The sequence below is a fragment of the Anabas testudineus genome, chromosome 8 (genome assembly GCF_900324465.2).
Source record: "Anabas testudineus chromosome 8, fAnaTes1.2, whole genome shotgun sequence".
Taxonomy (NCBI): domain Eukaryota; kingdom Metazoa; phylum Chordata; class Actinopteri; order Anabantiformes; family Anabantidae; genus Anabas; species Anabas testudineus.
Window position 1 is genome coordinate 20,618,233 of NC_046617.1, and position 113,436 is coordinate 20,731,668.

The 113,436-nt window shown below is 42.6% G+C and overlaps 7 protein-coding genes and 1 long non-coding RNA gene across 14 annotated transcripts in view; 2 read left to right on the forward strand and 6 right to left on the reverse strand.

Annotated features, from left to right (window-relative positions):
- Nucleotides 1-936: 936 nt before the first annotated feature.
- On the forward strand, nt 937-10,371 carry si:ch211-106h11.3 (CCN family member 1). The gene is made up of 5 exons (XM_026348976.1): nt 937-1,066; nt 4,041-4,254; nt 5,163-5,603; nt 6,007-6,185; nt 7,308-10,371. Exons 1-5 carry the CDS (start codon nt 1,016-1,018, stop codon nt 7,611-7,613), a joined length of 1,191 nt encoding a protein of 396 aa, XP_026204761.1. The 5' UTR covers nt 937-1,015; the 3' UTR covers nt 7,614-10,371.
- Nucleotides 10,372-10,788: 417 nt separating this feature from the next.
- ddx39ab (DEAD (Asp-Glu-Ala-Asp) box polypeptide 39Ab) lies at nt 10,789-16,373 on the reverse strand. Of its 2 annotated transcripts, none has more exons than XM_026348868.1 (10): nt 16,244-16,373; nt 15,096-15,312; nt 14,684-14,811; nt 14,285-14,561; nt 13,619-13,737; nt 13,388-13,519; nt 12,974-13,083; nt 12,646-12,790; nt 12,379-12,526; nt 10,789-11,433 (listed from the first exon to the last, which is right to left on the reverse strand). In XM_026348868.1, the coding sequence occupies exons 1-10, from the start codon at nt 16,286-16,288 to the stop codon at nt 11,417-11,419; spliced, it is 1,338 nt and encodes a 445-aa protein (XP_026204653.1). In that variant the 5' UTR covers nt 16,289-16,373; the 3' UTR covers nt 10,789-11,416. The 2 variants fall into 2 exon arrangements, with proteins under 2 accessions (XP_026204653.1, XP_026204663.1); XM_026348878.1 differs by having other exon boundaries at nt 15,096-15,308; nt 16,244-16,298.
- A 400-nt stretch (nt 16,374-16,773) lies between these two features.
- Nucleotides 16,774-21,401, reverse strand: si:ch211-106h11.1 (volume-regulated anion channel subunit LRRC8D). Its single transcript, XM_026349360.2, has 6 exons — nt 21,353-21,401; nt 20,559-20,922; nt 19,470-20,048; nt 18,962-19,212; nt 18,183-18,557; nt 16,774-18,058 (listed from the first exon to the last, which is right to left on the reverse strand). The coding sequence occupies exons 2-6, from the start codon at nt 20,901-20,903 to the stop codon at nt 16,936-16,938; spliced, it is 2,673 nt and encodes an 890-aa protein (XP_026205145.1). The 5' UTR covers nt 20,904-20,922; nt 21,353-21,401; the 3' UTR covers nt 16,774-16,935.
- Nucleotides 21,402-31,064: 9,663 nt separating this feature from the next.
- Nucleotides 31,065-35,382, forward strand: LOC113154702 (zinc finger protein 774-like). Of its 2 annotated transcripts, none has more exons than XM_026349044.1 (6): nt 31,065-31,410; nt 32,060-32,364; nt 32,879-33,054; nt 33,744-33,887; nt 33,975-34,140; nt 34,226-35,382. In XM_026349044.1, exons 2-6 carry the CDS (start codon nt 32,109-32,111, stop codon nt 34,420-34,422), a joined length of 939 nt encoding a protein of 312 aa, XP_026204829.1. In that variant the 5' UTR covers nt 31,065-31,410; nt 32,060-32,108; the 3' UTR covers nt 34,423-35,382. The 2 variants fall into 2 exon arrangements, with proteins under 2 accessions (XP_026204829.1, XP_026204837.1); XM_026349052.1 differs by lacking the exon at nt 31,065-31,410 and adding an exon at nt 31,421-31,571.
- Nucleotides 32,955-34,254, reverse strand: LOC113154954. The gene is made up of 3 exons (XR_003298080.1): nt 34,162-34,254; nt 33,913-34,081; nt 32,955-33,044 (listed from the first exon to the last, which is right to left on the reverse strand). It is a non-coding gene; the product is annotated as an uncharacterized LOC113154954 (long non-coding RNA).
- A 1,125-nt stretch (nt 35,383-36,507) lies between the features above and the next one.
- engl (endoglin, like) lies at nt 36,508-44,818 on the reverse strand. The gene is given in 18 exon segments (XM_026348439.1): nt 36,508-36,643; nt 36,919-37,068; nt 37,470-37,500; nt 37,502-37,572; nt 37,642-37,786; nt 37,945-38,424; nt 38,504-38,758; nt 39,158-39,241; nt 39,974-40,129; nt 40,559-40,713; nt 40,852-41,044; nt 41,539-41,683; nt 41,764-41,935; nt 42,199-42,373; nt 42,739-42,876; nt 42,983-43,152; nt 43,579-43,667; nt 44,544-44,818. Coding segments are annotated over 16 exon segments (2,544 nt in total). The 5' UTR covers nt 43,637-43,667; nt 44,544-44,818; the 3' UTR covers nt 36,508-36,643; nt 36,919-36,952.
- Nucleotides 44,819-47,157: 2,339 nt separating this feature from the next.
- On the reverse strand, nt 47,158-75,569 carry pkn1b (protein kinase N1b). 4 transcript variants are annotated; one of them, XM_026348350.1, is made up of 22 exons: nt 75,397-75,569; nt 58,671-58,971; nt 57,131-57,276; nt 56,886-57,006; nt 55,968-56,113; nt 55,231-55,444; nt 54,961-55,152; nt 54,707-54,816; nt 54,033-54,176; nt 53,668-53,743; nt 52,893-53,034; nt 52,701-52,803; nt 50,873-50,964; nt 50,487-50,559; nt 49,968-50,059; nt 49,714-49,890; nt 49,562-49,624; nt 49,400-49,476; nt 49,154-49,296; nt 48,944-49,051; nt 48,373-48,453; nt 47,158-48,078 (listed from the first exon to the last, which is right to left on the reverse strand). In XM_026348350.1, the coding sequence occupies exons 1-22, from the start codon at nt 75,415-75,417 to the stop codon at nt 47,875-47,877; spliced, it is 2,826 nt and encodes a 941-aa protein (XP_026204135.1). In that variant the 5' UTR covers nt 75,418-75,569; the 3' UTR covers nt 47,158-47,874. The 4 variants fall into 4 exon arrangements, with proteins under 4 accessions (XP_026204135.1, XP_026204127.1, XP_026204110.1 ...); XM_026348342.1 differs by lacking the exon at nt 75,397-75,569 and adding an exon at nt 63,831-64,057; XM_026348325.1 differs by lacking the exon at nt 75,397-75,569 and adding an exon at nt 61,120-61,479.
- A 12,701-nt stretch (nt 75,570-88,270) lies between these two features.
- The window catches only part of wu:fb95e10 (microtubule-associated protein futsch), a 26,800-nt gene continuing 1,634 nt past the window's right edge, over nt 88,271-113,436 (reverse strand). Inside the window, exons 1-5 of one of the 2 annotated variants that reach the window (XM_026348240.1) lie at nt 109,843-110,072; nt 100,633-101,337; nt 100,308-100,395; nt 93,117-93,334; nt 88,271-92,862 (exon numbers count right to left, since the gene is read on the reverse strand). In XM_026348240.1, coding sequence (XP_026204025.1) covers nt 89,345-92,862; nt 93,117-93,334; nt 100,308-100,395; nt 100,633-101,230 — 4,422 coding nt within the window. In that variant the 5' untranslated portion in view covers nt 101,231-101,337; nt 109,843-110,072 and the 3' untranslated portion in view covers nt 88,271-89,344. Of the gene's footprint in view, nt 92,863-93,116; nt 93,335-100,307; nt 100,396-100,632; nt 101,338-109,842; nt 110,073-113,436 lie in introns of those variants that run through there. The other variant, XM_026348231.1, reaches the window with a different exon arrangement.

Genomic DNA, 113,436 nt, shown 5'->3' on the forward strand with positions numbered 1-113,436 from the left:
AGCACAAAGAGACAGAACGTGTCTCCAAAGACACAGGGTGTCTCTGCTCCAGGACGTGTGGACGGTCGTTTACATGTGTACACCTTTCATTGTGCCGTCACACCTATAAAAACAGAGAAATACAAAAGTCAGTGATGGACAAACAGAAACCAAGATGCTGGGAGGACAGAATCCTCAGTGAGGAGACAAACGGGACGCTCTGCTTCAGACAGTTTGGTGACGTGCAGGAGGTGATTTACAGAGGATGAGGGAGGATGTTATCATCACTGTTGGCACACGGCTGCAGGCTTCCCTCTGCTTAATGACAGACTGCAGGGAAAACAACTATTTCCCCACCCACCATCCCTCTCACTGAAGTTTAAGGAGCAGCGAGCGCCTGTGCACTGATCCACAGTCAAGTGGAGCAGTGCAGATGTGGAGCCTGCTGATCCTCGGTGGCTATCACCTCCCCTCGTGTCTGTTTACACGATGTTTGCACATGTGCGGTGACCTGGAAACCTGGGAGCAGGTGAAGGATGTGGGGGGAGGAAAAGAGAGCGGGAGGTCATGGCGCTCAGTGTCAGCATCACTCCATCACCCAGCCCCGTGGACCGCTCTGCTCTCATTGTCAGGGTTTGTTCTGTGTCCGTCCACCAGCTCAGTATCCGGACACACGTCTGCGTGAAAAGAACTTTAAAGCATCAAAACTCTTATTTTCCCTCCGACATAAATAAATAAACAGCAGCGTCTCTGTGGAGTAATTCGGAATTTTTATGAATGAGGCATTCATGCTCAGACACGCCCACCACACACAGACGCCACCAATCAGAGTTAGAGTTCCAAATCCCGCCTCCTGCCTCCTGGCAGCTTGCGCCCTGATTGGTTGAGGGTGTGTGGAGTGGGCGTGTCCGTGGAGCTGCTATAAAAACAAGGCTCAAAGTTTGATCGATGGAAAATGAAGGAGGACGTTTGAGGAACCTGGAGCGCGTCGGATTTTACGCTACTGAGGATTTATTGATTTCGACCCGCGGACACGATGCGGACACTGCTGCTGTGCGCGGTGCTGCAGGCGGTGACGGTCGGTTTGGTGAGTGGTCCACTTCATGTTGAGTCGGAATAAGGACTCACGTGTGTCGTACAGTAACGTGAAGTAACGTACAGTAACACGTAGTAACGTGTAGTAACGTGCAGTAACGTGTAGTAACGTGCAGTAACATGTAGTAACGTGTAGTAACGTGCAGTAACGTGCAGTAACATGTAGTAACGTGTAGTAACGTGCAGTAACATGTAGTAACGTGCAGTAACATGTAGTAACGTGAACTAACGTACAGTAACACGTAGTAACGTGTAGTAACGTGTAGTAACGTGCAGTAACATGTAGTAACGTGCAGTAACATGTAGTAACGTGAACTAACGTACAGTAACACGTAGTAACGTGTAGTAACGTGTAGTAACGTGCAGTAACATTTAGTAACGTGCAGTAACATGTAGTAACTTGAAGTAACGTGCAGTAACGTGCAGTAACGTGCAGTAACGTGTAGTAACGTGCAGTAACATGTAGTAACGTGCAGTAACATGTAGTAACGTGAAATAACGTGCAGTAACGTGTAGTAACGTGCAGTAACACGTAGTAACGTGAAGTAACGTACAGTAACTTGAAGTAACTTGCAGTAACGTGCAGTAACGTGTAGTAACATGCAGTAACATGTAGTAACGTGCAGTAACATGTAGTAACGTGCAGTAACATGTAGTAACATGTAGTAACGTGTAGTAACATGTAGTAACGTGCAGTAACATGTAGTAACGTGAAGTAACGTGCAGTAACGTGCAGTAACACGTAGTAACGTGAAGTAACGTACAGTAACTTGAAGTAACTTGCAGTAACGTGTAGTAACATGCAGTAACATGTAGTAACGTGCAGTAACATGCAGTAACATGTAGTAACGTGCAGTAACATGTAGTAACGTGTAGTAACGTGCAGTAATGTGAAGTAACATGTAGTAACGTGCAGTAACATGTAGTAACGTGCAGTAACATGCAGTAATGTGAAGTAACATGTAGTAACGTGCAGTAACATGCAGTAATGTGAAGTAACATGTAGTAACGTGCAGTAACATGCAGTAACGTGCAGTAACGTGCAGTAACATGCAGTAATGTGAAGTAACATGTAGTAACGTGCAGTAACATGCAGTAATGTGAAGTAACATGTAGTAACGTGCAGTAACATGCAGTAACGTGCAGTAACATGTAGTAACGTGCAGTAACATGCAGTAATGTGAAGTAACATGTAGTAACACGTAGTAACGTCCAGTAACATGCAGTAATGTGAAGTAACATGTAGTAACACGTGGTAACGTGCAGTAACATGCAGTAATGTGAAGTAACGTTCCTTTGGTCGGTCTCTCTGCATCTTTTCTCTGATTCAAGCAGCTCTGACAAGACGAACATGAAAAACCCACTAATACAAGTTAACACGGATTATAACAAGTTCAAAATGAAAATGTGTTAAACACAGACACAAGTAGAAAAATAATCCCTCATCTTTTTTATTCTTTTATTTCATTTATTCCACTGACTCATTTCTGCATTTGAAATTTAAATATCTCCTCCGTGTTGGTAATGCAGGAGGATTAAATCCTATTTACTATTTATAACGTAGAAACTTTCCACTTCTTTATTTTGTCCCTTCGTGTCACGGTGTGGGGTCTGAAGACCTCGAGGAAAAATGTGCTCACTAAAGGATATGAATATTCAAAATATTTTTATTAAATTATTATTATTTTATTAATTAAACATGAAAAGGAGCTGATTAGTTTATATAGAATATGCTGAGAAATCCCTGCATTGTACTAAAAATACCACAAATAAGGTACAAATTATACTTAAAGGGGCAAATATGAGTGTTATATTTTTTATATTTCTATATTTTATATTAGCAGTTTGATCTTTTTTGTTAATCTGTTGAACTGCATCATGTTACCAGTAACATACTAAGTAAATGTTGTATAAAGTACCATACTCAGTAGTAGCTCAACTTTGTACTCAAGTGCAAAACTTGAGTAAATGTACTTAGTTATTTTCCTCCACACTTGTTTCTACTTCCTTACACACATTTAGACACTTATTTAAATCAAATCAAACATGATCAACACTCATAAAGTACAGTTAGTGTCGATACTTGTAACTATATAAAAACAAATATCTACAGGAGTATTCGGGTTGTAGCAGGTCACAGGATGTTCACTGTCAATGTAGTAATACCACAGTGTAGAAATACTCTATTACAAGGAAAAGTCATGTGCTCAAAATATTAAATAAGTAGTTTTACAAAAGTATTCATAGAAAAAATTATATAAGGTGCCAAAAGTACAAGTACTCATGTAGAATACTTAATATTCAGAATACTGTGGCGTTCATCACATTAATGTCACAGCTGTTAAAGTTTGAGCTAAACTTAATCTTGTACTTACTTGTACTCTTTAATTTACTGTAATCTATAGTAATATTCCAAAATAATACTTTGTATATTATATTTTGTATTTAATATTCTGAAAATGAAAATAGTCTTCAGAGTAAAAGTATCATAACATAATAAAGTACTTAGAATACCTAGTTACTTTTTACCCCTGGTGGTGTTTAATAATACCCAGTGAGGAATATGACATCCAGCCTTTGCCCCCCCCAGCAGTCAGGGGAACCAAGACCTGGTTTTAGTGTGGACCATCAGATCTCAGTACCTGCTGGGAGTTGATGCAGTGGCTCTGGTGTGTGTGGAGTGATGGGGGGTGGGAAACAAAGGCTGCAGGAGCAGGGAGGTGGGTGTTTTTGGGGACCAGAGAACGTCCCTTTCATTCCTGCTCGCCTGGCGAATGCCAAGCGGAAGGCGACATGGGGTCACAGATACCCGTGCAGGCTCGGGGACAGTGCTGGGTATTCAGCCGAGGTCCAAACCACACACACTGAGGAATTTCTGTGATCTGTGTAACATGAGTCACTGTTGTCCTCCCTCGTCCTTTTACATGAAGCACTTTTTAATATGATGTTAATGTTCTGTGTTCCAGGTGACTGCAGGCTGCCCAGTGGTGTGTGAGTGTCCAGCGAGGCCCCCGACCTGCCCCCCAGGAGTCAGCTCTGTGCCGGACGGCTGCGGCTGCTGCAAGGTGTGCGCCGCGCAGCTCAACCAGGACTGCCACGAAGGGCGACCCTGTGACCACCACAAAGGCCTGGAGTGCAACTACGGCAACGACGTGGGACGGACGCACGGCATCTGCAGGGGTGCGTACACCCCAGAGGTGGAAGTGAAGGAGGCGAGGGAGGGGTTAAAGACTGGGGTTGAGTGAGGGAATGTGTAACTTCAGGGTGGGGAATCTGGTTTCCGCGCCAAGCGGCTGGAGAGTCTCTTTGAGGTTTGAAGCTCGTGCCACATTTCGACAACAGAGCACCTTCATGAGCTGCGACTGAAACCGGGCCAAAGCCGGGATTTATATAAGTAGTTCAGTGTGTACACAAACACACACAGGGGTATTTTTATATGGCTGTTTATTTGGGGGTGTTCCTATATAAAGGGGGGTATCCGGGGTGTTGTATGGGGAGTCCCACTGAGGCAGCGAAGGGGAAGAACACTGTAAACAAGTTCCTCTCTGGTCTAAGAATAGAGCTCCATAAATCTGGAGATAGAGTCTCTGCCTCTCTGCACATATTAAAGGCCGAGCAGCTTTATTTATACAGCACATTTCATACACCGGCTAATTCAAAGTGCTTCACGCAAATATGAATATGAATATGAAGATATATATATATTGTTAGATGTAAACACAAATATGAAAATGTAACAATATAAAAACTATTAAAAATCTAAATCAGATGCATTAGAATGAACCTCATGTTGTTATATGATGAATACACACTGACTATCTACTGGTACACGTTGTAGACACAGCAGCTCTGCTCTCAGTCGGGGCCTCGTGCTGCACGTGTGAACAAAACATTTACACAAAGTGGTTTGTTGTGGAAATGGATCAAATTCTGTTTTTATACTTTAATAACATCACATCAGTAAAGAGCCACCTCTGGTTGATTGGAGGGAAGAGTCTGGGCTCCAGCATCCAGAGTTGCCCCCTCCTGCATGCACCTTGATTTCAGCAGTGTCTTGACCAACTTGTCTTCTTCTTCTCCCCCCTCAGCGAAAGCAGAGGGACGCTCATGCGAGTACAACGGGCGGATTTATCAAAACGGAGAGAACTTCCGCGCTGGCTGCGAGCACCAGTGCACCTGCATCGACGGAGCCGTGGGCTGCATGCCCCTTTGCCCCAGCCACGTGCCCTTGGCGTCCCCGTCCTGCCCTGCCCCACAGCTGGTCAAGGTGCCCGGCCAGTGCTGCCTCAGCATCGACTGCCACAGAGGAACCACCGTCGTGCCCCCTGCACACCGACGACCCCAAGCTCCTGCATACCCGCCTTACCCTTTCATCCCCTACCCGGCCTACCCCTACCCAAAGCCTTATCCAAAGCTGTACCGCAAGCTGTACCCCTACAAACCCAAGAAGGAGAAGGACGCCCTGGGCAACGAGCTGGTGGAGGGGGGCCGCAAGTGGGACAAGCTACGTGGAAACAAGCACCTGGCGGGTAAGACGGGGTGCCGCCGTGTCGCCTCACAGCGTCTGTTTCCTGTTCAGCATCATGTTTATGTTTTAGCCATTTTAGCCCCTGACGCACAAACGGCCCCACTGTGCGCCCCTCCCTCTGCGTCTGTGTGTGTCAGCGTTTATGTGAGGCTTGTTTTCCACTGGCTCCTTGCACACCAGAGGTTCTCTCCCTCTCACACAGCACATACCTCTGTCACCCAGCGTTGCCTCTCTGTAATCACCCTCTCTGTGCGTCAGTGTTGCCTGGTCAGTGAATGAGGCCTGTGTGCCTCCGCTTTTCCCTCTCTCTCTCTCCCTCTCACCCTTTTCCCCACAGTTTTACCTCTGCTGATGTTGCTTCTGTTGTCTGACTCTCACCCATTGTTCTTTTTCATCTCCACTAGCATGGAGGCAGGTGGGAGACCAGTGTACGGTTCAGACTACTTCCTGGTCTCAGTGTTCTCGGAGCTGTGGGATGGGCGTTTCCTCTCGTGTTACCAACGACAATGCCCGCTGTAAGCTGATCAAGGAGACGCGTCTGTGCAACATTCGGCCCTGCAGCTCCATGTCTATGCCTGTCAAGGTGAGGAATGTGTTTGGTGCTTTTCTATAAAGGGATAGATTGCACTGCTTCCTCTGATGACCCACAACTAAGCAGCGGAGCCACCAGGCTAAATGGATTCAGGAGCTCTCAAGGGGTCAGATTGGTATTAATATCATGGCATTTAAACAGCCTCCGCCCCTGAAACCATCTGTGGCCGGAGGCTTTTTTGTCTATTCACAGCTCTGTTGCTGAGCGGTGGGACGATGACAGAGCTGGTTTCTACCTACGTTCACGTCACGGAGTCCAGATGTGACTGGACTCAGTCGAACCGCCAAACGGAAACAGAAGCAACAAAACCTCAGAAACCGCTGGTTATGTTCTTAAATGCTGTTCTTATACGTCTCTGTTTATTTTACCAGCTGCGTGAAGCCGACGCTGAACGACTGTCGATATGTGAGACAATAAAAACCCACATGAATCCTGATCCTGACAGCGGCCTCAGAGCCACAGATCTAGGACCACATATGAAACTGGTCTAGATCCACATTTGTTTTCAGGGTCAGATGAGTTGATCCCACTCTCTGTATGTCACTGTAAACTAGTTTTTAAACTTAGCCCACTCTGTGGCTCCGTCCCGTTTCAAACACTCGTCCACTTTTCATCGGACTCTCACGAAGCTGAAAGCTCGTCATCTGCTGCTCTGACCTTTATTTAGTTTTTTATTTGAAACGTTCAGAGTGATGCTGGAAAAAGTAAGTGAAACATGGTTTTAATCACTGGTTTGATCCTTTGGACCATTCTTCCTCACAGAGGAAGGACAGATTCAGCTCAAACACATTCTCCGGATCTCCTCACGTCATTCCACAGGGCCTGGAGGTGGATTTATGGACAGTATCCTGAAGATACCTGCATACCTTCATTTTCCCTTTGTGAAGACAAACCGTCCAGGTCCAGAGCAGCGAAGCTCCAAATCGTGATGCTTTCTTGTTGAAGTTTGCCAAAGAGCCCCTTGTTAACCACAGGATTCGTGCACTGCACATGTACTATTGACTTCCGTCACCGTCACTCTGAATGTTTGACATGAAACATCACGACTCTTTCTTCTTTCTCGCCGTGATGTCCTGATGAACCTTTCATTCATTTCACTCTTTCTCTCTGCAGAAAGGACGGAAGTGCTCTCGCACCCACAAGGCCCCGGAGCCCCACCGCCTGTCCTACGCCGGCTGCAGGAGCACTCGCCTCTACAGGCCCAACTACTGCGGCGTGTGCAGGGACGGACGTTGCTGCTCGCCGCGGCGCACGCGCACGGCCAGCGTGACCTTTGCCTGCCCCGACGGCGAACGCTTCAACAGGTCTGTGATGTTCATCCAGTCCTGCAAGTGCAGCGGCGAGTGCAACCATCTCAACGAGGCCGCCATGCCTCCGCAGCGATGGCTGTACGGAGACACGCACAAATTCATCGACTAGTGGTTTCACCCCCTCGACCTACATTCCTTCACAATAAAACACTTGAGCCCCCCCCCCATAGTGATCCCCATCGTAGCCTAGCTGTTCTTAGTGTATCTATGAGTAGACGCAAGCAAAACATCTTTTGTGGAAGAGTGGAGGGGAGGAACGGGGAGAAGAACAATCAGCACAGTGACCAGCTGCTGCTGTAGTGTAGATACAAACTGTTTCACCAAATGTCCTCTGAGGTTCTGGGAGACTCTTGTTGGGGGCAACAAAGCAGGAGCCGACACACAAGAAGAACTGATGATGTGGAGTCATCACAGTTCCTGAACTGGTCTGACCGGATGATAGGAAGCTGGTCTGATGGTGCTTTGGATCGGCTGGAATCACATGTCTGTGCACTGTGGGGGGGTGGAGAGGAGCGCGGCTTGTGTCTTTCTGCAGTATTTATTCGTTGGTATTTATTGTTGGGACAGACGGCGTCCTGAAGGTGCTGCTCCATCTGCAGCACCTGAGAGGACAAAGCAGCCGAACTCTGTCAGCCGGGAGGGGAGAGGACGACCCGCAGAATTCAGGGTCGCAGCCGAGGTCACATCGGACACAGAGCCGAACCCACTACAGAAGAAGAGAAGAGCAGCGACGTGTCGACACTGTAGTGGCGACAACATGTCAGAGGCTGTTTGCACAGCTGGACCCATCCCGACCTTCCCTAAACAGGAAACTGAGACATTTAGCAAGCGGCAGAAGAACAAGCCTGGGATTCTGGCGACGTGAAGTCGACCGACTAATTCTGTGTAAATTACAATCCACTGTCTGGTTTGCTTTAAAAATACAACCGAGGTAAACGTGTAATTAGTGACGAGCAGTTGGAACCGCTCTGGACTGGAATCGAGCAGCAAACTGTGTGTTCAAGTGGTTTCATGGGACAAAACCCGGACGTACTGGAGTATTTCTACTTCATGTTACTTTAGATTTCTACTTTACTTCGTTTTAAAGGCAGATTCCGTGTTTTTTCCTTCACTTCACTTCACAGCTGGATCACGTCCAGCACCACAGAAAAGTTTCACATATAATAGAAATATTGCAAAGACTAAGTCTAACCCTAACTGCTCAAGACCAAACCGTGTGAGATCATCAGATGTTTCACAAACTGTTAAATACACTAAATGAATATGAAACAAAAACACATCAATAGTTAAATAATAAAATAAAATACGACATGCTGAACATCAGTCAATGGTTCTATCAGGTTTTACTATTATTACTATTTAAAATCATTTTGCTGATCAAATGTCTGCACTTGTGAATGAAGCACCAGTAAAGGAGTATTTTCACATTGGTGTACTAGTACTTTTACTGAAGTAAAGTATTTTTGGTCTGTGACGGTTTCTGTTTTTATAAAGAGCTTACTCTGGTGAGATATAGTACATTTGCCAGTACAAGTACAAGTACATTTTTGAGTATTTGTATTTTAGTTGTTCTGCTTTTCTACAGCTGATAAAAACGAGGACTTTATGTATGATAATCGTATAAAATACAAATACACATATTTTAAGATTAAACTACTGATTCTGTTTCTGAATTAAAAAAACTTTGAAGCGTCAAAAATGTTCATAAATACAGAAAGAAAAAGTAAAAATACAGAAACCTTTTATTATGTCTACGGCATCTTTTTTTTAACTGATACTTTTACTTAAGCCCAGTTCTGAGTATTATGACTTATTTTATACTGCTTAGTTTCAGAAAACGTCATTTTCATTTTCTGATGTCATTACTGGTTAAGACATGTTTTTAAAGCTGAATTCAGACGTTTGTGTTGTTGTTGATACTTTAACCTTTAAATTGTGTTAATAAAAGTACACGTGATACACAACACCGTCCAACAATCGAAATCCAATCCTGTACTATACTTTCTGCATAATGAGTAGTTTTACTTTTGGTACTTTCAGTACATTTTGTTGAACTTTTACTTCAGTGGGATTTTGAATTCAGGACTTTTGCTTGTAATTGACTTCCTATGTTAATTTACTACAGAACACTGATATTTACTTCAGACTGAGACTTTGAATAGAATAATCCTTTGCTGATTAATTTGTCACAATTATTAAGAAGAAAATAAAATTCTAATTTTACTGAACATTGAGCGCAGCTACAACAGTGATGTGCTGCATTACTGCATCAGTATTAATATATACTGTACTTCCAGTATGAGTACTTTTACTTGTAATGGAGTCTTCTTCACACTACAGTAGCAGTACAGCTGCCTTGATTCACGACTTCATCTTGTGTCCTGTGTGATGTGAGGTGCAGGATTGAGAGGACACAACGTAAACTTCATTGTTTTATGTTGTACCATAAAACAGTGGCTTATATATTATTTTCACTTCTCTGGGAAACAGGAAATATTTGTTTCTCTGCACCTTTTACTTCAGCGACTCTGCAGCCTGTTAAACTGTTGGGTTCATTTTAACTTTGAGGTGATTAAACATATGTTCTGATGCTTTCTGCTCATTTAGATGCTGTGGTTTTGGTGTCGTATGTGTAGGTTTGTTCAACTCTCCGTACAGCAGCTATGTACAGACGCATTGATACTTTCAATCTGCTGTATAAAGTCCAGTCCTGTTACTGACTTATCCTGAACGAGGCTGGGTTCAGATCTTCGAGCATCAAGTGCCAAGTTGAAACATGATGATTGTATGTCTGCTAATGTACATTAATAACATCTGTAATAATAATGTTGTGCTTTTTGAGAATACATATTAAAATGTGAACAAAGGTTCTTCCTCCGGTTAAAGGTAAAGTTCTGGTTTATCAGTTTGGAAGATTAATACTGAGACAGCAGCTTCTGATGCTATAAGTTACCGTGATGTTTATCAGATCTAATGTTCAACGTCTCGGTTGACTAATAAAAAAAAAGACTAATATTTAAATACTGTACTTCAACATGATTTGGAGGTACGTGTACCAGACCATTTCATACAAACTCAGTACACCGAGTACTGCGTAAACTGCACATACTGAAGTTTTACTCTGGATGAAGCAACTGTCAGAACATAAAGGGTCCTGCTGTTCTTGTCCTATTTGCTCTTTAATGGTGATGTTTGACAGAAGATGATCAACGTTCAGTTTCACTTTAGATGCTGCTTGTTCTATATTCTCTGAGCAGCATACAATTAATCACATTTTGTCAGTGTAGTTTTGTATGTGAAGTGTTTTAATACATTTGAAACCAAAACAAAGTGGTTACACAGTAGCTAGAGACAAATTGGTATTAAAAATCTGTAAATTCACCAGCAGGACTCCACTTGGTCACTTCATTTATTGGAGGCATTCAAAGTTGGAGCTGCCATGAGCCAAAAAAAAAACAAACAAAAAAAACAAAACAAAACACTTCAACTACCGTTACTTTCTATAGATCAGCCTTTCAGGGGGACAGGGGACGAAAAAAAACAAACCCCGATACAAACTAGTTTTCACATTTAAAAAAACAAAAAGGCTCAAAATAATCTAACATGTTCCTCAGAACTTCTGTGAATGCTTCACTGCAGCTGCAGATTAAAGTCAATGTTGTAGACACAAGAACAGCTTCACAGGAGACAATCAAAATGGCATTTTATAAAAAGTTTTAATTTCATTGAGGAAAAAAACAAAACAAAACTGTAAAAGACAAATTAAAATCAACCGCAGCCCCACAAACGGACAATAAAAATAAAAGTTTGGTGAACACAGGGAACACACAGAGCTTTAAAATCAACAGTGAAGTACGTCCAAAAACAAGACACAAGATCCACAGAGAGGAGATGTCTGCTCGGCCGGAGGACTCATCTGGACTGTTCAACTGAGGAGGGACAGAGGAGGAGACATGTGAACCACCAGCATGATGAGTAACAGCTGAGCATACCAACGTTTCAGCAACAGGTTAAACACGTAAGAGATTTGATGAGAGCGCCACAGAGTCACGGCAGCAACAACTGTTGTGAGGAGCCAAAATGGCTGAAGGGTTATTACCCCCACAGATCTCAACTCCCAGTTTTAATGTTAATGGTTGTTTTCATAGCCGAGTGCTTTGAATAACCACATTACAACCATTAAATCATGTCAGGCTGAGACACTGACCCTTCACAGCTCTAACAAACGCATCAGTTGATGTATTTAGACTGTACGACGACAGCAGCTGATGCTGCGTCACTACAATTGTAAACTATCAGCTTTCACTTCAATATACTGTATCACACAATAGTTTTTAATGAAAGTTTACTGTGGCAGACAGTGGTTAATGTGTTTAAACTGTTCAATTACACAACTATAGAAATAACTTAATACCAGCAGCTCGAAACAGTGTACACCTGCTTTATCACTACTGGTATTAGGAAGTATTATACTTCAACTTTGTTAAATTCAGACAGTCTGCTAAGTTTGAGAAATAATCCGATTACTGATGTGCTGCATATATGTAAATTTAGAGAAACCAAGTTACTACAGCGCAGCTAAACTGACATCAAGTCATACTTGAGTTTTGTTTTCTATATTAACAGGAACTGATTTAATCCGACTGCTCCTAGTTTGTTTTACTCTGTTGAGGCACATTAAACCTTAATCCTGTGATTCGTCTTGTCCACCAAACGGCAAACTACCGCGTTTTCCAACAAGGTATTACTCGAAAGTTTACATCTGTGAAACTGTAAATATGGAAAATCTTAATGCATCAATGGGGGCGAATCTTGAACTGGTTGGACTTAGGAGGTTAATGAGATCCAGTATTGCTGCACCTCTGCAGACTTACTGTAAGAGGAGATGTCGATCTCGTCTGGCAGCTCGGCCACATTGACCTCGAAGCGGTCCTGCACATCGTTCAGAGTCTTGGCATCGGTCTCGTCTGACACGAAGGTTATGGCCAGACCTTTGGTTCCAAACCTGCCAGCACGAGCAACCTAACGCGTGGAGAGTGACACGAGAATCAAACACGTGACACAATCAGCAAATTACGATGCAGTGTAGACACACCACAAAACAAAACACACTTCAGTCATTTGTCTTTCTTCGTTCTCACCCTGTGCAGATACGTGTCGGAATCTTCTGGCATGTCGTAGTTGAAGACGATGTTCACACGCTCAATGTCCATCCCTCTGCCAAACAGGTTTGTGGCCACCAAGATCCGCCTCTGGAAGTCCTTGAACTGCTGATAGCGAGACAGCCTGGGGAGTTTGGACAGAGCCAGAGAGGATTATGAACACAGCTGCTGTGGGCATCAATCGGCCGTATCACTGATGTGTTAACTGATGAGGCCTCGGGCTCCATAAACATGTTCGGCATTCAGAGACAGACGGAGCATGTGTTAATGAGTGTAAGAGAGGTGTGTAAGAGTGAGGAAGCTTCACCTCTCCTCCTGAGCCATCCCCCTGTGGATGGCAATGGCCGGGAAGTTTTGTTCCACCAGGAGCTGGGACAGAGCGATGCAGCGCTGAACTGACTTGACAAAGATCACCACCTAGAGGCAGAACAAAGGTATTAAAAACGGGTTCTCAGGCAGAAACCTGGGAGAGACACAAGGAGCTGCAAGCTCTGCAGCGTCATCTGTTGTGTATTTTCAATCTTGTCTGGACATTTTTTACTGATTCTTCCAGGACAGATCACATCAGTGGTACCAAACATGAAGACTGGATCTCAGCTCCTCTAACTGGATAAATAAGCATATGTTCTGTGTAGATGTATACCTGCCCTGCTGGTAAATGTCAGACAGACCTAAATGTCTGTCACACCTTGATTACAGTACATTGTATTTTGCACTATACCTGGTTGAACTCCAAAACATCAAGCAGGTCAAAGAGCTTGCGGTTCTTCTCGCTGTCCTTCAGTTTGCAGTAGTACTGTTGCAGACCGTGGAGTGTGAGTTTGGTCTCGTCGTCCACAAACACTTCCATGGGCTGCACAGGAGACAAAGATACCACATGAGCATCTAGCAGCAAAGTATCAGTGACTAATGTATGGGGGAACTCTGCACCAACTCTTCATGGTTAACTTACATCCTGCATGAATTTGCGGCAGACCGGTCGGATTTCTTTGCTCAGTGTTGCGCTGAACATCATGACCTGCTTCTCGTGGGGTGTGATCCTGAAGATGTCCTGAACATCACGCCTCATGTCTGTCACACAAAAACCCATCATATGATTACATGCAACGTAACTAGTTTGGTCTTAAGTTGTGTCTATTGTACACACCACTGATTAATAACAGAACAGTTTACGTTTAGTCTGGCTTCTTCTCAATCTTGTGCTTTGTGGCATTATAAGAGTCTTTAGTTGTTAGGACTGGGGAAAATATCAGTTATGATATTCTCTTGATAACATTTTCCTGTCCTAGCAATGGCAGCTTTACCGCTCCACACAGTCTGTAACTACTTCTAAACATGTCTGACAATTTCTAAATAGTATTGGTGTTCATTCTTTTTTGTGCAGTGATTCACTAAGCTGAGCAGCCAAAGCAGGCTCTCGCAGCAGCAGCTTGGTTCTTCTGAGCTTTCTACCGCTTTGCTCTTATGTCTCCCAAAGTCTGTAATACACACTAGTTCTCGTTAACCAAACAACTCCAAGTCAGCTGTCAGACATTTAAGAATTCCGGTCAGTTTTGTCACGTGATGCAATGTATTTAGGGCACCTCGGGGAGTTTGAAAAAGAAAGGAGAAAACTCACCTAGCTGCTCCAACATCTTGTCACACTCATCCAGGACGAAATGCTTGACGTTTTTCAGACTGAGCGTCTTGTTACGGATCAGAGCGAGGATGCGACCCGGCGTTCCGACAACAATATGAGGGCAGTTCTTCTTCAAGACTTCCTCGTCCTTCTTGATGGCCAGGCCGCCAAAGAAAACAGCCGCTTTTACCGTTGGCATGTACTTGGAGAAACGCTCGTACTCTTTACTGATCTGGAAGGCCAGCTCTCGCGTGTGGCACATGACTAATACAGACACCTGAGGAGCAGACACAAACCAAATGAGGTAGCAGATTTAGACTTGATAAGAGGATGAAATCAAAAGCTTGTTTTAGAAACTCAAAATGTCCAATTTTGTTGCAGACAGTTTACCATACTGACCTGTCCATCCACGGGTTCGATCTGTTGCAGAGTGGCCAGGACAAACACTGCCGTCTTGCCCATACCAGACTTGGCCTGGCACAGGATGTCCATACCGAGGATAGCCTGAGGGATGCACTCATGCTGGACTGTATGAAAAATACACAAATATTGTTTTGTTTTTTTTGTTTTTTTATTGATGCACTTCACATTTAACAAGACAAACACAGCAGGTCCAACTACACATTGATGCCGACTCAGTAGCTAGGTTAGTAGTGACTAAGTGCAGAATTGTGAAATTATCCTTAAAGAAAAGGCTGTTGTGTTGCTATGGTTTAGTGAATTGATTGCCAACAAAAAAACAACAAAATATACACTCACACTAAAGTCACTCATATTTAACTACAACCAACACATCTATATGCCCACTCACCTTCAGATGGATGCTCAAAACCACAGTCGATAATGGCACGGAGAAGCTCTGGTTTGAGCAGGAAATCTCTGAAGCCAGAGCTGTGGATAGAAACGTAGGAGCCCTTCACCTCCTTCTTTCCTGCAGGTGTGGCGCTCTCGGGGGCTCCCTGTGGCTCTTCATCTTCTTCGTAATCGAGCAGCTCGTTGTCAACATCATTCTCGGCCATTGTGTCTGTCTGAAACAGAACACGCTCTTGGTTAATAACATGTTTGCTTCTGTAAGATCAGTTAACATTTAAAACGTTTCTTTGGTGTGTAGCTCCAACATTTATTTCTACTAACTAAATGTTTAAAAAGGAGATGATGTGATAATTAAGCACACCTGTTGTTGCCATTCCCTGCCAGATGATATCAAACCATTTTCCCATGTCTGCAAAAAGCTGGACTGAGTGATTTATCCGTAGTAAGTTCACAAGTTATAGTGAGTTAGTTAAGATTTGTATACATTGCGAAACTGCTACTGATGTAAATCCTACAAATCAACAAAGTCGTGTGCACCCCGCTTCCTCCATTATAACATATGAAGACCGTGAGTTAGCAATGTAGGCTAATTTCGAAACATTAAAAGAAAACATGCTTAACAACATACTTACATTAAAACTAACGCACCGGATGTGAATAGTGTCGTACACTATAATACAAACTAATCTGGTCTCAGGGTTTGGTCACTCTGCCGGATTAACCAGACCGGTTAGCTTATGAGCTAAACTAGAACGCTATTGTGTTGCATAACTAGTGCTAACGTGGCAAGCTAACTTGCAAAAAGGCAGAAGATATTCGTTAAGTGATAGAAAGAGAACGTTACAAATATATAACGAACAGATAATCTGATAACGCGTTAGGAGGAATATAAAAACGCTCCGTGTTTATAAAAACTTTAATTTAACAAAACAGACAACGAATGGAGAGCTGGCTAAGCTAACTAATGCTAGGCTAAAAACCGCTAGCCAACTCCCTCAAGCAAACAATGAAAGAACCCATTTCATTAGTAAGTAGCTATGTTGTTACTTAAGCAAATTAAACTTAATGTAGAAGTTGATGCATATATTCGTTGAACTTCTAAAAAGACACAAGCGGTTGGAATAAACTCAATAGCACATTTTTTACCGTTTCGGCGTTAGCTGCGAGTCCCCCTTCAGATCCGAACCGCATGGGCAGGCCTCAGTGGGTTTATACAAGCAACCGGAAGTCCCGCCTCCGCACAGGCGCACCAACGTGATTGGTGGTTTTGGACGGCAACCGGCAAACGCAGGCAGTGATTGGACAAAAAGTGTGCCGCAGTTTAAAAAAGCGGGATACAGCGGTACGAGACCCGAGGTAAGGGTGCGTACGAGGGACAAACAGAACCAACAAACATTTAACGAATACATTGTGCTAAAAGACGTCAATATTCTTATTTAAATATAAATATATATGTTAATTAGTTACTAGTTTTGAATAACACTACATATTTTTACATTATACACTTATTATTCCAAAAAGTATTAAATCATATTCTACTAATTTTATTGATTTTAAGATTGACTTATCCACATATATTCCTATACAGATCATATATACCTTGTAATCTGTTCAGAAACAACACATACAACATGATTTATTTTACTAATTAAGAGTTATTTTCTTATCATCTTTATTCACTGCAGAAGTTGTACATTTGCACGTTTTTATTAATTTTTCACATTTTTCACAAAAAATATGCACATGGGCTAAAATGTACAAATAACAAGACTCATATTACAAGACTAACAGCTTTAGCTAATTTAGCTAAAAGAACTGCAGAGTTACTGTCTTTAGTCTTATATCTGTGACTCCAGAGCTGAAGAGAAGCTCCACTGTGTAGGAGAGAAGTATGGGAAACTGTCCGAGTCTGGTCGGGAATGACTCTCTGAGTGTGTACTGGAGGGGGGGCAAGAACGGCTAAGGAAATCCCTGACATTGGGAGGCAACGAAAGAAAGAGCCATTCCTCCACCAGTAGACCACCTCCATGCAGCCCCGGGCAGCATCCCAGTTCAGCAGGCAGTTCCTCCAGACTGTTACTGCGCAAGTCCAACCGACACAAATGACTTAAAGCTGAAATCCCCCTGGGTAATGAACTAAGAGAGTTGTGAGCCACATTTAGGATGCACAGCTCCAAACAGTTACTGAAGAGGTCAGAGGGGAGGTTCTCAAGCTGGTTCCCACTGAGGTCCAGCTCTGTGAGAAGCTGTAGTGCCTTCACCTCCGTAGGCAGCTCCTGTAACATGTTGCCGGCCAGCAGGAGCCGCTGAAGGCGGCGCAGAGTGAAGACTGCTGGAGGAAGGTTCCTGATCTGGTTGTTGGACAGATCCAACAGCTGTAGGCCTCTGAGTACACCAACACTGGCCGGCACTGCCAGAACACGATTATAGGCAAGTCTGAGGCAGGAAAGACGTCGTAGATAAGCAAGACCGAGCAGCTCCTCTAGAGTTCTCAAGTTGTTATGCTGCAGGTCTAGAGTCCTCAGGTTGGTCAGAGCCATCAGGGCGGAGGGCAAACGCTCCAGCTGGCAGTCCTGCAGCAGCAGCTCTGTGAGGTCGACCATTCGTTTCAGGCCTGTGAGAACCAGCAGCCTAGTCCCCTCGTTGTAGATCTCCAACCTCACCAAGCTGCCTGCTACCTCACACAGCTCTCCGGAGATCCGCTGTAACATTCCTCGAACCACAAGTACACGAAGGTGACGCAGCTGACGTAGGCTTCCCAGTGCCCATCCACGGCTCACCCCACCTTCACTGCACAGGCGACCAGAGAGATGGAGCTCATGCAAGTTGCGGAGAGAGAGAACCCAGCTGGGGATCTCTGAGGCCTGAGTAAAGGTGAGGTGCAGGACTTCCAGACGTTCCTGGAGGACTGTAAGTGCACTGGGATCCACAGCTGCTCTGCAGTGGTAGAGGTGGAGCTCCCTGATGTAGGAAGAAGCAAAAGAACATTAAATTAATTTGGAAGAAAACCCATGAAAATCAAAATATCCAAAGTTATTCATGCAGCACGATGTGGGCTCCAAATATATACGACTGTACAACTCACCTGAGTGAGGTCATGTTGGCTACCTGTGCAGTAAACCTGGCGTCTGTGATGAGCTCCAGTTTGAGGACCTGAAGCTGGCTGAGGGTGAAGAGGGTCGGAGGGAGACACGGCAGGGCCACCAGCTGCAGTCTGGAGCACCCATCAGTGTCCACATTAGTCATGGTTTGCAGCTTCTCCTCCCCCCAGCGCCTCTCCAAACTCTCCTCCAGCAGCCTGTTCTCACTGACGGGGGACAGAAACACAGAGAGACGCTGGGCCAGCAAAGGGTCATACTGGTCTAACATGTGTAAGAGAAAGGCCAGGTCATTCCTCAAGTCTGGAACATCTCTCAGGGAGTACGTCTCCAGTGAGTGGAAGGAATACTGCCGTAGAAAGCTAAACACAGAGAACAGAGATAAACAAATGACACAATTATAGCAGCTCAAACACAGCGATAAACTTTAATCCTATTTTGAGTCCTCTGGTACGTTCAGCCTCATGATTCTGTTTAAAGGCTGTTTGAACAATCACAGTCTGTGTAGTAGTTCGAATCTCAACAAGTTATTAATCAACATCCAAATTCTTTACTTATGAAACACGTGACGTGCTGAGCAGTGGCATTTTAAGAGATTTTCTTACTTCTGAAACATAACCCAGACAGAGCACTGCAGTTGGAAATGAGGTGTATGAGAGCACAAGGGGTCAAAGGTCATAGATTCAATTAGACTGGAAAAATCATTGGTGAACCTGTTTTATTAAACATGGTTTTAGGTATTTGTTCTGCATAATTTAATACACACCTGTGTGAAATCCAACTGAGGGTGTAAACATTGAGCAGCCCGTACAGCCCCAGCAGGGTCAGATAGGCCACCAGCAGTTTACGTAGAAGTGAGGAGAGCACATGGATACACTCAAAGGTGGAGTAGCCCAGCAGAGCCTGCTCCTCGGGGTGACAGGTGTGGGTGAAGGACAAGGAGCTGAGAAGAGGGATGGTGTAACCCACGATCAGCGTTACCATCAGCAGTTTGAATATCGTCTGAGCCAAGTAGACCTGAACAGATTGAAGGGGTTGAATTAAACAACAATCTGAGCTTGAGCCATAAGAGTAAACCATGGGTCTACTGAACACATGTCCAGGGTACGGGGGGGCTGAAGTATCCCAAGATATTATCACAAGGAAACGACCACAAAGAGACATGAAGTGGACACAAACCACATGGCTGCATGACTTATAGTTACTGGCCTTTTGCATGTCTGTGCTCAGGGGGCCCATTGTGCTATAACAAAGGGAAGCTAGTTAACTCTTACCTTATATATGACAGCTGAGTTTTCACTGTGGGACCGAAATTTCCGGACCTTTTCAAACAGTGCCCTGGCCTGTTCCCCATCACTCTTGTCCAGGGTGATGGTCTGCCTCGGACTGTCCACTATAACAGTTGGCTGGGTGGAAGGAAACTGCACCCGGGAGCCATGGGATACAGATGACATGGTGGAGTTACAGGAGTGTGTTGAAGGGCATGGGGAGGGTGGAATGGCAGAGGAAGCGCTGTCCGACCTCTTCAGGAGCGGGCTGTCTGTGCCCGAGTCTATGCTTGAACGCCTTGTCCGGGTCACTGAGGGAGAGGAAGAAGAGGGAGGAGGTTGGGATGGTCGTCTCTCCACCTCCTTGTCTTGGAGGTTCTCCTGCTGGGCAGCATGTGACAGGGCCTGAGATGTCCAAGGAGACTCGCAGCACTTTGCCAAGATAGCCAGGAAGTGCTCTATGCGGGCGGAGGTGTGGGGGAAGTGTAACCAGAAGGAGCCACTGGCTACCAGCACCAGAGACTGCAGCAAGGCCATGTAGGGGAAGAAGCGGGAGCACAAAGGCAAAGCCTCATGGTAGCACAGCTAAAGTGAAAGATAAACACACTCAAAGCTGCAGAAATTGATGTTTGGCCACTAGGGGGCATCAGAAACCACCTGTGATCACAACACAAGTTGATACTCATGAAGTAAAAGAGCAGAGTACATACAGCAAGTATTGAGGTCCTCACAGGTCCTGTGGAAATACTGCACTGTAAGTAAAACTACTGCATTTAAAATCTTACATTCACTTTTTATTTGTGGTCCAGGAACACTGGGTCGTAAATACATTAAACAGTGAGAGAAAACTGAAAAATGTGACTTTTTGTTCCTGGATTTTTCATCTTTATTTTTTACTGATAGAAATTGGCTTCTGTAGGTGCAGGGACTTCCGAACCATGTGGCTTTTATTTTATCCGCCTTTAAGAGTCTAAAGTTACAGTGTGCTCAATTTCTGACATAATAACATTGAAAAATATTGATTTTAGCTGTTTAACAATTAATATTTTAATTGTAATTCACTTGCTCTGGCAACTCAGGATAGTATTACAGTACCTGGCTAATATAAACGTACTGCTGGTAGACCAGATGTGTGCGTCGGCCCTGGGCCGTAGGAGGAAGATTTGGGCTGATGTTGTGTGGAACATGTGTCGGGAGCTTTGTTGCTGGAATCAGCACCACGTCACTGGAAGAACTGTGATCACTAGTGTTTGCAGAGACAAGAGGATCCAAAGGAATACACACAACCTGGTCTCTGGACAGATGCTCAGTACAAGCCAGAACAGACACCATTAGCATCAGGACCACCAGGTAGTCCATGAAGACCTCCCACCAGGGCTTTAGCAGCTTACACCTGTTCTGATGCTGGTTCAGAGGCACCAGCTCCGACAGGGAAAACATGACGAGCTCTGGATGACGACTGTGGACAAATAAAAACTAAAACCTTCAGTTCAGAGTATAGTTACAAGAATAAAGTACCGTACAAGTATATTGTTATGTTACAATACTCGATATTTGCAGAAGTACACAAACTCAGTACTCAAATAAACTTGCTTTGTAGTAAACAAAGATTAGTGTTACCATAGAGACCTGATTTTAACCCTTTATGTAGTGACAGTTACATGGAGTGAAGTAAGACTACAATATAAAGTGGAATTACTCAAAAGGGTACTTGGGTATTGTACTTGAATACATGTATTTAGTACTGTCAGCTTGATGTTTTCCAGATATTATCATCAGTGGTTACACATGAAGAGAGAATTAACAAAACAACCACTGTAAGTTCACTTCTCAGCAAAACTACAAATCAGAAGTACAGATATTTTTACTCATTAATTACAGCCACCTACCGAGTAAATATTGTACTCTCCTACTGCTCTCTCCCTCGTCTGATCCGCTCCTAGCCGCCTCACACAAACTTCATTCCGGTGCTGTCCGGTTCTGCCTTGAAAATCTCCTGGAACTTACAACAGACTCCTCCTCGGCTGGCCGACACACAGCTTTTCAGCCTGCTGCCACGGCAGCGAAGGATGTGGGGCTGAAAAATCCAATTCAGCACTAGAAGCCTGTTGGGGACCCACTGGGGGCAAACTGGCACCCTTTAACTCCCTCATTACTCTGAGGAAAATATGAGAGAGAAAACACAGTAAATACAAAGAGTTTAATATCAACAAGTTAAAAGGAGAACATCTCAGCATTAGTTAGATTAATTAGAAGATGCATTTCTGTCCAGACGATGTCATGAAACTCTGAAATCTGATTCTCTGATGTTGCATTTAAAAGAACAGACACATTTCAGTTCAGAGTGCAGTTGACCTTTGACCTCAGAATACCAAAATATAACCAGTTCTTTCTCAAGTCCAAGTGAAGTCCCTGAAGATGTTCCTCAGAGAAATAATCATCTATTGGTTACAGTCCTAAACATATTTTCACTTCTTCCAACTAAAACAGTGAAATGCTTCTTACACATTAAGGCATTAGTACAATTCTGCATGTAACACTACAAGATATAGTAGAATAAAATCACACTGAACACTTCAACGTGGGATTATACTGACACAGGTTTATGTAAGTTTCTTTATTACCCATACAGAAATAGAATTACTACACTTTACCCAACAACATCCAGCAGGGGCTGCTGAAGTTACACAGCAAATAATCTGTGAGTGTCTGTTTTTATTTTATCTCAATGGATGAGCATCGTGGAGAGAATCCAGCTTTGTTTCAGTAGAGGTTAAAGGTCAAGAGGTTACAGACTTTGAGTGTGTGAGTGAGTATAAGGAAGTGTGACAATCACTCAATTCATGTCATAAGCACTTTTAAAACAAAATATCAGACAATCTTAGAAACACTGGGTCAAATCTTTAAACAGTTTTATTGCTATGAGTCCAGGGACCAGGGATCTACAGGGAGGTTAAGGGATCAGGTGGCCGTCAGAGCAAAGTGCAGCATCTTGATCATCTTGAGCACTGAGAGGCAAAACAGCACAAAACCATTAGGAAATGTAAAAACGAATAATGAAACACGATAATGCTTACAAAGGTGTGTGTGTGTGTGTGTGTGTGTGTGTGTGTGTGTGTGTGCATGAGAAGGTCATATTTAAGTCAGCGAGTTGTTTTCTTTGTATTTGGGCCAAGAAGAATCTGGAGCAAAGTCTCAAACTGACAGAGAACCACAACGGGATCCACTCTGCACAGCTGGTGTGTGTGTGTGCAGAGTTTTGGAGTTAAGGGTTGAAAGGAAGAAACGTTGTAGGTGCAGCAGCCGTGATAAACAGTAGGTGAAGGAACCTGACAGACGAGGATGATTTCTAATATTGTATCACCACTGTTACGTCTACATACAGACCCCATTTCCAGAAAAGTTGGCAGTTAAAATAAAATAAAAAAACTAAAATCCATCCATTGAATCTTTAATGACAAATGTACAATGAAGAGTTGAAAAATGGTCATCAGGTTCTCCGAAGGCAAAGGGGAAATAAAACATCAGCCTTTTGTTTTTGCAAAAGTTGTAAAATCAGCTGTGATGGTACAAGGGGCGCATCAGTGCCCACAACACGGGCGATGTTTTAATTATGAGACGGTCCCACTGACTCACAGGTTCAAATCTGACTCCTATTGATAATGTGTAACCATGGACAAATATTCCACTTCAAAACCGCGTAGTTAAAATGAGAGGTGATGTAACTCAGTGGTAAACATGACAAAATACAGTGAAGTTGTTCAGTGGAAGCACTAAAAATACTTCTTTGTACTTTTGTCAGATAAATAAAGTTTTAAGAGAATTAATAAACCACAGACGTGAACTTTCATTGCATTTTAGAAAAAGTCTGAACCATTCTGCAAACAGCATTAAGAACCACAGTGCAGTGTCTCTACACCTTCAGTTCTGTTATCAAAACCTTCAGCTGTGTGAAGTTTGAATGCAAAGTCAGGACTGTGTTTTCTTGTCGTCTAGGTTATATTGTTGGATTATTTTCTTGATACTTTACACGGCCAAAGAGCCAGTACTATGACTTGAACATATGTTCTAGCCTTCACCGTGTCTGGAAAACACCAAATCGCATCAAGGCACTTTACATAGTAAGATAAAACAAACCCCCTTCTACACAGGACGATATACGGCTCAGTATATTTCCTAGGTTGATACAAGCCGTCCATCATGTGGGCTGACAGCCTCAGAGTTGCTAATGCTTTAATAGTGAACCTATTAACAGTGAACTTAAGCTCTGAGCTAAAACCTAAAAGAAGTGTTTAACTGAAGTCTGGGTCAATACTTCATTGAATCACTTGTCTCTCAAAATTCATGTGTTTAATTTAGATTTAGATTAATTAAGTGATCACAGAGATGAATTAGATTCTTTTTTCAATTGTTGAATTTGTTTCTCTCTCAGGGAAACGTGGCTTTAAAATTAAACTGTGGGACGGTGGTGTGGGAAGCTAAACATTACCAGAGCCTGATATCCTATCAACACCCTCGGTTTCGAAGTTCTGCTGCAAAAAGGCCTGCGGCTTCACACCTCTTCATCTGCAGTTCACACACACACACACACACACACACACACACGGACAGAAACTGCCCATAGGCAGGCATGTTTTGGGTGGGGTTGTGTTATGTGACAGGATTCACACGTCCGTGTCGTGAAAAAACATCACTTGCTTGCTACAGACCTCAGCACATCAAATGTCTATAAACTTCAAACATGAGTTTAACATTTCAATGAGTCGAGTTTATGCTCAACAGGTCGGGACATTTAGGGACCCTCAGTAAAAACACTTGAAATTAAATTAGAAATTAGTCTGAAGTTCAGGTTCTAGATCTCTAGACCAGTACTGTGGCTACTGGTTTTCCAAAATCACTAGCCACTCAGCAGATTCACTGGCCACAAATTTTTTGTCAGGAAAACATGTTTTATAAAATTAAAGTTGACTACGACGTGCTAGAATTAACACTGCAGGTCATTCTGGGGGTTGGATGTAAAGCTGTGTGAAAACACGTATGTTGATTCAAAGACATCAAAAGTAGCTTCTCATTACACACAATCAAAGTGTTGTAGAGGTGTAGACAAAGATACAGATAAAAAGATAAGAAATAAAAGTAGTCAACCGCAACCTGTGATGTGTTTAATGATGGCTCCGTCATAGTTACCCCTGGTTTTATACGCCTTTAGGAACCCCCCACCTCTCTCTCAGGTTCCTTTCATTTAACACTGCGGCTGAAACAGTAGTGATCTATGTTCACTATCAGTCTCTCGATCCTGTCTGAATGAGAGTTTTGTCATTCGAATACCAAATCCTGCGTCCATGCCTAGAATTTTACCTTCGTTATACTGCAAGTGCTGCTGGAGTCCAGATGCCGACTATCTGCCAGATGTGCTTCAATAATGCAAAAAGTCATTAGAGCTGATGCAGTGTAAACAAGAAGAGCTTCATTTCTGTTTAATCAGCATTAATGTCACTTACAGATTCATCACTTATCATTACTTATTTCCACACTGAACTCCTGCCATACACAGATGTTTTAGCATTACAGACACACTAACAATGTGAAATCTGCAGTTTCATTGTACAAATATCTACAGCTTCATCAAATCTTTCTCTCATTAGATCTCTGGAGCTAACGGGCAGGCTTTCTGACGTGGCTGGTGAAGAATAACCTATTTCTTTGCCCTCAGAAACTCTTGGGTAACTTTTGCTGTGTGTTTGATTCATTATCCATCTGCAGTATGAAGCAGTGTCCTTTTACTTTGGCATCATTTGGCTGAATCTGAGTGACTATAGCCCTTAAAAAACACTTTAAAATGAATCCTGACATCGGTTACATCATTAATAAACACCAGTGAGCCCGTTCCTTTGGCAGCGGAGGGAGTGTTACCAGTGTCTTTCATCTTGTTGTGAAGCCTCTTGACTGTAGACTGTGACAGTGACACACCTACTTCCTCAACAGTGTAGATGTTTTGAAAGTGTTCTTCTTCACCATAAACAGAATTTTGCAGTCATCTGCTTTAGTTGTCCTTCATTGTCTTCCAGGTCTTTGCTGTTGCTGAACTACCAGTCAGTTCCTCATTTTTAGGAATGTTCTAAACTGGCCGCTCCGATGGAGAAAATATTATAACACTCCAGACCTTTTACCTGCTCTATTAGTCATGAACATGAAGCTATGAAAATGTCTGTGATTCCTGAATGGTTGATGCAACCTTCTTTTCAAACCCTGACTTTGTGCTCACACACAGAGATGTGGGGTCGGTGTACAGAGAAGAAATGCAAAAAACATTGTTCCATTATTTTTGAATGGTTAAAGATTTTTATTTATTTACTATTTAGGCTTCCAGCTACACATTTAAACTCTTTCTACATATATCGCTGACAGTTTTGCCGACGTAGGCAGTGTCTGTCTTGGGTACCATGTCATTGTGGAGTTCTCACACCCCCTGATGTACCTTTCTGTAACCCTTCATTGTCAGAGTGATACAAATCTCAGAGGTTTGGGAGCATGTGTGGGAGTGGGGATGCCCATCTGTTGGCTGAATTTTAGAAGTTGTCACCATCATTACCATCACCAAGTTCACCACAGTCATCGTCATTGTCACCGTACTCCTTTTATGGTGTTTGACAGCTGTGGTGCGTCTCAATAGGGTGAAAAATATTTTCATCGAGAGCTCTGCAGGGGCGTTTCATCTGATTACAAAACTCCTTTTATCACAAATTTCTTTAAATGTAAAACACAGATATTTGCTTTTAATCTGAATCACAGAGTCAGATTAAACACAGTAATTGATTAAAAGGAGTAGGAGGAAGTAATAAGCTATAAGATAGAAAATGCCTCAGCAAATAGTTGTTTCCTGTTCAGTGGGAGGCACAGGCCTACTTGAGAGTGTTGTGGCTTTACTTCTGTACATGGCCCTGTGATATAGTGTGATATTGAGAATAGGCAGAGCCCACAGTTCCCATGCTAACATTAAATATAGATTTGTTGTTTACACATCATGAACCACAAAGCAGCTTCTCTTCACTCTGTCAGCGCTGCTCCTCTTGTGTTAGATCAATTTACCAGTAAAGACTTACTCAGTGCATTTTAACATCAAGATTAAATCTTACTATCTCACTCTTTCTCTTGATTTCCTTTCCCTCGCCCAACACAAAGGAAAAGAAAGTACTGCACTGTCCTTCACCTTTGCCCTTTTGCCAACTAAAGTGAGAGAAAGTTGAAAAGTTTGAGGAAATGAGTGTCAGATGGGTGGGTGGGGGTAAACTGGTGACAGAAAGAGAAGCTGTTGGCCGTGAGAAAGTGGCACAGCACTTCATTCGTCAGGTCTCCTGACAGAAACTGCTGCAAGCCACCAGCCACAGCAGCTACACAGATAAACACCAAAGAGCTGAGACTGCATCCTGAGGTGAGGCAGCCTAATAACACGATGTTCCTCTTTCTGTGATCACCAACCAACACTTTATGTCATAAAACACCTACATTGTGCTTTCAGAGAGCACATGAATGGTTATGATGTTTGATTTCTATGAAAGTTGCTCCTACATATTTATTTTGCACATTTCCAAGTCTTTGGTTCCACAGAACATGAGCACTGTTACCAATGGGGGTGAAGTAAACTAATGCTGTCACTGTTTTACAAGAAGTTCAAATGAATCAAGGGTGAATTAGCAGTTCATGGCACTCAACTCACGGCCAGTCTGCATCACATGCTGAATGACAAAGTTGTAATAATGTGGTTTGGCCACAACAATAATAAAATAAAATAAATGAAGCATCACAGCCCAGCGCTGTTGTCAATGTAATTTTGGCGGCAGCACAAACTACAACCTCCAGAATAAGTACAGTTCAGTCTGCAGCCACTTCCCCATAATAGAGATAAACAGAGACAACACAAATCCCTCACTCATTATGACAAGAATTTGCTTCTGTGCTGGTGACATTTAACAAGGCGTGCTTTATGTGTTTATTTGTGGTAAATGTGATGGTTTTAAGTTCGACCTCAGCATGATAAGGGGGATTTGGTAGAGAGTTTGAAAAGCTCCTTCACAGTTACAGAAAAGCTTTTATTTGCATAATCACAGGATGAACACAGTACACAACTTCTGTTTATGATGTATGATGAGGTAAAAGACTAAATATTTACTGTAAAATAATATAATGAATAACAATTAATATCAATCATAGTGGTATTTAATCTGAATCACAGACACCCTATCGAGACGCACAAATAATACCAATCATAGTTAGAACACTGGAAACAAGGCAAATGGAAAATGAGCTTTTGACTAACCCCCCCCCACAACCCCAGAGTTTCAGGTTCTTAGAAAGACATTTTCCTGCCACCATCAGGGTAACAAGAAGCCCCTGTACCCCCCAGAACAAATGAGGCACAAAGCCACTGAACCCACCAGCCCGTCTCAGCTCCCTGCTTCTCTCGTCTTGTCTCCCTGACAGCCCCTGGGAAAAGGTTGCAAGCCCCCCACCACATCAACCACAGTGCTCTGACATGCCTGTCTTTGTGTACATCAAGGGGAACTCAGCTCCATTTTACAGTGCTCACACCAGGAGTCAGATGAGACTGTCTGCAGAAGTACAGCCACATTGAGAAAGGCTTTGGTTTCACTTCATATGTGGCCGTGAAGATTTGATTTCAATCTGAGGTCAGATTCAGACCTCATTACTTTGCAGTACTTAGCAACAGATACATGTTTTCTCAGTGACGCTTGAAGCAGTTATGTTCATTTTTCAGCTTCCTTCAATGAAAATGTGTCATTTTATTGCAGCCAGTGAGGCTGATTTCTATGATATTTCAACTTGGTGAAATTGAACAAAAGATAACGTAGTTTGGATGATGTGGACGCCTTCGTACCTTTTCTGTGAAATTGAAAGCACTTCTCAGTTCTCCATCATCACACACATTTCATTTGGTTAAAAACTAGTAGTATTTCAGTTTTGAAACAACTGAGAGAGATTCAATCTGCAATAAATCCCTTTCTGTAGTTGCTAATTAAAGAAGTATGTCATCTGCATATGGACGTATTTTGTCTAAACCAGATATGAATTCCTGTTATTGAAGGAGACCTTTGAGCTGCACAATAATCCTATCAAGATTTTATTACATACAACTGAATCAGCCAAATACAACACCCACTTCTAAAATAAAGCTCCAAACAATAATAAATTCATTATCATTGTTGTAGGTGTCATTGTGCCGGGCTGTATGATAAAATATGAATGCTATATTTAATGCAATATCATGTCAGGAGTGTTTATTTCACAATCTGAGTTCGATTGAATTGACAAGTAGCAAATACAAACGTACTTAGCAGAATATTAACATAAAATAATAATAATAATAATAAAAGGAACACATTAAAGAGAAACTTTAGATCACTCATTAACAGCTGTTCTAATTAGGTGAATTTAGAGTTGTTCTCTGAATGTGAGGAAGGAGGGGGACTGGTTCTTGAGGGATTTGTGAGTAATGAGGAGTTTGAATTGAATATGCTGTGGGATGGAAAGCCGGTGGAGCTTATTAGACAGAGAGAGCTGATGTGCTCACAGTGGGGGGGCAGGTGGGAGGTGAAGTTCTAGATGCACTCAAGGTTACAAAGCACTTTGCATGATTTACCATAAAGAATACTATTGCAGTACAGGATGGAGTTGGGCGATGGTGAACTAGACAGAAATGTGGGGAAGAGGAGGAAGCAGATTATTGGTGTTGATGCAGAAAACCTTTGTGGTTTTAATGAGGGAAGTAGTAGAAATGATTAAAATGTCTGGTTTGTCAGTTTAGCTTCACAAAGTCGTGAGCGTTCGTGATTTATCTTCAGGTTAGCAGTAAAGTGGACGGTGTTTTTCTGTTGAAAGGTTTCATGCTGATGTACAGCAGTGAAAATGGAGGTTTACCAATGAGAGTAAAGCAGAGAATGAACAGGAGAGGAACCAACTCTGAGCCCTGGGGGCCACCTTTGGGCAGAGGGCTGGTGGAGGGCGGAGGTGTGGTTGTTGATGCTGTGGGTTAAGATTAAAGTTTTATTATAATATTAATATGATAAAAGGATCAGGAAGGACAGTGGAGACTTCTGAACATATGTAGAGTGTGGATTCACTATATTCATACATGTTATTATGGTGAAACTGTGACAGGTCAGTAAATTAGTGGATTTTATATAAGTGTGTGTTAGCAGGATGACTACGTAATTTACAATGAAACTAAAATCCAAGCTGTGCAATTAATGTGTAAACACTATTAAAGTTGTTAATCTATAATAATTCTTTACATCGTAAATGATTTTGTAAAGAACCTACATGTAAAACAACGAACTACACTGTCAGACACACTTTGTGGAGTAAAAGTAAGATAAATGAAGAGTTAAAGTACCTCCAAACTGTTCTTACGTCAGTAAATGTTCTTTACTGATGAGTGTTTGTGATGTGTGGGATTTTCTGCAGTGTTCAAAAATAGAACTACAGTACAGAACAAAGACCATATAGACACAGAAATGCAGAAATGTTTTCTGTCAGACGGGTGGAGTTAGCTGTGTTCTGGTAAACATGCTCAGGGGTGGGTGCTGTTAGAAAAGAGAACGAGGAACTTTGCATGTTGCATCGACTCGCTGTGTCTTTACCAACGTGTTCACTACTTTGCACTTTTTTGTTTTTTCGTTAGTGCTAAACTTTACACAGTGGTCATAAGGGATCAAATGTGCAGCATTGTTTAAATAGGGACATATTTTACTTGTTATTGACAAGTTAGCGAGTACTCCACTTTCATAATAAAAGCCTTTTCAATATTTTCAACATAAGATTAAATGTTTTCTTACAAAGTTTAAAGAGAGGTGTTGGTTAGTTTATCATCAATTAAAACTTATTGTTATTGTCAATACTGGAAAACAACTAAATCAATTCACACAAGTATGATATGTATGTGAAGATGTATTTGATTATTATTCATTGGATCACTTCTACTTCACATTTTCAAGACAGTTATTGTCCTTTTACTTCACTACATCTGAGGGCTGTAGTTTCTAGTTATTCATAGATCTTACTTGTAGATATGTGGTTTTAGTGTTATTAATAAAATACAACGTACTCTCTGTAAAGAAGCTAAATCAGCTCCACATTACAGTGATGAACACATCGATACCTCGTGATTAAAATCCAATAACTCTGAAAACACTGAGGACAATAAGACATTTTATACTTTAAGAACATTTTGCTGGCAGTACTTCAGTAACACGTTGAATCCTTGTAACACAGTATTTCTGTACCTATTTCTTATTTCTTCCTTCCTGCCAAACTGTGTCTATTTTAAATAACATAACAATCACAGAAACATGAGTTGGGCTCAAATTAAGTGTTTGAGGTGAACGTGGTAAAGAATGAGAATGTCCCTCCGCTCACAGATGTTACTGTGTGGGATGTCTGGGTAACATACACACTCAGTGTCGTAAAGGTTCACATGTTCACATGAGATCGATGAGATATTCAAACTTTCCAAAGGCCGCTCAGTGGATTTATGTCCACCCACATCAACACTGAGTACAGTGAATCCAGCAGTGACACGAGCATGTTGGCCGCACAGTAAAACAGGTTTCAAGTTGACTTTGGTGTCTTGACGCTTTTTTCAGAACGAGTCCCAAATCTAAGGAACAAGCAGAGACACTGTCCTGTTTTTATATCATTATATCATTTGGAGTCAGGAAACTGCTTTTCAAAATATGTTGTTCTAACTTTGTACCAACTGTTCTTAGGATACTTTTCTGACCTGCCATGGCTCCAGCCCCACAATCCTCAGCAGGCTTTCAAAATCAAGTCAAATCTCACTGTGTCATGTCATCAGTCGATGGGTGTGAGACAGTGAAAAGAGGACGTTTCCAGCAGAGAGAACTCAACCAGCATTCAGCAGAACACAAGGGTAAGATGAGCAACTCAGATGCAGACCTGCTAATATGACTTCATGATTAGATTGAACTGAAAGATTTTTCTGCTTTTGTATCTACAACATTTACAGCTTCTTCTCAGCACCTCCAGGCTTTGAGATGGGTCTGTAGGAAGTGTACAGAAACACCAGCTGAGGTTAATTATAATCAACTTAACACCACTGGCTGATGTAAAATCTATAAAAGTTTAAAATGTTTTTATCCGTCTGCAGCGTAGCTCTCATGTCGTCACTTTTAGTTTTTCTTTGCTTTCTGTTTACGTCCTCTGATATGATGTTAACATCGACTAAAACTAAAGCGAGTCAGTGATTCCTCCAATAACTCGTGATAAATGAACACATCTGGCCAATTTGTAAATTCACTGGATTTATTTGAATAACTGTGATGATGTGGAAATGCAATTTTAAACTTAAGAATATTTACACAGCAGCAGTGAGTGTCAGTTTTGTCTGCGCCACCACAGCAGAGTTGTCCTCAGTGAAAGGTGCAGGTGGCAGACTGTATTTGTTGAGGAAACCTCAAGCCTTGGCATCGTAACTGAACATGCACCAACAGGTGTGCGACATCTGAGTGTGTGAGGCTCCAAAAGTGACTTGAAAGAGTTGACTTTTCACACTCCTGCAGGTTTGCTCTGCTGGATTTCCACCGCCCCCTCACCAGTCACCGTGCTGCCATGCCGCGGTCGTTCCTCGTCAGGAGTAAGAGGACTCATCTCCTCGGCCCGTCCAAGGAGTCCTGCAGAGGACGGTCCCAGACAGAAGCTGACCAGCCTGCGCAGCAGGGCCTGGGACACGGCAGGAGGTGTCCGGACGATGCTGTGCAGCCTTTCTCCCGCACATTTGGGGTCAAAGACCTCCTGGCTGACGCCTGCTCACCTTGGGCTGGGAGCCGGTTCAACAGTGTCCCCACATATGACCCCTGGACTTCAGGTACTTTTATTTTTTATGACACACGTGAAACTGATACAAAACTGCAGTAAGTTTGTGTTTACTCAGGTACTTAAGCACAAATTTGAGGTACTTGTACTTTACTTGAGTATTTTAATTTAATGCAACATGTCCTAAATGACCAGTTGACCAGTCTTTACAGATCAGATCAGATTTAAATGTGATAAAATTCTGATAATGTTTGTGAATAAGTTAGAAAATGATTCTTTTTCTTCTAATAAACATTTTAAAGTCAAGTCAGTTACATACTGTCTGATAATAAATCGTTTTTCTGCATAATTAACTAATAACATACTAACATAACAAATTTTACATATTGATGCTAGTACTTTTACACAGAGGTGGTATTTGTACTTTTACTTCAGTAAGTAGTGAATGTTGATGATGAAGACAGCTCTTTAGTACTTTTAGAAACCAAAGACCAAAACAAATTGGAAAAGAGCTCTAATTAATTTCTCTTCACTGAAATCACTGTGGTCGTGTGTTTATGTTGTAGGAAACTCTCCTGTGGAGAACGGAGACGCTCGTGTGCCGTTCTCACCTTGGTCGTCCCACAGACACCAGGCGTCTGACAGAGAGCGGGAACTGGAGAGACTGGTCTTCATGCTGCTGAACCACACGTCACACACTGACCTCAAATCTCCAGCCAGCGAATGTCCGCTCTGTGAAAAGGTAAGAAAAGTGCCAGTGTGGAGAAAAATCATCTGTGACCTTTGTTCTTAGAATATCTTTACAGATGATGATGAAACTTTTTTATTTAGTTAAATCTCCTCGGACCGACTCTTTGTTTCCAAACACACGAGTTTCAGGTTTAATTAACAGATGATGATCCCTTCAATTCAATTATTAAAGTGTTGAAACTAATCTACAGAACAACAGGAGCCGAATGTTAATTAGTAATAATACATGATCATAATATTAATAATCAGTGATTAATGCTGATTAGAGACTATTAGAGATGTGCAGTGAGGTTTTCATGGCACCAACACGAGTGGAGCTGAGCAGAGATACAGACACAGACAGCTGGTTCACTCACTGGATCCACTGGATCTACTGGATCCACTATATTTGTGGATTACCTCAATATGATTTAATATATAACTTTAATATAATTTAATATTTTTAGTAATATGAGGATATTACTGCATTTGAACGGAGCCCGGCTGTGTAGCTGTTTCCAGTCTATGCTAAGCTAAGCTAACCCACAGCTGGTTGTAGCTGGGTATTTGAGCTGTTTGGATCCTTCGGAGGTCTCTGTCCTCTTTAACCCATTCATCTCATGGCTCTGGAGGATTGTTGGATCCATGCAGCTACAGGTGCTTAGAAATGCATTGACTAAGTCAGCCTCCTGTCTCCCACAGTCAGTTTCAGATCTCCTCACATCATCAACCAGTCTGAACAACGTCCAGCACAGCCTCTCTGTGCCACTGACCTCACCCACAGCTGCAGACGTGCCCCTCCTGCCCTTCGGCCTCAGACCTCTGGGCAGCTACACCAGGGCTAAGGTCAGTCCACAGTATGAATACTCACATGATCAGTGGTGTAGTCATCTTCGCCTCATCGTGAGCGTGCATGTGTGGTTGTGTGTCCAGGAGCGTAGCTTTGGCTGCAAGGTGTGTGGCAAAGTGTTCAAGCGCTCGTCCACCCTGTCCACGCACCTCCTCATCCACTCCGACACCCGGCCCTACCCCTGCCAGTACTGCGGGAAGAGGTTCCACCAGAAATCAGACATGAAGAAACACACGTTCATACACACAGGTGAGTCACCACAGCTGTTACCTGAGCTGTTAAAAGCTCCAAACGTCTCCTCTGAGCCCGTGTTCTCACTCTGGACCTCCCTCAGGTGAGAAACCACATGTGTGCAAGGTGTGCGGTAAAGGATTCAGCCAGAGCTCCAACCTCATCACCCACAGCCGTAAGCACAGCAGCTACCGGCCCTTCAGCTGCCCCCGCTGCCAGCACAGCTTCCAGCGCAGGGTTGACCTCCAGCGCCACCAAGAGACGCAGTGTGGCTACAGAAACATGTTCACTGAAAACTGAGAGATGGACGAGCTGAGTGGAAGGAGGCTGTAAATAGTTCTCAGACAAAACATTCAAGTGTGTAAAAAGTAAAACCTGGTTATTAAACGTGTGCTGGTTTCTTTACAACAAGGTTTTAATGTCTTAGTTTGTGTTTTTTTATTTACTTTGAGGAATAATTGGATTGTTTTCCAGTATCTGCCCGGCAACAGTTCTTGGTAAAATCATCCAATCGTGTGATTTATGCTACAGCTGATCAGATGTTAATTAACAGGATTATTTTCTAAAGTAATAAAAGTTCAACACACAGAACGTAGGACACGTGGACTTTCAGCAGCTCCACAGTTCATCTGTTTGACATGTGAAGCTGTCAGCAGTGTTTCCCTTTGCTCTCATTAGATTTGTTCACAGTAAAAACGGTTAAAACAGGTGTTTTTACCTGTTTAAAGAGCCAATGGAGAAAAGGCAGAGAGGTGGAGGCACCGCGGTCGACAACAACACACTAACAGGATATACAGGAGACTGCTGCTCCCTGACAGATCATCTCTCACTGCTTTATTACAGGATTTAGTTTGTTTTATTTCTCATGTGACGTGAGTAAAAACGACGAAGTGACTTAAAGATCAGTTTATTACATAAACACACACGAATTCACAAAGAGACATGTAGAAGAGAAACCGAGCAGATTCACAGTAACACACTAATCTCCTGAATCATCTCTGTCCTGTCTCTGAACACGATGCTGAAGTGGTTTCTGTTTGAGTCACTGGGACCAGGTCTCGATCCTGTTGAATCCAGATAAAGTCTCTTAAAGTGACGATCAGTGAAATGACTCGACGACTTTGGTCTCGCAGCATCAAACAAACAGCGTTTCACTCTGAATCAGAGCTGTCGAGGGCGAAAAGACGTGTTCACGTTTCCAGTCTGGTCACCACAGCAGTGAGAGAACAGCAAGAACACACACACACACTGTAACACACACACACACAGTAACACACACACACACACACACACACACAGTAACACACACACACACACACAGTAACACACACACACACAGTAACACACAGTAACACACACACACAGTAACACACACACACACACACACAGTAACACACACACACAGTAACACACACACACACACGCAGTAACACACACACACACACAGTAACACACACACACACACACAGTAACACACACACACAGTAACACACACACAGTAACACACAGTAACACACACACAGTAACACACACACACACACACAGTAACACACACACAGTAACACACACACACACACACACACACACAGTAACACACACACACAGTAACACACACACAGTAACACACAGTAACACACACACAGTAACACACAGTAACACACACACAGTAACACACACACACAGTAACACACACACACAGTAACACACACACAGTAACACACAGTAACACACACACAGTAACACACAGTAACACACACACACAGTAACACACACACACACACACAGTAACACACACACACAGTAACACACACACACAGTAACACACAGTAACACACACACAGTAACACACACACACACACACAGTAACACACACACACACACACACACACACACACACACACACACACACACACACACACACAGTAACACACACACACAGTAACACACACACACAGTAACACACAGTAACACACACACAGTAACACACACACACACACACAGTAACACACACACAGTAACACACACACACACACACACACACACACACACACACACACACACACAGTAACACACACACACAGTAACACACACACAGTAACACACAGTAACACACACACAGTAACACACAGTAACACACACACAGTAACACACACACACAGTAACACACACACACAGTAACACACACACAGTAACACACACACAGTAACACACACACAGTAACACACAGTAACACACACACACAGTAACACACACACAGTAACACACAGTAACACACACACAAACACACACACACACACACACACACAGTAACACACACACAGTAACACACAGTAACACACACACACACACACACACACAGTAACACACACACACAGTAACACACACACAGTAACACACAGTAACACACACACAGTAACACACACACAGTAACACACAGTAACACACACACAGCAGCTGTGCTCGCTCACACAGGAGCTGTTAGAAGCTCTGTCCCAGTTTGTCAGATTTGCAGGAGGAAATCCTGAGAAACAGATAAAACATTCAAACAGTTCAGACGTCTGTTTGTATCAGAGCTGAAATCTGCAGCTGCTCGACTAAAACTGATCGAAGTATTTTCTGCAACTGTCGCTGTGTTTAACCACCTCAGTTTATTTTAAATAAACACCTCAACACCCGCGTCGTGTCACCGGGTGAAATAACTGGTTCAGCTTTAAATGATGAATACAGAAGTTTGGTTTTCAATCCTGGAAACAGAATCCAGACCAACGACTTCCAGACATTAAAAGAAAAGTGCACCTTTAACGATGATGTGAATCCTCTCATGGTTCGGCTACACCGAGCTGCAGGACTGATCAGACACTGAAGGTGGTTTCCAGATGTTGTGTTCTCCAGGATTCTGGTCTGTTAAATGACCTTCATCTTCTCCAAGTGATGCTGGACGCCCCCCTTCAGTAAAGACACAGACACCCAGTGATAATAACGTCTCAACAAACGTCTGTCTCGACCCGGAGGATCCTGCACTTTGGTTTTTGAACTCTCTGTATTAATTCCTGGTTCTTTTAAAGGTTGATATTTAAAGACTTTGTACTATTGAAAGAACCGACTGTCACCAACTTACTGCAATACTGAGGACTTCCGAAAACCTTTGGGATTCAGTTCTGAGGCGTTCTGATTCATGGAACATCAGAACCAGATCTCATGGCTTTCCATTAAATAACTGTTGGAACGCGCTCGATGTCACATCAGTAAGAATAAAATGTTCGGTGTTGTTTCACATAATAAATGACAAACAGCAGCTGAACTCATCAGGTGTGATGAGGTGTTTCACACTCTGCGGATTTCCTTACCTGTATTATTATAGATGCACCACAGCCCCCCCCATCAGGCCGACGCCCATCACGAAGGCGAGGAACACGATTCCCATCACTGGTCCAGTCGGCAGCTCAGAGCCTGGAGGGTTGAGGTGGAACCGTTGGTTGAACAGAATCAGTAATCAAGGATCAAATAGACGACACTCACCTCGGTCCTCGGGGTACGGACTGGCCAGAGGGGTCATGCTCAGTCTCTTGGTTCTCTGACCAGCAGGGGGCCTCTGTGGTTTGGGAGCCAGTGAAGTAATGGACTGGGTGAGAACCACGGGCCTGGAGAGGTTTCTGGTCTCACACTGAGGGAGAGAGGAAGGGGCCGTGTGTTCATTAACGCTGTAATTAGAGGTTTCAGTTTGAGACGTGTCCACTGTAACGGGGACAGGAAGACGTTTTACTGTATTTGATATGAAGCTTTATCCTGATTTGATCTATGAGACGTCTGTTGTTTCGTTACCTGATGTCCAGACGACTTGGATACGAGTGGTGGAACACGTCGTCCACCCTGACAGTCCTTCTTTACAGCTTCCTTCATGGATTCATCTGTCGTTGAGTCGGAGACGCACAGGTGAAGGCTGCAGTGGAGAAACTGCATCGAGTCGTTATAAACTGGTCGCAGGATGAAACTAAATCTCAGCGGCTGAATCTTCTCCTCTGCTCTGATGTTGGGGCTCCTCTCTGTCGTCCTTGGTGCTTCTCTCCTTTCTACTGTGTGTTGGAGAGAGATTTCTCCATCTCTGTGATTGATTCTGCCTTCTTCCATTTCCTCTACTTCTTCTTCTGCGTCTTTACGTTTTGCTCCGAGAATCAGAGACGGGTCTGAGGAACAGCCGTCGCTTATGACCGACCAGGAAGGAGATTTTTTGGGGTCTGACTGAGGGGAGACGACACATGACTTCACCTTCACAACACCTGTGAGGGGTCCCTCAGCTGAAATCTGCAGTGGGACAGACATGGACACGTCACTGAGGAGTTATGAGGAAGTACCGCAGCTTTGATTTGGTGCAAACACAAACCTCAATGTAGATACGGTGGTTTGCAGGAATGACACAGGGGCCGATCCTCCTCTGCTCGTAGCTCTCAGAGACAAACAGCTTCAACAGAAGAACCGGACCCGGTCTGTGTCTTGGTGTTGGGAGGAGGCTCAGTTCTGGATCAGGCCCTTGACCTCTGGGTTCCCAGGGCAGAAGCCCGGTCTCAGGAGAGTTTGGCTCATTAATAATATCAACAGCAGGTCCAGGAGGCGCAGGAACTGCAGCCACACAGCTAATCTGAGAGGAAACAGAAGTGAAGAGCGTTGAATGAATAAGAAAAAGTGGCTTCAGAGAGTTTTCAAAGGCCACTTTACTGGGCTGTAAAGAACTGATCGATGGACTAGTGCTGCTGAGAAGTTCATCTTCTGCCAGGTTCTCCCATCTCTTGACTTCCAGACCTCTGGGATCCTCTGGCTCCTGGTCAGCTCTCTGAACCAAGACCAGTCTAGGAAGAACTTTAATTTGATGATTATTGAGTTCACTTTGCTTCTTAAAGTGTGCACAAAGTGATGGGATCTGACTACTTTCTGAAACCACTGTTTTAAAGTCTGCACAAAGTGAAGGGATCTGACTACTTTCTGAAGCCACTGTTTCAGCACTGGTTGTTTTTGAGACAGACAAACACAAATATCTCACATGAATGCCAAGTGGACTTTTGGATTTCTTCTCTGTCTCGTTCAGGGACAGAATGCTCTGAGGTTCGTCTCTCCATAACAACACCTGGTAAGAGACAAAGAAACAATGAAATAATAAGTAAGACAGTAAATGTGATGATATGATTCAGTCCTTCAACAAATGTTGTCATATTTATTCTTAAATAGAAAAGTTGTAACGTCTTCATTTAGTCACATTAGAGTAAAACAATCTGTAAATATGTGAATTTGTATTTTCCATTTTATTTTCATCTATATCTTATATCTGTGTATTTTCCTTTTAATACTCATTACTCATAATACACATTTTGCCTAACTGTAATTTTATTTGCATAGTTGTGTATAAAAGTCTTAAATTAACTCTTTAAATTAAATATTTTGTGACATCCAGTCTTTGTAATCTCCCCCCCCACCCTCAGTCAACCTTTCTAACAGTTTCCTGCCTCTGAACTGATTTTCTCTGACTTAATTTGCCTCCGTTCCCATTTTTAGTCTTTAACTGAGCAATGTTCTGGTCAAGACGACCTGGGTCACGACTCTTATTGGGACAACTTCCTCATTTCCACGTGTCTATTGTGCATCATGTGTTTTTGTTTTTAACCACTGTCTGATAGATTTGACCGTTCGTTTCCCCCTGAGCTCTAACAGCTTCACTCAGTCTGTCGCTCTTCAACCTCTTCTATCTTTTTAAATTGTTAAATTCATAAAATCATATAGAATGAGGTGATAAATCAATATCCACGAATAAAGATACAGGAGCTGTCGGCGTCTCCTTTTCTGTCCAGATGTCTCGTCTCACCATGTTTTTGTACTGCACCCCCCTGGGCTGTGCTATGAGCAGTCCCTCTGTGCCACAGGAAATGACCGGGAACACCAACAGGAAATGGCTCTCGTTAGACTGGGCCTGGCACATCGGGTCTCGCAGAGTCACGGCAGCCACTGAGTCAGACAAGCCCTGGGGCAAAGGACTGATGTGAGACCAGGTAATGTGATGGATTACTAAACACCTGTGTGACTATATGATGGAGCCACACTGACCATACCGAGAGACAAAATACGAGAGAAGACTCCAAACATCCACAAACAGATCAAATCAAGTTTCACATCTTCAAAACAACTGTGAACATAAGAGACGAGGAAGGAGCAGAAACAACCTCAGACACAAAGAATGAGCACGAACAGTCACAAGTACTGACTGAGGTGTTCAAGTAAGTAAAAGAGACCCCGACTTTCAGTGTGGGGTTTTAAGTCTGTGCCGTCTCCTCTCTGCTCATGACTGTAACAGTGTAGTAACCAACATGTCATGTGAAACACTCCATTTTTCAATCATATGTTTATCTTTATGAATTTTTCATGACTACATTCAGCAGCGAGCTGTGAAGACCTGCAGGGTGTGTTGGTCCACGCTCACGCTGAGCCGTCCGTCCTCACACTGCACCGTGAAAATCTCTCGGCCTCTTCTGTTCAGCCACAGCCTCAGTCTGCGCTCCTCCGCCCAGGGAGGCCGCACAGCCAGAGGATTCGATACGGCTCCTTCATCTGTGGTAGAAACAGAGGGACGGACACGTAGAGTCCACCGCCCTTCACAGACAGTAACAGGCACCGGCTTTCATTTCTCCACTTTAAACTACAGTGGATTCAAAAACAGAGATGTTCAGGAGACACAGTGGTGCTGACCTGTCCCTCCCCCGGCCAGCTGGATCACAAAGCGATTGGCCAGGTCAGCCTCGGTGTATGAGGACACCTCGGTGTAGCCGCGCTCTCTGGCCCAGACGAGAAGCTCAGAGATGGAGGACAGGTCGGAGACGAGGGTACTGGACAGGGTCAGCTCAGGCTCAGGTGGGTAGGGAGGGGATACGCTGTTGGACGACTACAGAGAGAAACAGGAGACGTTGATGTGAGGATTTACCTCAAAGTAGTTTATTAATTACAGAAATAATGAATAAATAATCAGCACAGAGTGGATTTTATAGACACTGATCTGATGTTAAAGGCTGCGGACGGATCATTTTTCTTCCTGTCAGTAAAATCTCATTAAAAGAGTTGAAGTCACTGATTTTCTCAGTAGTTACTGTATTTTTAAAATGAATCAAATGAATCAGCTGAAGTCCAAATGCTAAGTTACGCTAACAGACCAACCATCAATCAACAAAGCTACTGTAATGACTGCAGCAGTAACTTCCAGAACTACCTCCAGCTCCCTTCTTAGTTGAGACTAATTCCTGGAAACAAATGATTGACGTTGCAGAGAGAAGTTGATGCTTTTGTGGGTTTGAAGCATCAAACATCTTCTGCACTGGATTTAGTTCAGTTTGTTAAATCAGATGATACAGTCAGACACCAGCGGGGTGACGAGGCTCTTACATGAACGGAGATGTGACCCCGGACACCGTGAGCGTCAATGGCCCAGTTGACCGGCACCGAGCTGCTGAGAATCAGCACCACGTTCTGTGGCTTTGAGTTTCCCGCTGGGGGCACAACAGAGACGACCACCTCCACCTGCAGAGAGCTGAAGGAGGCAGAGAGAGCAGAGGCTGTACAGCAGCAGTCATTTACGCTTTGTGACTTTGTGAGGCTGCATGTTCTCACCCACAGAGTCCTGATCCGGCTGAATGCAGCTTGACTACGTGGACTTCAGGACCGCTCCCACCTGCCGGAGCGCAGACGCAGCCCTGCACTTCCTGTGGCTGCAGGTCAGAGGTTATGTAGTTGTGAGAGAGGAACATGGCCTGCAGCTGGCACACAGCTGGCAGGGTTGGATCTGTAACATTGAGACCAAGCAGGAGCTTTTATTTTGAAAGTTTTGTTCAGTAAACCAACAGAGGGGATGAGTGATAAGATCACCTGAAGTGAAGCCACACAGTTCACAGATGTTCAGTTTCAGCATTCACAGGATTCCCACAAACACAGATAGCGTTCTATTTTCTGTTTTACTTGATAAAACAGTTGGTTTGAAGTCAATTCACCTAAAAGACAAATGTCTCCAACAATATGGAGACTACACTCCACTTCTTGTTGACTCACCTTCTCCCAGTCGGATGTAGACTCGATTGCCGTGTGTCGTGTGTGTCAGGGAGGACAGGTTGCCGTGGTGCTTCAGAGCCCAGCGGTGCAGCGCACGTGGCCGGAAAGGGATCAAATGCAGCGTCTGGACGTGCAGACGCAGGGTGTTGGACTGGACGCTGGAGTTGGAGGACACCTTGGAGAGGACGGGACAGAATTTAATGCATTGAACATAAAACACAGCAGATGAAATGGTAACTGAGCACGGGGTCACTGTGTGGACGGGGCCCCGGCGTCTCGAACACAGGAGCCCCACACTGAAACTTGACATTTGTTCTCATCAGGTTTTAGTTTTGTGACCCCTCTGAGTCGCGCCCTCGTGTCGTCTCTGTTTGTGGTGGTTTTGGTCTCTTTTTAATTCTCTCTGTCTGGGGGGGCTTTTTTTTAACTGCGTCTCTCTGTGGCTGTTTTAGTATTTAGGTATTAAAAGCCCCCGTGGCCGTCCTAACCCCTCAGGTGCCCGTTGTTCCACTCTCTAATCCACACATGACTCTGACAGACCTGGATGAATACAGGGAGGCGGGGGGGCAGCCTCTCAGCCTCCAACCACCATCTGACTGGGAGCTTGGAGCTGAGCAGCAGGTGGAGGGATCTGACAGGTGAGGAGGACAGAGACAGAGGCTTCAGCAACACCGTCACCTGCAGACAGGACAGGACAGGACAGGACAGCGTGGTGAAGCTGTGAAACCTCCTCCAGGTTCTAGAGGAAACATCTGTCGGCTCCTCGACGGCTGAAGCTCGTTACCTTGTTTTCAGGGTCCGTCACTGTCCCCACGGCAACGACGTGAGTTTCCTTGTTGCCGTGTTCTCGAGCAGCACAGCCCGGACCAGCCTCGAACCTCTCCAGCAGACCCCGGACAGGGTGCAGCGTCCCCACCGGACTAGTCACAGAGCATCGCATCTCTTCGGTTTGAGCTGAGGAGGAAAAGCAGAAACACGGGAGAAGTTCTGATGTATTCTTGACTCAGTCCAGTTTATTCTGCTCAGCTGTGGCCGGATGATCTTTTTGATTAGAGGGTGCTGGTCTAATGGTAAACTGGTATTTACTAGAAGTCACATCCAGTTTGTTGACACAGTTACACCCACAGAGACCCTTGTTCACTGATGAAAGAATTCATCATCATCATCTTCACATTTGGTTTTTCACAGACAGTAAAGAGAAGCAGGTCCAACACCTTTTACCTTTTACTTTACTTTGAATTAGTTAAAGATGGATCAACAACAACTCTTCATATAACTAAGTCCTCAGATCACTCAGGGGGAACTTTCACTTTAGTATTTTATGTTTGAGTCTGTCAGGTGGATTTTAACTTCCAGTCCATCTGCTCCTCATGTTCTTACCTGCCACCGTCTTCCAGAGCAGGAGACAGAAAACGGTCCCTGACAGTGAAGGCATCATGGACCGACTGGACTTAATGTGATGGATCCTCCTGAAACGTCGCAGTAAACAGAAACACGATGATACATGTTGTGTCCATGTGTGAGACCAGCTACTTCCTGAATGTGTCCACTTCTCTAAAAACGTTAATCAAGAAAATACCAGACAGGGAAAATAAAGCTTAGACAGAAAGTTATAATGAAAAATCAACTTCATTTCATTCATTTTATGAGATGAGTCAAACTTCTGATATAAAAACCATTTGATTTATGAGCTCATCACACTGACTCAATTTATTAGAAAACTATTTACAGTATTTAAATCTCTAATTCAGTGCTTTCATCCACACAAAATGATTTCTACCACTCAGTAAATACTTTCTATATACTCAAACATCAATTTATTTCTGAAGATTAATTTAAAATAAAAACATTTAAACATAACATTTATCTACTCGTTTAATCAATGACTCTAATTAAATGTACTTCTTAGAGTCTTCATGCTAATTTCTACTCTACATCAGGATCTATTATACCTGGTGAAGATACTCAGCAGCTTTTTAAAGGGTTAAATGATCTGCACCTTTACATCATCATTAATGCACCAGTGAGCTAATAAATACAGATTGTGTTCTGCATAATGAGCACATTTGACATTTTTATAAGTAAAGTTTTGAATTCAGGAAGCAGCCATTTATTCAGTGACATAATAATTAAGCAGTAATTGTAAAGTAATAATTCTAATTAGTACGAAACTAGTTAAAAACATCAAATCTTCCTGAGAAAACACAACATTTACTAGAATTAAAAAAAATATACTGTAATTATTATGTAATTGTACGTTAAATATCAGAATCCATCTTCAACAACAGAGGAAGAAAAAATAAATGAATTCTTCTGTCAAGTTTCTAACGTTTGGTTTTACTCACCGGCAGCTGCTGATCCAGCTGTTGCTTCAGGCTTCACTGTGCAGACTGGACTCACACACACTCACACACACACCTCTTCATTTCCTAAACACACAGCCAGGCAGTCACACACACCCTCCACATGTTCAACCAGGAAAAACACTGGAGTCAGGCGTCTTCGTCCAGCTGAGGGGAAATTCATCTTCCACACTGGGCAGGACGGGGGGAGGAGAGGGACTGGGGGTGTTTGTAAAGGGACAATTAAAGGGGCAATGGGAGGGACTGCGGGATGGTGTGACAGAGTGGAGAGAGAGATGGCGAGGAAGGAATAAAAGGCTGTGGAAACGTCTCCAAGCGTAGATGGCAACAGGAAGGAGGAGGGTGGACCTCAGGAGTTTGACTGACAGGTGAAATGTTTGGGAGGCGGAGACTCGAGTCTGAGGCCACAGAGAGAATTTAAGACCCTTTGAGATAAACCTGGAAATAGTCAGAAGGTCTGAGGCTTTAAAAACCAGAAGACCTCAGGGTTTGATCCAGTGATCGACTCATCTGAGGCTTGTTCAGCAAATCAGCTGATGTTCACCTGGTAGAAATGAGGCGGAGCCTCCAGGTTCCATCACGACGTCACTAAGTGTGGCAGCGTGATCAGAGCTACCTGTCGCAGATTGTTGTTCTAAACAAAGAGGACTCACAGCTGGACCAGGGGTCATATTTTTAAAAAAGTAATCTATCACTATGAAGCTATTTGCTAATATTATTAATAATAAACATTAACAGTTATTAATAATAAATATTAACAGTTATTAATAATAAACATTAACAGTTATTAATAATAAATATTAACAGTTATTAATAATAAACATTAGCAGTTATTAATAATAAATATTAACAGTTATTAATAATAAACATTAACAGTTATTAATAATAAATATTAACAGTTATTAAAAATAAATATTAACAGTTATTAATAATAAACATTAGCAGTTATTAATAATAAATATTAGGGCTGTGAAAATAAAATCACCTGTTCAATTAACTAATGAAAAAATCAACACTAATAATCACATTTTGTGGTGACCTTTGGCCCCGGATAACATGATGGAGCCAGATGAGAAGACACTGCCTGGTCCCATGAAGAAACATTTATATTATATAGATTAAAGTGTTGACGACAGCATCGTCAGTGAGGAACTTTGGTACCAAACCTGAGGAACCATATATATATATATATATATATATATATATATATATATATATATATATATATATATATATGTACACACACACACAGTATATATGTTTTTGAAGTATTTATAAGTTTACTTTCTTTTAGATTGTTATAAAATAAAAGAAACCCAGAATAAAACATTTGGATTAATTGTTGTTTGTTCCAGTTCGATCAGTTCAGTTTATTCTGTTTGGTGTTTTCTGATTTTCATACTCGCTGGTTTTAGTCTGTGTGCGTCAGCAATTTATGACATTTACTGTAGCTAATGGAAAAATAGACATTTAGCTAAATTAAAATAAATTAGCTCGGTTTTCGGAGATTTAGAGGTTTAATAACTACAAATCAGTGCTCAGGGGACAATTTATCCTTCTGCTTTCTGAGACCTCTCTGCTCAGTGTGTGTGTTTCTCTCTTTGTCCTCATGTCCACATCTATTTTTCCACTAATAATTCCAAGAATGCTTTTAACGAGGACCATTAACATTACCAGCTGGGACCTGGCCTGGCTCTGCAGGTCTACATTCGTACATTTATCTATTTAATCACTGTGCAGAGATGGAATTCAGTTTTTTTTACTAAACTGCTGCGAAGCCAGTCAGATATTTTTAGCCCCCATGTTCCAATTTACCGTTTGTCTGTTCTGCTAAATCCACCTGAGCACTCATGAGTTTGGAGACTGATCGAACAGCAGCTTTAGAGTTCAGTGACCTGCTGCCAAAACTCTTCAGTGCTTTAAGAGAACGTACGACACATCAGAAGACGGATCCAAAGTCCAAACTGTTCGACGTTAGTAAAGTTTGGCTGCTCGATCTGAACTGAGCAGCTCATGATGAATGAAGTGACAGAGAACTAGTCTCTAAACGGCAGTGGAAGAAACACTGAAAACCTTTACTATACGAAATAATCGTTGACATGTACTTGTACTGTACATGAGTAATTCCATGTTGTGTGTTATACTTTTACTTCACTACATTAATCTGACAGTTACAGTTCATTACTTCATCACTTTACTTTACACTAGCACCTTTGTTACAGAGTTCACTTCTGTTACCAGACGTTTTCATGATTCTTTTTAAATAAAGTGATAATAAAATATAAGAAGTTTTATTTCTCTTCAGTCTCTTTAATGGAGGCACTGGTTTATAAATCAGCTACATTCACATGTTCTGTATGTGACACACTGCAGAATCGTTATCAGTCAGGGTATTTCTACTTTTACTTACTTTAGTACACTGTGTAGATCATTTTGTATTTAAGTAAAGTTTTGCAGGACTTTGTTGGAAGGTTGTACTTGTGTTTTACTGAAGGTTGTCAGTGTTTCTTCCACCACCGTTCAAACTTAAACCTGACGCCAACTTTAACCCTCAACTAAAAACTCTGTATGACAATAAAGGATCAGTGCTACGGTGTTGGGTTCACATCTTTACTGAGTCACAGTTCCAACACGGTTCACCGGAAAATGACAGAGGAGGAAACAGACGGGAAACTAGAGACCACAAAAAAAGAACACATTTCTAAAAGGTTTCTGTGACTGTAAAACAATGCAGCAAAAAAATCTGTTGTACCGAGAGACAGTGGAAAGAGGAGACGAAGCGGCGTCCTGTCCTGTCCAGACTCTCCTCTGTTCACTCAGCACAAGTCTCTCTCTTTCCTCTGGCTCCCTCAGGTGTTCACATGCAGGTGACACATTCACGACTGAGGCAGGGACGCCGTACACAGCGAAACACACACCGAGCAGCTACAAACAGCAGGGAGACAAAGGGAGAAGAGACCGGAGCGAGAGCAGCTGCTTCCTGTCAGAACAATCACGTTTCACTCTCTGACTCCGAGGCTCTTGCAGCTTTTCTTCCATTCGTTACATAATCTGGATTATGGTCTGCTATTGTCTCTAAAAACCACTTCAGGTGTTCCAGACGTCGGCAGACTCGACTGATCCTCCGTTCACACGCTCTGCCCAACCAGTTTTTCATCCTGTCGTAAACACAGATACACACACAGAGGACAGAGGAATCCTCGCCTCTCATCATCATCATCATCATCATCATCAACAACATCAGGTTCCTCTTCACACTCCATCTCCTCTCAGAGTCTGTGGCGGGCAGTGGGCAGCTAATAACCCCTGACCTCTAGCAGAGGTCAGAGACGTAGTCAAAGTCCTTGAAGAATTCCTGTTCCTTGCGGGAGAGGGTGCGGCGCTCGCGAGGCGGCGTGAGCGTCGGAAGCTCGGCCGTGAACTCCTGGTCAAAATTACTGACGTCTTCTTTATCGGCAACGGTCGGGACAAACGGTGGCGGGACTTTCCTCTGAAGAAGAGCCTCCCAGTCCATCCCCTGAACGACATTCAGGTTCAGTTTGGAGGTAAAAGAAAAGAACAGGTGACACAGGTTGGACACTTTCAAACCTTTCAGATGCTTGTCTCACTCTAATTTAAACAAATACACAAGTAGAAGTGTTTCAGGTTCCATATAACAAAAAATAAACTGCAGTACTTTTACTTTTCCAGATGTAATACCTATAAATACCTCCAATAAATAAATAGCTTGAATAGTTTAACGCTATAAACCGGCTTATTTCTATTTTTAGCTGATTGCTGTGGGTAAAGTTTCAGTAAAGTCGTCTCTCACCCTGAAGAAAGGTTGTTTTTTGACGTCTTCAGCGTCTTTTTCTCCGGAGCCCAGACGTCTCTCGGGATTTCTTCTTAACAGCTGCATCAGAAAGTTTGAGAGACACGTGTCAAACGTACAGTACAAGTTTAAAGTACCTATACTGTACTGAACGTTTTCTTGTCAAGCTACTTTATATCTTTACTCTCCAACTACTGAGAGGGACATATTGCTCTTTTACCACATTGATCTAACAGCTGTGGTTACGTTGCAAACTAAAATTTTGTATAAATCAGCTGCAGCACTTTACAAACCAACCAGTAATATGGAGCCGAGTTACAGTTCTGATCTTCTCTAAGATTTAAAACCATCGGAGCAGCAGAGTAAATGAATCATTCGAAAATAAGTTATTCTCACAGACCTGTGGAGAAAACTTAAAATATCCACTGAAAAATGCTGCAGATACACTAACACATGAGTAACGATAGTTTAAGTACATTTACTAAGGTGTATTTGTAAATGCAGGACTTGAATTGTCAGTGTGGTATTAGTACATTTACTTTAGTGAATAATATTTATTTTTGAGTCTCACCCGTCTCATGATGCCGATGGCCTCAGTGGAGAGGAACCGGGGGTATCGCACCTCATCATTCACTATGCTGTCGAAAACCTCCTCCTCATCATCACCTGGGAACGGAGACTGAAACAAACACATTATTATTCACTGTATTTCATGTTCCGCCCTGTTCAGACAGAAACGCTCCACGGTCAGCAGATAAATACCGTAACTCAGTCTTCTCACCTCTCCAACCAGCATCTCGTAGATAAGCACCCCGAGCCCCCACCAGTCCACTGCTCTGGTGTACGATGTGTCTGTCAGCACCTCTGGGGCCAAAAACTCAGGGGTCCCACAGAACGTACTGGTCCTGTCCCCGTAGCCCATTCCTTATTAAGAGAAGGATGTGAAGAGGGAGGACAGAGGGTTACTGAGTTATGCAGCTTTTTTCTTTATGTGTCAACTAGTAGATATAATATTTTAAACACTCACCTTCTTTACAGAGACCAAAGTCTGCGATCTTCACAAAACCCTCGGTGTCGAGCAGCAGGTTGTCCAGTTTAAGATCTCTGCCAAGGAAAGGCGATGCTGCATTAAACTGGGGAAAGAAGGGCAGCGCGTGTCCCTCTGGGAAAAGACGATACAGATACTCACCGGTACACAATCTTGTGGTCGTGAAGAAACTGCAGACCCAACACCACACAGGCGGAGTAGAACCTGTTGATGGATGAAGAGAGAATCACACGTCTGAAGCTGGTTCCAAGTTGGGAAAATAGCAGCTTCATTGACCTTTACTGAACACTCACACAGCACGCGGCTCCGAAAACACATCAGCATGTATGTGCATCATGAGGTCTCCTCCTGCCGTGTACTCCATGACAAAACACACGTGCTCTGACGTCTGGAAACACGCAAACAGGTTGACCAGGAAGGGGTGGTGGGAACCGTTGACGGTCTCAAAAATCCGCTTCTCACACATCAGACTGGAGACACACAGAGGAGGAGGTGTGTAAGACACATGAGTTAGGTTCTTATTCTGAGGGGAGTGAGCTGCTGTTACCTCTCCACTTCATCACGTGAAACAATGTCCCCCTTCTTCAGCGCTTTGATGGCGTAAAGGCTGCTGGTCCTTTTGTACTCTGACAACAGCACCTGACGAGTCCAACAGAAGCTGAATTATTCATTTAGGAAACCAAACAACAATTAGTCCATCACAGCTTTTCTGCTCCTCCTGCTGCTGTAGCAAATATCACTACTTTATAAAGAGTTAAAAGCTTGATCGACATCATGTTCTGTAAAAGAATCAAATGATCCTGAAAGAAACCTGTCTGTAAAATATTTAAACACTTGTCTATGAGCTGAGCTGAAACAGGCTCTCAAACATAGAGAACATACAATGAATGCTAAAATCTCCTGTGAAGTTAAGAGAACCTGCAGAGTGTGGTCTCCTCACATCATATACAGCACACAAATAGGAACTAACAGTGACTTTATTATTTAGTGCTGAGGCAGACATGTCCTGTGAATAACCAGTGTAAAGGATTTGTTCACCCTGCAAAGACAAATGAAGCACGAGTACCTTCCCAAAGTGGCCCCTGCCGAGCACTGCTATCAGCTTAAAGTCCTGCAGGCACAGAGGTCCTTTGCTGGGTCTGCAGGAGGGATTACAGGCACATTATAGGCAACATATGTGATGACAAATAGAAAGATGAGTGGAAAAACACATCATCTAAATGCAGTATTACTCAGTCAGAGGCGACATATGCTGCTATCCACATTAATGATGACTTGGCTTTAATGCCAGGTGTTAAAAAAAGAGGCTACAACATGGGACCATATTGGAAGTGGGGGCGTCTTTCTGGTGTCAAGCTGTGTTGGCCATTTTGCAAAACGATATGCTCAGGTGCAGTTTCTATGTGCATGAATGTGTGAGCGAGAGAGAGGTGCTTATGTGTGTTTCTGCACCTGCGTAAAGAGTTCTGGGACTGTGATCTGCTGGGCTTCTCATGAACAGGGACATCCGGCGTGGGAGGGGGCTCGATGACGGGCGTCTGTTCCTGTGAAATACCGCAGAGACGGAGGACAGGACGGAGAGAGGGGAAAAGTGAGAACAGCAGAAGAATTAAGAGAGACGGAAACATTCTGGATATTTACAGGATCAGTAAGTGAATCTGCAGTTTGTTGGTTTTCTGCACAAACTGGTCCTGAAATGTGATTGGAGCTTCACCACAGTCACAAATATTAACAGACACAGGATCTCTAAGCTGATAAGACACAAACAGTCATGGTCTTTAGCTCCATAAGCTCAATGATACAACAATGAACGATATCTTCAGCTGCACTTAATCACCTGATCATTGGTCCAAATAAATTAAAAAGGTTCTGATATAAAAACTCAAGTATAAAACTAAGTGGCTCTGGTCTGGTCTGGTAGCTGATTTAAGATTTATTTAACCACCTGCTGAACCATAACACACCAACAATAATAATAATAAAGTTATAGAGACGAAAGAAGACGACTGAGGACACAGAAGACATCAGCTGTCTTATCTGTTGTTTGTGTTGTTGTAACCAAAGGAATAAAATTAAAGACAGAGGAAAACGAGGACAAGGTGACTGCCAGTATCTGAAAACACACCGACAGAGACTCGTGGTGCCAGATCCCCGACTGGTCGACGGCCTCGCTTCTCCCCTCTTCCTGCCCACCCCCCATTCTCACCTCCCTCCCTGCTCACTGCTAATTAGTTCTCTAAAAAAACATCAGAGTAATTAATCCCATAATACTTCGACTCTGTTGAACACGCCATCTGCTGCAGGCCCTCTCCCCCTCTGACTCGCTCTGTGTCTGTCTGCTTCTCTGGTCTCAGCTCAGATCTGGTTTGTTGGCAGAACCGTAGTGAATCACTGTACAACACAAGTAGACTCATAACATACCACAATAATTCAGAATGTGCCAACAAAAACTGGGGAGCATGTCACATCCCAATTCTACACTTGTGTATCTATCAATCTGTGTATGTAACACAAATGCTCTGTTATAAAGACTGAGATCAGTATTAAATGTCCAGTGTTGGACTATTTCACTGAATGTCAGCAGCAACAACAAATCCTAAAGTTTATTTTCAGCAGAGCAGTGAATGACGAGCTCCAACCAACACAACAAATGGTAAAATTATACACTGTCTGTAACAACTTCTATCCTTTACTTAAAACTAAACTTAAACTCAACTAACTTTAAACTATAACAAGATAAAACTAAATAGAAAATAATACTGAAATCAGTGAAACCAGTGTTAGAACAAAATAAAACTATACAGAGAACTCTGATCCACATGCTACGCCCATTATTTATTACTCCTCTTTTCAGATTTTTATTTTAACGTCACAGTTCGTTCCTCCGTTCCCTCCACTCCTCTTTTCACCTCTCTTCACGCCACCTCTCTGTTTCTCTCTCCCACATTATCGCCTTCTGCAGTTCGTGTTCACAGTGGCAAACTAACATGGATTTGGCCTTGATCAAATTAAAGCTCCCCTCGATCCAATTATGTCTCATTAAAGCTGTCTCCCTGAGTTTTCACGTCTCCATTTCTCTAATTTCTCTTTCTCCCTCCTTTTTTTCCCCTGTCAGTTCCCCCGCTATGCCCGTCTCACATTTCACTGCAGCTCACCGTGCAGCGGCCTCTGACTGCAGAGCTCTGTTTCCAAGCCAAAGGCTGAAGGTACGAACTGAGCAAGACAGTAACATGATAGTGTGAAGGTGAACTGTGCCTTTTCTGGTTCCCTTCCTACCTACCCTGTCACTCACCGAGGGAGTGGGTGCGTCCACCACGTCTCTCCTGATCTCTGCTTTGGGAGGAGAGTCGCTGTCCAGATTCAATTTCTCCACTGAGATTTCTCTGCAAAGCAAAGAACCTGTGTGAATTCTGTGTTTTCTCCACTAAAATGTTGAATCAATGTGAATCAGTGCTGCAGCTCAGTCAAATACCCTGGGCTGTGTGTGAGTGTGCTGCTTGTGAAACTGGGTGTGTACGCAGGCGTGTTGCTCCCACTGGGGATGGCGTTCCTCAGCAGGCGGACCCAGGTAGCGATGTCCACGTTCATCTGACGCGCACGCAGGAAGGCTTTACCTGAAACAACCACAAATCAAAATGAAAACAGACAAAATGTTCTGTTCTGGATCAGAAAAGTCGTGATAACCCAACTTGAAAGTTTTATTCTTATACAAGTTGAAGAAAAAGTGGAACAGTATATAAGTGGATTAATAATAATGATGAAAGTCTCCTGAAGCTTTAATGACGTGAGACCGCAGAGCTGATGCATGACCTCAGATTGCATTTACTGTAAATGTTTATAATCTCAGTACCAGAAAATACCAGAAGCCATTAACACTTCTCAGTCTCTGTGGCTTGTAACCCTTCTAAACATAGAAGACATCAGGATGTGTCAGCAGAATGTGCCAACCACACATAATAAATAATCATTCCCTCTTTTAGATTGTTGTCCAGTTATCACTGAACTGGCTGGAGATCATTCAAATTCAAGGATCTTTATCAGTGAATATTTCTCATTATTAAAGTTGTGCACATCTCCAAATGTTAAGATCAGCTCAGAGAAAATCAACCAACTGATGTGAAGGAACGCTTCAGGACACAAATCCTCAGTGAACTAAACAAACACCCACAGGTAACAAGTCAGACTCTACGTTTAAACATTCATGTTTATGGTGGTTATAGTGGTTACATACAGCTTGGTGAACATACCGTGCTGTTTAGAGAAAACTTTCTTCTGCCTCTGGAGTCGTCTGCCTCTCTCGATTACCGGGTTGAAGAACGTCACCTGAAAGGAGAAAGGGTGCATCGAAAACAAGATGTTTACGTCTACGGTCGGAAACAGACCAGCTGTGACGTCTCTGTAAAAACAGCTACAAGGAACTTCCAGCAGGCTGCTCACGTCCTCGTTCAAACAGTCACTGGAAAGAAAAGGACGTTCTCCTCTAATGAGTTTCTTACACAGGGATTTTCTTATCACATCATCTCATTTCTCTGTATCATTAAATCAAAGATGACAAAAAGCAACACGGTGCTTTTTAAAGACTTGTGTCCTGTGTGTGTGTGTGTGTGTGTACCTCAGCCAGCAGCAGCCCCTGTGGCTCCAGTTCCATCTGGACTTGGTGTCTCTGGTTGTCCAGGAACTCTTCCAGCTTCAGGTACTTGAGCGCACACAGGGAACGGTAGTCTCTCCAGTACACAGCTATCTCCATCTCCCGGGACTAAATATACAGGAACAAACAAACCAGGACCGTAACGTGAAGATTCGTTTACACGTTCCTTTTAGCAAATGTATGTTGGATTTTATCTTTAAAACGTTTTTTCATATTTTCAGTTTGGTATTCAGTTTTTTGTATATTTATGTATAGAGGGACCTTGGTCAGTTGAGATTGAGGTGAGATTAATTATTTTTTCATGCAGTGGACACTATAACATCTGGTACTGAGAGTATTTTACTACTTTTATCTGTTGGAACAAAAGTAACTAAAACTATCTTAGTATTTGTCCTTCACTTGTGTCTTAGGCTTTATTCTTTTTAAAAAAAATCTTTTTTAGTCCCACAGTGAGGAAATTGCGTTGTGGACAGGCTGCCCCTTTGAGGAGGATCAACATGTGGCCAGGGACCGGGGGAAAGATTTTGAAGTGGATTGAGAAATAATCAAATTAAGAAAATGTGAGACTGTGGAGGAACCCCGAGGTTACATTCAATCAACTGTATAAACAGTTGATTGACAACACGCGTGTATCTTACCCTCTCCAATTCTAAAGTGAAGCTCTGATCCCAGGCCTGCTCTCCAACCGTTCTCCACGCCGTCTGACCCACCACTGTGTTCTCCAGTTTCAGCACTGCACTCACCTCCGCTGAAACACACACACACACACACACACACACACACACACACACAGACAATGTTTCAGGAATGTTCCTCGTTGTGTTTTCTTAAATGAGGTTTTCAGATTCAGGTTTGTTGCAAACTAACTAAGTGAACTGTGTCTAACACTCACAGGAGAGCTCATCTGTCTTCCCAGGGATCTTCAGGCTCATGCTGCTCGTGCTGCGGCTGTAGAGGCCGCTCAGTTTGAAGGAGCGTCCGTCTCCTGGAGAGTGAGAGGGAAGAACCACCGGGGTCCCTCTGCTCCGCCCTGGGATGACTTCCAGCAGCCCCGTGCAGCCCAAAAGACGCACCTGAAGAGTACCTGGGAAGAGAATAAAAGTGTAATTTGAAACTGAGCACACCGAAAACAGGAGCTTTAGTGTGTTGTTTCTGTGCCGACCTGTGAGCGGCGACGGTTTGCTCAGCGTGCTGTACTGGTTATGAACATATGGGGTGCTGTGGCGGGAGCTGAAAGCTGAGGATGTTGCCAGCACCAGCTCCTCCTTGATGAGGCAGGCCTTGGGGTGATCCTGAGGGAGCTCCACCAGCCTCTGCTCCAGAGAGCACCTGAGCAGGTCCAGACGCTGGGACGACTCGCTCAGACCACACTGAGCCTGCAGGGTGAGAGACGGCCAAGATCGTGTTAGAGGTCAGAAATGACGTGATCTTAGTTTATTATGTTTCTGTATAATACACTACAGCTTCCACAATGATCACACAGATGAATCAGCAGCTCTCAGTCTGAACAAAAACTGAACATCAGTTTATTACAGGACCGCTGAATTAGACATTTGCCCTATATTACAACAATGCAAGAGGCTGCGTTGGTAAGGGTGTTTTTTCCAGGACCATTGGGACAATGAAATACAATCCAGGAACCGGAGATGGAGGGACAGATCTATGTGTGACACCAAAACATAGCACAGTGAATACTTGAATACTCAAGATCAGGACTGTAAAGCTCTGTACAACAGTTTGATCTTCGTCATGATCTTGTACCAGAAACAACGCTGTATTTTTCACCTCAGAGTGAATGTCTATTATATTTATATGTATTTTTTTAATTACCTGAAGATGAGTACTGACTACTGTATGTGTGCACTTTATTAAATTAAAGATTAAAAATAGAAGTGTCACCTCAGCCATGGCCTTCTTGTCCTGGACTTTTCCTGTACCCAGTAGTCGCAGCATGTTCTTGGCTCCCTCAGCCATAGCATGCTCCACACGGTAGTGATGCCACAACTCCTCCACCCGCAGCTCCACCCCGCACAGGTCCGGTTTGACTGGGAAACAGCAGCCGTTTTAATTAACAGTGGATCAACAGCAGCAACATGCAGAGATCATATAGTTCCTTCAGAATGTATACAGGTATACAGAGGAAGTTCCTGATCAGAATTTGGAGGCATAGAGAAGGGTCTAATTTAGGGATCATCAATCATGTGTTCTGGGGGGGGGGGCAAAGCCTTTTTACACTGGTTCAAATAAAACTTTTAAACTTGGAAAACCTGTGAACACTACACAGATTTATCAAATTTTAAAAAAGCTCCAGAGAGCTGATGAAAACTGATTTGTTGATAATTCTTTATGAGCGATCTATGAGCGACTCCACATGAAGATGTCATGTGAGAAAACAGCGTGAACATACATTTGGCTTCAGTTTACTGTCCTCTCCAGAATCCTGCTGTGTTTTCTCTCTTTCATCTCTGACTCTCTTTCCCTCCGCTTCAGTCTGTCATCATCCCTAACTCAGCGAATTCAGTCTTGCTCACTTCCTGGCTCCTCTCTAACCTCTGTTAAATGACCCGCGGCTTTTAGTTGTTGGGCAACATCAAGGGATGCAGGAACATCAATAAGGCTCTAACCTGGGAGGGCGAGAGAGCTGTAATGGACGGTGTGTGATAGTGTATGTGTGTTTCACTGTACGCTGAACTTCTAAAGCAACAATTGATCCATTACCACCAGCATCATAAAATATGCAGTGTATATAAGCTGAAAGACGTCAGGTGAGATGAAAAAGGAATTGAGAGGAAGAGGATAAAAAGCATATATAAGTACTTTGGTTGTCCTCAGACTGCTCTGTGGCCTGCATGGCCTTTCGGATCTGCATGCGGATGATGTCGATCTTCGTCTTGCTGTCCTGCAGCATCTGCTGAGCTGTCTGGAGGAGCTTCTTGTCCTGTGAGGGGACATTAACACAGGAGGAGATCAGACAGAGAGGAAAGACTACATATTTCAGAATGAGCAGTGGGGTACAGTGAAGTGAATGCTGGTAATAAGAGTTAATGCTGATTATTGAATACCTTGGTACCTCCATTGGCATAGATTGGGATCATGTTCTCTGCCCCCTGTTTCACCTTCAGCTCGATGTTCAGCTGCCGCTCCAAAGCTGCGATGCGGTCCTGATTGGGCGACGGTCGATTGACTGACCCTGGAAACTTGAGGGTATCTGTGCAAGAGTGATGGACAGAAAATTGTTATTGTTGATCTGGTCGCACATAAAGCTGAAGTGATTCTACACATTTTAGAACATTAACTCTGCTGTCTGCACTGCCCACAGTAGATTTTTCAGTCTGACAGTACAGTGGGAAAATCACGGCAAACGTTGAGTCCACAATTTAACCATTAAATCTGTAGTAGCTGGGTTCCTGGACCTTTAATGGTGTCAGCATAAAAATGGCATTAATGGTTTCACATGAATTATCACAGCAGCTGTTATAGTACTAGGGGTGGAACATGTTCTCATGCAATATTAAAATGTGACAACATTTAGGGTGAAAAGCGTTCTCATACAGCAGAGAAGCCCTTCAGTTGGTTCGTGGTGAAACCTTTTAGCTCGTTCTGCAGCAGTAGAACTAAAGTGACATTCACTACAAGTTCAATATTTACAACCTTCTAAAATTCATTTTGTTACTTCACTTAGAGATAAACTACTGTTCCAGTCATTTCTCATAAACAGTGTTAAAATAGACTCTCGTCTGGTTCTTGTGAGCAAAGCAGATTGTCACACCATGTTTAGTACAGTTGTTCCTCTATAGTACAGTATATATGTTGTATTTCGTTATATTTTTGTGGTCAGTACTTTATGACTAATGTTCTACTTTCTGCTTAGTGCTCATTATCCTATTTTAGCCTTGTACATTAAAGTATGACCGTGAATGTTATACCTGCTAAACGGAAGCATGTTAGCGCTGTAACTGTTAAAGTGTCAGCATGCTGTGCAGGGCTGTGGTCTGTAACAGGCTGCTCACACACATGGATGCAAAAAGCTGGAGCAGCGTCAGCTGAGCTGGCTTTTCAGTGTGTTTCTGTATTTTACCATCACTGTTTTCTTGTTCCATATTATGCTCCACCATGTTCCCGCTGTTTCACCACTGTTAAACTGGATAAGTGTGTTTAGACCATGAGTCATGTTGGTGCATCACTGGTTTGGTTCTTACCCACGAGCATGCAAGAGCTTTTTACTATATGAATCAAATTAAACTATAGTGTGGCCCAGTAACTGTCAATAAGCTGCATTTTTGCAGGTTTTGGCTTAAGGACCCGGACAACAGATCCAGGTTATTTTAAACCCTAAAAACCCAGACTCATGTTAAATCATGAACAATCTGATCTGGAGAACTCAGTGCTCCACATGTGAAGAACAGTTCTTAAGGTGTAGTTATAAACTGAAACTAATTAAAAACACACTGATCATTTTGTAGACCAGTTACCATTAGACCAATCCTGGAATACAATTACCAGTAATTGTATGGTAAGTAAGTAAACCCACTTTGGAATAAGCTATAATTTCACATAACCTAGTATTGGAATCAGAGCACTTTTCTGTGATAGACTTTGTACCTTTGTTGTCATCAGTGCCTTTAACCACAATATGTGCATCCAGCTCCTGCAGCTGTGCATGGAGGGCCTCCAGCTTGCGTTTGGAGCTGCGGAGCTGTGAGTCCACCTGCTGGGCATTCCTCTTGTCAGTTATGGCCCTGCGCAGGTTCTCCGCGCCTTCCTTGATCTTCAGCTCCTTGCGGATCTCCCTGCGGATCCTCTCGCGGTGCTCGTCCAGGCGCTGCTGCACACTGGAGTCTGAGAAGTCAGAGTTTTGGTCCAGACCAAGCTGCTGGAGCACCGAGAGCCCGCCTGGATCACCCTGAAGGAGGAGACAAGGAGGAGAGTGAGATGGTTCTCCATCGATACTAACTAAAGGGCCAGAAGAAGTAAAATGAATATTTTTTTAACATAAATTCTCCAAAATCAGGTTTTTGATGTGGATCTCTTCTTGAATCTACTTATATTAAAGTACTTTTTCTTAGTACTGAGTTTGTGTATTTCTGCCACCTCCTGGGATCACTCAGTTTGAGTTGAAAGAGAAACTGATTCAGCAGGCGGTATCTCCAGCTGAGAGCTGCAGAGCTGAGGTTGAGACAGACAAAGCTGGTGACAGTCACCCTGCACAGATCTGACACAGTGAAAACACTGTGGGACGAAAGGAGGGGAAACAGCAGCTCTGCGAAACCTGCCGAGCTGAGACTGTGGGGCGGCTCTTTAAGTGCAGAAATTGCTGAGTGCTCACATCAGTTCTCCTACTGATCAACACTAACCAGATTACAGAAGATTAGGACAGCATTAACACAGACTAAAATCAATCAGGGTCTCCGTCTGCTTCTGGACAGGTCACAGAGAAACATACACAGAGCAGGGGGTAAACAACCTGCTGGCTATGATCAATTATCAAATTAGAAATCCAATTCATATAAAGTAATGCATTACTGTGTTTAAAGAGATTGTTTCCTATTGCAACACAAGGTCCTCATGCAGCTAATGTTGAACACAGTGATGTAAACACCAACTCCAGGAACGTATCTGTATTCAGCACTGCTCTGACAGAAATACAGTATATTTCAACAGTTTTGTTGTTGTAGTCTCCACTTGTTTCCATACACAACAAACATGTTCTTTATTAATCTACTAGAAAGGACTGGAGATCACACACTCAGTGAGGACTGCCCCCTCCCGCTGATGTACAGTACAATGACGGGGCGCTCAGGGCCTTTCACTGCACCATGCAGCCAGCCATCCAGCTAAGCAGATCTGATTACAACTTCTTAGGTCTCTGTGTCCATCCAGCTACACGCAGCACTGGGGATACAGCTCTGCTCTCATTAAAACCATAATCCATCTGCAACACAATACAGTACAACAGCCAGGCACGGCCCGAGCAGCCAACCGGGGCCACGACCAAGCGCTTGCAGGATTTTAACTGCTGCATCAATGCAATGTTTGGTCATTGCACAACTATTTCACAAACTGGGACAAAGTCATGAGGAGTTTGGTCTCGAAGAAATGTTCTTCTAAGTACATTTACTCAAGAGCTGCACTTAAGCACCACTGGTCACTACTTTACCTTTTATTATTATTTACCTTTATTATTTTAATTCCACTACACTTCAGAGGGACATATTGTGGTTTTTACTCCACTACATGTACCTGACAGATTTCAAATTCAGATTTTGTTACTAAGCAGATGCAGATTGTTTGATTCTAATGAACTAATAAATACAGACAATCTTTACACATGAATACATTAGTTAATGTCCTGTAATATCATACAGTGCACGTATCATTCTGCAGAATAAATACTTTTACTTTTGGGACTTGAAGTATAGTTTGATACTAGTACTTGTGCAGTACTTTTTACTCAAGACCCGAACATGTTGGATTTCTGTAGAAACCTGATTTATAAAAATCTGGACTAGACTCAAACAGCCATGTTATTAACAACTATCAAGAAAACACTGATAAATATACTTTTATCAGTGAAATCCTTTTCGTAGTGTAGTACTTATGTTGAAGTACTTTTTTAGGTAACTGTTTGCTCTTTTTCTTGAGTTTGTCACTTCTGCACACCAGTGTCAGATACACATATATAAATACACATTATTCCAGAAGTTCTCAGTGTGAGCAGCAGCAGAGGTTATTCAAGACAGAAGAGAAAACAGCGGCCGAAACACAGCCACCAGCGACAGGAAGGGAGAGTTTGTGCCATGACGTACTCCTGTTCAACTCAATACAACTTAATCCCTGGTGTTTTACAACAAAGACCATCGGCAGCGAGGTGTAAGACAGTTCACACAGCGGGCGAATTAACAGCAGCACACTGGAACAAAAACTCACAAATGATTCGCAATGTTTTTACAGGAAGTGAACAAGGAAGCTGACAGAATAGAGAAGGGCCACGGTAATGGATGGAGAGAAAAAGGCGGCCATGTTGAGGCCTGTGCTGGTCACAGCTGCCTACCGAAGGCTCCGTGTCACTCTGCTCGGTCGGCACCAGGGAATCAACCAACTGATCCCCTGGCAGGTCCTCCAGTGCATCCTCACTGGCCATGTTTGGCCTGTCTCTGGCTTCACTCCAGGCACCCTCCCTCCCCTGTCTCACACACACTATCACACACACACACTGGCTGCAGCACCAATCAGGCAACACCAAGTGCTATTCCTGCCTCCTCAAAATCCAGGATGTCCTTCCCACCAGGAATCAGAAGGCAGTCTAAATCCAGAGCAAGTAAACGAGGTGGAGGAGAGGAAGAGTGAACAGCAAAGGCCGAGCCCCACCTCGCTGCTTCCTGTTCTGTTCGTTGCCAGATAGAGGCTGAGGCGTCATGCACTTTGTACACACACACACACACACACATTTGGGTGGTTTTGTAAGTGAGAGAGCTCACAGTCACTCTGCTTCCTGCTACTGGGTCTCTACAGCTGAGAGGCAGGCTGTTGTGACAGAAAGTGGTCATAATAAATATATTATATTCAACAAATTTGGAAGTACAATACAACAATATAGATACACTGTGGGAAGAAGAAGTTAAATTAGGAAATAAGATAATAAATGGCAGTTTGAACCTATACAAACAGCAAGAAAAGAGACTCAGAATAACTACAACAATACTTTAAACACCTACAGAAACAGACACACAATGACTACATGGAGACTCAAAGCAACTTTAAAGAGACACTGACACATACACCAACACAAACTGGGCTGCAGATTCTGGACCGTCCTCACTTTAACACAGAGTCTCTATAACATCATGATGAGTTTCTCTGTATTTCACTAAATAATGCAGCATCGGTGTTATTGACACCCCATCGCAGGAAGATGAACGGCACACACTGGCAGTACGGACCGATCACAGACCGGCTTCTACAGACCCTCTCATTGTGGTCTGACTCCTGTCCTCTTCCTGTCAGTGACAGACACTTTGGGTCATGGGCTTATCTGACTCAGGCACTCTGCAGTGCAAGGTCACTGACCCACCGAGTCCTCGCTGTGTGGCAGATGGCTCTTTCTGGCTCCATATATCTACAAGCTGTGTATAATGTGAACAAAAACAGAACCCAACGATTTAAGACCTAAAAATAATAGAAAAACACACATCAAATGTTGTTTTCTGAAAATATTTGCTCCTTTAGATTTTGTTCAGTAACATGAACATCTACTGAGGTCAACAGGTCAACATCATGATGGTTTTAAAAAGAGTCTTTCAGAAGTAAAGTTCAACGCTCTGAACGACTGTGTGGGAAAACAGTTTAACAACTTAAGAATAATCATTCTCAACATTAAACTACAAAGAATTTGGAGATTTCATCATCTGTGGTATAATTAAAAACTTCAGAGAATCTGAAGAAATAAAAAGTACACATGGGACAAGGCCAAAAGCCAACAATGAAGTGCTGTGATCTTTAGCCGCTGTAATAAAACCAGACATGATTCTGTAGTGGAAATCAGTCCACAGCCTCAGGAACACGTTACATCCATGTGCTAAAAGTAAAACTCATATTTCTAGGATCACCTTTTTCTTTAATTACAGCACACATTTGTCCCATCTATGTGTTAAAGTGACTTCTCATTCTCCCTGAAACCCTCTCGACTGACACGTCCTGGAATATGTCCGTGCCATCAGGGAAGAAATGAGATCCATTGAAACCTGGTCATTCAGTAGATTCATGCTAAACCTTGATTATCACAGCACATGGATCAAGTGCAAAGCTCTGAATCTTCTGCTTAGTAAAATCCAGGTGGTGACTTTTTTTGGTCAGTCAGTGTACAGGTTGGGAGCAACAAAATAATCTTTAAAAGAAAAACTGATGCAGCAAAACGTTTATCACGTGTCCCTGTACCAACTTATTAAAGACGTGTTGCTGGGATAAATTCAAAATGAGCACATTTCTTTCAGTAAACAATTAAACTGCTCAGTTTAGATGTGTCATTTATGTTTTACCATTTTCAAACAAACACAGGTTTGAAATAGACAAACACACAAAAACACACACACACACACACGAAAAAACACACACACACACACACACACATACAAAAACACACACACACGAAAAAACACACACATACAAAAACACACACACACACACACACACACACACAAAACACACACACACACGAAAAAACACACACACACACACACAACACATACAAAAACACACACACACGAAAAAACACACATACAAAAACACAAACACACACACACACACACACACACACAAACGAAAAAACACACACATACAAAAACACACACACACACACACACACACACAAAAACACACACACACACGAAAAAACACACACACACACACACACACATACAAAAACACACACACACACGAAAAAACACACACATACAAAAACACAAACACACACACACACACACACACACACACGAAAAAACACGCACATACAAAAACACAAACACACACACACTCACTCACTCACACACACACACACACACACACACACACACACACACACACACACACAGAGCAGTTCTTCCTATTGACTCACCACCAACCCCATCAGGGAATAGGAAGTAAAATAACATGAAGTTAAGCCAGTTAATGTGAACTACGGACACTTTCTTCTCCTTATCACAGTATCACTATATGAACTAAATGCTTCTCCCTTTACTGTGATCTGGTAGTAAAATAACTTCTTACCAAGCTGCTGTGACTCTCAGAGTTTCTTGGACCATGTAGACCGCTTGCTGCAGAGATAGCAGGCCCCATGCATCCATACTGTCTATCACCTTCACGAATACGGCTGAGCTGTCATTCCTAAATGAAATCTTTTAAATTTAAACCTGCACACAAACTGCTGTGTCGCCTGTTGCACCAAACTGCCCCGTTCATTGTGTCTGTGAAAGAGATGCAGTTACTAAAACGGTGCAGACCACAGTATCAGGAACTAAGATCGGTTTATACGTAGAGCTTTTAAAGTTACAGTCTCACCCAGTTCACCTGATCAGGATTGACCTGGAACACGTCCACTGTGTAATTAACCCACTAACACCCACATTTTATGTGTTCATATCTGGCTATTTACAGCATCACAAATATTAAGGAGCTTATTCACTAAAGGACATGATGTTAACTCGGGTAAATTAGCAACGTTCATTTGGAGTCATGTTCTTGAGCCGTGTTTTTGCTGTCCACCACCTCCTGAGAGAAATATCTGGCTCTTCAACCACACTCCACAATGTTCACCTGTTAGTCTATAACGGTGTCTATCTGCTACAGAGGATTCATGCCTTACTAACAGGACGACCAGCTGCACAATCAGACCTCTCTAAATGATCCTAAATGCAGCTGCACATCTCATTATTTTAAATCACCCAGAAAGGTCAATGTCACACCGCTGTACATCACCCTGTACCTGTACTCTTCCAGCTTCCAGCTCTAACAGCTTTGAATCACCTTTGAGTCACCATCAAACCATCACTAACTTCTAGTTCATGGCTTCTGTTTACAAAGTGCAAGAGTGGAAGAGATTCTGTTATTTGTCAGAGGCGATTAGACCCTAGTGCCTCAACTTTTAAATCTTCTAACTACAAACAGGTACTCAGTTACAAATGTCAGTAACACTGGTGCTGCATGCAGCTGTTGTCTACTTGAATGTGTTGATACCATCTTAAGCCGTGTGCAGGATGTGTGGTTATCCAAAATAACCTAGAAATAGTTCCACAACTATCAGGTCAGGTTGACCTGTGAAGTTAGCTTTGTAATTACTAAGATCCTTCTATAAGTTGGTTAGCTCAGGCTATGCTATGTTTGTTCTCAATGGAAAGATTAGATTCTGTGTTCTGGAAGTTGAGTCATGGAAACTGGACTTCCTTCTTGTTAGGTTGAAATGTTTTGCTACTCATCCAAGTAGCTCCTTCAGTGTTAGATTCTGTGGTTACAGTGTTAATTTGGTAGTTAGGACAAAAAGGAAGAAGCCACAGGATGAGCGACAGAATAGGAATCGTTATTTGCACAGAACAGTGTAATAATCTTAATTTAGATTAAGGACAGTCAGGATGACAACATTAGATAGATTAGAAACAAACCTTTGTGAGCACTCTTCTTTCAAATGTCTTACAGCATCATTTCAGTCTCTCTCAGTGTAACACTACAGGAGTTTGATTTAAGGGTGATTACCTCAGTAATAAATGACTACCTGATCTCCCTCCTTTATAGAAAACGTGGCTTTTAACACCACCTTCGAATGTGGTACTTTGGAAACAGCTAGAAATACTTCTGTAATACAAACGAGCACTTTAGGAGTTTAACTAAGCCTCTTGAGTTCTTGGCACATTCAGTCAACATAACAAAAGGTCACTGCTGTTTTTCACTGTTATGAAACCGACTGTCTGAGACACAGGGTTTGATTTGCTGAGGTGCTTAGGTGACACCATGTTGCCAAAGTATTGGGAACAACAATTTTCTACATGTCGCCCAACATCTTCAATCTATTTCACCCCTTTAGCCATTTTGTGTCTTTCCTATTTGTCTTTATTCTTCATCTTATTGCCCATTTGTCGAGCTTTGTCCTGTCACACACTCGGATCTGCAGACTGTGGCCGGTGCTGCTGCTGGGTGACAGAAAGCCATCCCTCTGATTAACTTTTAATGACCCGTCAGCTCAGCTGGGCTCGCCTGGGTCTATAAATAGAGAATAGGTCCATTTTGTTGGGGGTAGAGACAGTAGGGAAAAGCTCTAACTCTGTTGCTTTATTACTCATTCATTCACTTACTCACAACAACTACAACTCACACGCAACAATAATAACGATGGAGCCTGTGAGAGGACTTTTAACCTAATTGTTATAGTGTAGTGTTGCCAAAAATACTAACCATTTAATAATTGAGACATTTATTATAGGGGATGAGGGATTTCCAGGAAGTTGATGAAAATGTGTTTATTATCAGGAAGATGTGGAAGAAAAATCTAAGAAAATATTTTTTCTTCTTGTTACAGCCACAGACGAAAACATCACACAAAGGTTTGCATCACATAGATTTGAAGTTCAGAGTTGCAGTTGAATGTAAAAACAGATTTAGGTGAAAACAACAACAACAATCAGAAAGATGCCTTTTCTCAAATGGAAAGATAAGTTTTGAACTGGGGCGGCTTGTCAATCAACAATCAATGTTTGGACAAATGTTTGTAACAGATGCTAATTACCAAGATAACTGGACGTTTTCCTCTACAGGAAACATTACTCCAGTCTGGTCTAAAAGTGAAGAGTTCAGGAACAGTTTCGAGTGTGGATCACTGGAGTTTCAAAAATGCTAAGACGTCGTTCAGGGCACTGGACACTAAACTGCTGGGCGTGAATAGACACCGTGCAACTCAACTTTCATAAACACAGCTGCTGAAACACCACTCAGCAGCGCTGCCACACTAACAATTCAACTGGATTATAACAGGTATAAAACACTGAATAGCAGGGAAAAAGAAATAAATTATGACCTGAGTCTAAGTCTTCTAAAAACCAGGGCAGCCAGCCTTCACACAAACCTAATGCTATCTTTCCAAAAACACAACATACTTTGCTTCTGCTGCCTAGAGAACACACACAAAGTATTTTCAACTACTCTGTGAATCGAAAGACAAAAAACAGCAGGCAGTCAACTTCCAATCAACAAAGCTTCTATGAGCTTTGAAAATGTCAGTCATTAGAGGATCTGATAAGAGACCACAGTCACTCCTGAAAAAATAGATCTTAGTGTTTCTAGAAAGATGCTGATGCTTTCTGAATGGAAGTTGAATGGATTCCATGGACGCTGCACCTAAAGACACTCCTGCACTGACTTCAGCATCCAGATGAGCAAAGACAAAGAGGGAGACAGCAGAAGAGGTCCGAATTCCCTTAATAGCACCATTCATCACGTTATAAACACAGCTCGTAAAAGAGAGAGAGACAGAATCTGGGAGACAAAACATGAGTTTAAATTCTCCTCACATCCTGATGTCTGCACACAGCCTCATTCAGCAGGCTGGGGATGGGATTTGGGTTAAGAGGGGGTGGCTGGGGGGGTTATTTGGAGGTTTGGGTGGAGGGTGAACACTGAATTCCAATTAATCTCTCTAAACACACACACACACACACACACACATTGCTTCATGCCACTGCACAACAGATAAAATAAAGTGATGGATGCCAAATGAAAAACATCAATAATACACAGATGGAAGAAAAGCTTGAGCACTAACACCCATGTGGTACACACACACACACACACACACACACACACACACACACACACACACACACACACACACACACACACACACAACTAATGTACTGTAACTGGTTGTTAATGAATAAAACAGCACTCTAAGGCAACATCAGCTGGATATTGAAAGTACTAACAGGAGGAAATGTTGCTCCTCATTATGTCAACACAGCAGATCAGGGGGAAGTCTGTGTACAACAGACTGCAGAGTTACCGTCAGGACAAGCTCAGTCTTAAATGGGTGTGTGGGTCAATACAGTGGTGCAGAGTAACTAATATTACCATTAAACTCTTTACTCCATTATAAAATATTTTAAAGCTTCAGTAACAAAGTTAGATTAAACTACACATAAAACTATTACCAATAAACTAATTGGCTGGTAATTTTATATATATATATAACTTCTTAACTTTACGTTTTCCTGCTTATTCCTTATTTTTATTCTTTTATTCTTGATCATTCGAGGACTATTGTTTGGCTAGAGTACTGTGAAGGTGTTTGTCTCTCTGTTTAATTGTAATGAGTTGTAATTATAATAGAACTATTATCCACAGTCCTGTAGAAAATAGTTACGTTTGTGAACATCTCTTATCTGTAAAATGACCAGTTTTTGTTTTAAAGGAGCTTTTGAACAGCACAGTGAAGGATTTAAGCAGTTGAGCTAACAAGCTAGTGGCTGAAGTCTTCTACTTAAACACACAGATGTGCTATCAGACTACTTTAACAGTGATCCCTGTCAAATTATTTTATATTTTAATATTTTCATGACAAAGCTGTGGAGAAGCCACCAACACGTGTCTCTGTCACATGAAACTCACAGAGGAAGTGATTAAAAGTGGATGGAAAAAGTTCTGTGACACTCACACGAAACGCTGCCAGGAGTTTACACGGAAAGACAATTGTCAACATTTTGCATTTTGACATGTTGGATCAGGCCGTCATGATAATATAATAACACAAAGAAAGTTTTATTCCCTATTTTTACAACACTAAAATGTTACTGTGCCTCTTTACGACCAGGAGAACAAAACTAAACCAAATGCATATTCCCAGCTGTAGTCCGGTTAGGATTTCAACTCTGGCCCTTTATGAATGAGTTCACAGCTTACAGAATGTACCTTGGACTATGTGTGCTGCCTGTTAATCCCTAAAATCCCTCATATTCCAGGGGAACTTCTGTTGCCAAATCTCCTTTAGCTGTTTGACAGAGTAACATGGCTGTATGTATGTACATCCTCTGCACTTGCAGAGTTTGATACAGACATGAGTAGATGATTCTCCCAGCCTGGATAAACAGAACAAAGACTATGCTGATGGAACCGCAACACAAAGACCACTGGAGTCTGGTCTAGTTTGAGTTGGGTCTAGTTTTCCCTGACATGGGTCTATCAGTGAACTTCTGAAGACTTCTTTAAACCTACAAGACTGGTTTAACAAAAGGTTTTACTACTCATCCTACCTCATTCAGAGGAGCAGCAACTGAGCAGCTCAGAGTTTTAACAACAAGTGGACATAAATCCAACAGACGTAGCCCAGTTTTCTCTGAACGTTTCAGTGAGAACCAACAGCACGTGAAAAAGGCTGCAAACAATGTTGTTGACCTACAACAGTCAACCTGGATAAGGGTGTTACTGAGAGCAGAACTAACAATTAGCAAAACAGACTAAATACATGAGAGAGCACAGAAAACGTAATGAAGAGGAGAGTATTTTAAAGTGCAAGATGAAAAATAGGTAGGTGTCATCGAGCAGTGTGGTTTCAAGACTAAGTATCAGCTGCACCATAATCTGAGACCGTCTTTGAATGTTTGATGCCCTCACCAAGGTTTGCACAGTGCCACGGAATTTGCTGACCACACCTGCAGACAATCTGACAATCAGTGTGATGTGGGCTGCAGGCTTCATATTAACAGAATATCCTGTGTTTTCTCTAAGTCACAAATCCACAGGGGACAGGGCTGAATGGGAGCCATGCTGCTGCTCCTTTTTCACTCTGCAGACACACACCACGCTAGGACAGCAGAGAGTAAGGCTGTGTCACAATTAATTATTTTTATATCACAGTCATACCCTGTGTGATCTGAATCTTACATGACAATTATTCATCCATGTTGGTACTAACTTCTACTGCAGCAAACAAGTGTTTTCTTTTACTTCTTCAGTCGTATCAACAAATGTCAGGCCTGTGTTACACCAGGAAACGGGGGCAGATGTGAAAACACCCTCTCACCTGTTACCAGCAAAGAAGAAAACAGACCTTATGTGAACCACACCCTCAGGTGAGACTGTCTACAACTGAATTAAAGAGAAGCATCTACCTGTGAGGCTTTTCCCTCATTTAACAGAAAAACAAGTTTTTTTAAAAAGAGGTTTGATATTTCATGTTGATATTTAAGATGGAGTACAGACATAATGAAAACAGAATTATTTTGTTTAAGGGTTGTGATCTCAATTGAAATAAAAAGGAGGAGTCATTTTCGCACAGACTGGTTAGAAGAAAGAGAAAAAGTGCTGCACCATGATGCACTCAACATAGATTTTCCAGTGTTGACTACTCTTATAGATCTTCCATAATTCAGCATCTTACAGCCCCAGTATCTCACAGGAAACAGCCTGGAACATGAATGAGCTACAACGGCAACAGGATTTTATTCATTATCCCCCACTCTCTGGGACAAATCCAAATTCAGATGTTGCGTAAATCATGCGCGGATGTCCACAGGAGATTTTACCAGCAAAACAAATGTGTAAATCTGTGGTTATTAAGATTTCCCCCCACTGTGCCTATGTGTTTCTTACTCCTGGATCTGGCAGATAACAGGTCAACATGCTTTATGATGGACACACACTACGCTCCACATAGAGCATCAGGAGGGGACACGAAGCAGGAATGGCTGAGCGAGGGTGATGGAAATGGACGTGGAAAGCAGATTAAAAATTATTCTGGCTGTAGGGCTGAGGAGGATAAGAGGACCACTCCAGAATGCAGATGATTATCCCTCTGTACTGACGTTGTTTATTACGATGGCAGGAGAAGTAAAAACACACAAAGTGACACAATTGTTCAATAATAATATTAGTTCAAGTAGAAAGTAATAGAGAATGAAAAGACGTTCTTGAAACAAGAGACAGACAACATAAGATCACTAAAACAACTTTTGCTTGCTAGAACCGTTTGTCCTGTTCACATTGGCCATGAAGAGTTCACGTTCTAAACACAATCCACAGACCTTATTTTGTGTCTCGTTGGATACTTGCAGTAGATCAAACGCATGTAATGCTGAAAATTGAAATTGTCTTCGGGAAAAAAACTGAATCACCGAACATCATCGGGTGTAAGTCATTCTGCAAGTGCTGCTTAAACAGACCTGTGCAAAACTGTGTACGTACATAGTTTTTAGTTTTTTGACTTAGCCACTCATTTCGATTTGCGCAACTTAGGTGCCGTATTTAAGTTTCAAACGAACTGTTGCTCTAATGAGTAGCAGACATATGTTCTATGTTCTAATAGTTGAAACACTCACAGATTACATAACAAATCAAACCTTTGTCTACTAATAGCCACACAAACGTCCTCTCTCCCAAAACTCAGGCGAACTTTCACCCATGAGATCCACCCGTCGATGAGCTCTACCATCTACATCCTCAGAAACTGAGGACATTTTACAAGAAGCACAGCCCGTAAACAACTCTTTAGACCATATGATCACATTTGGTCCAGTTTGGATGAATCACAGCACGGCTGAAATGCAGAGGATGATTCCAGAAGTTGGCAAAGACAAATCTTTCTAATAAAATGATTTCTTAATGAAACAGGATCAGATCTCAGTCTTTACTGAAAATATTTGACCAACTCTGTTTTTAATTAGTTTTTATTCATTTTATGTGTTTTTTAATGAAATCTCTACAGGGAACAAATGATGGGGGCTGCAGGTGACACCACGCTGCAGTGCACACTCTCTCCTCTGTCTCGTCCTGTCTCCTGCACTTGTCAGTGTTTCATCACCATCAGGTGAAGCAGTGAACCAATGGTAATGTGCAACAATGGAGCTCTATGGGTCAGAGGGCCATGATACGTGAAGGTAACGCACTACTAGTTGCTGTCATTAGGAAACATATAGAAGCCTTATCTGTTAATAAGAAGACGGCACATATTACAGCCGTGTAAATAAAACAACATTCTTTGCAGTCTGCCAGTCAGAAACTAGACGTCCAGTCACATCCCAGCACAACCCTCATTGTCCTGTTTCTTCCCCGGACTTTCCCTTTGCAGACGACTATTTATACTCCTCCAGGCACAACCCTTATAAGTTCTTGTGCATTGTTGTCTTGTAGGGTAAAAAAAGCCAAACTCACAATAGCACCTGTAGCTATAGCTGCTATTTGTGCTTCAGTATCACACTGTTCCATCAATTCAGCCTCAGAGACTTTCATAACAACAATGGGTGCAGTTTGGGTTACATTTGGAAGGGCAGGCTTGTTGTTAGTCTGCTCTGCTACTACCTCTGTCTTCCCCTCTCAAGCAGGTAATAACAGCTGCTGCTCTTTTCTTCCCTGCATGTCTCACTTTTATGGCCTCTGGGCTGACAGAACAGATAGTCCACTGTCGAAGGCAGCATCATGGCCGACTGCTCTGTTGCTCCTCGGGTCTGTATTCCCTTTAAATTAAACACCGCTCCTGCAGCACAGCACACAGGCTATCACATGACCTCTGTACGGTGGTGGGATAACTCATCTCAAATGCCTCAGGTGTAACCACAATCAGGTCACACAGTCCAGGTTCCTCTCTACCTCAGTTTCTACTCAAACGTGTGTCAACCTCACTTTTTTACTTCCTACATAATTTTTCTGTGTGACATTAAAACTTCCTTTAAAGCTGACTAACACCAGACCACAGCAAAATTAAGAATTAGAACTCCTGATTGTATGGTGGGCTAACACGCTAACCAGTAAAACTGCATGATTCTCTGTAAAATATGAATCCTGGTACATCACACACTAAGAATTAAGACGTTGATTTTCTCTCACGATTCTTGAGCAATATCTTTTGTTATATTTTTCATGAGTTGTGTATACATTGCTATCTTTATGAGGACAAAACAAACGGGAAATGAGCCTGTCTGCTAATTATAGACCATCATAGACCTCTGGTCTGCTCTTAATAATATACTGCAATAATACACTTGCAACAAGTCAGCGTGTCCTGTACTAAAATATCAGCCACACAGAGATAAGAGAGAAAAAGTGCTGCTGCAGCTGTTTTAATACGCATCTAGCAGGATTATTCTCCAAGTATGGTTTACAGTATATAAAATAGTTAATAACCTACCCTAATTTGAAGTGATATATCTGACCACCCATTAGATTTTGTCAGTATTGTCAATACACAGCTCCCTTTTACCTCTGAGTGACATTACCGACATTAGAAAACTACTTTAGCAACCAATCAATGCCAGTTTCTCAGGCAAACACATGGCTCCTAAATGACTCATTTCCTTTGTGAACTTCCTATCCCAGAGTTATTCTGACAGAATCATCATTTCCAGACTGAATTTTTGATTTGTTGCTCATCATTTATCCAACGTGCCCTTTTTAGCAACATATTCTTCAGCCCTGTCATCCCAACGACCCCTTAAACCTTTCAAAACTCTCTCACACAACTAGCGTAGATATATTTAAACACAGCTGGGCCAGTGTAACTAGCAGTTAGATGAGGCTTCACCAGTTTCGCTGTAGGCTTCAGTCTTAGAATCCACAATAACTAATCCTCTGAAAGGCTGGTTGCATGTAGCAACAACAGCTGGTGTTGAGACTGGTCAGCTGCATGAAAGAGGTCTTTAGACTGACACTAAAACAGCTGTGGATACCCCCTAATACATCAGCATTCCTTCTCTAACTGGGACAGTTTGACTGCACCCTAATGAACGCGGTTAGGGCTGGATGCACCCACACAGTTAAACATGTCCCATCAGTGCATTGGAGCCGTAATGCAGCAGTTACATGCTTGTCTACTGGTGTCTGGGGGAGAGACAGATTTCTGCAGACATAGTGTAATCCTGGATTCAGGAAGGGGGGCTGGATGTTTGGGGGAGGTTGTATACATGTGTGTGAGCCTGTGTGGGTGACTGAGGGCACTAATGCTCAGGACATCAGAGACACAGAGAAGTCCACAGTCTCCTAATCCTATTATCCATAGCAGTGGCAGCTGGAGACACACATAACTCTGAGTGTGATGCAAGACATCACTGCGTATTACAGATAGAGATGTCCCAAGGCTGCAGAGGACAATGAACATTAGATTGTGTGGATGTGAAAAATAATTTGGAAACACTAGAGACTGAGGTCGGTCAAACGCATCGATTCACTAAATTCTGACTATTTAGACACATTCAGCAGCAGCTTCTCTTGTTGCTCCAGTGCTGACGCAGTTAATGCTTCAAATGACAAAGGTGGTTTCAGTTCACTAATGGACGTCAACTCTGGGACAAATTTCTGCAGTGTCACAGGTACAGAGAGACTGGAACTGTGACAGCGTGTCCTTCCTATAATCTATAAATTCCAGAAAACACACTCAAAAACATTTCTGTGTTAACAGGCGACAACTTCTTTGTGTAAAGAAAAATTCAAAATGTGACAAAGCAAAGACACTGATGTGCGTTTCAAGTGTGATAAAAATGTTACAAGGCCAAAAACCAAACATAACTGTGACATCCATGATTATAACCGACAGACCACCAACAGTTCTGGGACAGAAGTGTTTTTCTAAGAGTGTCCTCAGAAGTCTTTAAGTGCCATTGAAAAAATGAAGCACTTTCTAGGATGATCAATAAAAAGTCATCTGGAGTTGCTTGTGCTGTTCACCACTGCAGGAGGAAGCAGTAGCTCTTTGACTTGCAGAACTCTTACAGATACTAACAACAGGAAACCAACCAAAATAAAAAATTCATGAGAGGGTTGCCTGAAAGCGTACGGCACGTTATAGTCTCAGCAGGAGGTTTGATTTCTTAAAGCTGTCTAAAGGAGAAGGAGGGCTAACGCATAAACAGGCTGCGAATCAATGACTGCAGGAGGAGCAGGACTGGGGGGGGGGGCACAGAAGGACCAACGGTTGAGCTACACTTTACCCTGATGGCCTCGTTCTGAGCGAGTAGAGATAATGTGTTATTAACAGAGGGGAGAGGGATAAAGAGAGGAGGCAGGGTCATTTCAGTTCTTCTCTGTGAGTCTAGCAGTCGTGACCTCCAACAGGATGAGTGTCTGCAACAGTACAGCCTTGATGAGCCACTCAGGGGAAATATTGAGACGAGAGATGAAGCTCAATCACCGTGTTGCTCGGGTTCTGTCCACTCTGACATGTCGAGCTTATCATTATTACCAAGATGGCCCTTAGATCTCAATCAGCCGCTGCTAACTGCCTTATTGTAATAGTTTTTATTGTATATAATTTGTTTATCCACCTGTTTTCTGTGTCTCTGTACCAGGCTAGTTGGTGGCTCTGGCTGTTAAAACATCCAGTAACAAGTGCAGTAACAATTCAAAAGTGTCAGATCGTCCAGTGGATTGTGAGTAACATGACCCGTTATGTTAAAACACCTGTGTGAAGTCAAATCAGGTTACTGTATGTGCACAGACACATGTTGGCTCACCTTTCTGAGGCTGCACCCACCACCCATACTGTCTGTTACTAAACCAGCCATGTGCCACATTCAACCTTTAATATTTAACATCTGTCACTGCTGCGTCCTGGACTGGACTCACACCAGGTAACTGGGACTCACACCAGGTAACTGGGACTCACACCAGGTAACTGGGACTCACACCAGGTAACTGGGACTCACACCAGGTAACTGGGACTCACACTGACTTCACCTGAATCAAAAACAGAAGTGGATCCAACCTGTGTTGTTTTCAAATGTTTTAAAGACCAACGCTTTTAGGAATTCTCCTCAGAGACCAGAACAAGGAGAGAAATTAAGAAAATAGAAATTAAAGTTGTGGGACTCACTTGTAGCTCGTTAATGGCCATGGAGCTGTGCAGACAGACAGATACTGTGTCTCACTGCAGCCTCCGGATCATTGTAGACACCAGCTCAAGTCCTTCAGAGGTTTCAGTCCTGGAAACAAAACAAAACACTCCCGGAAAAGTCTCGGTCCGAAGCAGCGAACCACACAGTCATTCACCGGGGGCGTTATGTCGGACGACGGACCATCACCTCCGGACAGCTGCGGGTCAACTGTTGGACTCGGACCCGCATCACGCAGCGCACCGGGTCCTGTGGGGGTGTCAGACGGACCGCCGCCGCAGGATGTCTGCTCATCCTCGGGGACGGAGACGCTGCAAGGAAACCCGAAACCAGACACACTTCAGCGCCGCACTCTGCTCTGCTTAGCACCGCAAACTGAGGCCATGTTCCCAGCGGAGGGGCCCTCCTGCTCGGCTCTGCGGAAGGCTGAGGACCGGTGAGTGATGCTCCGGGGGGGGTGAACAAGTGGGAACTCAGCTCACTGACTTCCGGTGTGAACCGTCACAGTAAAAGTTTAAAACTGCAGCAGAAGATCATTCAGTTAAAACAAGTTTAATAGTTCGTCTCTCAATCTCAACTTTGTAGAAACAAGCTCCAGATAAAGTGGCTAAAGCAAATAGTTAGCTTATTGGTTAGCAAGCTAATGTTAGCTACTGAAAACCACTGGTTTGAAATCCCTTTAAAAACAACGGAGCTAGCGTTGTTCTGTGTCTCTCTACAAGTGTGAGGTACTTCTAACTAACTATCTAACTAACTAACTAACTAACTAACTAACTAACTAACTAACTAACTAACTAACTATCTATCTAACTAACTATCTATCTAACTAACTATCTAACTAACTATCTAACTAACTAACTAACTAACTATCTAACTAACTAACTATCTATCTAACTATCTATCTAACTCTAACTAACAAACTAACTAACTAACTAACTCTAACTAACTAACTCTAACTAACTAACTCTAACTAACTCTAACTAACTAACTAACTAACTAACTAACTCTAACTAACTCTAACTAACTAACTCTAACTAACTAACTCTAACTAACTAACTAACTCTAACTAACTCTAACTAACTAACTAACTAACTAACTCTAACTATCTAACTAACTCTAACTAACTAACTAACTCTAACTAACTCTAACTAACTAACTAACTAACTCTAACTAACTCTAACTAACTATCTAACTAACTCTAACTAACTAACTAACTAACTCTAACTAACTAACTATCTAACTAACTATCTAACTAACTAACTATCTAACTAACTAACTAACTATCTAACTAACTATCTAACTAACTATCTAACTAACTATCTATCTAACTAACTATCTATCTAACTATCTATCTATCTATCTAACTAACTAACTCTAACTAACTAACTCTAACTAACTCTAACTAACTCTAACTAACTAACTCTAACTAACTATCTAACTAACTAACTAACTAACTAACTAACTAACTAACTCTAACTAACTCTAACTAACTAACTATCTAACTAACTATCTAACTAACTAACTAACTAACTAACTAACTAACTAACTAACTCTAACTAACTCTAACTAACTAACTATCTAACTAACTCTAACTAACTAACTAACTAACATCTAACTAACTATCTAACTCTAACTAACTAACTATCTAACTAACTCTAACTAACTAACTCTAACTAACTAACTCTAACTAACTAACTCTAACTAACTAACTAACTCTAACTAACTAACTCTAACTAACTAACTCTAACTATCTAACTAACTCTAACTAACTAACTATCTAACTCTAACTATCTATCTATCTAACTAACTAACTATCTAACTAACTATCTAACTAACTAACTAACTCTAACTAACTCTAACTAACTCTATCTAACTAACTATCTAACTAACTAACTATCTAACTAACTATCTAACTAACTAACTAACTAACTCTAACTAACTCTATCTAACTAACTATCTAACTATCTATCTAACTAACTAACTAACTAACTCTAACTAACTAACTATCTAACTAACTCTAACTAACTAACTCTAACTAACTCTAACTATCTAACTAACTCTAACTAACTAACTAACTAACTAACTAACTATCTAACTAACTCTAACTAACTCTAACTAACTAACTAACTCTAACTAACTCTAACTAACTAACTCTAACTAACTCTAACTAACTCTAACTAACTAACTAACTAACTAACTATCTAACTAACTCTAACTAACTAACTAACTCTAACTAACTATCTAACTAACTCTAACTAACTAACTATCTATCTAACTAACTCTACCTAACTAACTAACTAACTAACTAACTAATTAACTAACTAACTCTAACTAACTAACTAACTCTAACTTGTAAATATTCAGTTCGCTGTGTGTTGAAATCATTTGAACCGGTTTCGCCGAGTTGCATGTTTCAAACCTAAAACAAAGATGGCGTCCTGTTGGCTAGCAGGAACCAACATACCGTAAAACGCGTTAGAATCATTTAATAGAACCATTTTTGTGTGCATGTTTTGTCTTTATAGATTATAGTTATCAGTTTATCAGAACAGTGGGTTTAAACAAAAATCTAAGCTTTTAAAACATTTTATTCTAATAAATGAAAGACGCAAACTGATGCTAGCGTTTACACTATGCGAGCTGCTAAAGCTAACGCTAGCTCACTATTAGTTAATCAAATTACTCATATCATTAATATATATTCAGTCTATAACTAGAGAAACATTTATATATATTCAGTCTATAACAAGAGAAACATTTATATATATATTCAGTCTATAACTAGAGAAACATTTATATATATATTCAGTCTATAACAAGAGAAACATTTATATATATTCAGTCTATAACAAGAGAAACATTTATATATATTCAGTCTATAACGAGAGAAACATTTATATATAAATTCAGTCTATAACAAGAGAAACATTTATATATAAATTCAGTCTATAACAAGAGAAAACATTTATATATATTCAGTCTATAACTAAGAAACAGTTATATATATATTCAGTCTATAACAAGAGAAACATTTATATATATTCAGTCTATAACGAGAGAAACATTTATATATATTCAGTCTATAACAAGAGAAACATTTATATATAAATTCAGTCTATAACAAGAGAAACATTTATATATATTCAGTCTATAACTAGAGAAACATTTATATATATATTCAGTCTATAACAAGAGAAACATTTATATATATTCAGTCTATAACTAGAGAAACATTTATATATATATTCAGTCTATAACAAGAGAAACATTTATATATATTCAGTCTATACAAGAGAAACATTTATATATAAATTCAGTCTATAACTAGAGAAACATTTATATATATTCAGTCTATAAACAAGAGGAAACATTTATATATAATTCATCTATAACGAGAGAAACATTTATATATATTCAGTCTATAACAAGAGAAACATTTATATATATTCAGTCTATAACTAGAGAAACATTTATATATAAATTCAGTCTATAACAAGAGAAACATTTATATATAAATTCAGTCTATAACTAGAGAAACATTTATATATATTCAGTCTATAACAAGAGAAACATTTATATATATTCAGTCTATAACAAGAGAAACATTTATATATAAATTCAGTCTATAACAAGAGAAACATTTATATATATTCAGTCTATAACTAGAGAAACATTTATATATATTCAGTCTATAACAGAGAAACACATTTATATATATCAGTCTATAACTAGAGAAACATTTATATATATTCAGTCTATAACTAGAGAAACATTTATATATATTCAGTCCATAACAGAGAAACATTTATATATATTCATCTATAACAAGAGAAACATTTATATATATCAGTCTATAACAAGAGAAACATTTATATATATCAGTCTATAACAAGAGAAACATTTATATATATCAGTCTATAACTAGAGAAACATTTATATATATTCAGTCTATAACTAGAGAAACATTTATATATATATTCAGTCTATAACTAGAGAAACATTTATATATATTTTCAGTCTATAACAAGAGAAACATTTATATATATCAGTCTATAACAAGAGAAACATTTATATATATATTCAGTCTATAACAAGAGAAACATTTATATATATCAGTCTATAACAAGAGAAACATTTATATATATATTCAGTCTATAACTAAGAAAACATTTATTATATTCAGTCTATAACTAGAGAAACATTTATATATATATTCAGTCTATAACAGAGAAACATTTATATATATTCAGTCTATAACTAGAGAAACATTATATATATATTCAGTCTATAACTAAGAAACATTTATATATATTCAGTCTATAACTAGAGAAACATTTATATATATTCAGTCTATAACATAAAGAATATATAGTCTATAACTAGAGAAACATTTATATATATATTCAGTCTATAACAAGAGAACATTTATTAGTCTTAACAAGAGAAACATTTATATATATATCAGTCTATAACAAGAGAAACATTTATATATATTCAGTCTATAACAAGAGAAACATTATATATATATTCAGTCTATAACAAGAGAAACATTTATATATATTCAGTCTATAACTAGAGAAACATTTATATATATTCAGTCTATAACTAGAGAAACATTATATATATATTCAGTCTATAACTAGAGAAACATTTATATATATTCAGTCTATAACAAGAGAAACATTTATATATATTCAGTCTATAACAAGAGAAACATTTATATATATTCAGTCTATAACTAGAGAAACATTTATATATATTCAGTCTATAACTAGAGAAACATTTATATATTCAGTCTATAACTAGAGAAACATTTATATATATATTCAGTCTATAACAAGAGAAACATTTATATATATATTCAGTCTATAACAAGAGAAACATTTATATATATTCAGTCTATAACAAGAGAAACATTTATATATATATTCAGTCTATAACAAGAGAAACATTTATATATATATTCAGTCTATAACTAGAGAAACATTTATATATATTCAGTCTATAACAAGAGAAACATTTATATATATTCAGTCTATAACAAGAGAAACATTTATATATATTCAGTCTATAACAAGAGAAACATTTATATATATATTTAGTCTATAACTAGAGAAACATTTATATATATTCAGTCTATAACTAGAGAAACATATATATATATAATCAGTCTATAACTAGAGAAACATTTATATATATATTCAATCTATAACAAGAGAAACATTTATATATATATTCAGTCTATAACTAGAGAAACATTTATATATATATTCAGTCTATAACAAGAGAAACATTTATATATATATTCAGTCTATAACTAGAGAAACATTTATATATATTCAGTCTATAACTAGAGAAACATTTATATATATTCAGTCTATAACTAGAGAAACATTTATATATATTCAGTCTATAACAAGAGAAACATTTATATATATATTCAGTCTATAACTAGAGAAACATTTATATATATTCAGTCTATAACTAGAGAAACATTTATATATATTCAGTCTATAACTAGAGAAACATTTATATATATATTCAGTCTATAACTAGAGAAACATTTATATATATTCAGTCTATAACAAGAGAAACATTTATATATATATTCAGTCTATAACAAGAGAAACATTTATATATATTCAGTCTATAACAAGAGAAACATTTATATATAAATTCAGTCTATAACTAGAGAAACATTTATATATATATTCAGTCTATAACAAGAGAAACATTTATATATATTCAGTCTATAACTAGAGAAACATTTATATATATTCAGTCTATAACTAGAGAAACATTTATATATATTCAGTCTATAACTAGAGAAACATTTATATATATATTCAGTCTATAACTAGAGAAACATTTATATATATTCAGTCTATAACTAGAGAAACATTTATATATATTCAGTCTATAACTAGAGAAACATTTATATATATTCAATCTATAACTAGAGAACATTTATATATATATTCAATCTATAACTAGAGAAACATTCATATATATATTCAGTCTATAACTAGAGAAACATTTATATATATTCAGTCTATAACTAGAGAAACATTTATATATATTCAGTCTATAACTAGAGAAACATTTATATATATATTCAGTCTATAACTAGAGAAACATTTATATATATATTCAGTCTATAACTAGAGAAACATTTATATATATATTCAGTCTATAACTAGAGAAACATTTATATATATTCAGTCTATAACTAGAGAAACATTTATATATATTCAGTCTATAACTAGAGAAACATTTATATATATATTCAGTCTATAACTAGAGAAACATTTATATATATATTCAATCTATAACAAGAGAAACATTTATATATATTCAGTCTATAACAAGAGAAACATTTATATATATTCAGTCTATAACTAGAGAAACATTTATATATATATTCAATCTATAACAAGAGAAACATTTATATATATATATATTCATTATAACAGAGAAACATTTATATAATTCAGTCTATAACAAGAAACATTTATATATATTCGTTAATGAGAAAATTTTTTTCAGTTCAAACTGAGAAACTGTCTAAGTAAATATTATATATAGTCTATAACTAGAGAAACATTTATAGGTAGAAGTACCATCTTTTGTTCAAACTACCAGTAAATAAAGTATAAAAATACAAGCAGTCCACTAAATACTCTGTATTTTAAATGGTACTAAACAAGTCTAGTCCAGATTTCTTTGACAGACCCTTGAAGGTGAAATATGTGGTAACCACTTTATGTTCTGACGTTATATAAAATAGAAATACTCCAGTAAGTTACCTTAAGAATGTACTTAAGTACTTGAGTAAATGTACTTACTTACTTACTTTCCACTTTTGTGATTAAGGATCAAGCCGTTATTATATTTTGGATAAAAACGTCTTACTGTAGATTATCTTTCTGAAATATATTCTGAATTACCTCATTATTAATCTCTGAATGTGTTGTTCATCACTAGCATTGTAACTGAGAAACTCTGTGCTTTTATTTTGAAGCCAACTTGATTCCTCTGCTGCAGCTTGATGCAGCTTGATGCAGCTCTGTGCTGCAGGAGCGCCCTCCTGCTTCAGCCTGAAACCTGTTGATCTCATTTGATAAGCAGCATAAGCATATTCATGCAGGTTTTTTTAATTGAATTTGTGTCATAATATAAACATTTCTGTGAATTATATGTTGAGCCCGAGCTGGAACGAGCTGGGACTGTTTGAAATATTACTTCAGTGTAAATTGTCTAAATGTAAGAATCGACTCATTTCAGCTCTACTTGTTTTGTACTGTTGTGAAGTTTCATTTACAACAAAGCTTCATATTTGAGCTGCTGTCAGATATAGTGGAGTACAAAGTACAATATTAATCATAGGTGGCAGGATTACTGTCAGCACAGAGCAGCCTGTGCTGCACATGACTACATCAGGAGGAATCCACCATGCCACAGAGCGGCTGCAGCCACAGTATCAGTGGATTCTCTCTTAGATTTAAGGGAGAAAATCCCAGAACATATGCAGTAAGAGGAAATTCACAAACCTGTTCAGTCTCTCTGGTGTATAAGACTGTCAGACTGCAAACAAAGGCTTTTCCCCAGGAGGGTTAAAGTAATCAGGGATGTCATTGGTCATTTAGGAGCCGATTATACGGTGGCTCTGGGAGCTCAACACGCTGCAACTTAAGTTTTCTCTAGTTTCAGCATATTTCTGCACTTGGCGTGTTTTGTTTTTTAATGTTTCTCTCTATGGAGTTGACACTTTCTGTATTTTTTTTATAATTTCACTAAAATCATCTGTGTATCTGCAGGATCTTCTTCAATATTCAAATAAAATACTCACCATCAATCAGACTGTAAAATATTTCTTCAGGTTTTCTTCTCTTATTTTGTCTTCATGGTACATGCAGCATTGACTGTCTGACAAACGAATCCACAACACAGAAGATTTCAAGCAATTTTATTTCATATCCAGAGATTCAGTGACAGCACAACAATTCAAAAGATGAAGACAAACATTCACACAACAAATATTAAGAATGTAAACACTTACTCTTGTATAATATTTGTATTATTTGAAAACATAGAAATATCTGTTTAAAGGAACTTGAGGCACTGAAGACAATACTGAAACAAGGTGCACACACAGGTCCACTCTTATGAATGCATGCATTATTAGTGTTTGTTCAGACTGTGGATAATATACAGTTACTGTTTTTAAAGACCATGCATCACGTAGCTGCAGTATAAATTATTTAGAAAACTATATGCTGTACATGCTGTTATCAAATGTCATAAATATGTTGCATCAGGAGTCATCGCTCTTCAGATTTATAAAAATGTGCACATAGGCAGTACATAAAACTAAAGGGTCAATAGATCATAACTCTGTAAATAAACCTCACATGTAATAACTTTTATATTTAATACTCATCCTAGTGAAATAAAGGATCCTGCTCAGTGGGTTAGTTTCTCTCTCATGCAACCAACAGGTGGCAATGTTGTTTCTCATCATCACTCCTGCATCACAAGACGTTTAAATTCACATTTATAGATCCTGATAATCACCTGATTTTCTGTTCTAAGTATCAATATTGCAAAAACTACAGAATAGGACACGACAGACGGGGAAACTGATCAGTCTTCATGTTACAGTGAAACTTATTTAGTCTTAACCGTGGACTGATTGTTGGTGCACGATGGCACAAGTTCACACACCCAATACTAAAGTAAAAGTGCAAGTATATGCCTAAAAGTGCAAGTATATGCCACTTTAAATACTTCAAGAGTAGATATATTCTGTTACTTACCACCCCCACACCCCCTCCCACTGGTTGCCTACTCACATTGTCTCATCTCCCCCTTTCTTTCCCCCCGTGACCTCAGAGACTCCCTGAACACTGGCCGACCCAGGAAATGAGGCGATAACTTTGGAATGTGAGAGAGGGAAGACAACAGCTACAACCCCACCCCCACCCCCACCCACGGGGCCCGACGCCCCACTCCTAGCGGCAGAACAAGGAGGGCCTTCTTCTCCATCACGCTCCCCCTCTTCCTCCGCGACCGACGGCTCACTGAAGTCACAGCAACAGCGACTGAACAGAGGTTGGTGAATGCGAGGGGGCTGGGGGCAGTTGGGGGCAGTGGGGTATATCACAGCATCATCTTCCCACACTTTGTACACACGTCACCACAAGTACTCAGATCTAAACCTATTAACACTACGACTACTTACCTTTATCAACACAGAGAAAAGAAGAAAGAACAAGTGCAATTTGTCATAGCTCAGTCTCTCGTCGAGAGGAAGACCAGAATCTGGACAGTGTCACTTAGAAAACACAAGATACGGCTGCTGAAGCGGTGCATTCAAAAAGGTGCTCTAATGTGAGGTCACAGTGTTTCACAGGAATCAAGAACAGTGAAGCTACATCTGATCTGAAATCAAGTGGACCTTTGGGATTTAGACTCAAACTGGGATCCTAAAATCCCTTTATGACCACAGTAAGGGACAGGTTCTGAGAAAGTGGGCCCCTCTCCTCTATTTAGGAAACTAGACTGAGGGAAGGAGTCTCTTTCTGGTTGTTTTGTGTCGACTCGAGCCTTTTTGTTTTTGGTGATTTTCTGTCTCTTGTTGATAATTTGGGATCTATATGAACGGTCACTTCACACAGAGGCTGACGACCTCTAAGGTCTTTGGATCAGTACTCCAGTTCAGATATTACTGTAGTTAAACAAGGTTAAAATTTTAAATTATTTTTAAAGATAAGTATAGAAAGAAATCTACTGAATTATAGCCTCTGATTGGTTTGCATGTTCACGATTAAAGGATTAGTTTGACATTTTGGGAATTCGTTACTGGCTTTCTGGCAGAGAGCTGCCTGAGTACATCAGCTGCAGTCTGTTAGCTTAGCTTAGCATAAAGAGTGGAAATAGGTAGCGTGGTAACAAACCAGCATTTGTAAAGCTCACTAGATTTCATCATTTCACCTGGTTCATCTGTAAGAAACTTATATTAGTTTAGGTCCAATAATGAGAGGTGTTGGTAAGAAGACTTAACTTTGGACAGGGCCATGCTGGCTGTTTGCCGGAGGCAGTGTTTCCAGTCTTGATGCTAAGCTAAGCTAAGCTAACCAACTGCTAGCTAAGACATCATGGTCAATCTCAACATACCTCCCAAACTATCCAACTATTCCTTTGATTGATGTATAGGTCTGTTTACTGCTCGGTCTTCTTCAGTGCTGTGTCTCGACCTCCACCACAGTCCAGTCTCCGGGTGGTGAGCTTCCCTGGCTGTCTGGGGAGAAGCTGCTTACAGAGGTGACTGTAGCATCAGGAGGCCTGAACTGTGGCAGCAGGTTGGGCCACATGCTGCTCTCCAAGGGACTCAGGGTGCCCCCTGACCCAACTGGGAGGAGAAGGAGGGGAGGACAGCCTCCATCTCCAGACAGCATCAAGGTCTGGTTGATGAGCTGCTGCACCATGTCCACCTTCCTGTTCCACTCCAGTTCCTGTGGAGGCACTGGGCGCAGCTGCCTCTGGGAGGATGCTCCTCTCTTCCCCACCACATGCGTGTTCCTGTTCTGCTCTCCTCTGGCCTCGTCCTCCTCGTCGCTGGTCTCCATGGCTTCGTAGATGGTGCAGAGCCCCGAGGACGGGGAAACCATGACTCCAGTCGGGCTCCTCCTCAGTTGCTGCTGCTGCTGGATCTGTTTCTGCTGCATGCGGTACTGCTGCTCCAGCTCCAGTTGCCACTGCAGGACCTGCCTGCGGTGCCGGTGCTCCTGCTGCTGCTGTTGCAGCTGTAGCTGGAGGAGCTCCCTGCGCTGCTTCTCCAGCTGCTTCTGCTGCTCCAGCCTCAGTCGCTCCTCCTCCAGCCACTGCCTCTTCTGCCTCTCCTGCTCCTGACGGTGCTGCATCTCCCTCAGCTTCTCCTGGTGCTGCTCCAGCCTCCTCAGCTGCTCTCCACCAGAGCGACTGTCAGCACGAGCCTCTATCAGAGGTGGAGCAACCTTAGTGAAATGTGCTGCAAGAGTTGGATCGATGGGCCTCCTGTTGCCTGGGACCATTGCCAAGTAGTGGCCATTGGCTATGGGAACTGAGTGGTTCTGGTTCTGGTTGTCTTCCTGCGAGTGTGTTCGCAGCTTGCGGTCTTCATCCACTTGGTTTCTCTTCACGTCTCCTGTGAGACAGTCAACATCACTTGGTGCACCCATTAGAGATGCATGCATCAAACAGAACGGGTTACACAACAAGGACGGGGGTCAGGAGAGATCTGACAGGAGGGCGAAGGTGGGACGCAAAAAGAAAGGGGTCCTCAAAATAAAGTGAAATCCATGACACAGAAATACTTTACACAGTATCTAGAAACCAAACCACATAATACCGAGACAGGAACACATTAGAGGGTGGTTACTGGAAGATGTTTTCTCTCTGAAGTTGCATTGTCTTTAATATTTTCTTTGATGGATTAAATAATGTATGATACAGCACGTAGCAGCAGATGTGTTTGGTACCTTCGTACTCTTTAGTTTTCATGTAAGACAGCAGTCGTACAGTACATACACTGTACAATACAGACAGAGACACATGAACAGACGGGGGATTGAAGTGACAAACATGACAGAGAATCAACTTTAAAGAGGTAATGTTTGGTTTAAGACCTGAACTGAGCTATTTAAAGAAGCACCTATGCAACTGTGTGTTCCCAAAACACAAAGCTGACACATGGCTTACACAGTCCCACGAATATATTATTTAGAAAAACAACAGAGCTGCGAGATCTGATTAGTTTCAGCTACAGGTGTAGGTGTGTGTGTGTGTGTGTGACTTATTGTTTTGGTGATCAGGAGGAGGAAGGTAAGGGGAACAAGGCAGGAAAGGCAGTTACTGGGTTTGGACTTGATGAGCTGTAGCATTCATGGAGTGTTTGTGTAGCTCGTTTGTGTCTGTATCTGCAGATCTGAGCAGGTTTCACCACCTTCTGCACAGAAACCTTGAAGAACAAAGTACAATGTGTGGTTATTCCAGCCTCATTGTTTAGGGGCCCTGTGACTAGTGGAGACTGAATGTGTGTGAATATGTTTAGGGTGTTCCTGACTCTCCAAGAATAAATAATGGTTAATAGTTAAGTACAATGTGTTTTGTAGCTGTAATAACCTCCTGTTTGTCTACAAGCACTCTGTGTGTGTGTTGTGAATTTGCTGCTGCGGTTGAATCTGAACACGTTGTGCAGGAGAAAATGAAGCATGCTGGAGAACAAGGCGCTGGGAAACCGTCTGGATTACCTGCTTGATTTCAACCAAAATTCCATTTTCGATACAACACCATTGTTCTAGGGAGCATCGCTTCCTGTTATTCCCATGGTGAAGAACAGGAGATGCCGTGGGAAACTAGTTGTGCAAACATACAAATACATATCCCCAGCTTGTGCCTCTCGTGTTACATACATTAGAACGACAGGAAAAACTCTGAATACCCAGAAAAGCAGTACATTCCTAACTCTGTAGTCATTTTTGAACACTCACACCTAATGCTGTTAGCCCATGTCTTCTTAGAAATTTTAATGAACAGGCTGAAACTATACAAGGACCACCCAGAAGAGTCTGAGAATTCAGGAAATCCCTTCAGAATTTGGGTGAGTAAAAAAACGGTAACGTCTCAACTGAGTTAGAAACAGTCACTATGTGCTACTTTACGGGATATCCAGAGAGTTAGCACTGTGACTAGAACGTATGTAACAGATGAGAGGCACAAACTGGGGCAAACAAATACACAGAGACTCAAACACAGTAACAGTAAGTTCAGGCATGCTGGATCCACAGGGAAAATAAGAAACAGGAACAAAATGCCTTGCAATGATGTTTTAATGGAATTTTGAAAGATAACCTAGTGCCAAGAACCATTCATTCATGAACATGTCTAGTGTAGAATTGTTTCAACTTCAAGGTAGTACACAGTCTTTTTGTTAGTTAAACATGCAATATACTGTTGAAATATTAAACCAAGCGCCCACTATGAAAGGTTTCAGCGAGTGTAAAGCTGTGAGAGCGATGTGGGACACAGATAATAGGCTAGCTGTTAGTCTCTTCTGGAACAAAAATGATCAGCTAACTGAGGCTTGAAGCTTCGCCACTTAAAACCAAATGCCTGAAACACATACTGTACGTGACTGCACGTTATATACCTTAACAACCTATGCAGAGAGCGCAGAACCTCTTGAAGCACACAGTAAAAACTTCACCAACTGCAACAATCTAAGACTCCCACACCTACTGTAGCTCGACAAATCTGTAAGGGCCAAAGAGCCGTGTTAATATCTAGCCTTTATTTTGATAGCTAAAAGTCTGGAAACAAGAACACAAACTTGTAAAAAGAAGCATGTGACTATTGCTATGGTGCTGCTGAACATGAAGAGTGTACACAGGGTTAGGGAGGACCGGGTCTCAACAGAAAAAAAAGAACAAATACAAAACCAGAACAACAAAAAGAACTCATTGACATTTGTTCGGTAAAAACAGTAGGATAAATACATACTGAGTCCATTTCATTCCACCTGTTTTTTTCTTTTTTTTTTAAAGGTTTAAAAGCTCAGTCACATCGGACCAGTCAGTCAGTACCCCATCAGGGGCTACAGAATATGCAGTGTTACTTAAGAAGAACATTCTACTAGAAAATGGTAGTAGCTATTGTACAGAAAGAAGTTTAAGCCGTACACTCAGAACCGTGACCGTAACAGTATGAAAGAGGAGGCTTCATTTAAAAATTGCTACAGTCTCTTTTTTCCATCTCATTTGTTCATTTTTTAAAATCTTTTTTCCTCCGTTTTTTCTTCTAACCGTTCTAATCCAACTGGAGAGAAAACCAACAACAGGTAAAGGGGGGTGCAGGGTAAAGGTGCATTCCAGGGGTAACGGGGAGGGGGGCTTATACATTACCTGCCAGAAAACTATCAGTCTTATCACATATGGTGGAGTAGTAAGGTGGCTGGTCGCCGGTGTCTCCAGGTTCCTGGGCCCCCAGGAGGTGGCTGGACTCCAGCGGATCAACTTCCTCTGCTGCGACCTTCCCCCCCAGCATGTAGCGGTGTTCATCCAGACTGGAATAGAGGTCTGCAGGGTGGCCCAAAGGCATCAGGTCCACAGGTGCCCCGAGCAGGTCCTCAGCCTGGGCAGCGGCAGCAGATGACGGCAGGGTCAACTCCTTGATGAGGGAGGGGTCCTTGGCCTCCTCTGGCAGCTGCTCCTCATTCTCCAGGGAGAAGATCCCGGGGCTCTTCCCACAGCTCTCAGCCATGGAGTGAGCGTTGGAGTTAGAAGTGGTGCAGTCGAAGCCATAAGAAGCCACGGAGTTGGCCGATTGAGGGGTTACTCCACCACCGTCCTCCTCACCCTCTCCGGCGTGTCTGTCTGCCGCCTCCTCATCCTCCTCCAGTGCAGGCAGATTACAGGTGGGAGGGGGACTTTCAAATCCAGCTCTCTCATCCATTGTCATGGGTGCATCCGGGTCGTTTATCTGCATCTCACCCTCTGTGTCGCTGGCCTCGTCTCCTGAGGTGGAGGGGGAGGACGGGGCAGATGCCGGAGCTGTTGGAGGGCCGGTTCCTAGGATCTCGTCCGCCGGGAGCGTCTCAGCCTCCTCCTCCTCTCCATCACCTTTCTCCAGGTGGATACCCAGGTCCTGATCCATATCAGGTTGGACTGATGCAGGTACTGGTGTCTGCTGCTTGTCAGAGCGGGACTCCACCCCGGAGCTGCTGTCGTAGTCACGGAGTTCCTCAGGCGTGCTCGTCTCGCTGCTGCTGCGGGCGGCCAGAGCGGTGCCGCTCAAAGTGCTGGACTGAGACATACCCACAGCCGGGGGAGCAAGGAGGTCGTGAGCCTCCTCGGGAGCTGAACTTTGGGCTTCTTGCTCTGACTGAGGAGCAAAAGATGGGGCACCGCTGTCCAAACAGGCCTGGGCAGGAGACTGGGTGGGGGTTTCAGATTCAGCTGCTCCATGGTCGGACACAGGACTGGGGGAGGAGACGGATAGCAGGGACGCTGGCTGAGCCCAGGTGTCACAGAAGGGGTTGGTCTGGCCCCAGGAGGACGAGACTGGGGGCATGCACGTCAGAGGGACGGAGTGGTTGAGGTTGTCTAAACGCTCCTCCTCGTTGAAGTCATCTTCGTCGACATTCCCGCAGCTCTCTGTCACACCTTCGCTGTGCATCTCTACATCTTCATCCTCCTCCTCGTCGTGTTCCTGCTGCTGGAACGCCGTGTGATGTTCCTCCACTCTCTCCGAGCTCAGGTCCATATCATCCACCCGCTCATCCTCGTCCTCCTCCTCGTCCTCTTCCTCGTTGGCCAGGGTTTCCACATTGGGAGAACCCATTAGGTTCCCGTCTCCCTCAGAACCCCGGAGGCTGGAGTCAACCAGGGCGTCTGAGCTCTGGGTGCCCTCCAGGATGGCGGTGTGCTGGGTGCTGCTGAGGTCGGAGACTCCCTGCTGCCGACTGCTGGTGCAGCTGCTGACGTCCTCAGAGTCCATCCCAGACAGCAGGTCGTCCCCGGGCCAGGCTGCCGAGCCACCAAACCCACCGGACCGAACTTGGAACTCTTCTGAGGGCTGAGACATGCTCATATCAGTGATCACTGATGAAGGCTGATGGCCTAATCTCCTCTGCTCCTCATCTTCATCCTCATCCTCCTCTTCGTCATCGTCCTCATTGATCTCCTCATCGGCCTTTTCCACAGCTTCCTCCTGTTCATGAGGGGAGATAAGGTCTCTGCAGGCAAACTCGTCCATGGTCGAGGCTCCCAGTAAATGAGGCTGAGCCATCAGGTTAAAGGTCGCAGCAGACAGAGCTGGGGAGGTCGACATGAACAAGTTCTCCTTATCTTCCTCCTCTTCCTCCTCCTCCCTTGTCTCCTGTGCCTCAAGGTGTTCTTTATCCTCCTTGTCCTCTTCTGTCTGTAAGTAGTCTGTGATCTGGGAAGTGATGCCAGACGAGGCCACGAGCTGGTTCCTGTCCCAGGGATCAGCCTGGACCTCTGTGTTCAACAGACAGGAGGCATTCTGTGGCTCTCTGACAGGAGAAACTGGGCCTGGAGGAGAACAAGGAGGAGACATGACAGTTGTTCCCAGGGAAGGAACTGAGTCATTGGCAGACTCTTCGAATTCGAAAAGGTTCAGTTGGGCTGATAAGGGAATATTGGAGGCTGGTTCATGGACTGGTGCCACTTCTAGACCTGGTTCTGCTGATGGGTAAGAGAAGTTTTCATGGGGCTCTGGAGATACTTCTCTCAGCTGGTGTAAATATGATTCTCGTAGGGGTTCTGGTGTCAGTTCTCGTGGAGGTTCTGGTGATAATTCTCGTAGGGGTTCAGGTGTCAGTTCTCGTGGAGGTTCTGGTGATGGTTCTCGTAAGGGTTCAGGTGTCAGTTCTCGTGGAGGTTCTGGTGATGGTTCTCGTAAGGGTTCAGGTGTCGTTACTTGTAAGGGTTCAGGTGTTGGTTCTCGTAGAGGTTCAGGTGTTGGTTCTCGTAAGGGTTCAGGTGTCAGTTCTCGTAAGGGTTCTGGCGTCACTTCTCGTACGGGTTCTGGTGTTGGTTCTCTTAGGGGTTCTGGCGTCAGTTCTCGTACGGGTTCTGGTGTTGGTTCTCTTAGGGGTTCTGGCGTCAGTTCTCGTACGGGTTCTGGTGTTGGTTCTCTTAGGGGTTCTGACGTTGGTTCTCGAACAGGTTCTGGTGTTGGTTCTCTCACGGGTTCTGGTGTTAGTTCTCTTATGGGTTCTGGTGTCAGTTCATGTACTGGTTCCGGCGTAGGTTCTCGAACTAGTTCTGATATTTGTTCTCTTAGGGGTTCTGGCGTCGGTTCTCGAACAGGTTCTGGTGTTGGTTCTCTTATGGGTTCTGGTGTCAATTCATGTATTGGTTCTGGTGTCGGTTCTGGAACAGGTTCTGGTTCTAGAATTGATTCTGACACAGGTGCAGAGACTGATTCTGGTTTGGGCTCTGAACTTCCTACTGGTGCTGCAGCAGCAGGTTCTGGTTCTTGTGGCCCGGCGATGGCAGCAGCAGTTGTCGCGATGGCAGCAGCAGTTGTCGCGATGGCAGCAGCAGTGGCTACAGCAGCAGCAATTTCCTTCGCAGGTTCTGCTGCAGGTTTGGGGCCACGCTTCACAGGAGTGGGAGTGCTGCTGCCCACAGTTTTCTTGGGGCTGGAGGTCTTGGCTGCAGCTGTTTTCGAACCAGGAGTCTTGGAAGTCGTGGGTTTACTCTCCGTTTTGGACCGGTTGGGCGTCTTTGTGTCTGCAGCCTTATTAACAGGAGGCTTTTTGGCGACAGAGGTGGAGGCTGACTTGGGGGTCTCAGGTTTTGCGGACTTTGTTGCAGAAGAAGGTCTCGTGAGCGGAGACTCTGCTGGCTTTTTGGCTGCTGAGGTGGCTGGTTTGGTAACATCTGAAGGAAGAACAGGGCAAAGTTAAAAACGTTATTAGTATTAGAATCACATCTGCAGCGATACGAGAACGTGAAGCAGTTTAGACTGAAGAGCTGAAGCCAAAACATGTCGTACATTATCACAGAGTTCTGGAGGTTTATGATGTTGATATCAGTTATGGGTTTTGTGGGTTTTGTGTTTTCTGCTTAAATTTAGCCCCTTCCAGCTCTATGCCCCCCTTTTAGTTTATACATACACACGTTTATTTTTTTACCTTTCTTCACAGGGGTTATGTTTCTGGATGTTTGTGATGCTGGAGCTTTGCCACCAGAGGGGGTAGTGGAGGTTGGTTTGGAGGCGGCAGGCTTGGCAGTGGTGGAGGAGGTTTTAGGGGTGGCAGGTTTAGGTGCAGCTGGGGAGCTCTTGGGTGCAGTGGGTGGTCGGGTTGAGCCTGTGGCTGGACGAGACGATGCTGTCGTGCCGGTTGCCGGTCTGAAATATAAGAAAAAGAAGATGTTATGAAACACAGCACAGCAGAAAGATTTGGGGCCAACAAATGTGTGTATGTTCTTTCTAAGTCAAGAATCGCAGACTCATTTAACATCCCTGGGAGACGCCATATGATGATGATTTCCCTCTTACAAAACAGAACGGATGAAGATTAAATGAAGCTGACTCACAGCTTGGGGAAAACATCAGTCCAACCATGAGCTGGTCAGCTCTGCACTGTAAATGTCTTAGAGTGGTTGTGACAGGGACCAAGACTTTAAAGTCACTGCCTGAGGATACACTAAAAAAACACAAGCCATACAGCTCTTAATGAACGCACAAGCAACTGAGGCCCTGACCTAAATATCCTTACGCTGATGTGGCATCAACCGCTGTACTTTCCTGATACAAGAGGGCGGATGCCTCAATACAGCAGCCTGTGAGCTAAGCGAGTCATAATGTGCCCATCTCTGCGGCACCCCGCCTTCGTGGTTGGACGACATGTCACAGAAACTGCATCAGAATTTGAAATGTTGGTCACAACAGGCCCAGCTCTCTCTCTCGAGGGGCTTTGAAGGGATGCAGATTGTAAGGTGAGTCATGAAAGACCCCATAGAGGCATCCTGATCCCCGTCAACCCTGTACACAAAGTCTCGTCTATTCCACGTCCCCACAAGGGAATGACATTCAGGGTGGGATGCATCACTCTGCCTAACCTAGAAGCTGACTTCTATGTCATGTCTGAGCAAAGTAACCTACATCTAGTCGTCCTGACAAGACTGTGGTGTACCATCTCCTGGGCCCGCGCTGCTCTGCCTGTTTCTAAATTAAGAAATGCGTTAGTCCTGGCAGAAAGAGAGCAGGCAATGGGAGGGAGGTGGAGGGAAGATGGCTGGGACCATGTTAATCTTTTATACTGAAAGGAGAACAAAAATAACTAATCCAAATCCCCCAGGGCTGTGTTTAAAGCATGCCCTTTGTGTGAGGGCAGCGAAGTAGTGTGTGCTCTGCAGCTACCTGGCAAATGCAATGGAAGACAGGTCGGTGACATTAAAGCCAGGGAGCAGCACCGTGAGGGTGTGGTCACGTCGGGAGTTTAAACAAGCTTTGACAGTTGATCCACATCATTGAGAACTGGCTTTGAGGCAGTGAAAGGTGTGTTACCAATACATGTCTGTGCAGTTTTACTGATATAAAAAAAACTCTTACTAGACTAAACCACAGATAGACTCACCTCTCTGAATGTGGGGAGAGACTGTGTTTACTGGAAAACCAGAATTTTTGCTGATGACTATGAGTAAGTGTGCTGGTATTGTTGTAGCAAAACTAAATCCTTCTTGTAATCTTTTTATAGAGATGGTATAAAAAACACAGAGGTGGAAATGATTAGCAGATGGCACAGTGGTAAAATAAAGCAGGACCAAATCTTTGAACTGCAACTTGAACTGCTTTTCTGTAACAGAAGCGTCATAACATATGGCAAAGAACACAGTGATGTGTAGAGGTAAAAGAAAATTCGGATGTAGAGACTTGAATAAGAGATGAACAATAATCTGTCTGATACAAGGAGTGTGGATAATCCAAAAAGTCAGGAGTACTTTATGGAAATTAACCAGGCTACTGAGATGACAGAGAAGCAAGAGAGAAAAGCCAGATTTTTTCATTTTTCATTCGATTACACATTATCTTAAACCAGTGTCTTATCCGAGAAAACATTGTGCACAGTGTTTAGGAGCCCAGAGCCCAGTAAAATGATATCTTGTGTGTTCTCTGATTAGACGCTGTTTAACAACACTGGATACAGTGAATCAATGAAGCTTGAATTATTTTAATCTTCCACTCTTTCTCTAATTAAGCTCACTGTCAGCTAAATGACACAGAAGACTTAAAGAGTTATTGTAGTGTTTAAAGGCTGTCACTCTGCGTCTATGTTTAACTCGACAGGGAGCTTGTAGTGTTCAGTGTTCATGTCTGACCACAGGCCTTACTCAGAGAACAACACTAGAAACTAAGTCTAAAGTAAAAGCTCAACACAACGCCCTGAAAAGCAGTGAAGCTGATAAAATCAGATGACTGAAGGTTAGCTGCTGCAGGCGCTTGCTGTGCCTGCCGGTGCTTTTTTGTTTTAATATAAGAGGAGTTAGGCTGCGATTTAAATAATGAGATGCACCATGAAAAGGGAACATGAGCGAGCAGGAGTTAAGCAGCATGCAGACAGTGAGGCAGACATCTTCTCTGCAGCAGCAAATACTGTGGGTGGTGGAAGGACCTCCCTCTTCTCAAGACAAGCAGTGAATTAAAGATGATGGGGTTTAAATTAAGCACCAAAAATACAGACACAGGATTTTCATGCTGTTCAAAGTGGCCTCAGACAGTCTGAGTGTGACTGAGGAGTTTGGCTGTCACTTCTCCCTTCCCAAGGAACCTTGAGAGGAACCATGTGTGGTAGAGCTACGGTCACACCACAGCTAAAGTGGCTCCATTGTGACTTGGATCTGATTTGTGTTCTCTTCAGTATGAACAAACCAAACTTGATCTGATCCACTTCCATAAGTGGTCCTAGATCTGCTTTATATTCGGTTTGTGGCTGTACGACCACTGGCAGAACGCTCAGATCAGGACTCGTGGTTTCTCTGCACATATTGTCTGATGTTATTGTTCAGCGCCGGCTGCTCACAGCCGGTAAAAATAACAGTGTCAGCAGAGACGGGGCAGATGAAGAGACCAGAATGCTTGTCTGGAACTGATGTTTCTCCATGAAGTGGAAGGTAAAAAATCGTACCCAGCCGTTTGTGAGGAAACTGATTTGAATATCACACAAATGACGTTCTTGTTCACCAGCAGCTTCGATTTCATTCTAATCTGAGCATGTGTGGCAGTTTAGAAACCATCAACGCACAAACATCAGAACAGAACTGAGTCATGACTGGTGATGTGATCGTCTGTCGCTGTGCTCTGGATCCTGATTGAATGGGCGCTACACATAGTTAAGTGTGTGAGATTACAAGGTCTGTATTTCTGTCATCTCTAAAACCACAAAATATTAACAACCCAATAAAACATCACTAAGTGTTGACAACATGTATTAGTGTTTCATTATATTGACATTAATCACAGGGGGCGCAGTTAGAACTATAGCTTTAATATTTGTACGCACTTCACTGTGCAGGAAAATAAAGCAGTTAATATCGGGTCTGAACAGAGAAAACAATTCCTCCAACATCCATCACGTCTGCAGCTTGACTGAACACACACCCTCCCTTTGTCTCACACATACGCCTCCGTCCCTCCCTTCGACTCATTTCCACTAAATCCATTTAGTAATTGCCTCTGCGGCTGCTCCCTGATAACTCGGCAGCAGACGACTGCATCACAGAGTCTCTGACCACACCCAGAGCAGGACGGGAGATTTACAGCCTGTGCAACATGACGTCTGCTTCATGCTGGACACATCAGTGTTGGACTACTGCTCCACACACACACGCACCATCACAGCAGCAATAATGTGTGAGATCATCAAGAGGGCATTCAAGCCACTGCAATAAAACTGTATCATCCCTGAGGGGCCATCAATGAGGAAAACAGCATGACTGATGTGGGAACATGGGATACTGATGGAAAACCACCTGATCCCCGAACAGTCAGCTTGTCCCATCATCTCTGGCCTGAGATCTCACTCTGTCCTCTTTCGACAAAAGGTCAAACCTTCTCTCTGCTCCTCTTCTTCTTCTTCACCACCTCCTCTCACACATCTCACACTCCCTGCCAGAACAGCCCTCACACTCTGCATGTTTCTCTGGCACCAGTGACGGGCGCTCAGCGGGGACATGACTTATTTAGCCGTGTAGCTTCCACGCATCACTGCCACCATTTTTGTTTCACTCCCCTCTGCAGCATGCAGGCAGCAGGGCAGGTGGGAAAGGACGTCTTAGCGGCACGTGTACACACACCACGTGTCCAGGAAGCCCCTCTCCCTTCCCCTCCACATCCACCGGAGTAACTTAGCGGCAAACAAACACATGATCTGCATTCTAATTACATGCTGCTCCTATCATGTCCAGACACTGCAGCACCTCTTGTGTATTCTGCAACTAATGCACCATGTGCTGCACAGTCCTGCGGGGCAGTCTGCAGGCTGCTTACAAGTCTTTAATTATCGATGCAGAACTGTACACGAACCGGCATCACAGCTGCCCAACAAAGACAAGAACTGGCTCAGGCACACAGGCTGATAAACAAAGAAGTGACGTTCAAATAAACCATAATCATTTCTACACTAATCAGGCTCAAACGTTTCCTGTCACAGGCTGCGTGCAGCGGGCAATCAGCCTCAAGCAGCAGGTGCACGAACACACAAATGCTTGTCGCTCTATAGTTGTGAGGACACTCATTAACGTAATGCATTCCCTAGCCCCATATCCCACCTATCACAAATAACCCTCCGTTACGTGTGTTCATCTGTAGAGCTTGGTGTTAGAGAGAAAACGCTTCTTTCTACTTAAAGTAGACGTCGTAAATTTTTTTTAAAAACAGGTTCGTTGTGCAAAATGTCAAAAAAGCAGCCATGAGCTGTAACAACGAGCCTCTGGCAGCAACAAGTAAAAATTTAATTTGGCTAAAACCTCCAGCTGAACAAAACACTTGTGAGTGACCTTAAATTAGATTAATGTCACTTAGTGAACCTGTGTTTGCTCTGCACTTTTATTTGTCTGATAACTGGAACCCGCTGCAGATGGAATTAAATCAATTGAGAATAACACTGAGTAAATTGATAAACCCACCGGGGAGGGGAGGGGAGGGCGTGCGTGCGTGACAGCAGCAGGGGAAGCCGGGTGTGTCTCTGTGCCGATGGCCGGGCCGAGTTAAGGACTGAGTGAAGCAGGGAAAGGGCAAAATCTAATTAAAGCAGAAATTTATGGGCCTGTCAAAGCTCGTCACACACACACACACACACACACACACACACACACACACACACACACACACTTGAATGTGTGTTTGCCTGCAGGCGTACACGGTGCTGTCAGATGAGCCTATTGTCAGTAATGGTTCTACTTCTCTCCTGGGGATTCATATAGCAGGGCTTCTCTAACACTCACTCTCAACACTGCCCACTTTCTTATTCCTCGGTGTTTTTGATTGCGACCTGCTCTGCTTATTAGTGTTAGCACCCAGCTAAACATGTTTAGACTCCCAACTGGTGTTAAGCAACAAATGTGAGTCATGCAGTGTGTGCAAAGATGTTCAGTGAAGACATTTGGATGTTGACACACCTGTTTACGTGCAGCCATTTCCAATGGAAACATGTATGCATAAAAACTAAACATGACAAACTGAAACTGAAACGGATTTCCATCCTCTCAGGTTCATCTGGAGCTGTCTTCGTCTGCAGCTGCACCACTGCTAGCTGCTCTCAGAGTCATGGGCACAGTGTGATCAAATAAAGAGAGTTTACAATGTTCAAACTTACTCTGGTGACCATGAAGGTGTAAAAGTTGTCTGTGGTTAATAAAGAAATCACTGTGACAGTGTGAGCACGCTGCACAGCACTAGTGATTACCTAAAACCCTTGTGTAATACGTTTTAATGAGCTGTTTGCACATCAACCACTGAATAAGCTGTAATCTGAGAGTAATCTCCACAATCCCACTGCTGATTGGCACGCACACTGTGGAGGGAGGGGGGCAACTTAGTGTGTTTGTATTGTTAGTTTGAAAAACTGGGTGGTATGAAAAATGTCCACGATGTGTCCTCTGTTCTCCTCCTGCACATCACATGTACTGCACAGGTGCTGATACTGGCTCAGTCAGATCAACACAGATTTTATTATCACTTACTAAACAGGCTGATTCTGGTCCAAATCAAGACCAAACTACAATTTAATTCAGATCCTGGATTAAACATTTCTGTGTATAATGACTCACTTCCCCTCACCTGTGATCTTTCAGACTCATCATATATGTGTCATACATATACAACATACAGTATATGCTGGATGTAATTTGTAAAGTTTCTGAAGCTGTCAGATAAATGTAGTAGGTAAATAGAGTAAGAAATACTGTAGTACTTTAATTCCATCTCAGCAGGAGAAGGAGAATACTTATTTATACTGCACCACAGTCACAATCACTGCTCTAAATTTACTTTACATGAGCTGAATGAGTCTGTTTTTTGTCCCAGTCTCTGTTCGTTCTAACCAGTTCACTATAAATGGTCGTATCAGTGTCGGAACACACAGATACCAACGTGGTGATGTAACCGTGGAAGAAAGACGCTTTTGCTTCAACTGTCCGACTCCCAAAATCTGTTATCTGATCATGATTCTCACTGTCTCACACAAAGACCCCCCTTCAGTCTCTCGCAGAGTCACCGCAGGACCGGGCACCATGCACACAGTGTGACTCAGGTGAGGAACACGTGGTGACCCGATTACACACAAACACACACCGGTGCATAGAAACACAGACAAAACACAACCAAAACACTAAGAGTGTCTTCTGCCCCCCTCCCTCTCTCTAAAGCGTGTTTTATTAATGACGCTGTGTAAGACTTGCTCTGGTGAAGCCCTGCGAGGCGTTCCTCTAGGGCCTGTTCTGACTTTGGCTGGTCGCTGGCCTACTTCTATCCGGCCCCTCCACGTCTCTATGTGGAGGATCATTGTCCCCCTTTCCTCCAGGGTGTTTTTTCGTAAACAGGGTCGTCTTTGAACCTGTAGCCAAGTGAAGCCTTTTGAACCAACTGCTTCCCACTTGGCACCGACAACACTGAACCTCCCGCCTGCAGTTTTTATCTATTTCTTTATTTGCAGCTGTTCTGTTGCAAATTTGCTAATGTGCTTTTAAATCATTAGAAAAAGTTAGAAGGTTTCTGCCTGGAGGATTTCTGCAAAGAGGAGTGACTCTTTGAATACACACAGAAATCAGCTTGAGACTCCAGCCCAGGTGAGGCCTCGGTGCTCCACCAGTGTCACACCTACCTGGTCGTCTTGGATGCAGGAGGCTTATCAGGCTTGGGTGAGGCTGCAGAGTTCAGCTTGGTGGGAGTTGCAGAGGCAGGTTTGGGAGCTGAGAGAGACAATAAGAACAGTGTGATGTCATAATATATGCTACAGATAGAAGTCAACACACAATGTTAAAGGATTTAGAGCACATGCATTTGGAGCACCACTGTAGCATGTCTAATATCCGCTAATGAACACTCATCATTAGAGCTGTGCTCCCTACATTCCCTACATTCTGATTTTCCTGAACTACACTTGCACTAATCTTAACCTTTATTCCTGCGATGACATTTTCACCAACCTGGGGGCTTTTTAGCAGCAGCTGCAGTACTGCTGGTTTTGACACCGTTAGCAGCTGTGGGTGTGGTTTTCTTGGCTGCTGCTGTTCCGGTCATCGGCTTTGCACTGTTGGAGGAAGGGGCAGCCCCTGTGGCTTTCTTCTCGCCCACTTTGTTGGAAGCTGCTGTTTTTTTGGCTGGGGTTGGGTTGCTCTTCTTCTCAGGAGCAGGTGTGGTCTTTTTAGCCACTCCGTTGCTCTGAGGCTTAGACACTCCGTTTGAGAGGCGGTTCTGGGATGTGTTGGAGCGCGAGCCAGATGTGGTCTTGGTTGCACTGGTGGTGCTTGGTTTTGTCTTGGTTGTGGCCTTGTTGGTCGTCTTAGCTTTGGAGTCTGCTGAGGTCTTGTTGTTGGTCTTGGCAGCTGGGGTTTCCTTGACCTGTTGTGGTTGGAGGTCCCCTTGGCCTGACTCTCCTACAGGGTGCTGTGGCATCTCCTCCTCTGCTGGACTGGCAGTCTGGTTGGGCTCCTGTCCCACAGCTGGAGCTCCCTCATTTCCAGGATTGGATTCCAGTGTTTCCATTGGCTCCAGTGCCACCGTGGCAACCCCATCCGGTTTCATCTCCCCTCGAGTTGTAGTGATCCGTCTCTGCTGGGCACGGCTGGTTGATTGAGCTCTCACAGGATGGTCACAGGTCTACAGGCGTTCTGAAGACAGTGAGGTCTGGTCTGGAGTGAGAGAGACAGGATGATACACAGCACAGTCAGATAACACCAAGACAAGATATGAAAAGCAGACTGCGGCCTCTGCCATCAAGAGACAGAGCACCAGGAATGTTTTTATGCCTCGAAATCAGATAAAGCATCACACAGAGAAATCTGTATACGCAGGACTTAGCAGGCACAGTGAACAGGATGTACAAATATACTGAGTAGGAGACTGAACTGCTGCTCACGCCTGTAAGAGGACTCAAGCTCATATAGGACAATAAAACACAGAAAAGAAAATCACCGCTTCAGAGTGAAACTTTAGGACAAACTATAAAATCAACATATTTTCTAGTGAGCTGAATGTGTGTGATGTCTCAGGAGGGACAGAGGAGGACAACATGTCTACAGCAGGAACACTAATGTCACTGGCAGCTGCAGTGCAGCAGCACACGGTCCCTTCTGTGACACTAAAAAGCTCAGGGACACACTTGGTGGGCCGGCGTCTTTTTTCCCTCCTTGGTACAAAATGGCATCAGAGTCACTAGTGTGGAAGACTAGTTTTCTGGAATAGTACTCTTAAGGGAGTGCAAAACGCTTTAGCACGCAAACTGCACACACTATGTATATACCACCACTAATAATGAAAACACACGCTTAACTTTTTAATCTGCACATGGACAAAAGGACAAAGCCAACTGTGAGGCTCTGGATATAAAAAGAACAGTAGGGTGAGGTGGGGACGGGCTTGCATGCATTTGCTAAGTGGGTCAAGGAATGAACAATAAAAAAACCCAAAGACAGTTTGAGTCATGGGTCATAAATGGAGCATCTGAGGACGTGAAGCACATGAGGCCTGATAGGGAGCAATCATGTGTAATATGAGCTGTCATACATCGTCAAGTGTCTCTTATTTTGACTTTACTTTAGGTGGAAGGACAGCAGGAAATGTTTTTTACCAGGGAGGGGGGAGTAGCAGGAAGCTTGTGGAAGTTTACAAACAGAGTGAGGAGGCTGCTGTGCAGTCGGGGACGCGGGGGCCAGCCCAGAGGAAGAGGCTTGGCCTGAGGAGCATGGGAACAGCGAGAGAAGAGTCAGGGAAAACAAGACGTAAAATGAGCTCACTACTGGCTTTAAGAGCTAGACATCACTAGTCATCTTAGTTTCCACTGACCTAAACCTGCACACACACTCACTGTTATTCACACTATTTCTAGAAGAGGACAGACATCATCTTTATGCCGCTAGCTTCCTGGAAACAATTCCTGCACTCTGCCTCTTTCTTTCCTTCTCTGCTCGTCGCTTTACTCATCCTCCAAACTGAATGTTGCATGTCAAAGGGCCTTCTTTCTTTCTCCGCTCCCAACCGCTCCTCGATGTCTTTCCTCCCCCCACCGCTCATGCTCTCCTTCCATCCCTCTGTTCTCTGTTTGCATTTGGACAGATGGCCAGAGCAGCTGAGCATGGCCAGAGGGGGAGAGAGAGAGAAACTGAGAGAAAATGTCCATGTCTTCCAAATAGTGAAAGAACAGATACTGTAACGACACAGCTCGTGCAACAGGCCGCCACCCTGACCCACCACAGAGGACCCGTCGGTCACAAAAGGTTTTAAAAACTAGCTGTGAACAGTTGGTTTAATTATGTACCAACTAGTCCCAGCTTTTGGGAGGGACAGGGTTTTTCTACAAACCCCTCAGACATTATATGGGCTCCACAGCTATTAGGTAGGGATCTACATAATGTTCCATCACAACTGCTAAACATCAGGCACTCAGACAGAAAGATGGCGACAAAGAGGAAATCTGCAGCCAGATGTGCAGAGAAGGAGGGTTACTGATAACAGAAGCAGCTATGAAGACTAATTGAGTGTCATTTACTATAATACAGAATGAACAGTTAGCCCCAGGACGATGCTTCTGACTTTCAGAACGACTAATTGTCATCAAGTTGTGACTTTAGCTCTTTGTACTTCACCAGCAAGTCTCCAACACGAGCACACCGCTGTTTGACCCGGTATAGTGATCAACACTGTGACCTAATTTGACCACGCAGTGACCCGGAAAATAAGACCGTGTCCGATCCCCATCCCCTCGTCTCTCTTCCAGACTGATGATGTTCTTCCCACAGCAGAGTGAAGCATCTGGCCAGGATGCTCATTTCACCGCCACTCTCCAAAGTGATAAATCCCGATCGCACGGCCACAGCCAGAGGAACATTTCTCTCTCCTGCAGCTCCTGCAGACAGCTGTGAGATTGGACTTCTCTCTCAGGCTCTGCGTCATTAGGACCATCCGTCAGCACTGAGCATAAACAGGCTACAAACCAGAGCAGAAATACTTTTTTTCTGCTCCCCACAGAAACTGGAGGTGAGGGGGTGGTTTCAGTTCCATCAGCACAGTTTAACTGTTTCAGCAGCCAAATGATGGTGGAGAATTCTTTAGGTTAACGTTCCACTGACCCAGCAGCTTTCTTTAAGGAATCTTTATAGTGCCAATTTACTATTTTTTTTAAACTTGTGTCTTTAGTATTTTTAACCACAAATTAAAATCTTATTTGGAACAAACCTCACAAAGAAAAGTCAGAGAAATTCAGGACAGATATGAAAATGTTCTTACAGGAGTGTGTGTTACAGCAGCTCCTCCCTCATTATTGCTGCACTCCCAACTAAAGCATCTTCAACCCACTAATCCTATTACAGGTTTTGATTAAACCTAATTAGACTGAAGGCAGTTATTCTAACTGATTGAGTGAGCTGCTATTACACAGACACACATTTAATCAGAGTTATTAATAACACAGGTTTAAAGGTGCAGAATATTTGTAATGTTGCTGGACAAAGTAAAGCTGAAACAAGTTTATTAAATTAGGAACTATTCAATAATCACTTCTTCTTCTCTTTATGGGTAATTTTGCTGAGAAATTCTCTTCCTTTTCCACATTTATGCAATTTCACACATTTCGGCCACGGAGCGTTGAGGCTAAACTCCAGATTTCTCTTTTAACGACTAAGCAGCTTCTCTGAAGCAGCTGGGGATTCAATGTTTTGCTGGTTCATTGGCACCTCGACAAGCTGCTGAAGGTGGTTTCACATTACTCACCACTTCCTCCGATCACGTCCCTGCCCTCCACCTATACATTATCAATCTGATGTGAATTGACCTGAAATGCATTATGCAGGATGGCTTTGTCATTAAGTTCATCATCAGACAGGACTGCCTGTGGGGAATCCTCTGCAACACAATTTCTGGTCCTGCCAAGGCTTCAACACGGCTGACACAAACTGACTATTTCAACCCAGAGTGAATTCAGTGACCTGAGACATAATGGTCTGAGAGCTGCATTTCCAGCAGCTGATTCCAGACAGATGGCTATGTCAGCTACATTAGGCTTGTTTCAAAACAAGTTTATTTTAAACACCGGGCACTGTATGAAATAATTAAGGCTTCATCTGAGGGGAATTCCTGGTCAACACACCTCAGACCGAGCAGACGGTCAGCATCTATCAGCTGTCCAACCTATACCCAAAGAATCTACAGCACAATAGCTGCTTCTACAGGCTGTGGACAAGTGGGAGTTTTCAGCTCAGCAGATTCTTTCACTGTAAACTTTGTAAATGCTGAAAAAATGTGTTTGTTGGCTTTAACAATGCGTCCAAGTCACGTGGCTGCAGCTTCCAAGCAGCATCCCACTCCACATTCCCTGCAAGCCTCAACGATGAGCGCACACAGTGAGCGAGAACACAGGAGTGGCACACAAAGAGGACGGAGCAGAGGTTTGGGTGTCAACAGGAGCAGTGTCCTACACACACACACACACACACACACACACACACACACACACTCTTTAAATGGTCATTCCTCAGTCTTATGTGTCATCTACTCGCGATACAACCTGAGCTTCTTATCAGTGCTGGAAAATCACTAAGAAAACTATCTGTTAAATTTTGAGTGTTAGAAGTTAAATGCAGTTTATTCCTGTTGTTACTATTATTATTATCATTATTATACCACTTATTAGTCCTCGGGCACTCAGCTAATGATGGGCAACCAGCTCTGGTAGGTGACATAATCCTCCTAGGCATCATCCTCTAATACTCACACTGGGACGTAAACAAAACGTGTGTGTGTGTTCCACTGCTATGTTTAGGCCAAAACTGTCAATAACTGGAAGGGATCCAGCTCCTCAGAGGGATCTAAGCTTTTCTCACTGTCTAGACACAAACATGCAGTTCTTGAATAATCAGGTCATCAGCATATTTAAACTGAACGCTGCTACTTTGACCCCCTTTCTGCTTCAAGTACAATCCAGTGTTGAGGGTGTGTGTGTGTGTGTGTGTGTGTGTGTGTGCCAACCATGTCTATTCTGAATAAGTCATTATACATAGGAAACAAGAAGCTGCAGTGTTGGTTACTGAGATAAATGTTAAGTGAATCTGCTGCTGGCTAATGTGTGTGTGTGTGTGTGTGTGTGTGTGTGTGTGTGTGTGTGTGTGTGTTCACTACTTATAACAACCCACCCATACTCACTTTAGCCGACCAACCATCCCACACTCCCAAACACACAAACATTTTTGTATAATATAATTCATTCCCTAGCCCCCTACGGTCACGTAGACCATGCTAATCTACTACTGTACTGTACTGCCTCACCCTAACCTTTATCCTAACCCTAACCAAAACCTAACTCTGTCCTCACTTTGTAACAATGTCCTGAGTCCAATGGATAACAATTCAGCTGGTCCTCACAGTGATAGCTACACACAGAAGTACACACACACTGCTTCTGTCCCGGGGGCCTACTCCAAATAGTCACAGAGAAGGATTGTGGGTGAAGGAAGCAGTGGGGGAGAAACAGCAAAGATACCAAGAAATGAGCTTTTGTAACTGGTCTGTTACAGACATGAAGCTCAGATGGATCACAGAGGACCTAACGAATGTCTCTGTAACATGGCAGGTTTGTGCAATGGGGGGTGGGGGTGGCAGGGTGAGTTATGTAAAGTCACAAAGTAGAAAAACTAAAAACTGTGTCATCAGTGTAAGCAGCGACGTCCTGTTATCACCTGGACAATAAAAATAGCATCTGGAACCATAAAGAAAAGCTAAGTAATGTATTCCTCGTCAGGTTGTCAACTTTAAACATGAGCTACGAGCATTGAGCCACACAAAACCCACACAATGTTAAGTAGGTTCAACACAGGCAAGGCCAGAAAAATGAGACTGAATTTATAACAGGATGAAAAAAATAAACTGTAGGTGATCGGTTTTGGGTCGGTGATGAAAAAGTGGATTTTTCTCCACTGTTTTGCTCACGGCTCCACTGCTCATGTGTACCTAAGCTGATGCCTCAGATCTGACGCAGTTTTTTCTTGTGACTTGGGACTAAAAATGATCAAATAATTTGGTCTTTGGTGTTTTTTCGTGTTTAAGTTTGTGTGTCATTCTTCTCTGCTGGAGGGGGAAGAACGTCCGATTCAAATTGTTAGACGTTGGCACAGGGCCTCAAATTGTTCCTTCAACCTACTCAGAGTCACAACAGTGGTTTCATTCCAGTCTGCGCTGCATACATCCATTTTATAAATCAATCTGTATCCACACACACACACAACTCAATCATGTATTTTCTTAGTTTAACAAACAAAATGATGCTTTGTTAGTGAAACTCTTCAGTTGTTGTTGCCTGTTCGTTACGTCACTCGTGATAAGTTTATAAGATTTTGTTTCTGGATGAATGTTTTGGTCTAACTAATGTCTGAAAATGAAAAATCAGCATCAGAGCATCACCAAGGCAATGACATGACCGTTGTTGTCCATCCAATGTTTTAAAAGCCAAAAATATTCCATTTGTTACAACACACAAGCAGAAAATCTGAAATTCTCACATCTAAGAACCTGTAACTGTCTGAAACTTAAATAACTCGTTCGTTTTCTGTTGCCTCACTGTTGCAGCTCTGCAGAACTTATCTGCAGTTTATCAGCAACTGGCAGAGAGGCATCAATGTAAATCCAGGAACATGGGTTCTACAGGGACCAGGACCAGTAAAAAAATCCAACTTTTTATCAGAAGTAAAGATGTAGAGCTACTGCTCCCCACTGCACCATGTTTCATTTACTGTCTGATGTTGGCAGACCACCAGCAACACACTAACAGCTGCAGCGGCCGCCATCAGTCTGCTGAAAGATTTTAGTTCCTCAATCAGTGAAGTTGTTTGTAACAGACTGAAAAATGTCAAATAAAACCCTCCTGTCGATAAACTTTCTCGTTAGGACTCTGTCATTAATGTTCGGGAGTTATGTAACAGCAGTGACAGGGCCAAAACCTTTTAAAACTGAGACCACATCTACCCCCGTCCCTTATGATCTCCGTGGGATGGTTTCTCTACAAGCATCTGAACCCAAATAAGATGTGACGCAGTTTAACTGTATCACTAAGAAAACAAGTCTTTAAAATGTGGACATCACATAGGTTTATGTTCAAGGAAACAAACATTTAAGTTCTCAGTATTCTGAGAGGGAGAATATGCAACACGTGTGGTCATCTGATAAAAATGAATCAAGTCGTAATGAATCGATTGTGAACTGAACTGAAACTGAATCAGGAGACAAGTGGTGCACTGGTTTCCCTCCAGCTTCAACCTGTGATCATTTCATTAGTTAATATTAAAAACTATTCACTGACCTATTTTCCACATCAGAAATTAGTGAGATCTGAAGCTGAGTCTCAGTCAGTGACCTGCAGCATCTGTGGAATCTCAAACGGTGGCTCCTGATCAGTTGTTTCCTTCAACACCCAAAATATCTCTGGTTCTAAAGCTGATTTACGTTCAGCTGTTAAGAAGAAGCTTCTTCCAACATTCTCTGTGTCTGATGTTACTGCTTCTTAGATAAAGGAGTTTATGAACTAAATTCATCCACGATCCATTGAAGACACAAACCCTGCAGCACAAAGACATTTCTGAAAAGATCATCTAACATGAAGAAACATTAACATCACTTTCAGTGAGATCTCTTTTAATTTGAGGATTGATGTCGACTCTGAATCTTCCACTGAAACATCTTTGTCTTGTCTGTGTTAATGTTCTCGATCATTCACGCTGAACTTAATGAACTGAATTTTAGTCTAAATGTGAGAGAATCAGCTTCTGAATCAGAGGCTGGTTGTTACCGAACTCATGTTCAGGACAGAGGAACAGAGATGCTGGGTGTACAATATGTACGTGTGGGAGTTGGATGGCCCAGTTAAATGCATGTTACCAGAGCTGCCGCTGCCTCCATCAGCTTGATGCTAATCAGAGATCGCACATTCCCCAAACAGCCGCGACCTGAGGTCAGGAAACCGCCTCTATCCTGCACACAAATAAACTGCAAACAAAGCCTGTGGTTCTCTGTGACATTCCCTTCAGACGGAGGGAGGGCTGAGTCAGAGACAGGAGCAGGACTTCCATCTCAATGCTCAGGCTAATATTCAACCCAGAGTCTCTTTCTACACTGAGACTGGTGCAGCTTTTGTTTTGTTCCAGCAGTTCTGCAGCCTCGAGGTTCATTAGTGCTGAATTATCAACTTTCCTCAGCTTGAAGAAACTAGAGCTGAACAATCCACGGTTAATGTGCTTTTAACAGCTGCACATTCAAAACAATCAGAGGTGGAAACACCTCTTCCCCTCAGGCTTTATATGAAACCTGCAGAGGACACAAGTAAGAGTGGATGAAGGAAGTTTACGAAACAAACAAGCTGCCATGAAGGACGGTGTTTGTGTCTATCATTAGATACGAGTGCAAATCAAACGCCGCCAGGTCTTTACTCTTGCAATCACTGAGTCACACAGTAACTGAGGCTGGAATTAAAGCCTCACTGAACATAGTGAACATGTAAGAGTAACTTAATAAACTGCAATATATGTGTGTATATGTCCTTATTTCATGCAGCCTTAGTACAATACATATAATTGAATCTGTATTTTTAAGTAGCAGTACTTTATATATTCTTCTCCTCAATTGCTAACATATTCAAAGTCATGTTTAGTGTCTTGACAGAGATTGATTCGTAATATCTAATAAAACAATCAAAAGCCCTGTACTGTACTACCGAGCACCTTTTTAGGAGAATGTTTTCTGTAACAAATCATATAGATTCAATTATTTTCCTGCAAAACGAGCAGAAGGACTGATGTGTTTTTCAGCCCTCATTAGTGTCTTTAAGTCTATCCTCCAAGCCCCTTCAGACTCCTGATTAAAGCCTTCAATGAAAAACCATGGGCAAAGAAACTCCCCTAGCTGATCCTCAGCGATAACTGAAGGCAGCTCAGATAAACAAACATTTTTCTTAGTTTCTCCCATGCTGGTCGGACAGTATGAAGTAATGTCTGGAGATTTTAAAGACAAATTGACCTGAAACTAAACATTCATCTATGCAAACTGTGATATTTTAAATTTTATTTACAGTTCTAGTCAGTCCCTCCTACGTGCGCTCATGGAGACAAAGCCCTAAATAAAGCTGTAACAACATGGATACTGAAGCTGGGACTACCTACCTGTTAAAGACAATGGAGGCACAACAAGAACACACAACCGTCTCCTCCCCTGCTGACTGCTAAATTAACTCCTTTATGGCACAGGGCAAAGTCATTCCTAACAAGTGATTTCCAGTAGGTCAGTGAGCTTCTGAGATCGTGAGATGCTCAGTAAGAGAAACTGTGACAGAACAAAAGCCCTGCTGAGAGGAAGGAACACGTCTGCTTCTGTCTCCTTGTTTATTCGGATGCTGGTGTGCGAGAGAGCAGCAGATTGTGTGACAGACACCTGGATCACTGAACCATGTGATCAGAGAGGCTGGCACTAATCCTACGGACTATTTAGAGCTTCACACTAAGAGTTTATAATGTCCTCAAGTGAAAACTCAACTCAAATTAAGAGATTAAGAAGCTAAATACAAACACAAGTTTCCTGTTGTAATGACACCAATCAGCAAAAGCGAGTAGGACCGCTGTAATGCCAAAGCCCGACACGGTTTAGTTCTGCACACTGTGTGGGTTCACACCACCCCTCCTTCCTATAAACACCCTAACCCCGTCCTTCCCATGGTGCATCCAGGCTCAGAGAAACTCAGCCCCCTGGGGACGGGCAGATTAACACATGACAGAGCTCGTTAACCCTGGACAAAGAGAGATGCTAATCTTGGACAATCGGCGTCAACAGTCCTAAAACAGTACACAGCTACAGGCAGAGAGAGAAGCACAGACAAGCCAGAGAAGGAACAAGGGAGGCATACGCAGCACTAACAGAGGCTTCAGTATGTCCCAGAAACTAGACAATACTGTGGGGAGGCTGGAGGGTCCATCAGCCCCAGAAACAATAAAGATCCGTGGCCGGCGAGGGCCCTGCTACAGCCTGGCTGAGCTCCACCGCCTGCAGGGACGACCAGCAGGGCAGCACAGAGCTCAACTGCGTGGATATTGATCGCACAGGAGAAAGTGCAGAGCCGGGCTGGCAGCTCCACAGATGGCCAGGACAGACAGAGGAAGTGCATCAGGAAAGCAGGTTCCTCTGATGCTGTTAGTCCTGTCCCCTGGGAGATAGAAGAGATAGTCGTGACAAGGGCCGAGCAGAGAATATTGCAAAGGGATGGGGAGGATGTGGGGGTAAAAACGGGACAGACACACGGACTAAAAGCAAGGAACAGCAAGATAAATAGAGCGACAGAGAGCCCTACAGAGAATCTTAGGCTAATTTGTAACTCGAAGAGCTGCTGGATCATCTCCATAATGGGCCGTCTGCCCACAGACAAGCTCCTCTCTGGGGGTAAATGAGATGAGGCCAGCCCAGGACCAGCTGGTGGCTTGGATCAATGACATGAGCAGATACAGAGATGGAAGAAGAGGGAAAGACTGAGGCATCTGGACAGGATGGCAGAGACACACCCAACAGGCTCTGGGGCTCTCTAGAGATGCTGTACGAGGACGCAAAGTACAAGTGGAACACCTGTGTCTGTAAGAGGATTACGTACTCCTGTGTGACGTGGAACGAGGCACGTTCCAGGTGGAATCTGATCCTCACAAGACCGCACCTACCAGCTACCGCTGACACCTGATGTCAGAACGTGCCAGAAACATCCACGACAGCCATCAACAGTTAGCACAGAGATGATGATGATGAATCTTCATGGCAGCAATCCAGTCCAGACTTAAATGTCACCAGGAGAAACTGATATGACAAAGGAACAAATTGGCTCCTACAGCTGACTGTGGTGAAAGGAGACTCATTCTGTCAGCACCAATGTCTGGCACAAATACCTATCATTCAGCACACAAATATGGTGAGGGCAGGCCGAGGAGCCTGACATAATTTACACCACAGCAGTGCCTAATGACACTAATAACTAGGATTCACAATTGTCAAATCACAAAGCTGCAATTTCAACATGTGAAGCTACCACATGAAGTGAGTTTAAGAAACGAACTATTCGCCAAGTAGGACGTTTGTTCGAGACGATCGCTGCACATAAACAAAAACGAAGAAATGAACCGTACCATAGCGAAGTCACTGATTTAGGTTGAGCACGTTCCGGACATAAGCAAACGTCTGTAGAGTCAGGTCAGACTGAGACCACGTGCTCTGTAGGGTCTTGGTGCGAGACCAGACCTGCCTGGATGAACCCCACCAAAACAGAAAACAAACCAGAGTTCAACTCACCCAGACTAAACAAGGCAGGTTTGACAACACTCTAGAAGAATCACACAGGAACAAGAGGAACTTAAAAAAACATAAGCTACATTGCTCTGACATTACTTTTACCATCTCAATTACACCGAATAACCAGGCACCAACATGATGCCATAAAAAAAATCTGATCTTGAATCCCAGCAACAGGGCTGTGAACCATGTCCAGTATCCATCCTCCCACCAGAGGAATTCAGAGCGTCCAAACACAGAAAATTACTGCAGCTGCTGGCAAATACTGCATCAAAACTGAGCAGCCAGCTGCCAACTGCATGCCCCGACAACTGTGACACGGCTGACTGAGGCTGCCATCATGAATGGGAGCACAGGCAACAGCAAAGTTTATCTCTGCTTTAAACTGGCTGCAGCGCCCGTGGCAGTTTCCTCCAGCGTCAATCAGCCAGAAAAACGGAGAAGGAAAATCAGCCGAGTTAGTTGTTTCACTGATAATCTCAGAGCAGGAAAATACTGTGCTGCTGTTGCAATGGATTAAAACAGCACCAGAGATGATGCTGGTGATTTGCAAGGGCTAAAAACGCCTGATGAAGACCGGAGGCTTGGCCTTGTCACAAACGAGAAGTTCAAAGCTGGAGGGGGGTGTTTGGTGACTCACACACTCACCAAACACCACGTCCTACAGCTGAGGGCAGCCTGACACACAGGTCTATTAATGCAACAATCATCTGCCCTCTCCGGAGGCAGAGGTGGAGAGGCCAGCTCGGGGCAAAACAGGTCATTAACATTTAAATTACAAAAGCTTATGAAAGAAACTGTGTGAAAATATGCATGAAATATAACAGAAAATATTGTTATAGAAGGAGCTGCTTTGCTAAAAATGTCCATTTAGTGTTTCTCACTTGTGAGAAGCTTTTACAGAATCATCATCATCCATTTTAGCAAATTTAATTCAGCCATGCACCTGATTTCCTTCATTAATCAGTTAATAGTTTGTCGGTTAACACAGAAAAATAGTCTAATATGGAAAGACTTTATCCACCCAACTGTCTAAAATCAAAAGATTTAAAAATGTTCATCATATATAATTAAAAGAAACTGCACTGTTTTAATTAACCAAGAGTTAATGATTCGTTTTCTGTTTCGATATGTAAAATCATTAATAAAAAAATAAAAAAAAAACAGCCCTAACTAATTTAATTAATAACTTCTGATAAAAACAGACGCCATCGCCCCTTCAGCATTAGTAGCTATGTTTTTTACTAAATGCCCCGTCTGTCTCGTTCTTACTGGGAGGTGCAGCAAGTTTGGTGCAGCGAACGGTGGAGACGCTCCCACCCTCGAATGTGGCAGCAGCAGAAAAAACACAACAACAAAGAAGATCTAAGCAAAGTCCAATATTTCGTTTTCTCAGTTACTATCATCAGCTTCATTTGTTCTGTTTCTGGCACACA

Excerpts from the sequence above, each read along its gene's own strand:
- si:ch211-106h11.3 (XM_026348976.1), top strand. The coding sequence starts at position 1,016 with ATGCGGACACTGCTGCTGTGCGCGGTGCTGCAGGCGGTGACGGTCGGT. Across the intron at positions 1,067-4,040 it reads AGGCGGTGACGGTCGGTTTG|GTGACTGCAGGCTGCCCAGT; the intron begins GTGAGTGGTCCA and ends TCTGTGTTCCAG. Across the intron at positions 6,186-7,307 it reads CCATGTCTATGCCTGTCAAG|AAAGGACGGAAGTGCTCTCG; the intron begins GTGAGGAATGTG and ends TTCTCTCTGCAG.
- ddx39ab (XM_026348868.1), bottom strand. The coding sequence starts at position 16,288 with ATGCGGTTCGGATCTGAAGGGGGACTCGCAGCTAACGCCGAAACG. Across the intron at positions 14,812-15,095 it reads TTTTGAGCATCCATCTGAAG|TCCAGCATGAGTGCATCCCT; the intron begins GTGAGTGGGCAT and ends TTTTTCATACAG. Across the intron at positions 12,791-12,973 it reads GGGATGGCTCAGGAGGAGAG|GCTGTCTCGCTATCAGCAGT; the intron begins GTGAAGCTTCCT and ends CAAACTCCCCAG.
- pkn1b (XM_026348325.1), bottom strand. The coding sequence starts at position 61,209 with ATGGCCAGTGAGGATGCACTGGAGGACCTGCCAGGGGATCAGTTGGTT. Across the intron at positions 50,060-50,486 it reads GCAGGGGCCACTTTGGGAAG|GTGCTGTTGTCAGAGTACAA; the intron begins GTACTCGTGCTT and ends TGGACTCGTCAG. Across the intron at positions 49,891-49,967 it reads TCACGTGATGAAGTGGAGAG|TCTGATGTGTGAGAAGCGGA; the intron begins GTAACAGCAGCT and ends GTGTGTCTCCAG.
- si:ch211-106h11.1 (XM_026349360.2), bottom strand. The coding sequence starts at position 20,903 with ATGTTTTCCCTGTCGGAGCTGGTGCCTCTGAACCAGCATCAGAACAGG. Across the intron at positions 20,049-20,558 it reads AGTACGTTTATATTAGCCAG|CTGTGCTACCATGAGGCTTT; the intron begins GTACTGTAATAC and ends CTTTCACTTTAG. Across the intron at positions 18,558-18,961 it reads CTCAGTTGGATTTCACACAG|CTTTCTACGGCAGTATTCCT; the intron begins GTGTGTATTAAA and ends CTCTGTGTTTAG.
- LOC113154702 (XM_026349044.1), top strand. The coding sequence starts at position 32,109 with ATGCCGCGGTCGTTCCTCGTCAGGAGTAAGAGGACTCATCTCCTCGGC. Across the intron at positions 32,365-32,878 it reads ATATGACCCCTGGACTTCAG|GAAACTCTCCTGTGGAGAAC; the intron begins GTACTTTTATTT and ends TTTATGTTGTAG. Across the intron at positions 33,888-33,974 it reads GCAGCTACACCAGGGCTAAG|GAGCGTAGCTTTGGCTGCAA; the intron begins GTCAGTCCACAG and ends TTGTGTGTCCAG.